Below are 144,179 nucleotides of genomic sequence, written 5' to 3'. Positions count from 1 at the left end.
AATTCAAATACTCATGCTCTTTTAACCTTTGAAGATAAAAATGCCTACAAACAAGACAACACTATAATTAGCAAGTTTATAACAAACAAAACTCAAGCTAAGTAGATAATATTTAATTTTATTTATCTATGGGGTGTGCTGTAGTAAGTATATGGAGTTTGTGCATTTCCCATTCCCTCTTGCCAAGATGTAGAAAATGAAATTGTCATTTGTAAGCATTAACGGATAACGTGAACACACTGGTGTCATTGTATAGCTTCGCTCTCAATAAGCCCTGCTAATGTTTAGGATTTTATTCCACAGTATGATGGTGGTTAACACGTGCTAATCATGAAACACATTAATGTCCCTACGACTGAAGGCACTGTACACTGTTTCCAAATCTATTTGAACCAGGCTAAATCCTAGACCCACACTGTGAAACAGAACTAGTGTGTGGCAAGCAACAGTTTTTCCTAAGCCCCAATAATTCAAATATTTTCATTAAAATACACAAAACCCTGGACTTACTTGAAGCCTGGAAAGTGCATTTATTTTTATCCCTTTTAAACAAAGAAGCTGAAAACATCAGAAATAATGAAAGTGGCATATTTTTATTGCTTTGTTCTTATAAGAACTGATTTTTAATGAAATTTAGTTTAAAACAAAAAAAATCTCATTCCTGTGCTGAACCTTTTTGCATGGCACATTCCAGCCTGGAGCTATCTTTTATTGGCCAAGTTATAAACCCCAGAAAAGGGGGTTTTATAGTGGAAATGCTGACAGAACCCACATACTGCTACTGAGCGCCTCTCTAATTAGTCTGAAACCCTGAAAGCTGAATTCCATAATATGTGGCCTGTACTATAGCGAGATTACAGTGTGGGCCAAACCCCAAGCTTAACTGGGCGTTTCACATGCAGTCAGGGCTTCCCATCAGACTATGGTGCAGCCTTTTCCAGTTGTAAAATGCTAGCACTTTTAAGCAAGAGAAGTCCTTATTGGTCCTCTTACTTATTTAAATGTTAAACAGGGCTGTTTGGATATTTTTTGATAATCTAGGAGTCCCTGACATGCAGACCTCACTTTGCAGATAAGCTTCCACCTGGGCCTGGACAGTCGCATTTCTGGGGATTCGTTTTAGCACTTATTTAAACACCTTCCATAAAGCCAGCTTTATCTGTGTCCAAGTGTTTGGTGCTAATGTTGACAGAGAAACATCCTGCCAGGGCGGTGGAATGAGTAAACAACAGGACCTGTACAGCTTTACACACAGGAGTCCATTTTGGCTCGCCGCCCTCTCTCCCCTGCTCCCACCCCAACTTGCCGTATTTCGGCCCTCTGTTTGCCTGGAAAGATGAACAGGCGCTCATACTTGCTGGGTACAGATCTGACAGGACCTATGTTTTTTGCAGCTGCAAAGCCCAGTCAAAAGATCCCTCAGCTAAGGTGCCCTAGCCTGGACTCAAGCTGGGCCAGCTCTTCCCCCAGGGCACTACTTAAGAAAAAATAGAAGTTCCAGGTTCAGTTAAATAGGGAATGCGTGTTAGGTCCACAGCTTGTGAAGTACCCTCCCCCTTCCTCCAGTGCGACCTTGATTTCCCTATTTCTCCTTCATCTTTTAGATGACTGGGTTCCTCCCACCACGGGTTTCAGCCTCCTGAGGTGTTCTGCCATGTTCAAGAGGTTAGGCGACACGCTGAACGAGTCTCCTAACTATCAGTGACTATTGTCCAAGGGATACATGTCCCCAAAGTAAACGACCAGGCTAACGAAATGTCAGAAGGACTCGAAGTTCTCACAAGTGCCATCCTGGACTATAACCCTGGTGCCTCGTGGCTGAGGGCTCTACAGGCATGAGGTTGTCACCCTGAAACCTAAAGAACATTTTAATGAAACTGGCAACCAGACCGCCTTTCTCTTGGAACTTGCTATTCCTTTGCACAGTATGTTTGGTCCAGACATTACTCCTTGGCAATTTTCAGGGACTAGGACTCTACTTTATCCCTACACTCTTGTTTCTTGACTACTGTTCCTTCATTTCTACATTCCCTAATTAGTAATGTTTGAATCTGACCTTTGGAACTCAAGGATGGTCTAGGAGGCCAAAGCTCTTCTTCCCACTAACAGGAAAGGGGAGTCACAGGAAGGGTTTTTCACCCGGGAGGACCCCCCCAGAGCCCTGCTTGTTTCTAACATAGCCCTCCACCTCCCGCTTTTTTGATACTCCTTAATCTTGAGAGGAAGAGGTGGGAGACAAGAAAGAGAATAAAGTTTTGGATAAAGAGGTTAATCATAAACTCGTCAGAGAAACCTGAATTTAGGTGCCGAAATGGGTTTGGTTTGCCTATTGCTCAGCAGACCAAAACTCTGAGACACCAAGGGCTGCAGCAATGCGAGGAAATAGGAGAACAAGCCTCGGCTCTGCCTTCCCGCGGACAAGGGGCTGGGGTATTTATGGGATGAATATAAAGAAGCGGGGCCATCTGGGGCTTGGGAGGCGTGGGGAGCACGGGGAAAAGTGATTGGAAAAAGGTGCGGTAATCGCCGTAGCTCTGTGCAGGTGTAACTGAGCTACAGGCCTCTGCACGTGCTTAGCATGATCTGAGGGTGGAGTTTTAGCCCCTCTGACATCAAAACGTAACTGAGCAGACACTTGCGCATGCCGAGTTGGAGGGTCCGTGGTCCTATCCAGTTTTAACCAGCTCAGCTTGAACTAGACACAGCTGACTCCAAGTTCCTGGAAAACAACTCAGGCAAACCGTCTATTGTTTAGGCTTGGGCCGCTTGGAGGGCCTGCAAGTCTTTTGTAGAGACAATTAAAACGACCTTGATTAGTGAAGTCAGGTGAAATGGATTTGATTAAGGATTACCCACGGTTTCAAAATGACATTTTAATGAAGAAAACCTTGAGTAAAAAAATGATACAAGATTGGCAACTCTCTAAGATTTAGCTGATTGAACTTGGAACAGAGTACTGAGACTCCAGGAAAGGCACTGGAGCAATAGCATACTAGTGGATTCATTCTCAGTGGGTAAACTACAGATAGAAAAAAGAGGGCAGACGGAACTGGACAAGCTGATCCTAAAGTCTGAATGAAAGATAAAGAATCAAAAATAGTCAAGGCACATTTGAAGAAGATAGGAAGGGAGAATCCATCCTAAAATATGTCAAAGCTTCTCGTAAAGTTACAGTAATGAAGACATTGGGCTATTGGTTGAAAGACAAATAGACCAATGACAGAGAACACAAAGCCCCCAAACAGACATATGGGCATTTAGCAGTTCTAGAGATAGCATGAGATCTCAGGGACATCACACTTGTTAAATGATGCTTGGACAAACGGATAAGCAGGTAAAAATGTAGATTTTTAAATGTCATATCATATATAAAAATGCATTTCAGAAGTGAAAAGGAAAAAGTTTAAACTTTTAGTTTAAATATGGAAAATATCCATATAAAATGGGCTAAAGATTTGTTAAATAAGATGCACAAACCACAGGAAGAGATTGATAAAGTAAACTAACTGAAATTAAACTGAGAAACAAGCTGCAGACTAGGAGAAGATATTCGCAATAAATACAACTGATAAAAGAGTGGACTCTGTATGTGTGTGTGCATGTGTGTGTAGGCACACTTACTTACTTATGAGTGCTGGGAGTGTAAATTGTCCAATCCCTTTGGAGAGAATCTGGCAATATCCAATGTGGTTAAAGTTGAGCATATTTCATAACACAGCAATTCCTAGTCTAGTGTATACAGTAAAGAAACTTTTGTCAATGTGTATAAGGAGTCACAAGTAAGACTATTCAATGAAGTATTGAAATGATAAAGAATTGGAAACAACATAAATATTTAACAATTATGAAACAGAAAAATAAATTGTACAAGTTTTGGCAAGGATGTGGCAAAAAGGGAACACTCCTACACTGTTGGTGTGAATGTAAATTGGTGTAGCCACTGTGGAAAACAGTATGTAGGTTTCTCAAAAAACTAAAAATAGAACTATCATATGGCCCAGCAATTCCACTCCTGGGTATATATCAGAAAGAAACAAGAACGCTAATTTGAAAAGATACATACACCCCAATGTTCACAGCAGCACTAATTACAATAGCCAAGATATGGAAGCTACCTAAGTGTCCATCAACGGATAAATGGATAAAGAAGATGTGGTATATATATAGATTGGAATACTACTCAGCCATAAAAAAGAATGAAATTTTGCCATTTGCAGCAACACGGATGGACTTGGAGGGCATTATGCTAAGTGAAATTAGTCAGACAGAGAAAGATAAATACTGTATGATATCATTTATATGTGGAATCTAAAAATTGCAACAAACTAGTGAATGTAACAAAAAAGCAGACTCACAGATATAGAGAACAAACAAGTAGTTACCAGTGGGGAGGGGGGATGGGGCAATATAGGGGTGGGGGTGGGAGACACAAACTATTGCATGTAAGATAGGCTCATGGATGTATTATACAACAGGGGAAGTACAGTCAATATCTTGTAATAACTGTAAATGGAAAGTAACCTTTAAAAATTGTATGAAAATTTAAAGAAGGACTTCCCCAGTGGAGCAGTGGTTAAGAATCCACCTGCCAATGCAGGGGACACGGGTTTGAGCCCTGGTCTGGGAAGATGCCACATGCCGCAGAGCAACCAAGCCTGTGCACCACAACTACTGAGCCTGCGCTCTACAGCCCACGAGCCACAACTACTGATATCCATGCGCCTAGAGCCTGTGCTCCGCAACAAAGAGAAGCCACCACAGTGAGAAGCCCGCAACAAAGAGTAGTCCCCGCTTGCCGCAACTAGAGAAAGCCCGCGTACAGCCAAAGACCCAACACAGAAAAAAATAAATAAATAAAATTTAAAAAACAGCTAAAAAAGGATTGTTGTAAAATCATAAAATGGAATAATACTGTACAGTGGTTAAAACGAATGAATTAGATCTACATGTACCTCTGAGGATACATCTCAAAGACATATAGTTGATTGAAAAAAGCAATTTGCAAAGGATGTATACAGTATATATACACTTTGAAACTATTAATAATTTTTAAAATTCACTAGATACTTCTATTTTGTTATGGGTAAATATATACGTTGAAATGTACAATGATAAAGTTATAAAGGCAATGTTGTATCTTCCAGATTGTGATTTCCTCTGGGGAGCAAACAGGAGGAATAGTTAAATCTACATAGTTTTATAAATTTTATAAAAGTGTCTATTTGTATTTTAAATCTCATCCTATTAATATTTTTCTTTTTATGTATAATTTACCATGTACATAGGTTACTAGTATAGTCGAACACACATATTATTTATTTTTTTTTTTTAAACATCTTTATCGGGGTATAATTGCTTTACAATGGTGTGTTAGTTTCTGCTTTATAACAAAGTGAATCAGCTATACATATACATATGTTCCCATATGTCTTCCCTCTTGCGTCTCCCTCCCTCCCACTCTCCCCATCCCACCCTTCCAGGCTGTCACAAAGCACCGAGCTAATATCCCTGTGCCTTGCGGCTGCTTCCCCCCAGCTATCTACCTTACTACGTTTGTTAGTGTGTATATGTCCATGACTCTCTCTCGCCCTGTCAAAACTCACCCCTCCCCCTCCCCATACCCTCAAGTCCGTTCTCCAGTAGGTCTGCGTCTTTATTCCTATCTTACCCCTAGGTTCTTCATGACATTTTTTTCCCTTAAATTCCATATATATGTGTTAGCATACGGTATTTGTCTTTTTCTTTCTGACTTACTTCACTCTGTATGACAGACTCTAGGTCTATCCATCTCATTACAAATAGCTCAATTTCATTTCTTTTTAAGGCTGAGTAATATTCCATTGTGTATATGTGCCACATCTTCTTTATCCATTCATCCGATGATGGGCGCTTAGGTTGTTTCCATCTCCTGGCTATTGTAAATAGAGCTGCAATGAACATTTTGGTACATGACTCTTTTTGAATTTTGGTTTTCTCAGGGTATATGCCAAGTAGTGGGATTGCTGGGTCATATGGTAATTCTATTTGTAGTTTTTTAAGGAACCTCCATACTGTTCTCCACAGTGGCTGAACCAATTCACATTCCCACCAGCAGTGCAAGAGTGTCCCCTTTTCTCCACACCCTCTCCAGCATTTATTGTTTCTAGATTTTTTGATGATGGCCATTCTGACTGGAAACACACATATTATTAATATTTATGCAATCACATGCAATCATCTTATGCTGTTTTTGAAATACTTTTTCACTACATATAAACAACTTTCTATATCAATACATCATTTTCTTCAATATCATTTAACTAGTACCCTTTCTGTTAGACTTTTTGTAATATTTCCAATAATAACATATTTCTTTCTGATTATAAAAATAGATATTCACTGTAGAAAATATAAAAAAGAGAAAGAGAAAATTTTAAATCACTCATAATCATACTACTCAAAGAAAAACAAAATTAATATTTTTGTGAGTGTATTCTTCTATTCTTGTGTGTTTGTACATTTGCAGTATATAGACTATAATTCTAATTTTGGAAAAACTATTAAAAACTAGCATATATAGTTTTGCCTTTTTTTAACTTAACATTTTATCATAAGCATTTCTCCATATCATTAAATATCTTTAAGAACTTAAATTTTAATAGTTGTATAGTTTCCATCAAATAGATTGACCATAAATTATTTAACCAGGCCTATATTGTTGGACACTGATAATACTTCCAATTTGCCACTATTGTAAACAGCACTGTAATAAACACTGTTATACAGAAATTGTGGTAAGCCTGGTGGTTATGGTAGACTCTGGGTCAAAAGCTAAGGACTTTTTAAGGCTCTTAATACATATTGCCAAATTGCTTTCCAAAAAGAATCAGACAATATTTTATACCTACATGTAAGTGATATGGGGATATATTAAAGACATTAAACATTTTATTTTTATATAATCTAAGTGGGCATGTTAATTCATGGAATGAATCTGTCCTTAAATTTGGTAGAAGAATCTATGCTTATGATTTAATTGATTGCAATCCGTGCAAAAAAGTAGTTCTTATAAGGATAAAATGTTTTCATAATTGAAACATTAGTCATCTGACTTGATAAACGTTCTTTTAGGACACACTGGGAACTGAAAGAAAAAGTTGAATGTTTCTTTTGTGGTATAAAAACAAATGAACACATATGGAAATACTATAAATTTACATATTAAGGGTGCCTCAAAAAATAGAGAAAAAATACACATGGAAGAGGAAAAGATTCAATGTTTTTAAAATAATATGTACCATAATTGGAGCTTATTTATAAAACATTTTCATTATTAAAACCAAAACATATGGTTGTTTTTCACGAGAGTTGGCAAGTGTTTTTATTGCTTTATAAAAAAATATTGAATTATGCTCTATAACTCTAATTGGCATACAGAGTTTTAATGGTATATATTCTCCTTCATTAACTTAGAGCTGTTTTCCATAAATACCAAATAGTGGTTAAAGCTCAAAATGAGAGCTTACAAGGTTAAATCTAGGTGTTAAAAATTCAGACAAATCAGATTTTGAAATATAATTTTAGAATACGATCTAGGTCTTTTCAGATTTTCAGGGGAGGCTGATTCAAGTGATTTCTAAAGGAATGCTTTATTCTAACTTCCACTTTGAAGTATAAATACTACCAATAGAAAAGCAAAGATTTGGGGATGTTAAGTAGTTTTCAATTCTAGAAGTCGATAAAGGTCAGGGCTCCCTGGCCACAAAAATGGGTTATGTTTACTGTGTTCATTCTTTGTAACACTCAAACGGATATGAAATTTCACTGATAATTTTTGCCAACAATCCAAGATGGAAGAGCCTTATGGAGATAAAGACCAAAACTGTCACAATTGCTTCTTAGAATGTGAAAACGAACAAAAGTTAAAATGGTATTTTGTTGAAGTTAGGAATTCAGTTCCAAATAACTCAGCTTTAAAGGTTCAGTCTATCAAAATAGTTTTTGTCTCTCTGTGCCACTTCCTGCCTTTCATGAATGGGCTCTGAGCCCCTCCAGAGATCAATGACAGTGCCCACCAGGCCTCTTTGGGAGATGACTGGGGAAGGAGTGCTCATATGCTAGGGAGATAGGGAGTGGATGGGAAGGGAAGCCTGATTATGCTTCTTGGAGCTCCAAGTCCCAGCTGCTAGGTCCCAGGAGATCAATGGGTGTCACACAGGTTCCAGGGGTAAAATAGGAATGTTGTAATTTGTTGAGTTTATATCTTGACTTTTACTATTGACTTTTATTATTGAGAGAAAAAAGTGAGAGAAAGAAATTAAAAGAATAAGTTTTGGGGCTTCCCTGGTGGCGCAGTGGTTAAGATTCCGCCTGCCGATGCAGGGGACACGGGTTCGTGCCCCGGTCCGGGAGGATCCCACATGCCGCGGAGCGGCTGGGCCCGTGAGCCATGGCCGCTGAGCCTGCGTGTCTGGAGCCTGTGCTCCGCAACGGGAGAGGCCACAACAGTGAGAGGTCCGGGTATCGCAAAAAAAAAAAAAAAAAAAAAAGAATAAGTTTTATGCAGACCCAAAGGTGAACTCTTAACTGTTGACTCCAAACCCAAAATACACTGAACAGTAGTAGAGTAGGTAAATAAGCCCATATTTCTTTGTTTTTGTTTTCCAGAAACAGATTATAATTGTTTCTTTAGGGTAAGATTAATTTATTAATTGGTATATATTGATTGCTTATTATGTGCCCAGCTATGTGCAAATGAGACAAAGAGGTATGAGCCATGGTTTCCAGCATGTAAGGAGTTAATATATTTGGGGACCTTAAGGCACAGAGGAAAATGGGACTGAACGATAGCAGCCTTCTTTGAAGCTGACATTGCCATAGGAACTCACTCTGCTAATGACATCTATGTGTTCTTAGGGTCACTGGACCCATTCTATTAATGACTAAGCCTATAGTTCAGACAGTTAGGCATCCAGAAGGCACAGCTAACACATCCTCAACAAAGGCACTGTGACTTTAGTGCTAGGAAAGAGAGGGGAGGCATGTAGCATAGTGGTCAAGAACTTTGGCATTGGGGTTAAATTAGAACCAAGTTCAAGTGCTTCACTACTCTCCTGGCTATACACTTTGGGCAAGTGACTTAAACATCCTGAACCATAGTTTTCCCATCTGTAAAATGCAGTATGTAGCTCAGAGAGCTGCTGTAAGGATTAAAAGAGTGTTGCATGAGAATGCCTAGGACATAAATACTAGATTTCCTTGACTTTAAGATGTTATCAGTTGGACACTGCACCATTGGTCAAATAACAGCTTTGGAGACAGAAGAAGAAACATTAGGTTAAATACAAACATTAAAATAAAACCTGCTGGTAGTATATATTTATGTACTTTCTTGTTATACTATACGTCTGCAACTTAGCTTTCTGCATATTGAGATAGAGTCTGCTGAACCACTTTTGTAATCGATAGTTATGTGTATGTAGCAAGCCAGTGACATGTGGCTTTCCATAGCTGACACTTGTGATCTTGATCTTGTTAGCATCTTTTGGATTGAAAATATAATTTTTGAAGGTTATGGGAAAACTATTTCTTGTTTGGTTAAATGTGTGGCATTTTCTCCTGAGCTAAAGGAAGTTAAGTAGCTTTTCTTGAAAGGCAGATGCTTGAGAGACAATCCCTTACAATGCATGAATCAGTCACACCAGCCTCTTTTAGTTTTGGTAATTCTAAAATGTAATCTGCTAGATTTGGCAAGTTCTATTGTCTGTAGTCATAGTTCCAAGCACAGGCCAAGCATTCTTCTATGTTCCCAGTAACTTTTTCTTTCAATGCTGCATCATACTGTAATCTTTCTGAAGAATTTTCAGGACAATTAAGGATACACCTTTAAAGAAAGTTCAACTGCTTGTGGTGCTACCAATGCAGATAATTTAACTGAGATGATAATCAGATAAACAGACACTTCCTGAGTAAGCCTGATTTCAGATATACCCATGCAATAAAACTACCTGCCTAGAAGCCAGCAGTTTCCTTCTGACATCAACTGTAAGATTCCCCCCTTCCTCAGAAACATTAAAATGTGCCTCTGAAAAGGAAGGAGATGATCAGGTAGAGAAGGAGAGAGAGGGCCTTTCAGGCAGAGGAGGAGGCATATACAACAGCATGGAGATGAGGATGTTGGGACAGTTTGATGTGGGGATAGTTTAGGGTTTTGACAGGAAACCAGGATGGACTGGGAGCTCAGACACATTGCAGCTCGTAGTAATTTGGGACTTAATAGTTTGAGAATCCATGAAAAGTTTCCAAGGAAAATAATGACACAACCTGGGCTTAGAAAAGACATTCTTTTGATACTGTGTGGGAGACTGGAGTGAAGCAGTTATGTGGATATATCGAAGCCCTGGGTAAGAGAGAATGCAATCTTCAACTAAATGACAGACATTTAGGAGGGAAAATTGATGATTTGATGACCAAATGGATGGAATATTCCACTAATTAGTTAGATAGTCATCTAGTAGGATCTCTAAAAACAAAATATTTTAGTTTCTGAGTGTGGGACAAAATAAACCAAAATATTTTAAAATTGTAATGATTGGTAGTCAATATCTTTTTTTTCTAAAGTGCATGTTTCCAAGGGTAGAGAATAGAATTTTATCTTTGCATATTTTTCCTTGCAAATAAGCAGTTATGGCCGTTGTCAAGGTCATGGTCACAGATGGAGACTCCGAGCCAGAGACCTTCAGATAGCTTGTCCACATAGCCAAGGAGCCACCGGGACAATTTTGACAAGTCTCTGTCTTCCTCCCTTCATCTCTTATTAAGTTTGGCAAGGAAGCTTTAGAAAGTAGGACAGGCAACTCAGCATTAGAGAACTGAAAGTAAGGAAGTAGGCCTTATCTCAGTGAGGGGCAAATAAACATAGTTACAGATGTGGAATTGAAGCATTTAAGATAATGTTAAAGCATTTAGGAGTTAAACCTTCTCTTAATCCTTATTCTAACTGTCAGGTAAGAAGCAAAACTAAGAAATATTAGTATAGTTATCTAAATAAATAACTTGCACTGTTAAAAAAACACCCAGATGAGGATCCCATGGCACACAGATATACCCTTTTGAAGAGTTCACCCTTGCTGTGAGCATGATGGTGGCACCTGTGCTACTCTAATCCACCCACCCAACACAGTGTGCTGAGTGTAGCCACGGAACCTGGAAAGCGGGAAAGGCCTTCGTTGAATTTGCCTTGCAATCTTAACCCCATTTCAATGGTAGAAATGTTTCACCTTCCAACATTCAAACATTCCAACTTCAATTCTCATCAGAGAAGAGAATTTGTTGCTGGATATATGGAGATACATGCAACGTGAGGAATTATCAAACTATAGAATTTGTTCAGGTCTCAATGGTGAATGAAGTTTTATTCAACCAAGGGATGAGAACCAAAGATGGGAAAGAAAAGAACATTAATGCAACTCGTTTGCAAAGTTGACACTGGGTTTTATCACTTATCCTAGAACTCTGGATTCCATGTCAGGAAACTTTTTGGTTCCCCTACAGAGACAATGACTTTGGAGTTGATGCTTTTCATATATGTGAGTTTATAAGGTCATGCAGAGTAGCAATAAGAATAAATAAACTTGTAGCATACTGGGATTTTCCCTGAATTTTATAACCTCTGGATATAGCAAAGCTCTATCTTAGAGTAGTGTTGGGTTGGGAAACATATGTGTAATTTTAAGCAAATACATAAGTATAATGAAGCACTGACATACATATCTTCTGGAATTTATTAGTAACATGAAACGATGATGAGTTCTATTTTCATTCCTTACTAAGCCATTTGTTCTTTATTCTATAAATACAAGCCAATGACACAATTGCAATTATAGAGGCTTATAGAAATGGAGGCCTCAAAGCCAAGAAATGAAAGATGGTAATACCTGAAGCAGCAGTGATGAAATTGTGATTTGCTATTTGAAGTGGAGGCATGGAATGACAGACAAAATAGGTTAAAGAATAAAACATGAGGCTGTAGGACATCAGAATCTTTACAGAAAACTGCATTCGGTATGTATAGACATAGCCATACAGTTCTTAAAAGCATCAGATTAGACAATGTTTATGGAAGTGCTCACAAACCATAAAGCACTATAGAAATACATGATTATTATATTATTATATTCTAGAATGAGAAAGAGAAAATACTTTGTAACTAATGTACTCACACATCATTTAGAATCTATCTTAGACTGATCCTTCAGGGCTCTAAGGGAGCTTTTCATTCTTCTTATTGTTTTGATGGTTTATGCATTTCTAATTATTACCACTTTTAACATATATCCTTGAGAAAGAGAAAAGCATAAAATTATGACATGAAGGTGACATTTTAAAGATGGAAAGGGAAAAGGAATTATGAATACAGGAGAGAAAAATAAAATTGGGAACAGAAAACTAAAACTCAAAATTATTTATCATTCTGTGAATTCAATAAACAAATATTTATTGAGTTAAATGCCTGTTAAATGCCAAGAATTGCTAGGGCCTGGGGATCCAGAAATGAAAAGACAAGGAAATTATATGTGTATTGTTGTCCTGAGTTCCTTGAAGAAAAATGATGCTTATCGGAAGCAGACAAAATTGACTATCACTGGCTTAGAGTACATTGACTAATATGTTTTCTAGTAGAGGGGATTCTTTCAGCTTCATGCATGATCTCGAGACAGCCAGAGGTACTGTTTTCACATAAGATGTGATCTGTTGGGTCATTGGTCAAATGGTTCGTCACGTGTCAGTAGCAGCACTTAGAAGTAATTTTATAGGCTTTTTTTATCCATCATGTCAAAAAATACACAGTATTGAAAAATACACAACATTATTTATTTTGAAAAATGGACAACCCTATCCTAGTCAATGAACTGAAGGAGTGGCATCAGGAATCTAATGATGGCTTACTGGAAAAAGAGGAGATATGACAGACGTCATTCATTTATGAGAGCCACAGAACAAAGGGGGACTGGGAAGCTGCTGTCACTGGTCTGGGGTTGTGAAACATGCTTAATACAACCAAGCTGCATTGATAATAGCTCAGGAATGCCTACCTGTTATTGATCTATACATTCGGGAAAGAAGATTTTATTCAGCAAAGATGTGAATATAAAATATGCCAAGTTCCTGTATGGGTAGCTGAGTTTTAGAAAAGAAACTATAAGGGGCAAAGGGCCTAGTATCTCTACAAAGTGATACAGAGGGAGTATGTGTCTGCCTAGGAAAGTGTTGGCTTACACAGTATTTCCATTCATTATCTTGGTGGATTTACATGTCCTAGAGATGGATCCTCAGTTTTACAAGCTTAAAAATTTGATTTTTATTAGCACACCAAGAGTGAATTCATCTCTCAGGACCGATTTCATGGTAACTGAGCTCATGAGACTGATGTATAAAACCATAACTTACAATTTACTAGTTTTATTAATAGTGAAAATGCACCTGTCCCTGGAATGAACCTACTCCCAGCCCAGAAGATACACTCAATTTTTCCCTCTAGGCAATCAAATTGTAATCAGAAGGTGACTTGGTGAGTGTTGAATCAAAACAAAGGGAGTTCAAAGAATCAAATGTTTAATTATGTCAGATTAATGTAACTTGATGCATAAGCTTACAACAGAAATGGCCTTGCCCAAGAGTTCTGAAAATCCAAAGTCCTCAGCCTGAAGCTCTCCTGACATGGACAGTGCTGTTTAATTTTTCTCTCTGAGTTATTTCATTTTCTTAGCTTCCACTGTTAACCAAACCATTCTGGTTTATGAACAGCCAGGTGGTAGAGAATTGCAGGATAATCAGGTACAGTGTTTTAGAGGAAAAACAGTGTGCCCTGGAAAATATACAAGGAACTATTATTTCATTTGGAGGTGATTTTGTTAGCACTGCCCATTTCCCTTGAATTGCTCTGCACACGTAGGTCACGTGGCAGCTGGTACATGGATTAGGAAGTGGTGAACTAGAATTGATATCAAGGCCTCCGTTGCCATTACTAAAGAACACTGAACTGTGTGCCCCACGTGATCATGCCTTCCATCAGGAAGATACCTATGCTCAAGTTAGCAAACAAAAAATTGAACGCACAAACTGAAACTGAGATGGGAAAAGATTACGGGATAAAGAGAGTCTGTCACCGTTAATAAAGGGTCAGGAGTCTCAGTGGAAAAACTGTCTTCCAAAGTGATGTTCTTTGGTTCTTGCCAAGCATCTTTTGAACTTTTTTCTTACCCTGCCCCACCTCTGCAACTGCAGTGCAGAATTCTCAACACGGTGGTAAAAATTTGGCCTCCTCCATGCAGCTCACTGTACTGAGAGAAGCTGAGTTATAAAAATGATTCTCTGAAACTGGGACAACGGACAGCAAGGAAGAATGGATGGCAAAGATGCTGCCTTTTCATAAAGCTTTTATGTCAAACCACTAAGAGTTCCAGGAAGAAAGACTACCTCTTGGAAAGCCTTCCTTCATGCGTGTTCACTCTGAAGCCCTTAAGTAGGTCTTCCAGGCATCGCAAAGATGTTAGCCAGCATGTTATATCTAACGAATGCTGGCACAGCACAGCCGCATAAGAGGAGTCGGCTCCAGGAATCAGGGAGTGAGCTAAATTAGCCCACATGCTAAGCAGCCCTACTGTTATAATGTATATGAAGCTTTGGGGTTTGAAATTTCCCTTCCAGAAGCATATTTTATTGCATTATCTCCCCAATAGACCTCAGCTTTATTCTTTCTTCGACAGCTTTTCTTCTGAAGCACGAATCCAAGGGGTTGCTGCCCCAAAGAATGACATTGATAGCAAGACAAAGACGGCTGATAGAACTGAAGCTGAGGGCAGGATGAACTACAGAGTGAATGTGTATAGTCAGGCCATGATTTCCTCCTATTTAGTTGTATATAACTTGATAACGATAGGAAATGGGAGGAGGAGGAAAATATTCTTATACATTCTTATCCCTCCCTCTTCCTCTTTCTTCTTCTCCTTTTCCATCTTCTCCTTCTCCTTCTTTCCTCCCCCCTCCCCAATATTGGACAGGCCCTTATGGAAGTGTTACATTCAATTTTAACTCCTCAGTAAAAACAAGATGTGGAAAATTCAAAAGTTTACTTATTGAAAAAGTGTCTTCTGAAGTGTATAGAAGGCATCTGCTTCCCAAATCCTCTACTAACATCAAGAGCTGCTATTCTCTAAGAGTGAATTTTGAGTCATGTTCAACTATTTCCTTTAGCTCCTAATTTCAATCAACCCATCTCTAATTCCTACTGAAACTTCATTTCTTTAATTTGACCCTTCCTGTTCACTTTCCCCATCCTATTATCCTATCTAGAAGTGACTACAATGGTAATTAAGTTGGTCAGTGGTAACCACTTCTGGTCTCTAGAGCTCTATATTTACCCCAATCTCAACCTCAAATATCATTTTTATTATACCATTTTTCTAAGAGAAATACTTAATTTACCAAGGGCAAACAAGGAGCTAAGTATTTCATCATCTTCAAAATTAATTATTAGGTATTATTTCTAGTCATCTTATTTGGGCCCCAAATAAGATGCACTTCCAGAATTAGGAAATAAGAACATGAAAAACCATAACTAGAATGAAAAGGTACCATAAACAAACTATGTTTAGTAGTTCTTGGAAATCATCTTGAAGCAATTCATCCTACTGGGAGACTTGTAAATATATTACTGATAAGATTGGAGTATCGCCCCCCCCTCCAAATACTCCAATCTAAAACTGAACAAAGATAAAATAAGATGCAATCTTATAGTGTAACATGAGACCATATATGACATATTGGTATCTTGGAAAAGAGGCACTTTGTAGTAAAGATGGTCAGTGAATTCTGTCCCAGATGCTCTGATTCTATAAGGTTGGTACATATGCTTAGTCTGATACATGCTCATCTAGAGTCTGGGGTAGAGTAATGTGGTTTGGTACTGGGTAGAAATATCTGTCAAAGAACATTCTGTTCCCTTTGCTCTCATTCTGAGTATGCCACCTGACTTTATGCTAAATAAACTCATATGAGACTTGTTATGAATTAGGGGCCAATTTATCAATTTCCAGTTGGAGCTACAACCTGGGGAAAAACACCTGCTTCGTGTATGGGGCACTCCTTCCGAGTGAGCAGGTGAACTCAGAGGAGCAGGGGTAGAGGTAGGGGGAAGGTCCGGGTTCACATGAGTTGAGCACTTGCAGACTGATTAACCTCACATTTATGAAACAGAAACTGAAAATGCTGACCTCAAAACAAACTCTTGGACCAGGAAGACCACATACCTTTAAGCCAAGCAATCTCTCTGTACAAAATTCTGAAGGAACTTAATTTTGTTACTAAACATTTCTGCTCATAAAAATCATCCGGGGAGCTTTCTAAAAATGCAGACTGGGGGGCTTCCGGGAAGATGGCGGAAGAGTAAGACACGGAGATTACCTTCCTCCCCACACATACACCGGAAATACATCTACATGTGGAACAACTCCTACAGAACACCTACTGAACGCTGGCAGAAGACCTCAGAGCTCCAAAAAGGCAAGAAACCCCCCCCACGTACCTGGGTAGGGCAAAAGAAAAAAGAATAAACAGAGACAAAAGGATAGGGACGGGACCTGCACCAGTGGGAGGGAGCTGTGAAGGAGGAAAGGTTTCCACACACTAGGAAGCTACTTCGCGGGTGGAGACTGCGGGTAGTGGAGGGGGAAAGCTTCGGAGCCGCGGAGGAGAGCACAGCAACAGGGGTGCGGGGGGAAAAGCGGAGAGATTCCCGCACAGAGAATCAGTGCCGACCGGCACTCACCAGCCCAAGAGGCTTGTCTTCTCCCCCGCAGGGGCGGGCAGGGCTGGGAGCTGAGGCTTGGGCTTTGGTCGGAGAGCAGGGAGAGGACTAGGGTTGGCGTTGTGAACACAGCCTGCAGGGGATTAGTGCGCCACGGCTGGCCGAGGGAGTCCGGGGAAAAGTCTGGACCTGCCGAAGAGACAAGAGACTTTTTCTTCCCTCTTTGTTTCCTGGTGCTCGAGGAGAGGGGATTAAGAGCGCTGCTTAAAGGAGCTCCAGAGACGGGCGCGGGCCACGGCTAAAAGCGCAGACCCCAGAGACAGGCATGAGAAGCTAAGGCTGCTGCCGCCGCCACCAAGAAGCCTGTGTGCGAGCACAGGTCACTATCCACACCCCCCTTCCGGGGAGCCTGTGCAGCCCGCCAATGCCAGGGTCCCATGATCCAGCAACAACTCCCCTGGAATAACGTATGGCGCGCCTCAGGCTGGTGCAACGTCACGCTGGCCTCTGCTGCCACAGGCTCACCCTGCACTCCGTGCCCCTCCCTTCCCCTGGCCTGAGTGAGCCAGAGCCCCTGAATCAGCGGCTCCTTTAACCCCGTCCTGTCTAAGTGAAGAACAGACGCCCTCCGGAGACCTACACGCAGAGGTGGGGCCAAGTCCAAAGCTGAGCCCCTGGGAGCTGTGAGAACAGAGAGAAAGGGAAATCTCTCCCAGCAGCCTCAGAAGCAGCTGATTAAAGCTCCACAATCAACTTGATGTACCCTGCATCTGTGGAATACATGAATAGACAACAAATCATCCCAAATTAAGGAGGTGGACTTTGAGAGTAAGATTTATTATTTTTTCCCCTTTTCCTCTTTTTGTGAGTGTGTATGTGTATACTTCTGTGTGAGATTTTGTCTGTATAGCTTTGCTTCCACCATTTGTGGGAGGGTCTTATTCGTCCGTTTTTTGTTTTAATTTTTTTTCTTAATAATTACTTTTTATTTTAATAACTTTATTTTATTTTACTTTACCTTCATTCTTTCTTTCCTTCCTTCCCTCCTTTAGACAACAAATCATCCCAAATTGAGGAGGTGGACTTTGAGAGCAAGATTTATGATTTTTTTCCCCTTTTCCTCTTTTTGTGAGTGTGTATGTGTATGCTTCTGTGTGAGATTTTGTCTGTATAGCTTTACTTCCACCATTTGTCCTAGGGTTCTATCCGTCGGTTTTTTTTTTCTCTTAATAATTATTTTTTTATTTTAGTAACTTCATTATATTTTATCATACTTTATTTTACTTTACTTTATCTTCTTTCTTTTTTTCCTTCCTTCCCTCCTTCCTTCCTTCCTTCCTGCCTCCCTCCCTCCCTCCATTCTTTCTTTCTTTCTACTTCTACTAATTCTTTCTTTCTATTTTATTCTCCCTTTTATTCTGAGCCATGTGGATGAAAGGCTCTTGGTGCTGCAGCCAGGAGTGAGTGCTGCGCCTCTGAGGTGGGAGAGCCAACTTCAGGACACTGGTCCACAAGAGACCTCCCAGCTCCACATAATATCAAATGGGGAAAATCTCCCAGAGATCTCCATCTCAACACCAGCACCCAGCTTCACTCAATGACCAGCAAGCTACAGTGCTGGACATCCTATGCCAAACAACTAGCAAGACAGGAACACAACCCCACCCATTAGCAGAGAGGCTGCCTAAAATCATAAGTCCACAGACACCCCAAAATACACCACCAGACGTGGACCTGCCCACCAGAAAGACAAGATCCAGCCTCATCCACCAGAACACAGGCACTAGTCCCCTCCACCAGAAAGCCTACACAACCCACTGAACCAACCTTAGCCACTGGGGACAGACACCAAAAAACAACGGGTACTACGAACCTGCAGCCTGCAAAAAGGAGACCCCAAACACAGTAAGATAAGCAAAATGAGAAGAAAGAAAAACACACAGCAGATGAAGGAGCAAGATAAAAACCCACCAGACCTAACAAATGAAGAGGAAATAGGCAGTCTACCTGAAAAAGAATTCAGAATAATGATTGTAAAGATGATCCAAAATCTTGGAAACAGAATAGACAAAATGTAAGAAACATTTAACAAGGACCTAGAAGAACTAAAGATGAAACAAACAACAATGAACAACACAATAAATGAAATGAAAAATACTCTAGATGGAATCAATAGCAGAATAACTGAGGCAGAAGAACGGATAAGTGACCTGGAAGATAAAAGAGTGGAAATAACTACTGCAGAGCACAATAAAGAAAAAAGAATGAAAAGAACTGAGGACAGTCTCAGAGGCCTCTGGGACAACATTAAACGCACCAACATTCAAATTATAGGGGTTCCAGAAGAAGAAGAGAAAAAGAAAGGGACGGAGAAAATATTTGAAGAGATTATAGTTTAAAACTTCCCTACTATGGGAAAGGAAATAGTTAATCAAGTCCAGGAAGCACAGAGAGTCCCATACAGGATAAATCCAAGGAGAAATACGCCAAGACAGATATTAATCAAACTGTCAAAAATTAAATACAAAGAAAACATATTAAAAGCAGGAAGGGAAAAACAACAAATAACACACAAGGGAATCCCCATAAGGTTAACAGCTGATCTTTCAGCAGAAACTCTGCAAGCCAGAAGGGACTGGCAGGACATATTTAAAGTGATGAAAGAGAAAAACCTGCAACCAAGATTAATCTACCCAGCAAAGATCTCATTCAGATTTGATGGAGAACTTAAAACCTTTACAGACAAGCAAAAGCTGAGAGAGTTCAGCATCACCAAACCAGCTCTACAACAACTGCTAAAGGAACTTCTCTAGGCAAGAAACACAAGAGAAGGACAAGACCTACAATAACTAACCCAAAACAATTAAGAAAATGGTAATAGGAACAAACATATCGATAATTACCTTAAATGTAAATGGACTAAATGCTCCCACCAAAAGACACAGATTGGCTGAATGGATACAGAAACAAGAGCCATACATTTGCTGTCTACAAGAGACCAATTTCAGACCTAGAGACACATACAGACTGAAAGTAAGAGGATGGAAAAAGATATTTCATGCAAATGGAAATCAAAAGAAAGCTGGAGTAGCAATTCTCATATCAGACAAAATAGACTTTAAAATAAAGACTATTAGAAGAGACAAAGAAGGACACTACATAATGATCAAGGGATCGATCCAAGAAGAAGATATAACAATTGTAAATATTTATGCACCCAACATAGGAGCACCTCAATACATAAGGCAAATACTAACAGCCATAAAAGGGGAAATCGACAGTAACACATTCATAGTAGGGAACTTTAACACCCCACTTTCACCAGTGGACAGATCATCCAAAATGAAAATAAATAAGGAAACACAAGCTTTAAATGATACATTAAACAAGATGGACTTAATTGATATTTATAGCACATTCCATCCAAAAACAACAGAATACACATTTTTCTCAACTGCTCATGGAACATTCTCCAGGATAGATCACCTTGGGTCACAAGTCAAGCCTTGGTAAATTTAAGAAAATTGAAATTGTTTCAAGTATCTATTCCAACCACAATGCTATGAGACTAGATATCAATTACAAGAAAAGATCTGTAAAAAATACAAACACATGGAGGCTAAACAATACACTACTTAATAACGAAGTGACCACTGAAAAAATCAAAGAGGAAATCAAAAAATACCTAGAAACAAATGACAATGGAGACATGACGACCCAAAATCTCTGGGATGCAGCAAAAGCAGTTTCAAGAGGGAAGTTTATAGCAATACAATCCTACCTTAAGAAACAGGAAACATGTTGAACAAACAACCTAACCTTTCCCCTACAGCAATTAGAGAAAGAAGAACAAAAAACTCCCAAAGTTAGCAGAAGGAAAGAAATCATAAAAATCAGATGAGAAATAAATGAAAAAGAAATGAAGGAAACGATAGCAAAGATCAATAAAACTAAAAGCTGGTTCTTTGAGAAGATAAACAAAATTGATAAACCATTAGCCAGACTCATCAAGAAAAAAAGGGAGAAAACTCAAATCAATAGAATTAGAAATGAAAAAGGAGAAGTAACAACTGACACTGCAGATATACAAAATATCATGAGAGATTACTACAAGCAACTCTATGCCAATAAAATGGACAACCTGGAAGAAATGGACAAATTCTTAGAAAGGCACAACCTGCCAAGACTGAATCAGGAAGAAATAGAAAATATGAACAGACCAATCACAAGCACTGAAATTGAAGCTGTGATTAAAAATCTTCCAACAAACAAGAGCCCAGGACCAGATGGCTTCACAGGCGAATTCTATCAAACATTTAGAGAAGAGCTAACACCTATCCTTCTCAAACTGTTCCAAAATATAGCAGAGGGAGGAACACTCCCAAACTCATTCTATGAGGCTACCATCACCCTGATACCAAAACCAGACAAGGATGTCACAAAGAAAGAAAACTACAGGCCAATATCACTGATGAACATAGATGCAAAAATCCTCAACAAAATACTAGCAAACAGAATCCAACAGCACATTAAAAGGATCATTCACCATGATCAAGTGGGGTTTATTCCAGGAATACAAGGATTCTTCAATATACGCAAAACAATTAATGTGATAAACCATATTAACAAATTGAAGGAGAAAAACCATATGATCATCTCAGTAGATGCATAGAAAGCTTTCGACAAAATTCAACACCCATTTATGATAAAAACCCTGCAGAAAGTAGGCACAGAGGGAACTTTCCTCAACATAATAAAGGCGATATATGACAAACCCACAGCCAACATCGTCCTCAATGGTGAAAAACTGAAAGCATTTACACTAAGATCAGGAACAAGACAAGGTTGCCCACTCTCACCACTCTTATTCAACATAGTTTTGGAAGTTTTACCCCAGCAATCAGAGAAGAAAAGGAAATAAAAGGAATCCAAATCGGAAAAGAGGAAGTAAATCTGTCACTGTTTGCAGATGACATGATAGTATACATAGAGAATCCTAAAGATACTACCAGAAAACTACTAGAGCTAATCAATGAATTTGGTAAAGTAGCAGGATACAAAATTAATGCACAGAAATCTCTGGCATTCCTATACACTAATGATGAAAAATCTGAAAGTGAAATCAAGAAAACATTCCCATTTACCATTGCAAGAAAAAGAATAGAATATCTAGGAATAAACCTACCTAAGGAGACAAAAGACCTGCATGCAGAAAATTATAAGACACTGATGAAAGAAATTAAAGATGATACAAATAGATGGAGTGATATACCACCTTCTTGGATTGGAAGAATCAACATTGTGAAAATGACTCTACTACCCAAAGCAATCTACAGATTCAATGCAATCCCTATCCAACTACCACTGGCATTTTTCACAGAACTAGAACAAAAAATTTCACAATTTGTATGGAAACACAAAAGACCATGAATAGCCAAAGCAATCTTGAGAACGAAAAACGGAGCTGGAGGAATCAGGCTCCCTGACTTCAGACTATACTACAAAGCTACAGTAATCAAGGCAGTATGGTACTGGCACAAAAGCAGAAAGATAGATCAATGTAACAGGATAGAAAGCCCAGAGATAAACCCACGCACATATGGTCACCTTATCTTTGATAAAGGAGGCAGGAATGTACAGTGGAGAAAGGACAGCCTCTTCAGTAAGTGGTGCTAGGCAAACTGGACAGGTACATGTAAAAGTATGAGATTAGATCACTCCCTAACACCATACACAAAAATAAGCTCAAAATGGATTAAAGACCTAAATGTAAGGCCAGAAACTATCAAACTCTTAGAGGAAAACATAGGCAGAACACTCTATGACATAAATCACAGCAAGATCCTTTCTGACCCACCTCCCAGAGAAATGGAAATAAAAACGAAAATAAACAAATGGGACCTAATGAAACTTTAAAGCTTTTGCACAGCAAACGAAACCATAAACAAGACCAAAAGAGAACCCTCAGAATGGGGGAAAATATTTGCAAATGAAGCAACTGACAAAGGATTAATTTTCAAAATTTATAGGCAGCTCATGCAGCTCAATAACAAAAAACAAACAACCCAATCCAAAAATGGGCAGAAGACCTAAATAGACATTTCTCCAAAGAAGATATACAGACTGCCAACAAACACATGAAAGAATGCTCAACATCACTAATCATTAGAGAAATGCAAATCAAAACTACAATGAGATATCATCTCACACCAGTCAGAATGGCCATCACCAAAAAATCTAGAAACAATAAATGCTGGAGAGGGTGTGGAGAAAAGGGAACCCTCTTGCACTGTTGGTGGGAATGTAAATTGATACAGCCTCTGTGGAGAACAATATGGAGGTTCCTTAAAAACTACAAATAGAACTACCATCTGACCCAGCAATCCCACTACTGGGCATATACCCTGATAAAACCATAATTCAAAAAGAGTCATGTACCAAAATATTCATTGCAGCTCTATTTACAATAGCCAGGAGATGGAAACAACCTAAGTGTCCATCATTGGATGAATGGATGAAGAAGATATGGCACATATATACAATGGAAATTACTCAGCCATCAAAAGAAACGAAATTGAGCTATTTGTAATGAGGTGGATAGACCTAGAGTCTGTCATACAGAGTGAAGTAAGTCAGAAAGAGAAACACAAATACCGTATGCTAACACATATATATGGAATTTAAGAAAAAAAAATGTCATGAAGAACCTAGGGGTAAGACAGGAATAAAGACACAGACCTACTAGAGAATTGACTTGAGGATATGGGGAGGGGGAAGGGTAAGCTGTGACAAAGCGCGAGAGAGGCATGGACGTATATACACTACCAAATGTAAGGTAGATAGGTAGTGGGAAGCAGCCATATAGCACAGGGAGATCAGCTTGGTGCTTTGTGACCGCCTGGAGGGGTGGGATAGGGAGGGTGGGAGGGAGGGAGACGTAAGAGGGAAGGGATATGGGAACATACGTATATGTATAACTGATTCACTTTGTTATAAAGCAGAAACTAACACACCACTGTAAAGCAATTATACTCCAATAAAGATGTAAAAAAATAAATATAAATAAATAAATAATTAAAATCACAAGCGTATTATTTTAGAAAGGCACAAGTCCATGGAGGCCAGTGAAATAAAAGTATTCATATAGGAAGTTGGAACTTGCTAGACAATCTACACACCTCATTTCGTATGTTAGAGAACATTTGCAAATGCGGCAGAAGATCTATCATGCCTGATGTATTTAAGGGTTCTGATTAATTGTGCGCTATGGTGGAAATACTATAAATGTCATCTCTACATCATCTTTGCTCTTCTCCCCAGCATCTTCAGAAGATTAGGCTGCTGAGGTGCAGGGTATACCCTTGACCCTTATGCATCTCCTTCCACTCTGTCTACATATAGTTTGTTTCACTCTATGTTTTCACAGTAGGCTTTATCTATGTCTTAACGGATCCTCTCTTTGCGTTACTCTGAGATGTCGTCCTGGTTAGTCAAGTGCCTGACACAATGCTGGGACACAAAGGGTAAATTTGGCAAATATTTCATAAATTATTCTTTTTTTTTTTTTTGAGGCTTTCATGGCTTAAGAGTTAGAAAGTGGTCTCATACATCCAAGGTGGAGTGACAGAGATTTCTTTCATGATGACTCATGATGAAAGGCAACATTCCTTCTATTGATATCAAATACCTTTATATACCTAATGCACATATATGCCCCAACATTATTTTCATTCAGCAAAGTAGAAGTAAAATTTCCTCTAAGAAGATCAGAGGATGGATTCTTGGTAGTTTTGTTCTCTGTCTACAAATATTTTGCGTGCACAGTGGCCACAATTCCACTGAGGAATGCGTACTCTTTCCTATCTCAGTTTAGCTTGATTGAATACATTTATTTTGAAAGTTCACATGGCCAGTCTTTTCTTAACAAACAAAAACATCAAATAATCCAACAAAAGAATTTGTTAGAATTTCATTACTAATTCCTAGCCCTTCTGATAGCAGTCTAGTTTGTTCTCAGCTTCACCATGAATTTAAGAAGAACCAAAAATGAGAAGAATGACTGCATAGTTCAGAAAAATTTTGAAATGAAATTTTATTTGTATAATCAATGAATCATGATGTTCTAGGAACGCTTAATGACCTCAGAAGTCATCTAATCCAACTCCCTGATTTAGTAAATGTGGAAACTGAAACTCAAATTAAGAAACCTGTTGGATGCTCTACAGCTTGTTGGTAGCATATTCTGAACTACACTGTCTCTTCACCTTCATTCCCTTAACACAACTGGAAATACTTAGAATTTATTCTTTTTCATCATCATTGGTTAAACTTCTCTACACCTGTAGGAGGCAGAGCTGAAGTTTAAGTGTCTCTCCTAAACTTCATGGATTCAAACTGGGAAATTCTTGATTACTAGAATTTTTTAAACCTCAGTTAAATGATATAACTTATATAAAGCACTACAGAGAGCATTTGGCAAATAGTAGATGATCAATAAAGATTTTTTAAAAAATTCCTCTTTTTGTCTAAATTCCAGTTCAGACATTTGACTTTTAATTATTCTTTTCAGTAGTTGTATGTTTAAAGCAATGTTATTGGAACTGTAAATGTATCCTCTCTTCCCCTATCATATCCTTTATAAGACTATTTGTATTAGACAAAAACATGTAGGAGGTGGAGGATGAGGTCTTGGGCTCACAGGGTATTGAGCAAGATTCTCCGAGACCCTGTGTCACAAGGGTGTTAGTGACTCGTGTAGTTGAGAGACTGGGTTATAATTTGTGTTGAAGCTACATGGGTTTTCAGCAGCAGGTTTTGTACATAACAGGGAGTTTCTGGATCTTGTTAGCTCAGGGCAAAAAGTCATGCTTTGGAGCAGTTACCCCAGCAGGAGGAGAAAAGATGATGGTTGGTAATTACATCAGTTTTGCACTGTCGAGCAGATGTTCTTGCAGATAGATTTTGGCTGGCGTTTACAGAGTATCACTGGTGATTCCCATGATAGTGTCGGGGCTGCTACAAGTGGAAGACACTGCAGGTGTCTAAAACATTGTGAGAAGGAGGAAGAGGGAACCAGACAGCAGTCTGGAAGTTAAAAAGCAACACTTAGAGAGAGCTCTAGTGAGATTTGTTTGGAGATGGTAGTTTTGCACTGGATAATTAGATCTAATACATATCTGATAACTTATTTTGCTATTTAACTTTGAGAGTAATTTGGTAGTTGATCAGTGTTTGAAAAAACAGATTATTTCTTCTTAAAGTAAGGGACAATTTAGAAAACAGATGAGGGAGCTGAACTTTGATTAAAACATACAATTAAGCAGCAAGATCAAACATAGAGTAATGGGAAAAAAAATAACCACAGGAGCTGTTAGCAAGGAATGCTACCCATTTGGCTAGAAATTCTGGCCAATTTCAAATGAGGCACAAATTGGGATGGTCAGCAATGCGGCACTTATGGATAAAAAGTGCCTTTAAGGAAGAGCCTGTTTTTCCCCTCTTGACTTAAAAGTCTTTCCAAATTTATCCTGTTCATTTCTTTTATACTGACTTACTTTCTCTCTCTCTATGCTCTGGGATATATACGTATACTCTTAGCACTAGATCTTGGAATCTTCTTTTGTTGGTGTCATAAGTAACTGTAAAGTTTTGTCTATACACAATGATGAGAATATTTTTTAGTTTACTGACAGGCAACATTAAGTTAAAAGATAAATTCTAATACATTGTAATTGCATTGGAATCCATACCATTTCATTTTCCCTGGCCACAAAAACACTTTAAACACTGCCACCTGCTGCCATGGGGTCTTCTGGGTAAATGATCCAAAAAATAAAGAAAAGGAGGGAAGGAAGGGAGGGAGGGAGGGAGCAAAGGAGAAATAAAGAGAGAAAGAGAGAGAGGAAGGAAGGAGGGAGGGAGAGAGAAAAGAAAAAAAAAGAAGGAAGGAAGGAAAGGAAAGGAAGGAAGGAATAAAGAAAGAAAGAAAGACAGGAAGGAAGGAAGGAAGGAAGGAAGGGAAGAAGGAAGGAAGAAAAGAAAGATCTATGGTGGCACCAGTGGAGGTGGGGAAAGGTGGGTGAATATGGGAGGGCCCAGTAGAGCATTTCATGTGCACTCGTGCTTAATAACACTTGAATGGTTTAATCAATGGATAAATGAAATGATACAAGATTCTAGAAAAGTCATTTCTGAGCACTAAGTTACCTATTACAGCACTGCCAAAAGAATTCTCTTTTGCAGAGGTAGTATACACTTGGGCACGTACCTTTTGGGAAACAGATGCACCATTGTTTTGTGAAACAAATCTGGTCTCAGAATTGATTGGTAATATTAGGAGAGCCACCTGGCCCACCTCTGTAGCTCTAAAGAGAGGACCCGTGTTCCTTCCTCACTCTCTTGGTTTACAATCAGCTCAAACTTGGCCTTTGTGAGTTGTTAGTTTCATCTTGTTAATCATTCAATGATGTTTGTTATTTTTCTTCTTTCACAAAATGTCTATTTCTTCTTCTCTGCAAAATGGGACTACAGGAAGTTACTGTAATGTAACCAGATTTTTTTCACTTAGCAAAATATCAGAGGCATATTTTCACATATTAAACATTCCTCTGCAATGATATTTTAGTGGCTATACAGAGTGTGTTCCACTGTATAAACTATAGTTCTTGAGCATTCAAGTTTTTCAATATTTTGTTATTATAAACTATACTGTCATGAACAGCTTTTTAGCTAAACCTTTGCCATACCCATGATTATCCCTTAATATAATTTCAAAAAACTAGAATTACTGGGTCAAAGAGTGAGATGAATCTTAAATGGCAAACTTCAAGCACAATGGCAAGTGACGGGAGAGATGTTTGTGAAATGTCAGGATTTATTGGTATTTCCCCCCCCCCCACCAAAATGCCATCTAGCCCAGGGATAATTCTAGGCAAAATAATAAAGTGAGACTTTTACTTTTAAGCTCCTTTTTATGTTCTCTTTTCTCTTTTTATAAACCCACTTTCTTTTTCTTTCCCATAGCACTCAGTGTACTTTAAGTTATAAAGTTATGAAATTTTTTCTAGGAAAGGATCTAATAGATCCATTTATGTTAGGATCTAAATGACTGATATGGCATTAATTCCAATTTCCTTAGGGAATAAACCTCTGTTTTGGTAAGTCGAAGGATGAACATCCAAGTATGGGGTTGGGACATCCACTGGAGAGGTTAACAAAAAAGCCTTCCAAATGCCCTGACATTATACCTCACAGGCAGACAGACATTCACTCCTATTCAGGAGGCCACCTCTCATGTATGACATCACAGATCTATTTAGTGTTTATCCTTACTACCATCTCCATGTGATGTTGTAGGACCTATACCCGACTCATATAGTAAAGGGATCTCATTTCATTCTGGTTCTTAGGAGTTTACAAAAGAAATACTCTTGCTAATAATGATAACCCCTGAAACTGAACTTTAAAACCAATACAGGAAGCTCTTGGTATCTAAGGATAATTGTTAATGGAAAAAGGGCACTTGAAGTAAATTTACATAAAATGAGGAATCAAATTTCATATTTTATCAAATATGGGAAACTCTAGCTTAAAAATAAAACAAAACTTATACAAACAAACGTGTTTTCTCTTAAGTCTGACCACCTTTGGATCATACTTGCAGCTATGTGCCAATTCTAAATAAAAGGACCAATCAAGAGTTGATTTTTTTTGGTATAATTTTTCTGATGCCATTGTGACAACACGACTCAGCGTCCTTTATGGCATGTTTGACCTTTTCATTGTAAATGTGAAGTTGGTTAGTTTACAAAAAATAGTCTAGGGTTTCATCCAACTTCCCAAAGTCCTCATTTTATTCCTGGACACTTAAGTCTTTTTTTTTTTTTTAATGTATTTATTTATTTATTTTTGGCTGCACTGGGTCTTCGTTGCTGCACACAGGCTTTCTCTAGTTGTGGTGAGCAGGGTCTACTCTTCGTTGTGGTGCACGGGCTTCTCATTGCAGTGGCTTCTCTTGTTGTGGAGCACGGGCTCTAGGCGCCCGGGCTTCAGTAGTTGCAGCTCGCGGGCTTAGTTGCTCCACAGCATGTGGGATCTTCCTGGACCAGGGCTTGAACCCGTGTCCCCTGCATTGGCAGGTGGATTCTTAACCACTGTGCCACCAGGGAAGTCCAACATCATTGTCTTTTGAAATGCCTGTTGCATTGTTGATTCTTAGCTTGTCTAACTTGGCCAAATTGTCATTTGTCAATGGCTTTGCTTCAAGATTTGAGCAGTTCCAGGCTAATGTTGAGAGGGCACGTATTTTTTAAGAAGTCAGTTCATTAGTGAATACATTCATGTTCTGGTGACTTTTGCTTTCCTACTCAACCTTATAACTGTAGGGACTCAACTAATTAATACTTGGTTAATGAGCAACACCCTGTTCTCAACTTCTTGCTAGACGGTTGGTGTTAAGATATTTGTGTTAAGGAGCCAAGGGTCATTCATTCCGTTCTACAGATGTGTAAACTGAGGTAAAGATGGCATCAAGCAGTGTCTTTAAATTCAGAAAAGCAAATTTGGAGTGATACAGGTTCTCTCTCCATCTTGTACTCACCCACCAACCCAGCTCCATTACTCTACGTGGTGAGCCCTTATTTAGGAGTGATGCTGCTGGCAAATGGGAATTTGACCATTATGAAAAAGAGCATCTTTACCCTGGCCTATACCACAATAAACTGAATGACAGAAAAACAAATGTCACTTGTTAGAACATTGAGGTTTACTGTTCAAGTGATTAACTGTATGATTAAATGCTGGAAAATAATTTGCTTTCCCCATGAACCTATAGCTTAGATCTCATTACACAGAAGTGCTGCATATTAGTTGAAGCAAATTAACACTCAAACACTTTCTGAAGTGGCTGCTAATCACAGGCTGTTAATTACTGTCATTACATTAGGCTGCAGCAGAGACTACCAGAAGAATCATTCTCATGATCTTGGTATTTGAAAGTGATCTTCACCAATAAAAACACACGTCAGACATACAGAAATTGCAAATTGCTAAAACTGCTGACGGGGCTGAAAATTTTGCTGACTGTAAGTACCCATCTGGTGATGGATGCATTCTTGACACAGTTTCAGTGTTTGGACTTAGGAAATAATGAGTATCAATGTCCTAGCAAGGGAATATGCAAAGATGAAGGAGCCCTTTTGTATCCTTAATTAAGGAAAGTAGTAGCAGAACTCGTTCACAGTTAAGTGACTGTACATAATAATCATGTATTTATGTAAGGGACTGCTATGCTATATAACTGTAGTGGCAATTAGATTTTCACAAAGTCGTTTTAATAAAAGACATACTTACATAATAAATAAACAAAACCGCTCATTTTCATGGCAGGCTTTCTAATTATCCACTGGCTTAAAATAAAATGTTCAGCAGTGCGAAGTTAAACATAGACTCTAGCTGCCTTCCACAATGCGCCCCAAATCTTTTTCACCCCACAGTCTCAGTGGCCCCAGGAACTCTGCTAAACAGTGAAACAGTGTGCATTTCGCTTGTTCTGCATAAAGGAGGAATCATTTGAGAAGTTAAAGGTCAAGGCTTCTGGTATCTACTGATCTGACTTTACTGCCCAGAAAGTTTGCTGCCCACCCTGTGACTGCCAGTAATTGGGATCACCCCAGTGCCAGTACGGTGAGAACTGAGGTGACCATGTTGGCTTTGCAGGCAATCCAATTCACTGGCCACACTATGTGAGGGAAGCCCAAGCCACGACCCTATTTAGAGGATGCATTTGTAGGTCTCCTGATTCTGGCTTCTCATTCTTTCATTAATTCATTCAACAAGTATGTTTTAAATACCTTCCTTGTAGAAAACATTGTACTGGGTGCCACAGGAATGCAAAGATGAATTAGATATGGATCTTGACTTCAAAGAATTTATAGCTTAGTATGGGGCAATCATCTTATCAACCTAAGCCTCTGGCCCCAGGGGAACAGAGGAGGAGATTTTGGATGGATCTGCGTAAGTTCCTCTTTGATTCTGTAACTGTGGAACATCTCAAAAGAGTGTGGTTACATTAGTGCCAAAAGAATCCCTGGCCCTAAGTTCACAGGTAGAACACCATCTCCTAAGGATTAATGAAGACATATTCACAGCTATACCCTTCCTTCCTTCCTCCGTTTCTTTCTTCTGTATTTATTCAGTGTTTGTCATGTGCCAGCTTCTGGGGATTTGAAAATGAACATGATGCATATCATCCTGCATAGAACTTGCAGTCTAGTGAGGAATATAGATACGTAGATAGGTACTCCCAACATATGTGTATCTGGTAGAGGTACATCTAACATGTTATGACTAGCTTATATAAGGCAAGAAGATGGGAGCAATGAAACCTGATACTGGAGATGTAGGGCTTGTAAATAACAGGAAAGAATTTAAGATTTATCCCAAGCATTTTCTAAGAGAAGTTACTGACGTTTTAAAATAGGGAATGGCATGATCAAGTTTCTGTTTTAAAAAGATCACTCTGGATTTGTGTGGAGAATGAATTGGAAAGGGGCAAAACTGAAAGCAGAGAGAGCAGTTACGATGCAGGGACAGTGGTCGACAAAGTTTGGGTGAGGTGGTAGCAGCAGATGTGCAGCTTGATTAGATAGGTGTGTGTGTGTGTGTGTGTGTGTGTGTGTGTGTGTGTGTGTGTGTGTGTGTGTGTGTGGCTGGTGTGTTGAGGGCGAGAGAGAAGTCAGGGATGATTCCTAGGTTACTTGGTTTATGGTGTTCTCATTCCTAAAATGAGGAACACAGCAGGTTTGGCGGGGGGGGCGTTAGCGATGAGCTTGGTTTTGAATGTTGATTACGAAGTCTACTTTAAGGACTTGCAAGTGGAAATGTCCAGTCAATGGCTGGATACGGAAATATGGGGTTCAGAAGAAAGAGCCAAGGTGAAGAACAGTCCTTGCCAATGCCCTTTGTGTTTATTTGCTTTTAGTTGCTTGGTTTCACTACATTTCATCAACAGAGGCAGAGATTAAAGTCAGTGTTTTACTCAACAGTGTTTCTCTCCCAGCATGCGTACATACCTTTTAATTATCTTGCTTTATGTATTATTAAATATAGGAAATTGTGCTTAGATATCATGGGCTTAATTTAAAATGACAGAAGCAAAAGACACGTTAAAGTTGCTATGTTTCCCTTTAATACCTTTAAAGTTTTTATTTATTAAAAGGAAATTTAAAAGAAGTGTTTGTGTTCTTTTCCGGAAGATGTATTTCTGGAACTTGTCCAACCTTGAGGCAATTTCTTGACATGGTGTCAAAAGGGAGAATATAATAGACACAAATCAGCTTTGGGTGGATTTATGATATACTCTCCCCCTTTGACAGGAGTAGTATCATGTTTAACGATAAGAAGACACTCCAAGGGGCTCAAAAACCTGAGTTTCATCTGGCCCCTAGCCTTCTCTCCATTTCTTTCTCCACTGAAGGTGCTCTCAGTATCCAACTCCATGCCAAACCAATGATGGGAATTTTTAGCAAGACCAGCCTTCCTGCGGAAAGCTAGTGGGTGGGTGGGGTCACCAAGATCTGCCTGCCAGCAAAATAAGAGCAAAGGGTTCTCTTCTCAGAGCAGTCTGATGAATATGTGAGACACTAGACAACCACATGGCACAGAAACAAATTCATCCACTATTTCAAAATTGGAGGCATAGTGTCCCTATCACAACTCACCAAGGACAAGCTATGATGCAATTTGTCTGCTTGTTCAAGAGACCAGATTCTCCTGGCAGAACTCTATTTTGTGAGAGATTCCAAAGTTACATGCGACAATGGCATATGCTCTCATTTGACAGGAGAACCTCAGCCCACTTTGTAGGATTGGGGTTGCTCCATCCATCCTCGCTCTTTCCCATCCCACTAACCCCTGGTAATACACATGGAAGCCACTGGACAGAGCTAAGCTAACAGCTTGTTGAAGGACCAACTTCCATTAATTCAGAGCCATGGAGCCTTCACTATGCCAGGATTCTTTGGTCACTCTAAGAATTTTTCCAAACTGAGGTGAAATCTGGCTTCAATGAATACGAATATTAGCATTATTCAACCAGACTCAGATGATGGGTGACTGAAATCTCTAGGGGTTATTTGTGGGAGACAGAGCTCAGTGGTGGGGTCTGTGGAGGTTTGGGGTATAAAAACATATGGAAGGGGGCCATCCCCAGGAGTGAATTCCTTCCCAGAGTTCCCTTCCCAGAGTTCTAGGTCCTGGGGAGAGATTATTATAAACTTGAGAACATTCTGGGGACTGCCCTTGGCAGGTCAGGAGTTGGGGATAAAGTGGCACAAAGGCAAGAAATCGTGGGGGAAGCAGGTTGTGGGTAGAAAAGGGGAAGATAAGTATGATCGATAGGTGGCAGGTCCCAACTGTGTTGCTGCTGGATACAGTGGAGAATCATCTATTTACACAAATTATAAATAAGTATCATAGTAGATCTGAGGGCTGATTTTAATGCTAGGAGCCTCCTCTGGCCATGTCTTCCTACTCATTACACAGCCCCCAAAGAGCTGGTATTTCCCCAAATCCAAACCCAGATCAATCACTACCATGTGCTTTACCCTAATGACGACTAACATACCAACAAAGCTGCCCAGCCAATGACCGTCAAAGTAAGCTGAGTCTCATGGATAATAATTATATTTGTTAATAATGAGCACCATGCACCTATTCGAATGACAGCCTTCAATAGGAATATAAATAGTAATATGCGTCTACTAACTGGTAACATTGAATAATGAAGCATTTGCACTTCAGCACAATTGAAATAATTTATTAAACCAGTATTACTCTTGGTTGTGCAAAATTAGAGTAACTAGTGTGTCCTTATATATAAGTATCAATGTAGACAAATTTACATAACTTCCCCTAAATCTTGATGTTCCAACCCCCCACATGCCAGACTGTAGCTAGAATGGAATTAATTCTTTCTACATCTTTTACTTTCAACTTTCTGAACACCAGCCCCTCTCCCACAAGTCTTACCCAGTTTTTCACATGAGTCTTCAGGTGTACCGCATCTCACACACTCTCCCAACTCACCCTGTTAATTTACCTGCTCACCCACCTGGCCCTCCAGGAGCACTGTCTGACTCTAGACTGCCTGTAAACCACTACTTTCACTAAGGTTGAGAGCCTCCTTCTGGGTTCCCAGTTCTCAGTCTGTTCCTGGGCTGTGTTCCTATCACCAAGGAGACTTCAGCAAAGTCACACCTCTCTCTTCTTTCACGCATACCTAAGCATGGATGAGAAGCCCTTTCCTTGACCTTCCTCCTCCCAAACACACACACACACGCATGCACGCACACACACACACACACACACACACACACACAAATCATTGAACTTGGGCTGAATCACAGAACAAGACTTTTCTGAAAGCTCTGGATTAATGGAAGGAAATCACAACTCTTTACGACTTGTTCTTAGGCTGCTCCAAAGCCTACAGACCCTTGCCTGTGCTCATGGAGTTCCAGTAAAAGCTGCCTCTAAGCTCACCTGTAGGGCTTCTTCCCTTCCCAATTAGAGAGAGAGTTTTCTGGCCAGCCATGGCACAATTTCTAGTCCAGCCCACTCCTGGATGCCTCGTGAAATGAAGCCATATTCTTTCCAACACCTAAGAGTGCTTTAAGCATGTCTAGACTCCTGGGATTAAGGGACAGATCTCCTAGTCCAACCACTTGATCACCCATTAGGGAAGAAACATCTTTCTTCACCTTGGTTTATGCTGGCCTGCCTTCTGCATCTCCCCCTGGGGATTTTCCTTTTTTCAGGATGATTGTTAGTGAGAATATTCATTTTCTTATATCAGTAGAAAAGATGCATAAACAGTAGCTGTTCTTTCCTCTCACTCTTCCAAGTCACAAAGAGAAAAGATGACTTCTTTTATTTTCACAGCTCCCAATACTGGGGTTATTCCTTTTAAAATAATACCATGTCCACACCAGACCAGGTTAAACCTCTGAGTCCACTCAATTGAGTTTCCATTTTACAGTCTTTTCTCCAGTGAGAGTTGGAGATCAGGCCTACAAATCCCTGAAATCTCCTTGGTCTCAAAACCTGATGTCCTATGAACAACCAATCAGGATCAACATATTCCCACAACAACCCACCACTCTTTGAAGGCCCAGGGCAACCTAAATCCACACTCATTCAACTCACTAAACATTTATTGGGCACAAACTTTGTTCTAAGTCCTGTGCTCATGGTCTACAGAGATGCAACTCTGTCTACATCATAAACAATGTATGAAGTATCCCCAGGTTACCCCACCATGCCATACTACTCCAAATCCATCAACTGAAACTTAAAATATGAACCTCTTGTGATCTTTGCTTCTCAAAGATCTCTACTTCCAATTATGAGATCTCTTTTCCAAGTATAATACTTATTCTGGTGGTTAAAAAAACCAACAGTATATTCTTTCAAAACAAAAAACACTTGTGTCTTTTGAGATGATGGCTTTCTCCCTCACTCCTTGAAGCAAGTTTCATGCTGGACATCCTGATTCAGCAGAGCAGGTGGTATGGTGCGGTGCAGTGAGTGCATTCGAGGCCTGGAAAGCTGCCCCACCACTTACTAGGGCGTGGCCTTGCGGCTAAGACCAAGGTAAAATATTTCATGTCCTTGAACCTTAGTCTCCGTATCTGTGAACTGAAAGACCTGACGACTAGCTCACAGGAATTCTATAAGGATTGAGGTAACTATATTGTGCCTCTATTACCTGGCAGGCACTATGTATGGCCAAAATAGAGTTGCATCATAAGTGCCAGCTGACTTTAGAACCCAAACCCAGGAAAAGATATGCTTAATCCTGACAGCAGTGCTTCTACTGGATGCCAAGGTTATAGCCCAGAAAAATGAAAATTGTACTGGGAAGACTTACAAGGAAGAATTAATTCTATGCTAGCTGAATGTGAACTGTCTAGATATAGTCCCAGGCTAATATCCAACACTTTTCTGAATGCTTATATAACATGCAGTTTCAAAAAAATATAAATGGCACAATAGGTTTTATTTACTTATTAGTAACTTTTAATTTTGATACAGTTGAAATAATAGTACAAAGAACATTAGCATATTCTTTATCTAAACAAAAGGTATACAGATATTAATGTTTCATTATTGTTTCTATTCATTTGCTTTATCATTTCTCTCTCTCAGATAGATAGATAGATATATAGTTTTCCCAACCATCTGATGGTAACAGACATCATGTTTTTTACCCCTAGATATTTTAGCATGTACTTCCTAAGAACAAGGATATTCTTTATATAACCACAGTACAATTACCTATATCATGAAATTTAACATTAACTATAATACCATTACCTAGTCTACAGTCCATATGGAAATTTTACCAGTTGCACACCCCCTACCCTGATCCAGGTTCCAATCCAGGATCCTTAATTGCATTTAAGTTGTCACTTCTAACCTTAGTTTCTTTTAATCTGTAATGGTGCTTCTGCCTAATTTGTCTTCCACAACCTTGAATTTTTAAAGTGTACAGGTCAGCTGTTTTGTAGAATGTCCCTAAACTTGGATCTACCTGATGGGCCCTCATAATTGGATTCAGGTTATGCATTTTTAGCAGGGATACTACAGAGGTCATATTGTGTCCTTCTTAGTGAATCATATCAAGAATCACAAGATGCCAATTATTCCCAGTTATCAGTGATATAAACTTCAATAAATTGGCTAAGGTGGTGACTGTCAGGTTTCCTCCTGTAAAATTGCTATTTTTGCCTTTGTAATTTATATATAGTTTGTAGGGAGTAGTTTGAAATTATTTAAATATCCTGCTCTTCATCATAATTTCATTCATTATTATTAGCATTTATTGATAATTCTTGCTCAAACCTCTTATTACTATGATGCTTGCAAATGGTGATTTTTAACTCATTTTTCTACATTTATAAGTTTGCATTCTACTATAAAGATGAGCTTTTCCTTCTCCCTCACTTTTCATTCATTCATTTATTCGAATCAATATGAACTCTAGGCCCTCATAGATTCTATTATTTATTATTCATTATTTATTTTGATGCTCAAATTGTTCCAGATTTGGCCACTTGGAACCCCTTCAAACTGGCCCCTGTATCTTTTGTGACATGTCTACATTATATTTCGATCATTTCCTTACTTTCTGACCAAAATTATTCTAGATGTATTTTCTTTATCCCATTTCTCAGAGGAGTTCCAATTTCTTTTAGTGTGAAATGTTACCTAATAACCAAGATCCGAGCACATACAATATTTTAAATAAATAATATAAATAATAAAGAATGAATGTAACTATATAATTTTTCTCACCTAAAAACTGTGTACTTATTGGCAGATTATGGGGAATTATGGCCACAGCCATAAGTATATGCTCCCAAGATGGAGTCAGTTAGGCAGTCAACTCTTTACTGGGTAGGCTAGAGGTGGATGGAGGGTGAAAAGTTGAAAGTCTGAATATTTTGCTGTTTCTTTACCCTTTTAAGAAGTTGAGAAAGAAATTTTTCAATAATTTCCACACAAAATCATTTTTATTCTTTCCTAGCCAGTAGAGTTGCTAAATTTACCAACAGCTCAACTTAGCTTAACAATGGTATAGAAAAATGTGTTCCATATAAATGAGCAACGTACAGAAGAAAATATGCATAAAGAGTTGACATGTAAAGAAAACCTCTGCATTTATTAGTTCATTTTACATGTGAAGAAACTGAGCATCGTGGAGATTATATGATTTGCTAAAGACCAGACTGCTAGTCTCCGAAGCAGGATTTGCACCTTGTTGTACCAGTTTCTAAGTTCCCTGTCCAATCTGTCTTCAACATTTAATTAACTTTAAATTTTATATATATATATAAATTAATATATATATATTCATTACCAGGGGCCCTTCAGAATGGAACTGGTCCTTTGAGCCTTCATATTTTAGGTGTTTAGCTCAATCGTCTTTAAAATAATAACAATAGTGAATACTTCTAGAAAAATGTCTATGTGTTTTTATGTATTATCTTATTAAACCTCCAACACCTCTAGAAAATGAGTATCATCATCATCATCATCCATCCATCCATCCATCCCATTTGTAAATGAAGGGAAAAGCTTGCCCACATTAAAAGCCTGCTGTAGGAGGAACTCAGATTTGAACCCTGATAGTATGGCTCTAAAGCCTACATTTTTTAACCACTGCGCTCCACCAGAACCCATTAAGGTTGTGGAGGTGTTCCCAGCAATCCAGCGGTTCCCTAAGACATGCCAGTTGTAGATACCTAGGCTTACCTGTGGCAACATGTTTCTAGTGCTAGAACAAACCATTTTTCTTTCCTATATAGTCAACTCTTAACTAACCAGGTAAAGTAAGGAAGTGGGAGTAGCAAGACAGCTCACAAGTCATGGATACTGCTTTGAAGTGTACAATGATATTCTCCCTAGCAGATATTGCCTCTTAAATCTGTCCCTGAAAATAACCTTCACTTTTATCAAGAGGAAGTTAAGTTATAAAGTTGTTGTTTGTGTGTGAGATAGCAAATTAGCATTATGATGTTATTGTAGATAAACTGCCAAGTAGAAATTGCACTGACAGACAATCCAGAGTTCACCACATTAAAGAAATCCAGTGAAGGCTAAGTCCTCTAACCATGGCAAGCAGGAGTTAGGAGACAGACTAACGTGGTGGTTACAGATGTGGGCTCTGGAGTTAGACTACCCCTGTCTGAATTCTGGCTTTGCCAGCTCCTCGCTGTGTGACTTTGAGCAAGGTACTTAAACTCTCCCTGTCTTAGTCTCCTTGACATATTGTTCTTTCTACAACACTAGCCCCCACCCTACCTGGCTTGTCATGCTAGGGGTTTGAATAAGAATCTGTAAGGCAAGGGAGGATCAGAGTATGCAGATGGAAAGGCTACCTAGGAAGTTATGATACTCCCAACTCCATCCACTTTTTTTCCTCTGCCCTATACCTGTATGGAGAATCAATGATGTAATGAACTGCTTGGAAAACTGCATATTAGTTATAATACTAGTGGTTATAATCAACATATCCAATAATGTATAACAGCTAAACATGACACATGTTTGCTTTTTATGTGAAGCCCAAATGGGTGTTTCTCTTTGGTGGTGATTCAGAGACTCAGGCTCCTTCCAGCTTGTGACTTCAGTTCAGTTTTGACTTCCAAGATTACTGTGCTGTTTGCATCAAGCTGGCAGAAGGGGAAAGAATGTGGAGGATGTATCTGAGAGGTTCTTATGAGTTAGGCCTGGAAGTGCCTTGTACTACTTCCACTCCCATTCCATGGGCTGGAGCTGAGCCACATGGCCATACTTATGTGCAAGTAAGACTGGTAGATGTAGTCCAACTGTGTGCTCAGGAAGATGAGAAAATGGGTCTGATGAAGAGCTAGCCACTCTCTGCTATGAACAACAGTAGCAAAATTAAGAAGTTCAGAAGAAAAATAGAGCTTCAGATTTGCAACTTGTGTTGTTTTAATAGTAACACAGTTCTGTACCTCTTTCATTCTGATCTCAGCCCTTTACGTTAGACCTGCTGATCAGTCAGTCTGATCTGACTCTTGAATTTCTAAAATGAAGTTTTACTATGGACACTTTCATCAAGCAAATGTGACACTGTAAAAGCTGATCTAATACCTGTGATCATATAGGTGGTATAGATTGGCACATTAACAAAATATTACCATTGCCAGAGTGTGCAGAGGCCATTGTGAAAATGTTACTGCACAAACAGCCCACTGAGAGAAGTTAAACTTTGATACTCCAGTGAGCATAAAATACATGGTTGCATTTGCATGTGTTAATTATGAAAATAAGCTCCAAGCAAAGAAAGCCATAATAATTTTAAAAAACATCTTTTCATCTTAAGCCTTCCTCCCCAAAGTATTTATGCACTCTAATGAAACAAATAAAAATAGCTATGGAAAGGCCTAAATAATAACTTCTATTAAAGTAGTATATACTCTCCATAATATGTAATTATGTTGCACTTAAATAGCAGCAGACATAGTACAAATCCATTTACTGAACAGCAACAAAACAGACACTAGATTGTGAATGTTACTATTTCCTTTACTGTTCCTTTATAGTTTCTGATATATGTAAGTTATGAAAAAATACAACCTTGGCAAGATTCTCATCCTATCGTATGCATTTAAAAATTTCAAAAGCTGAGATTCTGGCCCGAAGACATCAAATAGCATTGATTTCATATGCTAATTTCAACCAGCTGGAGTGGCTGCTTGGAACATTGCACAGACTTGAGTGGCTCTGTCCAAACTCACTGGAGAAAGTGTCATGATCTGTTAGTGATGTCTGCCTAGGTAGGCATAGCAATAGGGAGTGGTGGCATTCTTGTCAAGTATTTCCAAGCATGGTTATATACTCATTAAATAGACTAGAGATAAAAGAAAAAAGAATATAAGCAAAGGGTCCAATTTGGGTCCTTAAATTGGATATATATCCTTCCAATTTTAGGAACCAATAGGGTAAGTAGACAAATCCTAGAGCCAAAAGCAACATACAGTATATAAAGTTACTTAAGCTGCTTTTCTGTTTGTTTGTCCTTTACCTATTAGTTTTATTTCCCCTGCTCATGACAATGTAGATGCATCACCATAATGTAGCAATTTTTCATAACTTTGAGTTGCAATTCTTAACACTTTGGCTTTCATAAAAAAATGCAGAGTCAACCCTATATTAGGAATGATTATTCAATATCAAGAAAAAACATTAGAAATTCAACTATTCACTTGTTCAAAGTGTTGAGAAACTAAAAGAAATTTGCATATAAAAACCTAAATTAACTTATGATTCAGAGAAAATGATAAAAAACACAATTTTTCTCTCACACTTATATGGAAAATTCATAATGGAATTTCCTTTAGAATCAAAGCATTTCTGGGGCAGAGCCAGAGGTGATTTCAGTGCTTCAGCGGCTCTGAGCAGACTTGCTCCAAAATCTCTCACAGAGGGTATCACTTGCCCCTTATCACTTAGAAGAAAGAAGGCATGAATGGATGTTTACTTGTTTGTTTTTTATTATTTGCTTGCTCTATTTGTCTGTTTGGGGGCAATCTGAATTTAATCCAAAATTACTCACTTCTTGAACCCCTCACCTCCCACCTCTTTCCCCCAGTGAACCAGTTTTGCCTTGAAGTAAGTTCTTTGCTACATGCAGTTTGACAAATTGCATTTATCTGGATGCTCTCGTCTTTCTAATATATCTGCACATGCACTGGCCCCAAGGCTTCCCTTTCTACAACAGAAGGTTTCTCTGGCACACAGTTCTGCATACTCACCCCAGTGCTGATCTCCTGCTGACCTTATAGCTTAAGCTGTAGAAAGTTAATTTTTATTAATTTGCTTAGTCTTTTCATTTTACTATGCTAACATATCCCCAGCTGCTTTATTTCTAAAGAGAGAAATTACTCCTTTCCCCCCTCCCACTTGAACCTACATTTTAAATTATATTTAAGCAAACTAGAACAGCTTTAGAATACAGATATGGAATGGTTTCTACACAATTTACTGAATAAGGGAGATTTTATTGTCACATATTCTTTTTTTTTTTTTTTTTGTGGTACGTGGGCCTCTCACTGTTGTGGCCTCTCCCGTTGCGGAGCACAGGCTCTGGACGCGCAGGCTCAGCGGCCATGGCTCACGGGCTCAGCTGCTCCGCGGCATGTGGGATCTTCCCGGACCGGGGCACGAACCCGTGTCCCCTGCATCGGCAGGCGGACTCTCAACCACTGCACCACCAGGGAAGCCCTGTCACATATTCTTAAATCCCACTATTCTTTTTTTTTTTTTGGCTGCGTTGGGTCTTTGTTGCTGTGAGTGGGCTCTCTCTAGTTGCGGCAAGTGGGGTCTATTCTTCCTTGCGGAGCATGGGCTCTAGGCGCACGGGTTCAGTAGTTGTGACTCACGGGCTCTAGAGCGCAGGCTCAGTAGTTGTGGCACACGGGCTTAGTTGCTCCGCAGCATGTGGGATCTTCCCGGACCAGGGCTCGAACCCGTGTCCCCTGCGTTGGCTGGTGGATTCTTAGCCACTGTGCCACCAGGGAAGCCCCAGTCCCACTATTCTTTATTTTTACAGCTTCATAGTGATCCACAAAGCTCAAGATCTGATTTTTCTTTATTTCACATAGCTGCTGAGTTATTCTTTTCCTATTGTAAAGGAAAGACTTGCCTTCGATCTCTTTTCTTCAACCCTAAGAAGTGGTTAAAATGAGTTTTAAACTTTATCTTCTCCACATGGACAAATATAAATGATGATGTTATGAGGAAAAGTTATTGAGAATGATTATAAGCTAGTTGGTAGATTTAGACTGTTCTGTAAAATTTTAACTTCATCCATCACCAGAATACCAGTCTTCTCCCCACAGCATGACTACAATTGGCTTTTTTTCTGCCGCTGCCAGTCACTCAAAGACCAAAAGCTAACTAAAATTTCTCAGACCCCTGCTGAAAATTTGAGAGCCTAAATCCAGACAACATGGAGGAGACAGGACCTGTCACAGGTCAGCATAGAAGGGGTATTGCATGGCACCCTGGTCAAGACCTGGGCGGAATTGCTCCTTTTCTCCTTGATTGTCCTGTTTGGAGACTATACATACATACATACATATATATATATATATATATATATATATATATATATATATATATAATTTCTCTTCACTGCTGAATAAGGATCTAGTTGCCTTCCCATATTAAATCTGCTTTTGAATAACTGATATTAATTCCTATTATTTACCAGTTTGTTTTTTATTGATAATTTGATTTGCTACAGAAGTAGGGACCTCTGTGGGGCAGGAGGTGTAACCATCTGTAGAAGTGCTAAAGAGAGACCAATTGAAGAGCCAAGGATGAACTAGAGATCAACTAGCAAATGGTCAGCAGCACGACAGACGGGAGGCCTTTATCATCTCCGGGAACTTTCCAAACATACAAATCAATAACAATTAAAGCAGATTATGAAAAGGCAATACTGGATTGTTAAATCTTTGGACTTGATTTAAACTGGGCTAAATGCTTTCACATGGAAGTTTACTCCATGAAGAGGGTTTAAAGCTTGCCAGGGAGGTTAATTTAGGGCTGTGGATTGAGGTAAGGTTTGGAAGCATAGCTAATACTCTCTCATAATCATAAATTATATATACATACATAGATAGATATTTCTGGCATACGAGGATTGTGATATATAGATATCTGCCAGAAACTGGCATAACAAGATAAACTTGTATTGTTTTTCAGCGTGTTGGTATGTCCTTTCCTGCCCACCCATAATGTGACAGTTATTGCTGGGTCCTTGGAGAACTCTGAAGATAGAACTCAAAGCAAATTGCTGACCTCACAGAAAGTCTCAGGGAAACTACAAAAACAAAACTAAAAAATGAATTACTTATCGGGGCAGATGCCCTGCAAAAGGGTTTGAGCAGCATAATAAAGATGCACTACTGTGCTAATATCTTTGCACAATGTAAGGAATTTTCCCCAAAGATTATGCGAATTTCAATTTACTGTTATGATGTAACGTCCATATCTGTGGGAGAACCAATATTTCAGTGAAGGCACTCAAGGCAGAAGAAAACAAAAGGACCTGGTGAAATCAGTATTTGGATCAGTTGATAGAGTCTGGAAAGCCAAGTGGTAAGAAACTGCTTGTAGAGAAGTTAAGAGGTTGGAGGAGACTGAGGCAGTTAAAAAGGTGAAAGATCCATCAAATTCCATTTAGTCATTCTGCCTGTCAAAAACAGAGACTCCAAAGGCCACAGAAGTGAAGGGCAGGTTGACCTTAAATTTATGGGAGAGGCAGATTATTTACAAATAGCACTGGGGCCAGAAGCAAAACAAAGATGCTTGCAGGGGAGACTCTGTAAGAAGGGAAAGCCTTCACTTAACAACTGATTAACAAACAGGGCTCACGCAAGGCATGTTCTCATGGTCCCACCCAGCCTTCCCGACTCCTCTATCATCACTTGCCTGACTATGGTCCCCAGCCTGTTCCCTTCCCCTCCCTCCAGTTTGATGTCCTCAGTTTTTCCCACACACCGCTGAGTGCAGGATCTTTCTGCAAATCTCCCCCAGCAGAGTTAGTCTCTTCCGTCTCTGTGCATCTGTGGCTCCCAGGGCAGATTGCTCCTAGAGCCCTACTCGGTCATACTGCATGGTCATTCTCTGTATACACACCTGCGGTCCCCACCCACTAGTGAGTTCCAGAAAGGCAGGGGTGGCCTCATATACAACCCTTTAGCCCCAGTGCTTTACGCACTCACCGCTGGGTTCAAAGTGGCTGTTCCATCCTCCCATAGTCTTTCCCATGTCAGGAAATGGTCACTCTGTCCTTCTAGTTATTCAGGTCAAGAAGCCAGGGGTCATTCTCTCTATATATATCTTTTGGGCCTTGGCACAGAATTAAAGCTCTAGACTGGCATCATCTAAACCAGTGGTCCTCAACTCTGACTGCACAATAGAAACACTTGGGAAATTTAAAAACATTAAAAATAAAACAAAACAAAACTGGTGCTCTGTCCCCACACCAGACCAATTAAATACAGGGCAGGGGTGGGGAGTCCCAAGCATGAGTATTAAAAAACAAAACAAACAAATAAAAACTCCTTAAAACTGACTTGAAAGGATTCCAGTGTGACACCAGGGTTGAGAAACCTGAACTCTGGTGCTGTACTGGGGATGCGATAATCCCCAGCCCTCAAACTGCGTCTAGCCACCTCTCTCTCTCTCACTTCCCGCCTGACGACTGTCAACCGCACCCTCTATGCTCTCCTAGTACTTGTGGCCATCCTCCTCTGCCACTGTGATCTAGGTCCTGCTTATTGAGTGCTTACTCTAAATAAGACACGGTGCAAAGCACTACGTTATCTCATTGAAACTCCTCAGGTATTCTATGGGCAAGGGCTATCTTACCCACTAATCAGATGAGGAAACTGAGGCTTAGAGAGGTTAAGTAATCAACCCAAGATTAAAAAGCTAGTCAAGTAGCCTAGCTGGAATTTGAAGTCAGGTTTTTCTGGCAGTCTCTCTTCTTAACTACTCTGCTAACTCATCTCAGTCTGACCCATTTGGGACTTCTAACATCCACTCCTAGTGACCCCTCCTTTTCAGATGGTTTGTCTTCCTCAATCTACTAGCCCCAACTATTGCTCCTGAGTCCCAAGGACCCCTTTAATGTACTTCTGGGTGTCCATTAAAATAATTTAATACCAGCGTCTATGATTTGTAGCTGATATTGCACAAAATGAATAAGTTATCTCAGTAGTGCCCACTGTGATCTCATAATTACTGAGAAGCTTCAAGTCAATTACTTTAGATTGGATGTCCTTTTAGAGGCTACTCCTGGGCTTTCCAGAAAAGGAGACCTTGGGATAATCTGTTTACTATGGACTTAGGAAGGCTAAAGGGTATCTTGGGACACAAGCCTCTGAGGTTAGAAAGGGAGGCCTTCCTCGGAGATGCTGTAGCCTTGGCTTGCAGAAATGACTTGGTCTGCGTGACACCAATTCCTTTCCTAGATAGAGCTGCTTTTAGTTTTAAATGTTGCTGCTGGCACTGAAAAAAGGTGAAGTGAAAAAGTAGAGCTGATCTACAAATAACTGCAGCTTTGTTCCTGTGTTCCCAAGGACAAGTGAATATCAAAATAAAGCCAATGCTGGAGAGTTCAACCCAAGTTCATCTCTTTAAAAGGACACAGGTGGCCTATTGTTTCACCTCTGCTCCATCCTATTCCTCCACCCTCTCCAGGCGGCCTTGTCCTTGCACTGCCCACCCTATTGAAGCCTTGTTCCTTCCAGTCCAGGCCCATCTCTGCTCCTTCCTTTTTCTCCCTAGGAGGCTCGTCTGGGGTGAACGTTTACTCTGGAGACTGTAATCTGTGAATAATGGGCTGTGCTGTGTGAACTATGGAAGCTAAACATAAAGGATGTGTTTAAAAGTCCTGAGTCGTGTGAGCTTAGTCTATGATGCTACGGTCTCACTTTGGTTCCTGGTGCATAACAAAACAAAAAACAAACAAGCAAAAAATCCCAAAAACCTGGTGAAGTAGGTAATGATGACTGTCAGGGAATGAACATGCTGGCAGGGCATCATGGCTTATCTTCAGGGCAGCACAAGGAAAATCTTATTTAGATGCCCCATTTGGCATCCCCATTGCTTCCTGTGCTTAAGCCTGCCACAGCATACATTCAGGGCTGGGACCACCAGTTTACCAGCTTAAGTCAGGTGCTTTCAGTGAAAGTGAGTTGTTTGGAGCTAAGAATGGGATTCCTACAGTTTGTCACAGTCCCCACTGTGCTCTATTGTCTCCTGTTGCCAATAGTGAGCCCCTGCTGCCCCTAAAGTCTTCACCCTGGCCAGCTTCACTCATAGGCCTCCCCCACTAGCTATCAGCTCCTTGAGCGTACAAGAGCAGGGCCCGGGGCTCTCTTGTACAGAACTTCACCCTCAAGGCCTAGAACAGTGCCTAACATGCAGAAAGGGCTCAATACAGACATAGATTGTGAATGAATAATGAATGAATGAGGGAAGTAGGATATAATCCCTCCTGATCTCATCACCTCAGGTCCCTAAAATGATCACTTTTCAGCTGTATTTCCAGGGCCCCTTGATTTACCTGTCTTCCTGTTCCATGGCCAGAGATAAAATTTTTATTCTAAAATTAGCTGTGAAAGGTATAAAAGGCAAATGGCCTGGTAGAGGTAAAATATTAGAGTGAATTGGTTTCAGACAAGTGAAAACATCAGCTGTTTTCCTGTTCCGATATGAGGAGAATATTAGAGACATTGGAACGCACTGGGATTCTGGACTTGGGGGAGATAAAATAAGAATTTATACAAAAAGGCTATGTTCATATTCACTCATGTACTAAAAATAAGAATTGTGGGCAGAAGTTTTCTGTATACGTGCTACTGCAAAGGCCTTGATTTTGCAAGAATTCTGTTTGTGTCTCACTACATACCCTTGGCTCTAAGTTTGGCTGCTAACTGGTTGCATAGTAGGAAGACAAACTGCATATGAAATGAAAATGATCTGGCCTTAAACCCTGGTTCTGCCATTTACTGGCTGGGTAACAGTGAACAAACCTCAGCTCTATAGGTCTCAGTTCTACACCTGTAAAATGGTACATAGAAGATGATTATTAAATGTTGCTAACCTACTGGTTGACTGATTCACAATGAATGGATAAATTAACTAGGTAGTTCTCTGTTCATTTCCTAGGGCTGTCATAACACACTGCCACAAACCTGATGGCTTAAAACAACAGAAATATTATCCTCTCACAGTTCTGAAGGACAGAAGTCACAAGTCTAGGTGTTGGGAGGGGCTCCCTCCAGGGGCTCTAGGGGAAATTCTGTTTCCCACCTCTCTCCAGGTTCTGGTGGCTCCCAACATTCCTGGGCTTCTCTGCCTCAGAGTCATTTCTCTGTGTCAAAATTCTCTGTGTCTTCTCTGTGTCAAATCTGCCTGTCATAATAACAATTGTCATCAGATTTAGGGCTCGCCAGAACAGTCCAGGATAATCTCACCTCGGATCACTGACGTAATTACATCTGCAAAGACCCATTTTTCCAAATAATAAGGTCACATTCACAGGTTTTCGGGATTAGGGTGTGGACATATTTTGGGGGGGACCACCATTCGACCCACTATAGGTTCCCAAGGCCATTATTAATGTGTTCTGTGAAGCAAGATCCTTTGCAATCAGCCCTGAGAAAGTCAGCTCTAGCAGTGCTTCTCAAAATTGACGTGCATGTAAATCACCTGAGGAGCTTGGGAGAACGCAGGTCCATTGCAAGGCCTGAGATTCTGCGTTTCTGACAAGTTCCCAGATGCTGACTCTGCCGTTGGTCAGTGAAACACACTTTGAGGCTTTAGAGCACAAGCCTTTGCTGAACAAGCCCCACCTGAATAAGGGGTTGTCTCCTGAGGGCGAGGTTAGGCTTAGGGGGTCCTGGGAGCCAGTATGGCCACCTTTCCTCCAAGCCTTGCCAAGGACTTGTGTTGGGCAGCCCAGGTAAAATGGCTGTTTATGAAGCATGAGTAGAAGTTCTACTTCCAAAAGGATTTAATTGAAGTTTCCATTTTCTTGGCAGAGAACCCTTATATGTGACTGACTTTTGCTGATGGTTAAAGCTCCAGATGGGGGAAATGGACTTAGGTGAAATTCTTCTGGTACCAAGAGGTGTTTTCTCTATGTACGGTTTATGATGTTGCCTATTAATTTGCAGTCTTCAGCCCCTTCCTGTTTAGGCCTTCCTGCAATTGATTTGTGGTTTGCTTGATTGCCCACAGGAGATGAGAAGACTTCCTGTTAGGGCCCAGGCTAGGGTGAGGCAAGTGCGGTGCCTTGGGTTCAAAATGTAATGAGATTCACTCTCACGGGCGTGCAAGCGCAGGGCAGGCAGCTTCAGAACCCTGAGAGTGAGGGCCTCTTCACCTTCAGCTCCCTCAGGGCCTCACTTGCTTCACCTCAATCCTGGACCTGCTTTCTGGCTCCCAGGCAATTAGATTTCCATTTCTACTTCTCTCATATTGTGATTGAATCTTCTCTCTGGTTTGCTTTTCTCCAATGATCATAATCTTCTTGCTAGCAAATGGTGTTTCATTTTAAAGAGTATTTACAACCTTAGCATGATACACAAGATCTTCTATGATCTGCCTCCTAACTGCCTGTTCAGACTCACCTGTGATCACTCTCCCTCTCTCCAGCTTCCACCCCTTGCCCCTCACATAACATTTCAAGTACATTTTAATTCCCTGGCCATATCATGCTTCGCCTGTGCCCCCATGCCTTTGTTCACGTTAGTCCACCTCCATGGAATGCACTCACAGCCTTGTCTCTCTGGCAGACTCCTATTCCTCCATTATGAGTGAGCCCAAGTGTCGCCTCCTCTGTGTGGCCTTTTGGTTTCTCCCATGTGGATTAAAGCATTCTTTCCTCTGAATCTCCAGGTTCCAGTGCATATGGAACCTGCATGCTGAGTTAGAATTGTCCATCTCCCCACTGCCCCTGAGTACTGGGATGAAATGAGCACTTTTTTCATTCTTTGGGGCTACAACTGTTACAGAATAGACAGGTCTCCAGCATCAAGGAACAGACTTTTTCATTTGTACCTTCTCAGCCCCTCATGGGGCACAATTATTTGCTGAACCGATGAATGAATAAAAGAAACACTGAAAACACTCAGTTCCAAAGGTGGAGTAACAGGGACCAGATTTATCTTCCTGTTTGAATCAACAACAGTAAAAAGACAAAATACATAATACAATAGTTCTCAAGACACTGGACAGCAGGCAATGAAGAATAGTAATTCCTGAGAGAAGGGAAACAAATGAGGTGAGCTCTATGATTTCTCCAGCTTACTCTTCTGCCTCAGAGAGATTCCAGGCTGTGGCGTGGGCAGGGGGGACTGAAGCAGAGCCCAGCAGGCACCCTGAGCTAAGGAGACAAAGCAGAGAGCCCAGGGAGACCAAGGTGAGGAAAGTTCACAGGGCTGAGTACTGGGGAGAAAAGAGCTGCACAGAGGGAGAACCTGGGGAGCTCCAGAGGGTTCCCTTCAAGTATTCAGCAGAGTGCTGATCAGTGCATGTATGTGAGGAAACTGCCTGAGGCTGTGGGAAAACACATCCAAAAGGATTAAAGGGAGCAGTTGGTGTGCTCATACAGGTCAGGAGTAGTGCTCTTGCCACCAGCCAGAATGGAAAAACTCGTAATTCACAGAGCATTGGATAGAATACTGAGGAAGGTCTTGCCTCAGAATGGGGAGTAATTATCTCCAGACTGAGCCCTGCTCTGGAACCACCTAACAAATTATAAAAGCAAGATCTGAGAGGATCATACAGTTTCCAAACAACTGTATCTCAAAATAAAGTTCAAAGTAAAATTGATAATGCTCGATCAATGATTACCAGGAATGTAAGGAAGCTGGATAACGTGACCCTTAATTGGAAAATTATCAACCCATTGAAAAGGACCTAGAACTGATATAGATGTTAGAGTTAGTGTAAAAGGACATTAAAACAGTCATTATAGCTATGTTTCATATGTTCAAAAAGTAAGTAGAGACATGGAAAATATAAAAAAGGCCCAAATTGAACTTCTGGAAGTGAAAAGTATATCTGAAATGAAAAATACATCAGAAATGATTAACAGCAGACTAGACATTGTTGAAGAAAATATGAGTGAGCTTGAAGGCATAGCTATAAACACTATCCCAAATAAAACATGTAGAACAAAGAGAATCCAAACAAAATTAAAAGAACATCAGTGAGTTATGGGACTACTTCAAGCAGCATAATAAATATAAAATTGGAGTACCCAAAAGAGAGATGAAAGAGGGTGAGAAAGAAAAATATTTAAAGAAAAAATGGCTGAAAAACTTCCAAATTTGAAGGAAAAGAATCACATGAAAGCTCAGGAAGGTCAATGAACAAACAAAAGAAACATGAAGAAAACTATATAAAGACACACCATAATCAAATTTCTCAAAACTAGTGATAAAGAGAAAATCTTAAAAGCAGCCAGAGAAAAAGGGCACTTTATGGACAGAAACTAACATAAGAATTACAGTAGATTTCTTGTCAGAAACAATACAAAAAAGAAAACAGTGGAGCAACATCTTTAAAATTGTGAAAGAAAAAATTGTCAGCTAGAACTACACCCAGTGAAAAATCTTTCAAAAATAAAGGTGAAATAAGGAAACTTTCAGACATATAAAAGCTGTAAGAGTTCATCACCAGCATTAAGAAATGTTAAAGGAATTCCTTCAGGCAGAAAGAAAATGGTACCAGTTGGAAATATAGGTCTATACACAGAAATAGTGCCAGACACGCTAACTACATGGCTAAGTATATTAGATGAATTTCTTATTATTTAAATCTCTTTAAAAGATCATCAACTGTTTAAATTTAAAAAATACAATATGTTGTAGGGTTTAAAACATACGCATAGATAAAACATACAGCAAGCAACAACAGCACAAAAGATTGTGAGGGAGAAAATGAAAGTATACTCTTTTAAGGTTCTGGTCCCTAAAGAAGTATATCATTTGAAGGTAGACTGTGATAAATTAAAGTTGTATACTAGAAGCCCTAAAGCAACCACTAAAATAACAAAACAAAGAATTGATGCAAATAAAACAAAGGAGATTAAATGGAGTCATAAGAAATACTCAAGTAATCCAAGGAAACTAGAGAAAAAGAAAAATGGATCAGATGAGACAAATAAAAACAAATAGCAAGGGCTTCCCTGGTGGCACAGTGGTTGAGAATCCGCCTGCCGATGCAGGGGACACAGGTTCGTGCCCTGGTCTGGGAAGATCCCACATGCTGCAGAGCGGCTGGGCCTGTGAGCCATGGCCGCTGAGCCTGTGCGTCTGGAGGCTGTGCTCTGCAACGGGAAAGGCCACAACAGTGAGAGGCCCGCAAACAAAACAAAACAAAACAAATAGCAAGATGAGAGACTTAAACCAAATCATATCAATAATCACATTAAATATAAAGAGTCTAACCAGGGGTTGGCAACTTTTTTCTCTAAAGAGCCAGGTTTTTTGGCCACATAGATTCCTGTGGCATATTTTTCTTTGTTTTGTTTTAACAACGCTTAAAATGTAGAAACAATTCTAGCTTGCAAGCTGTGTGGCAGTTTTGACCCTTAGGCTGCAGTTTGCCACACACACACCCCCCCCGGCCCCGCGCCAGTCTAAACATTATAACTAAAGGCAGAGATTTTCAGATTGGATAGAAAAGCAAGATCCTAATATATTCTGCCTATAAGAAATGCACTTTAAATAAAGACACAAATAGATTAAAAGTGAAAGGATGGAAAAGGATATACCATGCTAATTTTGCTCAAAAGAAAGCTGAAGTGGACACATTAATATCAGACAAAGTTGATTTCTGAACAAGGATAAATTATTTTTTAATCATAAAGGGATCAATTAAGAGGATATAACATTTATGTTCCTAATAAAAGAGCTTCAAAATACATAAAGCAAAAACTGAGAGAACTGCAAGAAGAAATAGACAAATTCACAATTATAGTCAGGGAATTCAACACCTCTCTCTCAATAATTGATAGAACACCTAGACAGAAAATCAGCAAGGATATAGTAGACTTGAAAACACTATCACCCAAGTTGACATTTATAGAACAGTCTACTCAACAACAGAAGAGTACACGTTCTTCTCAAGTGCACATGGAACATTTACCAAGATAGATAATATTCTAGGCCATACACTAAGTCTCAATATATTTAAAAGGATTTAAGTCATACAAAGTATTTTCTCTGACCACAATGGAATTAAATTAGAAATCAATAACAGTAAGATAACCAGAAAATTCCCAGATATTTGGAAATTAAATAATCCATTTCTAAATAATCCATAGACCAAAGAAGAAAACAAACAGGAAATTCTAAAGTATTTTAAACTGAATGAAAATAAAAATGAAATATATTCATGGGAAACCACTAAAGCAGTACTTACGGAAAAAACTTATAGCATTGAAAGAAGAAAAGCTTCAAATTAAAACCTCAACTTCCACTTTAAGAAACCATGAAAATAAAAGCCAATTAGAAAATAAGAGCCAATTAAAAAATAAGCAGAAAAAAAATCACAGCAAAAATTATTGGGAAAAAAAAGACAAAAAAGAAATAGAGAAATATCAATACAACTAAAAGCTGGCTTTCTGGCAAGATAAACATAATTGATAAACCTCTAGAGAGACTGATAAGGGAAGAAAAGAGAAGATACAAATGACCATTATCAGGAATGAGAGAGATTGTATTGCTACAAGTTTTACAGATATTAAAAGGATAATAAAGGAGTATAATGAACAACTTTTGTCTAAAAATTTGACAACTTGGTTGAAAAGGACAAATTCCTTGAAAGACACAAACTACTAACGCTTACTCAGAAGAAATGGATAACCTAAATAGCCCTGTATTTATTAAACAATTGAATTTGCAGTTAAAAACATCCCCATAAAGAAAACTCTAGGCCCAATTGTTCACTGAAGAATTCTACCGAAAATTTAAGAAATATGCTATAACATAAGTGAACCTTGAAAACATTATGCTGAGTGAAGATGCCAGTCAAAAATGACCATATTGTATGATTCCATTTATATGAGATACCCAGAATAGGCAAATTTATAGAGATTTTAAAAAGTAGGTTAGTGGTTGTATAGAGATGGCAGAAATGGGGATATGAGATGACGGCTAAAAGGTGTAGTTTTTTGGGGGGGTAATCAAATGTTCCAAGTGTAGTGTGGTGATTGGTACACAACTCTGAATACACTGAAAGCCATTGAGTTGTATGCTTCAAATGAGTGAATTGTATGATATGTGAGTTATATCTCAATAAAGCTGTTTAAAAAAAGGTTTAAGGAATAATACCAATGAAAACTACATGAGACCACTGTCCTTCATAAACACAGATGCAAAAATTCTGAAAATGTTATCAAATCAAATTCATACTATATAAAAAGATAATATACCATAATCAATTGGGGTTTATTCCAGGAATGCAGAGTTGGTTTAACATTAGAAAATCAATCAACATATTAACAAACTGAAAAAGAAAAATACGATCATGTTAATAGACATAAGAAATTGTTTGACAAAATCCAATGCTGAGGGCTTCCCTGGTGGCACAGTGGTTGAGAGTCCGCCTGCCAATGCAGGGGACACAGGTTCATGCCCCGGTCTGGGAACATCCCACATGCCGCGGAGCGGCTAGGCCCGTGAGCCATGGCCACTGAGCCTGCGCGTCCGGAGCCTGTGCTCCGCAACGGGAGAGGCCACAACAGTGAGAGGCCCGCGTACCGCAAAAAAAAAAAAAAAAAAAATTGTAAGCTAAGACCGTTGGTGTTAAGAGAAGGCCATTCCACTGTGCTCCCCAAAGAGCCCACCTGTCACCTTTGCTGAGGAGGTTTGAATGTGAAGAACATAAGAGCAATGTTAACTTATAAAATAAAAAACTCTTAAACAGTGTGGAACTCAGGTGTATAAAAAAGTCTGGACTAATCTGGAAGTAGAGTTAATTACCTAAAACCAATCATGACCACTATATTCCAAACTATTTCTTGAGCACACATTATATTTTTAGCAAGGAAAAAAAGGTGTTCTCATAATAAGAATACTATTTCTCCTAACCATTTGATTTACATTTCCTTTCTTCTTATTTTTTTTTAAACCAACACAGCAAGATCACAAATTGTTCCTATTCTGCACAGGGCTCTGCTTTTGCAGCAGAAGCAGGTTTTATGCAAGAGCAAGTATCGCTGTGTGATTGTGTGCTGTAGTGTTTACCTTCGCTGGGGCTGCCTGGCGATTGTCGAGCCAGTTGAAATGATTCATGGGTCTGACAGATGTCTGGTACAGCTGGATGTGTCCTTGATTATCCCAAAAGTCTGGACAGTACTGTCATTCACCATTGCCCAAATTATCTTTGTATTGACTGTGGAACCCTCTGTGACAGTACTGTAATGGCTAATTACCCAGGATACCTTGGGTACTCACTTCATAATGGTTTAGTGGCAAAAGAAAAAGACCGTAAGGAAATGAGAAAAAAAAAAAAAAAAAACCAATAAATAACATCCTGTTCTTTGCAAAGAACCCGTACTCTAGTGTGATACAGAATATATATTTATTTGATATCATGCAGTTTATGTTAATGAAATCCAGGGCCACAAGAGCAGAAGCATAGATTTCTCATGAAACACATAAGAAGAAAATAAAATGTAAAGAACCTTGACAGTGATAAATTATGGACAACAGAAGGAGCTATTAGCTGTGAGAGAACTGTATGTATAACATACTTGAGAAAGGAATGACAAGTGGCCATTTGCCTGCCTCATATGTTGCAGGGGAAAAAAGAACATGTTCTGTTTAGCAAATCACCTACCCAGAAATAGAGAAGAGGGAGGGAGAAAGGAGGAGATTCTTAGTAAAGCTGCCTGAAGGAACAAGAATTGAAAGCTGAGGTTTCATTTTTCCCTATAATACCATAAATTAGCACATTTTGACAAACATAGCTCCCACAAAGCAGATATATATTAGGGGGAAAAAAGATAAGGGAATAGAGGGTACAAAATCCCATTTTGACTTTTAGTGGAGATGATGAGATCCCAGGAGGGCAGACAAAGCAGACTGGGAAGAGCTTTTCACACAAAGAATACAGTAATTTGCCACGTTCTGTCCAGGCTGTGTTTGAATGTCACTCCCGTCTTAATTACCAGACTAAAAAAGCTATTCTGTTATTCTGGAATTGCTGCCACAGTTCCTGCAATGCAAGAGAGCAACTGGGAAGAATTGCTCATGGATCATTACTAAGCGAGTAGGTGAGGCAGGCAGCCTCTGAAGGAGAGGGAGCAATGGGGCCATGAAAGGAGAGGAAGGCAGAGGTGCCCTTATGAAGATCCTCACTTGCTCTTGGGTTTTGGAGTGCATAGAGCTTGGCAGGGTGAAGTGCTTCAGCTTGTACTGAGGTTGGAACCATAGAGCTTCGGCTCTACAAGCCCTTGGTGGAATGAAGTGAAGACTGTCCCACCTCTCTGCTCCCTGGTTGTGTGTCAACCTCATGCCAAGTAATCCATAAAACGTAGGGCATAGCCATTCTGACCTCAAAACCTTGGTTACTGAAATTCTGACTCATTAAATTGTCCTTTTAACCATGATAAAGAAGAAAGCCCTTCTCATTTTGATCTACTGCTGAAAGCATTTCTAAGCCATGTCATTCCACTCTTCTGGGTCTTTCTCAGCTTATTCTTCAATGTTTCCGAGACACCTCAATAATTCTCACCAAGGACCATGATGGTGGTTTAGGTGAGGAAGGTGCAGGAGTTTGGGCTGAAAGTTCCCTTAGTTCTGTGCAGATGAACATCCGCCAGGGGTCAGGGGGGTGCGGGGGGGGGGGTCGGATATTGAGTGTGATTGTTTAGATTCAGATTAAATAAGTCTGTGCCCTATTGTACCCATTGCATCCTTCTCCTTGAAAAACACTTACAGTAAAAAATTTAGTTAACCATGGACTCTGGTTAGTTGGAGTGTTTTTGTATTTAGAAAAGCAGCTTGCTGCATTTCAGAAGCATTGAGGTGATACGTTTATGTTTCCTTTTCCATCAGGATTTGGGTGTGATCCAGCAATGACACAGTGTACGGAAGAAGAGGAAAATGAAACACAAATCTTTAGTTCTGTGTCCATCCCAGCTGAATAGCAATTATCTGTCCTTTACATTCACACCACTAAAATGATTAAACAAAGACAAAATTTCCTGATCACATTTAATTGACAATAATTAGGATTTTACTTGGAGGACATGGACACTGACCTAAAAGTATTCTGCAAGCAACGTACTGGAATAATTATGTTAAATGCTAGTTACTCAAGCTTAGTAAAAAAAAAAAAAAAAAAAAGTAAATTGCTCTTATTTTTCCTCTTCCCTTTTAAAAGAATCTAAGAAAAGGAAGAATTCAATGCTACATATGCCTGGCTTGTCTTTCACACTGAGGTGCCATTCAACATGACAAAAGTTGCTAGAATGGCTAATTCTAGGTATAATGCAAAGTTTGTCTTAAAGTTATTTTTCAAGAGGTAATAATAGTATCAGACTCCTGAAACCCCTGATTACATGAATAGTATTTAAATAAGAAATGAAAGGAGGGTCTGAAAATAAAGCAGGTGGCCAAAGCTTGAAGAGGTGCATATCTGTTGTAAGCAGACAACAGAAATTATCTGTTATGTTGGATTTTTTTTTAAGACTTTTTTTGATGTGGACCATTTTTAACGTCTTTATTGAATTTGTTGCAATATTGCTTTCTGTTTCATGTTTTGGTTTTGTGGCCCCGAGGCATGTGGGATCTTAGCTCCCCGACCAGGGATCGAACCCACACCCGCTGCATTGGAAGGCAAAGTCTTAACCACTGGACCACCAGGGAAGTACCTGTTACATTGGATTTTAATTAATTAAGTGTATTAACAACACACCATGTAGTCATATAATTGTTTATGCTTTTCCTTACGAATGTAATGTATAACTTGAAATAAAAGCATGATCTTTTAAAATGCCTTCAGTTTTAATTGCTCTGGAAGATTGAAAATTTCAAAATTGAAACCAGAAAAAAAGAGAAAACATCCTTATATATTGTTATGAAATAAGAGTTTTATTTTATGAAGACAACTGTAAAAATGTACATTGATAATTGTCTGCCTAGACCTAATTGCTGTGGAGGTAACAGGCCCACATGTTTTATTCACTGACTAACTCTGTGACAATGACGGACCAAAATTCTAAAAGGGGAGGAAAAACATCCCAAAAAAAAGAAAAGAAAAAAGGCAGTTCTGCATGCTGACTTACCAATTTGCCATTTTAAGAGCTGAAAGCATTTCCTGGGTGTAATTATTATTAGTTATATTAAAAATTAAAATCCTGTGGCACAGAAAAATCTAGGAGCTGCAAACTTAGATGCTTACAGGGGCCAGGCAGGAACATAATGGGCAGGTAGGGATGTGGTAAACTGGAGTGTGTCTAAACTGAAGCAGGCACTCTACCAATTGTTGTCATGTGGGAATGCAGGCCAAGTTTTGCCAGATCTCTTACGCTTTCAGAAAGCCTGAAAATCCAAATATTAAGAGATGACGAGTCCCTGTGGCCTCATAAGCTTCTAGCCTGCATGGGTTTGCCGAGCAGTGAAGAGACAGCTGGGCTGAGGGGGACCTAATACATCATTCTGGTTATTCAGTAAATGGTAAGAGACATAAAGAGTGAATACTGTTGGACATTGGGTAATACATGGCTGATTACAACACTGTGCTTACATGTTTATAGTTTAATTCAGTTAATAGCACTTTCTCCTATCTCATATCGCCTAATTCACATAGTGCGAGAGATAAAGGTCCTTCTGCCCCTCCCATTTATAGGTTCCTCCTCTCACACTGGCCTCTGCCTCATCTTCTCGTCTTCTTTCCACCTCCCCTTCTTCTGGAGGACTCATCTCATCCTTCAGGGCTCAGAGAAGACTCCTAACACCGCCCTAACTGGGCTGGGACCTTGTGCCATTTAATTGACCTACCCGGACCTACCCGCCCCTACCCGCCCCAGATACCATGTACCACTATCACAATTAAGAATATGTAATTTTTATTGTCTGTCTTCCCTACTAGACACTAACCTCCGTGAGGACAAAGAACTGCATCAGCACCTACCTCAATGTCCAGTATGCATCTGTTGAATTAATGTTTATAGGAAAAGAGACATTTGAATGAGTCACAAAAATTTTATATATGTATCCAGAGATTATTCTTGTTATTCAAAATCGTCTCTGGAGAGTCTAAATGAGAGCTATTCCTTTATCTACTGTCAAGTGACTTGTCACTCATTTCTGAGAATTCTTCTGAAGTTTCTCTTGTGAGTTGAGGACTCAATTTTTCTGGGGTTCTTGTTTCTCTTTTTCTGATATGTATACACAATGGAGGTTTCCTAATGCCCATTTACAAGTGCTCTACTTCATCCAGACAACTGAATGAAGAACGGATGGGAAATACTAATTAAGAAGATTGTAAAAATGGCTGCAAATCATTTCCCTCCCCTTTATCCATGCCCTTGAATAGTCCCCTCATACATGGCTTGGCTATGTGACTTGTTTTGGCCAACGTGACAATTCAAATATGATTCAATCAGAGACTTGGGTATTAGGACATATTCTTTCTTGCTGTTCTTGGAAACCCTGTGGCTATCAGCCACCAGCATATGAATAAGCCTGGGCTAGCCTGCTGAGGACATGTGGGCCAGCTACCTTCATTATTCCAGCTGCAGCCCAGACAAACATGTGAGTGAGGTCATCCTAGACTAACCAGTCTCCAGGTGACCTGCCACCTGGGTTCAGCTGTATGAGTACAACCAGGTGAACCCAACAGGACATCTACCCTGTTAAGCCCAGCCTCTATTGCTGGCCCACAGTATTGTGAGTTAATAAGTGATTGTTGTTTCAAGCTACAAAGTTTTGGGATGGTTTGTTGTACAGCAGAAACTAACAGATACACTAGACTAGAAATCTGAATATCAATTCTCCCTTCCCCCAAACCCACACATGCACTATCACTATTAGCTTCAGTAAAGCAGAAACCATTAAACATGGGAGAGCAGCCTATCAGAGACAGGGAATGTGGCTGGAAGGGACAGAGTTCCCCCTGTTCTCCCAATAGCATCTCTTCAGATTCATTAACACCAGAGTGTGGGCAGCAGATCTGAGAGGCAGGGAGGAGGAGGAAGAAGAGAGTAGGTGGTGGTGAGAGCCAAGCTACTGGGAAAGCTTATACAGATAAAAAGAAAGAATCCACTGTACTGGCATTATATCACAATATCCTTATTATATTTAAGAAATCCAGGCAGTTTCTAGCCTCTAAAGGCTAAAGAATGAAGGCGAGCAAATATGGGGACTATTCAGTGTATCATTTTAATAGAGAGAAAACACACACATTACATGTGTAAGCTTGCCTTTGTTTAAGGCCTTTAAGCCTTTCTTAGCATTTTTAGGAAAATGCGTTGGAAGTAACAATTTGTTACTTTCTAAAATGCTGTTCTGGAATTTTTAGTATGTTTTGGTGCTGAATCTTGATATAGTAATTTACAAAAGCAAGAACGACGCGAAATGCAGTATGCTGTTTCAGAGTTGGGATAGGGTAGGGTGGGTGTTTACTGAATGCTTGTTATTTGCCGGGACCTTATCTCATTTAATCCTTGCAACCACCCTACAAAGAATCTGTACCGCCCTGTAAAGTATCTTTAGATTTAGTAAACAGATGAAGAAACTGAGGTACCAAGAGGCTAAGTAACTTGGCCAAGGCCACACAATAGCTAGTAAGGTTATAAGTTACAGATATAGATATCAAATCTGAATCCACTGGTTTGTTTTCCTTGGCAAGAATACAGTCGTTTTATCATCAGTAATAATAATGATTATTTTTTATCAAGCCCTTATTATGTTACTTTTTAAATTAATAAAATAATAGCTGAAAACTGAGAGTATATATGCTTACAATGTTCTAAGAATTTTACATATAATAAGTAAATCATCACTAAAACCCTATGAGGTAGGTATATTTGTCTCCATTTAAAAATTTTTTTCATTTGTTTTGTCTCCATTTTTGAGACAATGAAACTGAGGCACAAAGAGGTTAAATAATTGCCCAGAGTTGCATTTTGCCTTTTGCCTTGCCTTTTCATAGCTTCTGGTTTTTGGCATTCCTTGGCTTGTGGTAGCATAACTCCTATTTCTGCCTCCCTCTTCACATGGCTGTCTTCCTTCTGTGTGTGTCTGTGTCCAAATTTTCTCTTTTTATAAGCACACCAGTCATATTGGGTTCAGGGCCAAACTCTAATCCAGTATGACCTCATCTTAACTGACATCTGCAAAGACCCTATTCCAAATAAGGTCACATTCATGGGTTCCAGGTGGACATGGATTCTGCGGGGGGGAACTATTCAACCCAGTATAAATATTTTAAGAATTTAAAATGTGTTGTTACCTACAGGGCCAAACATAAGAGGAGGCAGGTTTGAGCACATGTGGTCAAGGCTGGGAAGGGTCTCACCCATGCCCAACAAAACAGCAGCCCCAAACTCCTTTAGGAATAGGCTTGATTTTTAATTTCAAACACCTATGAAGGCAAAACATGGTAGATCCTATCAGTTGTTATATCTTACTGTGAATTAAGTTCTCTCCTCTGAGAGCGGATTTGCATGAAGGATGTGGAAAAAAGCACAAAAGCTAAAGTAAGTAAGTAGGATGTTGTAGGGAAATGCCACTGGACAAGAAAAAGAGGCACAGTTGCCAGATGCAGAAAGTATGGACGGATCCATGCCAAGATCAAAGAGAGAATAACCTTGGAACAAGAGGCAGCTGGAAGAAGAGACCTTTCTGTTCATCATTGGTAGAGGCATCTGATTACAGGTACCAAGACCTACCACTTACCAAGGGATGGTATAAAGGCAAAGTCTCTGTAGATGTTACAGAAAATTCAAGAAAGCCACTTGGAATGAGTACAGTAGATCAGGAGCCTAAGGCAGGATGTGAATCTTAAGAAATGCATGGGGTTTCCTAGGAAAGATGCCATGTATTTTCCTATTTTTTCCTACTCTAACATGAGGCACCCAGTGAAAGTTCTGCCTTACTAGCAGATCAGACACTACTGTGCTTGGGAAGTTAAAGAGGAATGTGAAACAATCCTGCCGGAAGCTCTCCCAGCCAGGGTGAAGAATCTAAACATAGTCACCATACCCTGGGGGCAGTGCCATGGCTCGGAAGCTACAGGAGATGAAGGAGGGCTTGACTGGCCCTGAGGTGGAGGCTGGGAGAGGCACCTTCCCTTGGTTGGTGGTGTCTGCAGGTCTCTCCAGGCCACCTCTGGGAGACATCAGGGGATGACAGAAAGGACACCGGTGAAGAGTTGGGTTAGCTGTGTGGCCTCGTGTGAGTTACTCACACTGAGTTTCCCCACTAAAAAAATTAAATGAAAATATTCATGCAACACCGCCCTTCTGGGCACATAGTACCTGCTCAAAAATTGTTGTTCTCTTCCACTTTCCTTGATCATGGAGTTTATTCTTCACATAAATCTGTTCTGTGAGCTACATTACTTTAGCTGAGTTCAGAAATGTTAATCTTAATCATAACTTTGTTTGTTTTGTAAAAGCTCTTAATTCATCAGGGCCTAAACTTTCATTATGATTTTAATTTAAGGACCTCAATTGGGTACTTGGCAGAGGTAGAGTAAAATATGCTGCTAAATCCGTGTTGCTAGGATTTAAATTTTGATAAATGCATAGCTTTTATGCTCTCAGTTCAATTTTGCTCTGCTAAGTATTGTAGAATATTTTAAAAAACAAATGTTCCATTTTAAAGGAAAATTTCTCCTTTGCATTTGGATATTTTCGTACAAGGGAATGGGGTAGGGCAGTGGGTGCAGACTATGAAACAATCCCGGAGGTAAATTTGGTGATACTGTTAATGAAGAGTTTTAAAATGCTAATTAAGCTCTTTATTTAACCACTTGCAACTTTCCTCAGGATGGTTACAATACCAATGATTAAAAGTTGCAAAGGTATTGTAAACTTCTCTGGGTGATATTTTTTCAATAATGCAAATGATTTCTCCAGCTCTTGTGGCATCATTTAAAAATGAATTTTGATTACTTCTAAGCTTGTAAAAAATGGAATCGTAAATGTGCTCATTTCCCACAATGAAGGGGGACAGGGAAGGTAAAGAGCAAAAGAATACATCACATTTCTAAGTAAGCAGTCACAAAAGACCTTTAAATAACTCAACTTCCTACCATATTTTATTATCGTCTCTCAGTTTTACAGCATTATCTACCATAGAAATGCAGGGAGATTTGTAAAACACTATAGCATTTAAGTCATTACATTTTATAGCTAATTTCTAATGTGGATTTGATTTTTTACGAGCAGAAAAAGAATCTAATTTGCATTAGTGACAGTAACTAGAGAAATTTAACACCTGGCCCTGGTTGTACCAGAAATTGAATATTAGGTACTTGGGTGCTAAAAACCCATTCAGATCTTCAAGGGGGATTTTTCATTTATTTATGCACTGCTCTCATGTTTATCATTATAAAACTGTTCATATTATGGTGGAGGAAAGCTCACTGCCTGCAAAAATTCTGGATATACATTTTTCATCCTCTGCAAGAGAGACAGAATTATTTACCCATTAGTAAGAACATACCCTGAAAAAAGCACCACAATTCCACGCATGTAAAATAATATAACAGTAGCACTGCATGAGAAGCTTTGACTCCTGCTGGCCTTTCCCATCTCCCCCCACCCACCAACTTCTAGTTTCTCAAGTCTCCCTTTATTTTCTCTTCCCCACTTCCCCACTCCCAGCGCCCCTCCATGCCTGTCGCTGTTTCCCGATTAGAAGCTTGAGTGCAGTGTATCCAAGCAAAATTAAACCTCTGTTAAAAAGATCACATTGTTGTTACAAGAACAATCCATATGTTTATAAAGTGTAGAAAATTAGGAACTGCAAAAGAGATGAAGCTGGTGTTAAATGATATGGGAAGTGACACTTTACATAGCCAGTTACAATTAACACATTGATGGCATTTTGCTGGCTCCTTGCAGTGATAATGCTGTTGTCAAATGTGTTTAGTGCACCAAATCTCCTGGAGCCTTCAGCCAGGCAGCGAGCTTTTGACAGATTGAAGGTTCGAAGATAGGCTATCATGACAGATGGAAACTGGCACCGATGTTCAGCTTTCGCCGATCACAGGGGACCTGCCCCCCTTATTCTGCAGGGCTCGGCTCTGCAACCTTCCCCCTTCTGATGAAAGCAGGGGATGGCATTGTTAAATAGTGCATCTGTGTGAGTTAGACTCCTCTGATGAAAGCATAAGGCAGACGCGCTGTGAAGCAAAAGACAGCCTCTGCTCTAACTGCATTTTAGATAGACTTGAGGAAGACCCTAGGGAGCTGGGGGAAACTTTGGTAAATTTTAGACAAAAACAGAAAAAAGACCTCCCATTAGTTTCTTCTCCTCAAAGAATATAAAAATACACCTCTGATAATAAAAGTCTCAATTAATGACTTTCATTAATAGTTCCCCAAGCTAGCACTCTTTATGGAGATGTGTAGATGTGGTTTTCTTCTCTTAATATCATCATTTCCTTGATATTAATCAATTAATTTCCAAACAATCCAAGGAAATCTGTAAAGAGGTGCCGAGGGGCAGCTGTGAATAGTTGACTTGTTGGAAACTAATTCAATTACTCCAAGACACTTTTCTTGACACTGGGCTGGGTTCTTGAATCTTGGTTTTAAAATCCAGGGCAGGGGCGGACAGAGCTTTACACAGCTGGGCATAAATGGGCAGATAATATAGTTAATTAACCTTTCACCCTCTCCCACCAACCCCCTTTTAAAGAAAAACATCAGTCATTTTATTTTGAACACCCATCTATTTCAAAGGCTTTCTCTTCAGCTCCTGTAGTTCTTTCTTCTTCTCGCTGACAAATTCCTCTTTAATTTCCTTAAACTGGCTGAAGAGCCCTCTTTCTTTGCAATCTTAATCTTCAATTCCTCTCTTGCCCATACAGGTTGGGAGCAGCAAGTACTGCAGCCCATCTGAGGTATGATAATCAGCTGATTAGCTAGTGGAGTCGTTTTCCCTGAGGCTCTTTTGTGTGAAAAATCCTCACACTCAATTGACATGTGGACATCATAAAGCTGATGAAATGCAATTGTAATGAACAAGAGGGAGCGGCATCTGCAGCCGTCTAAATGAAGGACCCTTCCCTCTCACCATGCTAATTCAGAAAATCTGCTCTTAACGTGTACTCCCCCTGGATTCCAAATCCAGGCGCATCTCCATTAATGCATATTCAAGAAGTGAATTAGCCTCTATGGTAAGTGAACGCCTAGCCTGGCCAGACTGATTCTAATTTCAAGACAGATAATACTGCATCAAATGTAGTAATGATATGACAGTTCATCTGTGATGAGAGTCCTACAGTCAGGTTTACTGCACAGACAGACACAGGTGCAAGGAGAGAGCCAGCAAAACCTCTCATACAAGACCAAAGGTTGCTTTGCTGTCAAATTATTTCAGCCAAAATAGCCCAATGAAGGAGAAAAGAGGTAATGCGTTAAAAAAAATTAATGTGTCCCCATATTTAAACCTTGGTTGTAATGGTGGTCAATGGATGCTCCCTTCTCTATTATAGGATCATGTACAGTTGGCAGTCATTAAATTAGGAAAGAGGTGAGCTTTCCCTCCCACACCCTTTTCAGAAAACTACATTACTTGCTAAGAAATTTCCAAGTGAATATAACTTGTCATACAAGGTTTTTTTTTTCCCCTAAATTGAATTTCACAGGAATCAGTTTGTAGAAGAAAAACTCTGCAGTATTAGGAAGAGAAGCTGTTCATTTCCATTGCCTGTTCTGTGACAGTTGCTAATACAGTATGACAGGTTTGTTCATCACTATTTTGGATCACCTTTGGGTTTTCTGTACTACTCTTTCTATTAATACATGTTAATTAACGATGGTAAGGAATGCTCGCCTTTATACCAAAAAGCTCAAAGCACTTTTCAGACACTGACTTATTTTTGAGAGTTAGACAGAGGGCAGGTATCAGCACTGTTATTTTTTCAGAGGTGGAAATAGAAGGTTGGTGATGAAGTGACTTGAGCAAGGTCACACTGCAAGCCAGTCCTGGATCTCAGCCTTGAACTCATTCTTACCCCTCTCCATAGCTCTAGGCACAGAAAATACCCCAGGGAAAGGTGTTGCTAATCCAGAAAATACCCCAGGGAAAGGTGTTGCTAAACTAGCATTAAGGAGACTCCTTCATAAGCACTGCTAATAAATACAGCACATGCTTTAAAAGCAAATGAACAAGACAAGCTTAATAAGGACTGTTGTTAGTACTGTGGGGCCTTTAGGGACTTTCCACCCCCTCACTTGTTCCCGTAAACCAATTCTTCTCCCTATCGTGCGCCACTCCTTCTCCCTATCGAAACCAATTCTTGGAGTTTTTCAGTTGACGGGGACTTGCCAGACAGCGGGTAATTTTCCAGTTGCCCGTAACAGGTATACGCCCTAACCGCCACAATGAACAGACAACTATAACGGCCAGAAGGTGGGACAAAAGTTCCTAAGCCAATGAATTCAAAAGTCACCACATTTACCCAATCATTGTGAGAATATACCCGCCCTATGAGTAAATAAACCTATAAAAAGTATGTGATTCCGCTTTTAGGGGTTCCCCATCGGCCTCCTGCGTGAGGTTCAGGGAACCCCGGTGCATCGGCTCCTAATAAACCTCTTGCGTGTTGCAGCGGCTCTCGACTCTTGGCGGTTCTTGGGCGAGTTGGAATCCCTCGTAGACCGTTTGGGTCTAACATTTGGGGGCTCGTCCGGGATCCCCTCTCGCCCCCGGGTCACAAGAACATCGGGAGTCGGAGGTATCAGGTAGGCTCGAGCCCAATTGTCTGTTTGTTTGTCGTTTGTTTGTTGCTAGCCGCCATTAGGAAAAAGCCGTGCGAACCGGCTTGCTGTGGAATCTGTATTGGACTCCTGGCTAGGCAGACGTGCCGAAAGCTGGTGTCCACGGGCCCCGGGGGACGCCCTGGTGGTCCATCTGGAAGGAGAAACAAATTTTGTCTCCCCTTCATCTGGTTCTGGCAGGTTATATAAGCTGCCATCTGAATTTGAGTTGGTTTCGGGTTTAAGTTCGCGGCGGCTGGTTCTGGCAGGTTATATAAGCTGCCATCTGAATTTGAGTTGGTTTCGGGTTTAAGTTCGCGGCGGCTGGTTCTGGCAGGTTATATAAGCTGCCATCTGAATTTGAGTTGGTTTCGGGTTTAAGTTCGCGGCGGCAATATCAATGTGTGTCTTTTGAAATTTTATTGTTTTTCTGTACTATTATCTTTCTTTTGACGGACGACAATGGGACAAACTATGACGACTCCTCTTTCTCTTACCCTAAGCCACTGGACCGAAGTTAGGGCTAGGGCCCACAACCTTTCGGTAGAAGTAAGGAAAGGAAAATGGCAAACGCTGTGTACCTCTGAGTGGCCTACATTTCAGACAGGGTGGCCACCCGAAGGATCTTTCTTGTTAGATAAGGTTGGGCTAGTCAAGTCTAGGGTCTTTAACACAGGACCCCACGGACACCCAGACCAGATACCATATATCTTGGTCTGGGAAGATCTAGTTCTCTCCCCGCCTCCGTGGGTCCGGCCCTTTGTTTCCTCAACAGGCACGTCTGCATGCGCTCCAGCACAATCGGAGATATTGGCCCTGAAGAAAACCCCAGACACGGAAAAGTCATCTGCTGCCCCGGACCCGCCAAAGGCGATATATCCTGACCTGCAGTCTGATTTGCTTCTTCTAGATTCCCCACCTCCTTATCCTCCGGCCCTAAATCCCATGTCGCCCCTAGGACCCCCAGCTTCACAACCCTCCGCACCAGTAGGGCCACCTGTTATGGCGGAAAGGGGGGGTCCCTCGGCGGGCACCAGAAGCCGGAGGGCTGTTTCCCCGGATCCTACTGCTTTACCCCTTAGAGAATATGGCCCCCCCGATAACCACGGGAATAGGCCCCTTCAATACTGGCCCTTTTCCTCTGCAGATCTTTATAATTGGAAGATGCATAACCCTACTTTCTCTGAAAACCCACAGGCTCTTACTGCTCTAATAGAGTCTCTTGTCTTCTCCCACCAACCCACCTGGGATGATTGTCAACAGCTCCTCCAGACTCTCCTCACAACTGAGGAGAGGCAACGGGTTCTCCTGGAGGCTAGAAAGAATGTGTTAGGCGCCAATGGACAACCTACCCAGTTGCCTAATGAGATTGATGCCGGTTTTCCACTCGTCAGGCCGAATTGGGACTTTAATACCCTGGAAGGTAAGGAGCACCTGAAAATGTATCGCCAGGCTCTGGTGGCGGGTCTCCATGGAGCGGCCAGGCGCCCCACGAATTTGGCTAAGGTAAGAGAGGTAACTCAGGGGCCCCAGGAATCGCCAACCGTGTTCCTAGAACGCTTAATGGAGGCTTTTAGACGATTCACTCCTTATGATCCAACCTCTGAGGAACATAAGGCCACCATAGCAATGGCCTTTATTGACCAGGTGGCCCCTGATATTAGAAAGAAGTTACAAAGGCTGGATGGCCTACAAGGTTTCTCCCTTCAGGACTTAGTAAAAGAGGCAGATAAGGTATATAATAAGAGGGAGACAGAAGAAGAAAGAGAAGAAAGAAAGCAGAAGGAACAAGAGGCTTGTGAGGTAAGATGAGATAAGAGGCAAGAAAGACATTTGAGTAAGATACTGGCCACTGTAGTCAGAGGAGGAAACAGTAGAGACAGAAATAGACAGGAAGGGCGAACAACGGATAGAAGGCGGCCATTAGACAAGGACCAATGTGCCTACCGTAAAGAAAAAGGTCATTGGGCAAGAGAATGCCCTAAAAAAAGGAACGGGGGAAGGATCACTAAGCCTTTTCATCTGTACGTGGCCGAGAATAAAGGTATTGCAAAGGGAGTACTAACTCAGAAACTGGGCCCCTGGAATCGCCCGGTTGCGTACCTATCAACGAAATTGGATCCTGTGGCAGCAGGATGGCCCGCCTGTTTAAAAATAATCGCCGCGGTGGCCGCTTTGGTCAAAGATGCTGACAAACTGACTTTGGGGCAGAACCTAACGATAACAGCCCCCCATGCATTAGAAAGTGTAATTCGCCAGCCACCCGACAGATGGCTAACAAATGCCAGGATGACTCATTACCAAGCCCTGCTGTTAAACTCAGATCGTATTAAGTTTACCTCAGCCACAGGACTCAACCCGGCCACCTTGCTACCCGACCCTGACCTGGAAAGCACTACCGTCATCCATGATTGTCAGGAAGTACTGGCTGCAGCACACCGTAGCAGACCAGACTTGATGGATCAGCCCCTCCCCAACGCCGACGTTACCTGGTTTACTGACAGAAGCAGTTTCCTAGAGGAAGGTAAGCGTCGGGCGGGAGCAGCCGTGGTAGACGGGAAAGAGGTCATCTGGGCAGCCACATTACCGCAAGGGACATCGGCCCAACGGGCTGAACTAATCGCCATGACTAGAGCATTGGAACTAGCAGAAAACAAAAAGGTAAACATCTATACGGACAGTAGATACGCATTTGCTACCGCCCAGGTCCATGGGGCCATTTACCAACAAAGAGGGTTGCTCACCTCGGCGGGCAAAGAAATTAAAAACAAAGAAGAAATAGTGGCACTGCTAGCTGCCCTCATGCTCCCCACTAAAGTCAGCATCATTCATTGCCCCGGACACCAGAAGGACAATACCCCGGTGACAAGAGGCAACAACATGGCAGATAGGGTGGCACGAGAAGTGGCTCTATGGGAAATCATACTAGAACTATCAGATGAGAGTCCTGGGAAACCAAATGATAGGGGAACAAGTACCCCAGCCATAACTAAAGGAACATTATCTCCTCAACAAGCAAAATCCATGCTACAACAGATTCACAGATGGACACACTTGGGAACCAAAAAGATGATGTCCCTACTACACAAGACAGGTTATGATACCCCTGGACTAACTAAATTAGCTGAGCAGATTGCACGAGAGTGCATTCCATGCCAACAGGTAAACTCCCATAAAGGAAAACTTGAGGTCGGAAAAAGGCTCAGAGGAGACCGCCCAGGAGCATATTGGGAGGTCGACTTCACTGAAATACGCCCTGGAAGGTACGGTAACAGGTATCTTCTAGTTTTTATAGATACCTTCTCAGGATGGGTAGAAGCTTTCCCGACGAAGAAGGAGACAGCTACTGTGGTGGCCAAAAAGATCTTAGAAGAAATTTTCCCCCGGTTCGGGGCACCAAAGGTAATAGGATCAGATAATGGTCCCGCCTTCGTCGCCCAGGTAAGTCAGGGTGTGGCCAAATACCTGGGGACTGATTGGAAATTACATTGTGCCTATAGACCCCAGAGTTCAGGACAGGTAGAGAGAATGAATAGAACTCTAAAAGAGACCCTAACTAAATTGTCCATAGAGACTGGCGGTACAGATTGGACGGTGCTCCTTCCCTTAGCCCTGTTCCGGGCTAGAAATACCCCCTCCCGCTATTATCTTACTCCATTTAAAATACTATACGGGGCCCCACCTCCTCTTTTTACGCTAAGGGAGAAATTAAGTCCTGACTGCCAGAATAACACTGACTTATATGCTAGGCTGTTGGGACTCCAGTTGGTCCAAAAGGAGGTGTGGTCCCAGCTGGCAGAGGCTTACCGACCAGGAACACCAGCAGAGGCTCATCCCTTCCAAGTCGGAGATTCCGTGTACGTCCGTCGGCACCGAACCCAGACTCTAGAGCCTCGGTGGAAAGGACCATACATCGTCCTGCTCACCACCCCCACGGCTATAAAGGTAGACGGCATCGCTGCGTGGATCCACGCTTCACACGTGAAGGCCGCACCAGCATCTGCAACATCGGAATGGCGACCCAAAAGACCAGTAACCCGCTCAAGCTCAAGCTTCTGCGATCATCAGATTTATAACTTTAACTTTGTTACCCCTACTGACTGTGAGTAATTTTAGTCCTCACCTGCCCCAGCGTTTAACCTGGCAGGTAATTTCCCAGACTGGAGATGTAATATGGTCTGTTAGCAATATCGCTCCCCCATGGACCTGGTGGCCAAACCTTTTTCCTGATGTTTGTAAACTGGCCATAGGGGCTCCCGGTTGGGATTTAGAAGACTATTATGATCAACATAATGTTCCAAAAATTTTATCAACTAGAGCTGATTCCTCCGGAAAGGGTTGCAAAAACGGGATTCGGAGGACTGGGCTCAGAGCTCCTGCTTTCTACATATGCCCCGGGTTCCATCGCCACAGGTCCCTTAATTATAAATATGGAGGAACTGAAAACTTTTATTGCAAAAGCTGGGGATATGAAACCACAGGAGACACCTATTGGAAGCCCACCTCTGGCTGGGACTTTATTAAGGTGACAGCCAATTATACACACCCAACCAACCCCTTAACTTATAGGCCTGAATGTACTAAATGGTGCCATCCCCTTAAGATTTCTTTTAGTGAACCAGGAAAAAAAGATAAAAAACTGGATAAATGGCCATTCATGGGGAATCAGGTTTTATAAAGAAGGATATGATGATGGATTACTAATGACCATCAAACTAAAAATTGAAACCCCTACTCCAGTTCCTATAGGCCCCAACCCTGAGATAGGGCACTCTTTGCTACCTTTGGCCCCTCCCACAGCGTTACCAGAGATAAGAAACCAAACTTTTGAGCCAAAAGAAATGACAATCAAGCCCAAGACCCCCCGGGACCGAATGCTCTCATTGGTCCAGGCGGCTTTTGAGGTTTTAAATGCCACAAACCCGGAGGCTACCAAATCATGTTGGCTTTGCTATGCTGCTCCTCCCCCTTATTATGATGCTATAGGATATAATTCTAATTATAATAATGTTAACACTCCAGATCAATGTCGATGGAAACAAGAAGAAAATAGTAAATTGACCCTGGCCTCAGTATTAGGAAACGGTACATGTGTAGGAACGCCCCCCTCGTCCCACCGACATCTTTGTGCCAATTTAAGCCTCCCACAGGGCTCAGGGTATCTCCTCCCTCCTCCGGATGGATGGTGGGCATGTAACACAGGATTGACCCCCTGCATTTCTTTAGAGGTCCTTAAAGCTTCAACCGATTTTTGTGTGTTAGTTCAGCTAGTCCCCAGACTCATTTATCATTCAGATTCATCCTTTCTAGATGAATATGAGGGCAGAAGAAGGTTTAAGAGGAAACCCATAACACTCACCCTGGCTGTACTCCTAGGACTAGGAATGGCAGCCGGGGTAAGAACAGGTGCAACAGCCCTCATTCAACAACCCCACTATTATGATGCCTTAAGACAAGCTGTAGATGTTGACCTCCGGGCGTTAGAAAGTTCCATAACTCAGTTAAAAGAATCCCTCACCTCGCTTTCAGAGGTGGTAATGCAAAACAGGAGGGGATTAGATCTGCTGTTCCTTAAGGAGGGCGAACTATGTGCTGCACTAAAAGAAGAATGCTGTTTTTATATTGATCATTCTGGGGCTATTACCAAAACTATGGACAAACTTAGGGAGCGCCTGGACAAAAGACAACAGGAAAGGAAAAATCAAAAAGGATGGTTTCAATCGTGGTTTGATAAATCTCCCTGGCTTACTACTTTAGTTTCCACCTTGTTAGGGCCCCTCATTATTTTATTGTTGCTCTTAACTTTTGGACCATGCATTCTGAATCGCCTGATAGCCTTTATTAGAGAACGCATTAGTACGGTACAAGTTTTAATGCTAAGGCAACAATACCAAAACTCGCAAAAAGAAACTGAAATTCCATGATTGAAATTAGTTACAAAAAAAAAGGGGGGGAATGTGGGGCCTTTAGGGACTTTCCACCCCCTCACTTGTTCCCGTAAACCAATTCTTCTCCCTATCGTGCGCCACTCCTTCTCCCTATCGAAACCAATTCTTCTCCCTATCGTGCGCCACTCCTTCTCCCTATCGAAACCAATTCTTGGAGTTTTTCAGTTGACGGGGACTTGCCAGACAGCGGGTAATTTTCCAGTTGCCCGTAACAGGTATACGCCCTAACCGCCACAATGAACAGACAACTATAACGGCCAGAAGGTGGGACAAAAGTTCCTAAGCCAATGAATTCAAAAGTCACCACATTTACCCAATCATTGTGAGAATATACCCGCCCTATGAGTAAATAAACCTATAAAAAGTATGTGATTCCGCTTTTAGGGGTTCCCCATCGGCCTCCTGCGTGAGGTTCAGGGAACCCCGGTGCATCGGCTCCTAATAAACCTCTTGCGTGTTGCAGCGGCTCTCGACTCTTGGCGGTTCTTGGGCGAGTTGGAATCCCTCGTAGACCGTTTGGGTCTAACAGTACCTGGCAAGCCACCCAGTGTCTGCACGGTTCACGCAGAGGTCCTTGTCAAGGAACCGCATTTCTGAGATTACAAGAGCCACTTCGCAGTCTCCTTATGCTTCTCACTCACATTGACTTTGACCTATATAGCCTTTCAATTCAATGTAATTCAATAACAGGGCAGCACGTGGGTCTGTAGACACCATCATAGATTATTTTGCTTCCTTCAGTATGTTTGGAGACAAAATTTGGGGTGGCCGATGAGAGCTGTCACTGTACAGCTCCCTCCTCTAGCGATCAGGAGTTACCCAGCAGATCACTGGCTGTCCATTGCAGATGAAGCAGTGCAGTAGGTATCAGGAAGGTAAGAGGAATGAGACAAGTCCGTCCCCAAAGGCGAAAGTTTGTAACACTCATGTACAATAAAGACAGACATATAAGCAAACAAACCAGAGAGCAAGAACATCATTCCAACTGTGCCAAGACACATATGCGGCCCCCAATTCACCAAGTGGCTGTTTTCCAAAATCTGCTTGTAAATGAGTTGTTTTAAGCTCACAATTCATTTTCCCATGGAAGCTGAGTTCTAAGTAGTGGTTAGGTTCTCAGGCCAGCTGTCAAAGCCATATTTAACCTATAACATAGCTGAATGCTACACTAATAGTAACACATACAAGTATGCCTGAAAGAGTGTCATTGCCACCTCTGAACTCTGAGATCAGGTGGCATGTGTTCAAATCTCAGCTCTGCTATCCTGGGACCCTGAACAAGTATTTCATCTCTCTAAGCCTCAATTTTCTCATCTGTGGAAGGGGTTGATGGTAGTGCTTATTTCATAAAATTATTGTTAGAAGGAAACAAGACAGTAAAATATTCAATCTGGATCTATAGCAAGTGCTCAATAAATACCAGGTAGGAGTAATAGAATTTGTTTACATATTTTATTTTTGAGCTTATGTTTCAGATTCATTGCCAACATTCCTCACGCCTTATTCCAAGGATAGGAAGGGGCTTGTATGGGTGCATTTTTTTGGTGAGGAAGAGATCTTCCTCGTTTATAAAGAGAAGGTATTATAGCCTAGGGTCAAGAGCCAGATTCTGAAGCCATAATGGATTCAAGTTCTGTCCCTGCCACTTACCAGCTGTGTGACCTTAGGCAGGTTACCTAGTCTTTCTAATCATCATCTGCAAAATGGGGATATTTTGGACTTCCCTGGTGGTGCAATGGTTAAGAATCCACCTGCCAATGCAGGGGACACGGGTTCAAGCCCTGGTCCGGGAAGATCCCATATGCCACGGAGCAACAAAGCCCATGTGCCACAACTACTGAGCCCGTGTGCCACAACTACTGAAGCCTGTGCACCTAGAGCCTGCACACCACAATGAAGAGCAGCCCCCGCTCCCCACAACTAGAGAAAGCCCGTGCGTAGCAACGAAGACCCAACACAGCCAAAAATAAATAAATAAATAAATTTTAAAAATGGGGATATTTTTAGTACATATCTCAGTGCTGTGGTATTAAGCAAGTTAATATATGCAAAGTGCCATGTTTCTAAGCACAATACAAGTAAACAGAGCTATTGTAAGGATACCATGGCCTGTCACTGGCCATGACAAATGAGCAGGAAACCAAGGCCTGGTTGGGGATTAATAGCTGTCTTAAGGTTACTGTTAAGTAAGTAATGATCTGGGACTCAAGGTTGGTCTTCTAATCCTTAGTCCCGTGCTCTTTCCAGGTCATGGTGTTCCCTCTACCACATACCTATGAGATACCCTGGAGTGTTAGTTAACGTTTATTGAGTACCCAGTGGACGTTCAACACCGAGCTGATTCCCGGAGAGTTTCCTTTAAAAAGGGAAGTTATGCTCTAGACTCTAAACCAATAGTTGGCAAAATATAGCCACAGGCCAAACCAGACTGCTGCCTGTTTTTTATGGCCTGAAAGCTAACAATGGGTTTTTTGTTTTTAAATGGTTGAAAACAATTCAAAAGAAGAATAATATTTTGTGACACTTGATAATTATATGAAATTCAAATGTCAGTCTCTGTAAATGAAGTTTTACTGGAACACAGTCAAGACTCACTTGTTTACATATTGTCTATAGATGCTTTTGTGCTACAGCAGGAAAAATGAGTAACTGTGAGAAAGACCATATGGCTCACAAAGCCTAAATTATTTACTATCTGGCCCTTTAACAGAAAAAGTTTGCCAACCTCTGGTCTAGACCCAAGAAGATTGATTTAGCCTGGTTACTGCTGAGAGGGAATAAGAGGTTCACCAATCTAACTCAAGGTACATATGCTAAGCCTCAGACTGGCTGAGATGAGAGTGTAATTGTCTTCCACTACCAGAGCAATGTTTTAGCATTGTATTCTGAAATATATTAGAGGCAAAGCAGTGTAGTGGTTGAACCCACTGACTCAGGAACCAGGCTGCTGGGATCCAATCTTGATTCTACGACTTGCCACTTCTGTGACCTTAGGCAAGTTACTTAATTTTCCTTGTGTCACTGTTTCCTCATCTATACAATGGGTTTGTTTTGAGGATTATGTGAGTTTTTACACCTAAACTGTTTTGAAGAGTTCCTTGCCCACTGTCAGCAGTATGCTAGTTATTTTTGAAATCTCATGACTCTTTGGGAAAAAGGAGAAAAATGCCTTCCTTGGAACGGTGGGCAATGTGTCTGTCTGCTCAGACTCATTCCTCGCACTGTCTCTGCTGGGGCAACACACCTCATTCTTAGCCCAGCACAGAAGTCTGCATCTTTCCCAGCAAACTTTCCTTGAGTCATTTACTTCTTTGTGCTTCCGGAGAACATTGTACATCCCTCCTTTAAGGCTGTTATATAGAATGAAAAAAGAAATTTATGCACATTTTTGTCTGTACTAGATGGTGAACTCCCAAAAGGAAAATAATTTCTTGTCTTTGTCTCCAGAGTGCCTGGTGTGTGGAATATATGGTATGCAACAGAGTTAGTGGATATTTAATCAATCAGAGAATGAATAACAGGCCAAGAAATTGCAGGGTTAATAAGTCTTCTGTGATTTTTTTAAAAACATGTGAAAGCCTTCTAAATGTGGCGATTACTTTATCCCTTCAATGTACAAGCTTGCAATACAATTAAATTGGAAATTATGAGGCTTAAAATAAAAGGCAGGTGGATACTTTCACTTACTGAATGTGTAAATCATAGAACAGAAATTCTTGATCTGGGGAGAAGCTTAGTATGAATAGGCTAAAATACCCTAAGTGGCTATGTGATTTTGGTAGGGCACTTTCTGACTTTGGACTTTCGTGTTTCATTGAAAAACAAGGAAAATGCACAACAGATAATCAGTAAGGCTTTTTCCACTCCCCAAACTATGATTTCTGCTTCTCCCAGAAAACTTACCAAATTCTGCTCCCCTGTGAGCAGGGCTTCTAGATAATGCTGGTAGGTAAGTTACTTAAGTTTTCTGAACCTGAGTTTGAGAAGTAAAGAGTAATACTATCCCTGAATTGTACACCTAAGAATGAGAGGCAAAAAGGGAATCTACAAAGGAGGTTGGGGCTGGATCATGACAGGCTTTGGGTGCCATGCTAAGGAGTCTGGACAGCCTGCACTTGATGGAGAGTAGACAATAGGAGGCTATGGATGGCGTTAAGTAGTGGAGGGACATGACCAACTGTGTATTTTGGAACAAGGACTCTGGCCACAGTGTGGAAACTGGATTGGAAGGAGAGAAGGGGAGCCAACATACAGCAGTGCTGGAGGAGATACCGGCTAGAGGGGTATTTAAGAGGTTGGATTTTGAATTTGAGAATTTAGATAAAGCTGAGCACCTGCGCAGACGGAATGCCATTTACATAATAGGAAACAAGAGAAATAAATACTCATGGTCAACTTTTATTTCTTGTAATATAGTTTCAACTAAGAAAAAGTCACGGACTTACGTATCTGTAGAATCACATTGGAGCCAATATAGGGTACCTGCTAAGAGCTCAGGCCCTAGGTTTGAATCTTAATTCTTAATTAGCTCTGAGATCTTGGGTAATTCATTTTACCACTTTAAGTCTTAATGCCTTCCCAAGGTCAAGGTGAGAATTAAATAAAATGATGCATATTAAGGTGCATATCATAGGGTTTAGTAATCGGCAAGCAGTAGATTACGGTCAGCTACTATGACAGAGTGGGTTTGCTCCAGCTGCAAATCTCAAGCTTTCAACTATGTTTTCATTCCAGAAAGAGACATTTAGAAGACAGACTCTTCTGCCAGAACTAGAGTTTTTTAAAAAATTAGATGACTAAAAAAGTTTTAAACCACTACTCTAATATTTTAATCCTTGAAACCCAGAAACAATTCAATGAAGCTATTTGGTTAAGTTAAATGCAGTTCTTTGAAATCAGCTTAAATGCATGACTCGCTACTCAAAGGTTCCAGAGAACTCCACTTGCCTGCTTGGGAAGCAGCAAACAAGGTCAGTATTGATAGCTCACGCTTCAGTGAATATATCAATTTAAAGCTTCATCAGTGATTCTCACTCATCTGCAGCCCTGCACGGCTGTTGTAAGAATGGGGTGACTTACGAACCTATTAAGTAACTTCCTCACTTGTGCTCTAATGAGCCTATTGTTTCCCTGGAAGAACACAAACACCTGAGTACAAGCACAAACTGAAGCCACAAATAAGAGGGTGCAGATTTCAGCCCTGCCTTACCTAAAGGCACTCTGTTTTGATTCTCTATGCTTTTCAATTGCTTTACCAGCCTAGTCAGGCACATTTTTATGTCAAGTCCTGAGTAGGGCTGTTGGGGTCCCCCCGTCCAAAAGGGCTCTGGTCACAGCTGACTCATCTGCTGTACAGGGCGCATGTGTGTGACTTTTTGGAATTTGACTATCAGACACTTGCTTATCTACTGTTCCCCCTGCACCAGCAAGTGCCTCTGCAGTGAAGATTACCACCCTCCGCATTCCGAGGTCCACACTGCATATGCAGAAGTAGGATGAACCTGCTGCTGTGGGGAGGGGGCACCGAGCCCACCCACAAAGAGGGCATCCGTGGGGATTTCAGCCAAGAAGTTCTCCTTGTGCTCTTGAAAAAGAAGGCGTTGGCCCCGTTTTTCTGCTACCATAATTCAAGGTTAGGTTCCCTTGTCCTCCATATACCATATCACTGATAAGAGATGAAAGAATGAAAATTAGTTCCTTAGGGATTGGGGCCAATACTGTCCATGGAGGTAGAGTGGGTAAAAATATATATTATATATACTTACACTTGGCACCTGACCCCTCTTAGGAAGGGAACTCTTTGTTTAGGGAACCATCTTGATAAGTTTTAAGGGCAGGGGTAGGAAGAAGATAAACATAGATAGCTAACAGTTTTAGATCAGAAATGAAGAAATCTGTGGGTGGACAGGGGCCAGGAGAAGAGGAGAAAGGAAAGGGAGGGAGAGCCAGGAGCTGGAGCCATCGTGGGAGGCTGGAGCCTATTCAGAAAGATGGTCATAGCAGGCAGCGGGGCTAGAGGATTTTTAAGAATGTGTAATCCTCAATTTTAAGTCGTTTGCATGGCTCATCTACCCAAAGTTTCATAAGTTACTTGTTTGAGCTCAGTAAGAAAGAGGGGCAAAGGGGTAGAGTTTCCTGAGTCTGGGGGGAGATGAGGATGAACAGAGGAAGAGAAGAGCCCAAAAGGCAAGAAGTGAGTAAAATCAACAGGAGCCAAAAGTGGTCATGAGAACATAAGCCCCTGGGAATTTCCAGAAATCGTGGAGGGACCTTGAACTTCCACAGAATGTGGGATAGAAAGCTAGGGAGAATTTCATTTACATTTTAAATGAGACCTGGGTTCCACAAACTCTGCAGTAAACAGCATCCATTTGTCACTGATGCCTTCTAAGCTGTTGATTCTGTCTTCAAAAGAGAAATACCTTGTCTTCAATGAGTTTTCTTTGACTATAAAGATTAACACATATTTGAGTCTTGAAAAATAAACTGGGTCAAACAGAATGCTGGGAAAGTAGGAATTGTAATAGTCAAGACTTCTTAAGATTATTGGAACTCATTTTCTGCTTTGTATCCTCTCTATGGCCATTACAGGAATGGGAGTGGCAGCTCCCCTTGGGGGTAATGAGACCTTGTTACTGGAGGGTTTAAGCAGAGCCTTTGTGACCAGTTGACCCAGAGTTGTGCAGGGGATTCATGCGTCTGGTAGAAGCTGGACAGATAGGCCTCTAGGCCCTTTAAACAAGTTTCTATTACTTAAGGGTAGGGAGGACTTAAAACTTTCAGAGAAGTTTAAAATATTCCAAGTGTCTGTGGCTGTTTCTAAAGAATGTATATCTAGCCCTTTCCCCAGCTCTACGTTAATCTGTTCCAGTTTATGCTAATAATGTTCTCATTATTTGGGAGGGAGGAAGGAGACCTGGACCCTCTCCAAGAAGCGGGGGTGGTGAGCTGCTCACGCAGTGCACTGGCAGGAGGCGGCATGGGGGGGACCTCCAAGTGCCCACAGCACTGCTAGGGATCTTTCTGGTCTGTATTTGGATCCTATGGCAATGTGGGGGGTTCTGAAACCACATTACACCAGTTTGCAGAGGTTTAGATTGGGATGGCTAGGGAAGAACCACATCTGCTAACATCCGTCAGGTTTCTTCTGTAGGTCAGAGCTATGGGTCAAAGAACTCTAGGGCCTCAGGAGTTAGGAGGAGTAAAAGGTGAGAGTGTGACTTCATTGGTAGGGGCATAGTCAGAGTTTCTCCTGATAATCTATCATTCTCTTTCTCTTTAGTTACAAAGTTCTTGAAGATAGGTGTGAGGTAGGGAATCACAGTTTGCTCACATTGCAACTCAAAAGTGCACCGAAAATGCACTTTGAAGATTTGTCTCTACAACTGATTTCTTTCCTTCATGAACCCCAGATCAGAACATCAGGGAAAAATCTATTTTCCAGCTCATTCCTGTTTAAAGCTGTGTCTGATACAATAATTTGCAAATAAATTGCTCTACCTTTCAGGTGCCTCACTGCCTCTGCTTCTCTTCCTAATGTGGCTTCTCGATGGAGTATATGTGACCTCAGGGCTTTGAAAAAGGCACTCAAGATGCATGCGGTGTCCTTGCCCCACCCACTGGCTCAGCTGTGGCAGCATCCACTTCTACGTGTCCATTCTTATTTTGTTGGCATTTGCTCTTACGTCCCTGACTGGTGTAGCCTATGGTGTGGTCATACTCCTGGGGATGCTCTTGATACAGGCATGGGGGTGCCCCTGGTCTACTGACTCTGCCTCTCCTGGGTCTAGCTGGCTTCAGGACTCCCTGCAACCTGGCAGCAGCTCTTGGTCAGGCCCAGGTAGGGGTTACCAGATTTAGCAAATAAAAATACAAGATACCCTATTTAAAACTGAATTTCAGATAAACAATGAATTTTATTTTAACCGTTAAGTATGCCCTAAATATTACATATAATATTATTTGTTGTTTATCTGCAATTCAAATTTAATTGGACATTCTCTATTTTATCCAGCTACCCTCCTCCCAGGCCCAGTGTCCTCCGCCACAAGGACTATGGATCCTGATGAAGTAGTCGTTTTGGACAACTCGCTAGCCACACCTTCAGTAACCTCCTGTGTCCTTCACAAGGCACAGGCTAACGTCTGGATAACTTCTGTGCCCTAAGGAGTCAGGGATTCCCTGCGGGAGCTGAACACAGGCCCTTTCTGGCTAAACAACTATGCTAGGCTGCCACTTCTCCCCAGCGTGGGCCACTGCACACGGGCCGGGGAAGCCTGTGGGTGTGGGGCAGGACCGCCCTCCCCACATAGCTCTCGTCTCCGCTGTCCACCTCTTCCTTTCTCCTTCTTGCTTGACCACCCTCGAGGCCAGAGCAGCATTTCTCTTTTATTTCGCCTTTGTCATATCCACCTCCTACTGTAGAACAGCAAGCAAGCCTTGTGCCTGGCTGCCATAGCAGAAAGAATAGTTTCTTTGCACTATACGAGGACTCAGTGACCTTCATTCTCCAGTCTTGTTTCTGGTTATGTTAAAGACAGAAATAAAGGACTATAGAAAGCCCCCTCACCTGGCTTGCATGGTTGTTGTCTTGCTACAAAATCCTATATTGAACGTCAAATATTTTTTTTCCTTTTCCTTGCATTCCTCCTACACCAATCTATTCCCCGCCCCGCCCCCACACCGGGTAGAATGATATTGCCAACTGACTGGAGAGAAGATCAGGAGCTCTGAGAGGCTGCAGAGAAAGAGAACATGAATACTTTTTCATATTATCTCCTCATTGTATTTACTTTATGAGGGTCTGCCCAACATAGGTACTTCTACTTTGAGCTGTGTGCCCTCCTTCTCTCACTACTAAGAAGCTTCTTGTAATATGAACTTATATTATGCGGGAAGTTGACTTTGTCTCCTGAAATCTTCAGGTCAATTAATTCCTGGACAGTGAAAGTTTTTTAAACTGAATTATGACATTTCTCATACTAACTCTCAAAGGCATGGAAAGGTAAATGAAATAAAATAGCAGCATGCAGGTACCTGCCATCCAGATAAGATTCTTCAGAGAGAATCTTACAAACTTGATAAGGATAGCAATCAATTTGAAAAGATATGAAAATTTATTTATAGCCTTTGTCCTCAAGGTATATTCTCTATATTTTCCTAGTATTTTAGGTTGCAGGTTGTGCCACTCTGAAGGAAATAATCTAACTACAAGGATAAAATTACATTATTTGATAGGATACAATTGGGAGATTGCAAAAAAGGGAAATTATGTATACAGATGCATTTCATTTCTGACTTCTTAAATGCCATTTGTAGGTTGAGCTTTGGGGAGAAGAGTATGTAATTCTGTTAGTTTGAAAACAAAATCATTGCTTACTCCAGGTAATTGGTGCCTCTGGCCTCCTTGTCTGCCTTCTGCTCTGCCTAAGTGGACCCACTGCTCTAATACGTGTTATCACAAGAAGTGAGCTTTGTGAGGAAGACACTATATAACCAGTCACTCCTGCATTCTTACTGCATGCTTTAAAGTTGCACCATGTTCTCTAATTTTTCTTCTTTGATTTCATAGACTATTTGAGGCGGAAGCTAAAGGGGAGGTAATCCTGTGCAATCTCCTCATTCTATAGTGAGACAGAAGTGAAGTGATCTGTCCTCCAGCCAGTAGAGGCAGCACTGGGTGAGGAGCTGTGTCCAGTGTCTGGACCAGAGCAGCCTGAACGCTTCCTTCACCTGCTGATACCACCGTCCTTCCGCTGAGTAACAGAAACAACCCACCACACATTCTGGTATCGAGTATGTCCTAAAGTTTAAATTGGCCTATCTTGTAATTAACTACATTTTAAGGTTTCGAGGTGGGCTAAATGCTCCACTTCAGCATATTAACAGTCTCCCAAGGAGGAAGGGGGATTTAAATGGAAGACAAAAAGGGAAAACATGTTCTTTATTTGGTAGCAATGAATTCTGTTTCAATGTTATTAGATTATAATGTCCCGATTTTTATCTAGAATCTGTGCCTCTGGAAGCACAACCCTCAAAAATGAGTAAAAATTATTTTCACACTTTTTATAGGTTAACTTCAATAACTGCAAGTTTACTTGTGGCCATTTTCATATGCATGGGGGTTTTTGTTTGTTTGTTTGTTTGTTTTTTACATACAGTCTTTACTGAGAAACACTTGTTTTCTGCATCATCATTTATTTTCAGTAGAAAGAAGATCCAAACCTTTTATGTTCAGATTGAAAACCCTCCATGATCTGATTACACTTAACAAGTACACAGATTACTTCTTTTTTGCCTCCTAGTTCCAAATTGGACCACCTAAACACAGCTCCCCTGCTCCTGGTCTTGCTAATGATTCACTCACTTTCAAAACTTGACTCCTGCTTCTAAAAGCAGCTCAGATGAGACTTGCTTCCTAAAGCTTTGCCTCATTTTGATTCCCATGTCTACCCTCTACAAAATGAATCTTTACATCCTTAGTGTTCCCACAGCCCATTATTTATATTTCTGATATACTAAATAACCAACATGTGGAAAACTTGGCACTTTATCAAATGCATTTTACTTAATTATTTCACTTAGTTACACCACTTGCAAGATCCTGCATTATTACTTGGCTCAGCATCTTAGCTCTTTCAGTAAATGTAAGAACCTTAATAGTGAACCTTGATTTCATATTTGTTTTTGTGTAATCTACTGTATTATGTTTGCACATGGTAAGTGTCCCAACTGATATTTATTAGCACTGAATTGATAGTGGAGTCCCTACTGACCAGAAGGGATTAAATTCTTAAATGTCAATAGATTGTTCCTTGTCCTCAGATGAAGGCTGTGATAGTGACCCAGCAGACACTGCTAGCCTCAAATTCCACCTCAGACTTTGAAGTCTGGCAGCCACCTCAGAGCATTAATAGGCAAAGCTGTGACTTGTTGGGTAATAACACACTGCCTTGGAATAATCATTTTCAAATGAATCAACAACAGCAGCTATTTGCCTGATCTAATTAGCATCACCTTTTTTTGAGCAGGCGGAAAAAGGCTGGCATATTCTGTATGATGCAACACGCAGCGAATTATACAGACAAGGCAACATCACAGGGTCAGGCACTCACCTCCGTGGCTGAGGGCTTCCTGGCAGTCTTCCCCCTCTCTTCCCCACCCCCGCGCCCCCCACCAGCTCAATAATAAGCTTGCATCATTTTAAGTATGAGAACTGCAAGGAAATCCTTAATTTGAAATTTAGCCCAAAGGTGGTTTCTGTATTTAAGGAGACTTGCTTCATAGGAGCATTGCAAGAACAAAAGTGAAATTCCCTTTACATCCAGGAATATTTGGGAAGTGATTTAACCTGAATGAGAAGTTAACTCTGCTTATTTACCTGGTAGGAATGTCAAGACTGAACAGTGTTATGCTCTTGTCTCTCCTAAGAGTTAAGAGACCTTTGTTTCCAAAGCCCAGGCCCAGGTTATGGATGTTCTATGAGGGGGTGGGCTTGAAGGGAGGACAGGCAGAAGGGATGGCTCTGTCTTTAATGAGGAAAATGATTTACTAGAATTGGAAGGAAGATATGTGTGGGGGAGAGGGTAGTCTGCTAATGGCTGAACACAGTGCCCCCCCTCTCTAGATCAGAAGGTGGTATGACCTTGGATTGGGAAGAGGTGATGAAGGTTTTGGGGTGTGAACCCTACGGCAGGGGTGTGTGGAGCCAGCTTGTCAGAGCATCTCTCTTCCCAAATGCCATCATGGGAGCCTGAAAACTGCCCTTTCCCCATATTTTCAGGACTATGTAAGCCCCCTAGACTCTTAGAGGACCCTAAGAAAAGGAAGAGCCCTCTATGATGACTGACACTGAAAGCTCTATCTGCCCCAGTGAGGCTGAAGCCAGATATAGTTTGGTTTTGAAACGTAAACTGTGGGCTCTAGAGCCAGATTTCCTGTGTTCATATATCTGGACCTGCAACTTGTTACGTGTGCCTTGTTAGGTAGGCACGTTCCTCAATGTCCTCATCTTTAAAATGGGAAAATTATACTATTATTAGGTTGCTATAAGGATACAGAGAATTAATACATGGAAAGCCTTTAGAGCAGGGCCTGGTATAGAGTAACCATTGTTGTTACTGGACAGAGGAGGGGTTGTCTGGTGGAGCATATTCATTATGCTGCATTAATAGTCCTTTTACTGTGTGTCCTTTCCTGTCTTCTTCCATGCTATTAACTTTAGATGGCATGTTCTTAGAGGGTATGTGCCAGTGTCTGTCTATGCATTGTCTTTGCACTGCCTCTGTGCTCTCGTAATACCCCTTGTCACGGCTAGTTTAGAATGTGTCCATTTTGTAAGTCCTCATCTCTGTAGCTCCCCTAGCTCCTGACACACGGTAGGCACACAGCAAACAGTTTTTAGGCTGAACTGACTTTAGATCTGTCATAGGGTATTCAGCAGAGCATTCAGCTGTTAATCAAAGCTTTCTGATGAGCCTGGTTGAAAAAAAACTTATTAACAGGTTTGAGCAAATATGGCTCCTTGGTCAAGAGGAAACAGGCCCTAAAGGAAGTCATTACTGATTACATGGATATTTAGAGGCAGAATCAGCTGGCTCCCTGAGCCCTCCCTGCTCTAAAGTCTTCATGCCCAGTGCTTCTCTCTAGAGGGAGCAACCGAAGGTCAGAAGACCTTGATCAAAGTAAAAATTCAGAGGAACTCCAGGTTGCCTGTGGAATTGCATTTTTCAGGGAGGGAATGGCTGTTTCACAGGAAGCACAGATTTCAGTGGGGACTGGATTTGTTAGCTAGAGCAGCCGATGAACTTTTCTTTCCTCCTCCAGCCCTAGGAAAGCACCTAGCCCAAAGACATATTGCTTCAATTCATAAAGGAGTGTTTCTATGAACTTCAGGGCTTAACTATTAACCAAGTATCCTTGTAACAGTTAAGTCCTCTAACGATTAACCGAGTATCCTTGTAACAGTTAAGTCCTCTAACGATTACCGAGTATCCTTGTAACAGTTAAGTCCTTGTTGCTTAACAAATAAAAGTGAAATGTATTTGGAAAGACAGAGGCTACATAGCAGGGGTTAGATTTCTGAATTAATATTCCAACGATAGGGCTTCCCTGTTGGCTCAGTGGGTAAGAATCCGCCTGCCAACGCAGGGCACACGGGTTCGAGCCCTGGTCTGGGAAGATCCCACATACCGCACAGCAACTAGGCCCATGAGCCACAACTACTGAGCCTGCACTCTAGAGCCCGCGCACCTAGAGCCCGTGCTCCGCAACAAGAGAAGCCACTGCAATGAGTAGCCCTCACACCACAACACAACTAGAGAAAGCCTGCACAGCAACGAAGACCCAATGCAGCCATAAAAAAAAATAAAAATATTCCAATGATAATAGTAACAATGGACAGTGATTGGACATGAGATCCGGTGCTGGGTTTATATGGATGTCATTTCATTCAATCCTTACAGGAGCCTTAGGAAATACACTATTATTTTCTTCACTTTACAGAGGAGGAAATGAGGATGAAACAGATGTTCACTGACTTGTTCAAAGACATACAGTTGGTGAGTAGTACCCAGGATTGGAACTCTTCTTTCTGCCTGGAAGCACTCCCATCATCCCCTCTAAACAGAACAGTTTAAAAATTAAAGAATGGACCAACTTGAGCTACAAAGGAGTAGGAATAGGCTGAAATAAATTCACTTATCTCTGAAATAATGGTCACAGGGAGTAAGGATTTCAAAATACACACTTTAAGTCTCTGGCTATCAAGGTTAAAACTGTAGCATTTAAAATGCTAGTGTTAAGAGAAAAAAGGAAACTGCTGCGTAAAGTTAGCAAAAGAGAGAGGACCATTAAAACAGCAGGAATGAATAAAACCCAGAAAGCATTAAACAAGATGGGATCAGTCGGCTCAAACTTACTTGTTATGACTGTGGGGAGAGGCCAAGCTCCCCTTCTCCCATTTAACTATAAATCCAGACAAAGTGACAGAGAAAGGTTAGAAGTAAAAAAAATAGAGCACAGAGTTACCTTAGAAATACAAGTAAAAGGCAGCCAAGGACATGGCATCATTTATGGCAAATCTTGTAGAAATCAAAGGAAAAACAATGCTTTAAAGCAGAGGACAGTTTTTAAATGAGCGTTAGTCTCCAGTGAGGATGTAACAGAGGAGAGTCTTATGCACAGTAGTAGTGAAGGACATTAAAATGCTGTCCTGAAACCTGAATTATCAAGTAGGCACAACAACTATAATGTCGTTTAGCCCAATCACCCAAACCACAGATCCTGCTGGTTTAGCAGCATTATTTTAGACCATTGGCTAACATACCTTCCTGCCCTAGGGGCCCAAACCCTACAAACAGTTCCAAGGGGTTTCTTTATTTGCTTCCTTCCTTTCCCCTTCTTTGTGACGCCCGTAAAACACACTGCACAATTACAAAGTCGCAGCCGCACGCAATATTGGAACAGAGACACCCTGTTAAATCCGTTCCTGACAGCTGCAAGCCCCTTTTAAATTTCAATTATAAGATCAACAACCATAATCGCTGGCAGACCATTACCACTCAGGGTTCAGGGAGTTCTGGGGATAGAGCGAGACACCCAGAGGGGGAGGAGGCTGGGCTGGGAGAGCCTCCTGACCTCCTGACCTGGCCAAACCTGGGTCATCTGCACCTGAACAGTAAATTCCGGTGCAAATGGGAAAGGCTTAGGCCGGAAGCAACTTCAGCCTCGGGGCTGGAGGCTCTAGCAACAGCCTGACCAGTGCTCTGACTGCCCCCTAGTTTTCATTTCACCTTGATTGAGCTTGGAAACCAGTCCCTCGTTTCATAAGTCAGGAAAGACAAAGGCGTGATGTTCCCTGTTCTCAGTACAAGGACTCAAATTCTGCTCTATCAACCAGACCCAGCTCTCGCCCTTTGAAAATACGAGCCTCATGCTGTCCCCAGCAATGGCAGCCACAAGTGCCCCCGTGCTTCTGCCCAGAGCTCTGGCCTGCAGAGGGAGGCCTTGGTGGAGGGCTCTCTAGACCACAGCTGATGGGGATGTACCTGGTTCACTCAAGCCTCCGCCAATGCTCAGAGCAACTGAGTCATTAGCCAGATCTTAACAGTTCCCAAATGAAATAGCTGAAAAAGCACGTTTCCATGCAGGACCTTGCTTTCTAGAATGTTTCCATCCCATGCACCCCAGGTTCCTTGCTTTTAGGACTGAAATTAGACTGACCCTCATCCCTCATCCCAAAACTCATCTCTGGGTTTTCTGGTATAAAAGGTCATTTGAAATGAAATCTAGTTATCAAATATCCACTGAGCTTCTGAAAAGATCTGGATTCTTCATCTTCAAGGTGATTAGAACTTGTAGATAGCAAAATTTATTATCTTGTACCTGACCTCTTGGTTATGTTGTAAAGTCAATGCATGTCTCTTTTGTTAGAAATGACACATTCAAAAATGTGCCTGCCAAAGGCTTCACACATCTTCCCCCAGAGCTGATTTGGCCATCTGCAGGGTTTCCTAAAGAGAAACTGCCTGCAATTGCTACATTCACTTCAAAACCCTGCCCGCCCCACCCCCATATTCTTCCTTTGAGAACTCTGAAAAGCCACATTTCACAGAGTAGGACTTTCATAAAGAAGTCCTACTAACTAGCTTGGTTCCCCAAGCCTGGGACCTCTAGTCAAAAAGGAATGAAAAGGTACGTGAGATGTCTTTGAAAATTTCGAAGATCTTTCAGGCATTCTTCTTGGCACTACTATTAACAACCCTCCCCACTTGGTCCCCAACAAGGGTTTGAGACAGAAAGAGACAGAGTTTGGTTCAGAAGCAAAGGAAAGCTTGATTCCCTGATCAAAGAAGGGAGAGGTGCAAGCTCTAGAGCACACACTCTCCCCAAGCGCTTGGGGCTGCTTTATAGGGTCTTGGCGGCAGGGAGGGGTGGAGTTGTTTTGGGTCAGGCACAGCTGTGCTGCTCACAGGGCTCCAGATAGAAGTGCCAGGTGCAGCAACTCTGCACAGAGATGGCCAAGCTGGGGTGTGGGGCACAGTGGTTCTGCACTGGGAACTCTAATCCAACATGTTAGGTGCAAGGCCTCTGCACACAGCACAGTGAAATTAGACTATAGGCAAGGGAAACTAAACTAAGCACAAAAGAAGAGGTTAGATCTTATCACCTAGATTCCATCTTATTCTCCCCCCCCTGACCCCCGCCCCTCATCACCAGATGGGAGTGGGCTTTGTGAGTGACACTACTCATGCCCTTTGACTACAGAACACTATGAAGCCAACACTGGTTGTCCCGATTGAGATTAACTGAAGAGAATATGGTCAGTATGGTGTGTCTTTGAAATAGGTTTGTAGAGAGCATTTCATCTATAGCACTCAGATTTTTTTCTTGCTAAATTTATGCTTATGGCAAAGCACTTGCAATTGTGTGTGTGTGTGTGCGCGTGTGTGTAAGAGAGAGAGAGCCTTCTCAGCCAGATGCGCTGTCACATAGCACTCCTCCAGGGATCTAGGGAAGCCTTGCACACTCTTTATGAGAATATACTTCAAGGATATGCTTTTATAGGACCTAAACCTTTAAACCAGTATTTTTCAGTGCTTAACTCATATATGCCTGAAAAAGGACTGTAACATTCCACACAAGACATCCCTATTTGGATCTAGTCTGTATATCAATATTTTGTTAGTGAGACCTTTTTTTTAAAAAAGAGTGTTTAAACTTCTAATTTAAAAAAAATCTTTGACAAACAATGGCACACCTTAAATTTCATCTCCTATTGTTTAAAAATTGTATTTTGGCAATAAAAATTTGAAAATAAAATTTGAAAAAGATGGATTGGATAAAGATTATCTCCCATAATTATCAGGATTACTCTGTGTATTAGATAAATAACTATTAGTGATAAAGGTCTAACAATATCTCATCTACAATTCTTAAACTCCAAAACCTTAAACTTTTTGGAACTTATTTGGCAGCAAAACCTGACCCAAACCAACACGAGGCTACTTATATCTTTATTTCTCCCTTGTGAATATTCATATGTTTCCCTGCAGAAATATCAATGTGTTGACTATAGAGTGCTGCCCCATGCCCTGTTGGGGATGTTACATTAGTTAATGTGCTACATTATGTTTCTAAACTCTAGATAATTTTTAAATTCCAAAACTATCTGATCCAAGGTTTTAGATAAGGGATTTTGAACCTGTCTATAAAATCAGACTGTAGCTCATGCCATTACATTTTTCTTTAGGATTCGATCTCTCTGTTTGTTCTTATAGGAAGAAACCATCTATGCATAGTATTTACACAAAATTCACACCTGGTTGCAATGAGAATGGTGTCTATTCCCTGGAAAAAGTTTTTTTTTCTTACCAGTTTTCCCCATCTTTGTAACTGTTAGGTGTCTGTAACATTCTCAATTAAGTTCACCATGTTTTGCTTGTCTACTGTCCAGGCACTGTGCTAGGAGTCCTGAGGGATGCAGACATGAGCAGGATACTATCAACCACTTAGAGCAACCTGATTGGGGGTGTAGACATGTAAATACCACTCATCTGTAATGACAGGTTGAATGTCATAAAAGGCAGAGTAACAAAATGCTGAGGGATCAAAGAGGAAGAGTAATTACGTCAAGGGAGGCTTCACAGAGGAGGTGTCACTTGAACTTATGCATTGTGCCTTTTCCAGGATGTTGAGATTTTCACATGTGAAGAAGTAAGGGGTGCTATTCCAAAGATTTTTCACTGGTCAGAGAAGCCCTGACCTTTACTATTTTTTTAAAGGATGCTAGTATATAATGACAGAGAAAGAAAGAAAATAAGAAATTTCAAAGCAAGGCTACAAAAATTGAGGTATATTTTAATGTTTATTTTGAATGCTTTCTGCATAGAAAATGCAACATAAAATTGTAGTCGTGGGATAATTGTTAGGTTGTAAAACATGTTTATGTCTAGTCCATCTACAGGAGCAGTCTGGTTTAAAAAGGTGTATGAACACCATCTTAGAATCTCATCAGTTATCCCTGTGACTGTATGTGTTGACTTATTTAGAGAAGAGAGAAATGTCTAAACTTACAGGCCCACATGAAAGTGAGACCGGTATGAAGTAAGAGCTTCTGAGTCTCCATCAGTAGACTCGTCGCTTGCCCACCCCCTCTACCTTGTTAACCCTACAATTGTTTGGAGGAATCCAGAAAAAGGGAAATAGCACAGACAGTGTCAAGTGAAAGAAGCTTAGATTTAATTTTGTACATGTATCATTCAGGATATGTTGGATTATGCTGCAGTTACAAGCAACCCCCAAATGTCAATGAATTGACACAACATTTATTTCCTGCTCACATCACATGTCCACAGAGGGTCAGCAGGAAGTCTCTACTCCTTGTAATTACTCGGACAACATGGCTGATGGAGGCTTCTTTTGATGTGCATTTCTAATGATCACCTGAGCAGTGTGGCAAATCACATGCTGCTTCTTAAAGAGTCTGCCCTTTGACTCTTGCACTCACATTGATAGACCAAAGCAATTCACATGACCACACCTAGTTTCAAAGGGGGTGGGAAAGAACAACCCTATTCTGGAAGATCAAGAGCTAGAATTATCAGGTCAAGAGTATTAGTGACAACTTTAGCAGGGAACAGGGAGTCATATAAGATTCTTTAAAAAAAAAAAAGAAAAGAAAGCCAGGAACATATGGTTGAGCTAATAGATAAAGTAAAGGAGCGCATAGATTATCTGAAATTGGGTGCCTGGGGAAAGAGAGCTGGGAGACACACTGGACTAGCAGAGAGCGAGAATCGTAGGGTTCTCTTAGCAGTCCCTGACTGAAGTGTGCATTCACATTAATCAAGGTACTTATTCTGGCTTCGCTTCAGTACCTCCAAGGGGAAAAGAGACACAGAGATGGTAATGTATACAGCCTTCCTGTTAGTCTGAGGGTTAATGAAATTTGGGGGATGAGGCACTTAACTCCCTGTTTTCTATTCAATTCTGGGGAGAGCTGCCTCTTAAACAAAACGAGCCTTTTTCTTTGAGTTCACAGTACATTTCTACAGTGACAAATTTTGCCAACCTTGCCAAAATTTGAGCTAAACCTGAATAATAAGTTGACTATTTATTTTATGAATTGGATGTGCATCCTGCCAGGTTTTCCAAGTGGTTATGACAACAGAATCCCTCATCTATAATATCCATCCACAGCCCTCATGTATAGCTCCCTTGTTTGCTCTGAAGATAATATATTGATTGAGGCTCTTTTGATGGCATTCTTTCCATGCTTCTCACATGAGGAAGAATTACTGCTGTTTTCCCCAGGGGACCTAAAACGACTGCATTTTTACACGTTATTTACTGTATACATTCTAATATCAAAATGGTCAATTCATTTATAATCTTTTTAACATGCCTTAGAGAATCAAAGGTCTGTTCTTATGTTTGTATGGGGAGGGTTTTTTTTTTTTGCATGTAAGTTTTACTTTACAACTCATTAACGGATCTTGCGCCCATGAATGGGTAGCATTAATTATGCACAATTAGCATATGATAATGTATGACACACATTTCAAGTGAATATTAGACAGCATAATTGTACTGAATATTATTGTGTTCAGCTATGCAGGTTCATAAAATATGATGGGTGGTGTGTTCGTCTCTATTGAATCCATTTACCTGACCTAGAGTGATGATTTAAAAATGAACACAGTTGGAAATAAATGCACATAGGTTGAATACTGTTATGCACTAAGGAATATTTCCAAGTAGTAAAAGCTGGAGGTCAGTTGGCCAGTTCTTTTGCGTTTAGCTAGAAGATTATTTTAGATGCATATTGTAGGGTTTTAGAGCTCAGCTTTGAAATCCTTCAGAATTCAAAGGCTGTTTTATGTAAAGTGTTCTGACAGGCAAAACGATTCCTTTTTAATCATAATTCACCTCTGCTCTACAGGCTTATTATGAAGAACAAAAATATCTATGCATAGAAACAAACAACTATTTTTGGCATATGCCGAACTGAAGGTGCTTAAGAAGATGGGAAACCCTACTACATTGTACCATTGGTCTAAAAGCACCAGATGAAATCAAGCAAGAGAGAAAGAACGCTTGGGTAAATCCTCTCACCTGCTTGAATTATTAACAAGAGTTTACCTGTCTTTTCATCAAATGTTATTTCATTAGAGCTTTTGAGTTTTCTATTCAAGTAAAATAAGATCAATGAATAGGCTATGATTGAACTTCGACTTTCTAGTTAAGAATTCACTATTTGAAAAGTCTATTAGCCTCACAAAAATGAGAGTTCCTCTAAAAAGAACCACAAAAACCCACAGTAAAGATAACTTTATGTTTCCCGTTGTGAGCATAGAAAATTACTCTGAGTTGTCACACAAACCAATTTTTGTACCTGGACTTGATCCAGATATTAGGCTAACTGAGAAAGGCTCATTCTGCTCTCCTGCCCCCTCCTTTCCTTTGTGTCCTCACATTAACTTTGAGGAACCCATCTTGAGAGCTCTCGGCTGATTGCCATTTTAAGAACCTAGTTCAGCCATTATTAGTCCCCAGTTTGTCTGGAATTCTCTCAGGCATTTGAAAGATTCCAAGATCTTAAACGAGCACTTTTCAAATTTTTCCACTGTACTATCCGTCAAGGCAGAAGAAAGTCAACTTATCTTTGCGGGCCTGAGGCCCTACAACAAAATGGGAAATGTCTTTGAAGTGTTTCTTTTGCCATAAAGTTCTGTATACTTGTATTCCTCTAGATAACACAACTGACTTTTTAAAATAAAAGATATTAATATTCTAAGCTATTTATCATTGAATAAAATGGATGGTCCAGGAAGACACACTGTGCCTATGGCTTTGAACATTCCCTAATACACTGTTAAGTGTTCACTGGGGTACCAGTACTTCAGGATGGAGGCCTAATCTGTTTTATGGAAAATCTTTTGATAAAGTGAGCTAAATTAATTATTAAACGTTTGCAATTACAAACAGTGTATCAAAGCAAGTGTCCATCAATAGAGAACTGGATAAACTCACTAAACTACATCCAAACAGTATAATTCTATGCAACAGTTTAAAAGGATAAACAGTTTAAAAGGATTGTATTTTCATAAAGATGCCCATTATATTTTATATATAATATATACATGGAAAAAGTCACAGAATAGTCATAGTGTGATCCCATTAACATATTGGTGCAAAACATTTGAAAAACTTTGAACCTGGGTCTGAGGAAATTTCACTTTGCACAGGAATGTACTAACTTTTTTGCAGCCAGTATGGACTACTGCAATCTAAAACAACTTATATAATCCTATTTTGAAAATAAGAAAAAAAAGCTTTGCATAGGTCGCTCCTGTGGTAAACCTAATCAGGTAGAAACAAACCCTGCTTATTCAGCTTTTTTCCTGGATATCTGTAAAATCTTTATACTAGAAGGAAAGATAGATTCTAGTCTTCTGCACAAATTAGGAATTCTTTCTGTAGTATTCCTGATGGATGGTCATACGGACTTCTTTTGAATAATTTCATTTGATGCTTTGGTACAATTTGTGATAGAACACTTAGGACATATGGGAGAGGATTTAAAAAGAAAACAAAAATATCCCATATTCTGACAACTGAGAAACAACCTAGAAGTTCTTTCTCAAGTTGAGCTGAATCTGGGCTCTTTTGTGCAACGGCCCTGGTTCTTTTTTCTAAAGATGCATTTCTAAGAATTCATCTGCTCCCTTTTCTAGGTGACAGCCTCTGAACCAAGTGAAGGCAGCTTTTATGTTTCTCCTTAGACTTCCCTAGATTAAGCAGAACTGTTAACTTAAAATATTCCTCAAAGCACATAGTTTCCTTTGGAGGTTAAGAAGTTTGACGTTAAAACCTGCCCATCTTAAAACCTGCCTCCAAATGATTACAATCTTGATATCATAAAGCTTCCTATGCACTGTATATTTGTATAACATATTTATACTTTATTAAAAATTAATATTTTAAATTACTTATCATCAAGTAAAATGGGTGGTTCAGAAAGCCACACTGTGCTTTAGCTTTGAACGTTCCCTAACATACTACCAGATGCCATCCTAAATGGTATGTTTTCAGAAGCAGTTGCCACAGTATTGTTATTATGTTGTCATTAAAACAAAGTTCTTCAAGTACAAATGTCATTCTCTTAACCATCCAGTCCTTCGATAAACATTTTTCTCTACTCTATACAAGGCACCAGGATAGATACCATGAGAACCTAACAATCTCAGTTCCTGTCTCCCCAGAATTTATTATCAAGGGAGGGATTCAGACAAGTGATTGGTTAGTTACAAGGCAGTGCATGTGACACTATGATGGGCCATAGGATCTCACAGGGGTCACCTAACAGGTCAGAGGAGGCTTCCTGGAGGAAGTTATACCTAAGTTCAGGTCTGGAGGAACAGTGAGAATTAGCCAGGGCATGGGGGAGGGCAGGGGAGGTGTGTTCCAGGGTGGTCTAGGCACAGAACACATAAGAACAGTCCCAGGGGCAAAAGAAAGCACATCATATTCAAGGATGGAAAGAAGTTCAGTATGACTGAGAATGGAATCAGAGGTTCGGGGTGGTAAGGTCTGCTGTTTGAGAAGGTAACTGAGGCCAGATCATGAAGGACCTTGAAACACTTGGTAATAAGTTTAGACTTTGTTCTAAAGGTCAGGAGAATCTGCTAAACAATTTTAAGCCAGGAAACAGATTAGAGGTGGTCCACCACCAGACAGTACGTAAGGAGGCCAGCCTTAGGTATTGATTTATTTTGATTTTCTGAACTTTACTTTTTCATCTTTAAAATGAAGACAATAGCACATATCTCAAGGATTGTTATGAGATTTAAATGAGATATCAGAAAAAAATGAAGCAAGATCAGTGTCTGGCTTATATTAGGAGCCCAGTAATATCTCCTGACACCTCATAAGTCTATGGTGTTATATTTTTATTGGTATCTTATTTATTTTACATGTTGATAATTGAATTGATATTGAATTACTGAATGATTCTCTAACTATAGCAAGGCCATACTGCCATTCAATGAATGACCATGACTATAAGCCAAGAAACAATCAATGCTCTTGTACAAGTTAATAGAATTGTGAGCCACGTGTTAATGTTATTGAACCAGGTTCCTTTTGCCCTACACGCAGCTAGCCAAAACGCTGAGATGCTGAGGTGTATTCATAAGGCAACCAAGTCAGGAGATGGTAAGTCTCAGATCTGCCTCCCTGAAGACAAGGAGCTTGGGTTATTTATGGAATAAAGAATAAAGGTGTGGGGCATGGAGGGAGTGGGGAGCACGGGGAAAGGTGATTGGAAAAAGGTGCGGTAATTGTTGTAGCTCTGTGCAGGTGTAACTGAGCTACAGGCCTCTGCACCTGCTTAGCACGATCTGAGCGTGGAGTTTTTGGCCCTCTGACATCAAAAGGTTTTCAAGGGGACACTCGTGCATGGCCAGCTGGAGGGCTGGTGGTCCTATCCAGTCTTAACCAGCTCAGCTCAAACTAAACATAGCTGACTCTAAGTACCTGGAAAACAACTCAGGCAAACATCTTATTGTTTAGGCTCCATGCCACTTGGAGGGCATGCAGGTCTTTTGTACCAGAAATCAAAACGACCTTGATTAGTGAAGGCAGGTTACAGGTGAAATGGATTTAACTAATGATTACTCAGATTTTGACTAACTTTTAGGACTACTGGAAGCAGCAACACTGGCTGTTTTTTCTTAGTCCTTTTAACTATGCAAATGTGTTACTTTCTCAAATTTAATATTTTCTTTCGAGTTTATATATTGTGTTTTTAAGACTGCTCAACTGTTGCTAATGTACCAAACCACATCCATGGTGGAATGGTGAAGTGGGGGGAGGGGAGAAAAGGTGGAGGGGGTGGGCAACCACAACTGAAGAACGACACTTTGTTTTGCTTTATGCAACGTAACATAAATCTTTCCTTTAGGCTATGGAAAACAGTATGTCAATCAAAAATTTAAAATTACACAAAACAGTACCTACTGATAGTTGAAATCTTATTAGCAATATGCATGTTTGAAGCATACTTTTTTTTTTTTTTTTTTTTTTTTTTTTTGCGATACGCGGGCCTCTCGCTGTTGTGGCCTCTCCCGTTGCGGAGCACAGGCTCCGGATGCGCAGGCTCAGCAGTCATGGCTCACGGGCCCAGCCGCTCCGCAGCATGTGGGATCTTCCCAGACTGGGGTATGAACCCGTGTCCCCTGCATCGGCAGGCGGACTCTCAACCACTGTGCCACCAGGGAAGCCCCATGAAGCATACATTTTATGAAGAGATGAAATCATCTTTGGGAATGGGATTCTCCCCAGACCTATACAAGTAGATTTATATTTTTCTTTATTATTTTATCAAGTATGTTTGCTTAGCAAAACCAAGCAATAGCAACTCTATTATTCTTGAGTATTACTTTAAAAATAATCTGGCTAGGGAATTCAGCCTGGGATCCAATGTTCTAACCAGGCAGGGATTCTTATAAGGTACCCCAGGCTGTAGATAATTCTGAAGTCATACCAAGATGGAAGGAGCATAATGAATTCTGTCCAATACCAGTGGGAAAGTGGAGAAAACACCATAGAAACAAAATTCTGGGACCTCTTTTTCCCAGGAATAGGCAAATTATTTAATAGAAGGCTAGATATTTAGCAGAAACCACCTGGCCCTTAAAACAGAAACTGATGCACAGAGAAAAACATTATATTCTGTGTAGCTATAAGGTTAATGATAGTGATTCAAGGTTTGACATTTATTTTTCACATTTCATGAGCAGAATTAGTACTGTATGGCAACTAACCATTGGGAGGTTAAAAATCACAAGATGATAAATTTCTGCTTTTAAAATAGAAAGGATCAAAATGATTTAGGCTTCTCTTTCTTTTTATTCTACTTTCCTTTTTCCTTTTCTTTCCCTGGGAAGTTCACCATACAGTATCAATCACCCAGAAGACATTTAATAATAAATTGGTGATGATAAACATTATGTACATGTATATGTAAGACACGAGCTTGGGTTTACCAGTTGAGAGGGAAGGGCTCTATCAAAAATACTCCTTTATAAGGTATTACCCACTTTTTTCTCATTCTCCCGAAACTTTAGCTAACACCAAGCATTCTTTCTCTAGACTTTTAACGATTATTTTCTTCATCATTTGATTTTAAAGTAATATTTCTACTTAGAGGTGCCCCAAATATCCTCCCTATCACTTAGTGCCCCAAATTACACTGTTAGAGCTTTATTCCTTTAGTTGAAAACTAAGTGGCTTGCTACAATATAAATATCCCCATAAAAAGGTAGCAATTAGTCTTTTGTATCATACTGGGACTCACGAATCCAGAAAAGGAAACTGAGTGCCTCATATTATTAGGCATATCACTGCAGAAGGAGAAAGATCTGCTTATCTATGCAGCTGCCAACATAGATAAGCTGCTACCCAGAGAACTGGCTGAGCTCAGCTACAGGTGCAGAGGGTTCCAGGTAGGTGGTTCCTTTTATCTCCATGGTGTGAATATTTGTAGGCAACAATGCTAGAAGATCTGCATTTGAGTCCTGGGGCAAAATCTTCTAGGCAGCAACCAGTGGGAAAGCTTTTTCTGGCTGACCCAAAACAGACCCAGTGGGTAGTCAAAGGCATTCCAGAAAAGTCACAGTGCAATTCCTCCCTTGAATGGAGTTATCAGAAGCAACAAGGAACAGATAATGGAAGGGCAGGAGCAAGAGTAAAAAATAATATTGAATTTGTAGTTGAGGCATAGTGTTTACACTTCAAGAATGAAGCTGTGGGACTTCCCCGGTGGCACAGTGGTTAAGAATCCTCCTGCCAATGCAGGGGACACGGATTCAAGCCCAGGTCTGGGAAGATCCCACATGCTGCAGAGCAACTAAGCCAGTGTGCCACAACTACTGAGCCTGCGCTCTAGAGCCCGCAAGCCACAACTACTGAGCTTGCACGCCACAACTACTGAAACCCGCGTGCCTAGAGCCCATGCTCCGCAACAAGAGAAGCCACCGCAGTGAGAAGCCCGCTCACAGCAAGGAAGAGTAGCCCCGGCTCGCCACAGCTAGAGAAAGCCCGTGAGCAGCAACAAAGACCCAATGCAGCCAAAAATACAATATAAATAAATAAATAAATTTATATATAAAAAAAGAATGGAACTTTGATGATAGAGCTAAAGATCTTTTTGCAATTAGTATAGCAGCTGAAAACAAGAAGTGACAAGAGAAGAATCTAGGGGAAAATTTGAGTGGAGACATTTGCCAGTATACCCAATCTAAAGACCTTTTTTAATATCCAGTGAGGTGGGCTCCAGAGTTAACACTGTTAGCACATTTTAAGTTACACTTATACATGAATATTTCCAATGATAGCCACCATTTATCAAGCACTGCAGCAGGTGCTACATTAAGCTTTTCTCAGTTAATTTTCATAATAACCTAGGTATTATAATTATCATCATTTTACAGACGAGGACACTGGGGCTTAGAGTTAACTAGTTCACCCCAAATTTCGGAGATAAGCAATTGTATTCATTTGCTAATATCAGAAAGCCATCTCGGTGACTTAAATAATAGAAGTTTATCTCCTCATAGTTCTAGAAGTCAGAAGTCTAAGATCAAGCTGTCATCAGAATTGGTTTCTTCTGAGGCCTCTCTCCTTGGCTTGTAGATAGTCTGTAGATGGCCGTCTTCCCTCTGTGTCTATGTCCTAATCTCTTCTTAAAAGGACACCTCACAATGAGATTACGATCCACCCTAACAACCTCATTTTATTTTAATTACCTCTTTAAAGGCACTCTCTCCAGTAACAGTCATATTCTGAGGTACTGGGGGTTAGAGCTTCAACATATGGATTTTAGAGGGATACAATTCAGCCCATAACAGCAATTCTTTTTCATTTTTAATGTAGGTATAGATTTACCATAGATAACATGATCGAATTACAACCATAAACTAGTAGAGAAGCCAATGAAACAGAAACTACTCTAGGTACATCAAAACAAGAAATCTGTTGCAAGAAATGGTTACATAGGTGACAGAATCCACGAGAAGCCCAACACAGTCAACCTAGAGATGAATAAGCACAGGAAAGAATTCAGTCTCCTAGGATTGGTGGGACAAAGGGAGTAGCAGGTATCCTTGGGGCCACCCAGTGGATCTGAACTGCTGTGAGCCTGCCCAGGACGAGCTGGGACTACAGAGGGAAGGCCTGCCCAGGATGAACTGGGACTACAGAGGGAAGGCCTGCCCAAGATGAGCTGGGACTACAGAGGGAAGGCCTGCCCAGGATGAACTGGGACTACAGAGGGAAGGTCTGGCCAGTGATGGTGCCATGGAGGAGGCCGGTGCTAAGGAGATGCCACCTGAAACATCTTGAGGAGGAGAAACATCTTGACTTTCCCCCTCTGCCAGTGCCTGCCTCTAGACAGACCTATCCCAAAACTGGAGGGCATGAGAACCACAGAGATGTGGTTCCCGTAATTCCCTATGATAAAGAGCAGAGCAGGGGAAGGGCAAGAATGGCTATGAGAGCAAACAGCCAAAGACCAACACCACTATGAAGAGTCTGACAGGCTGCACATGATGTTTCCCGACTACTGGTTTTGTGGACCTTATAATGTTACCAGTTAAATCCCTTTAACAATGTTACCAGTTAAATCCCGTAATTCAGCTTCACTGAATCTATTGTGAAGCAACAATACTGAGTTGTTTAGACCTGGTTTAAGGCTAGGATGCTAGTGCTTGCTTGTATAGATCAGAAAAGCCCCATATTCTGTACTGATGGGCTGTTTCCTTCCTAGTCTCCCTTAGCCCATGAGACTGTTCTCTAAATGAGCAAATGCTTGCAAAGATCTTTGAGACGGTAGAAATATGACTTATCTGACAATTGCTTGGTTCACTTGCTACCTGTCTTTTGCATACTTTCTCCTCTCATCTGCAGTTCTTTAAGGGAAGAGCATATCTTTGCAGAAACCTGTGGTTCCCAGGAGCCCTTTTTGGGGAGGGGACCGGGAGAAGGGGAAGTACATGTTTCACGTGGCTAGAATCCTCTGCAGCGATGCACAGGAGAGAGGCATGGAATGTCAGACATGTGAACAGAATCATTTAGAGCCACTGGTTTTCTACGCAGAGACTCTTTCAAGACCTGGGCTGGTTTTGCCTGCTTAATGTGTTCTGCATTTCCTGCAGTCAGACTCCACTGCATGGTTAATGACACAAGTTCCAGGAAGCTTGGGGATTCTGCTGGTAGACACCAGAGACGCTAACCTTGTCAAAGCAGAAAGAGACGACATATTTACGGTACTGTAAGACACTCAGTTCCTAAGCCCTTCAGACAACTGGGAACCAGGAGATCTGATGCAGACACACTAATCACACCAGATTTCCCTGAAGGCAGTAGTCACCAATCCTCCCTCCTAAAAATTCAGATCAACAGAGGACTCAATTCCGAGTAATTTAATGAGACAACAGGTAACAGAGGCAATTGTCCTAGGGGTGGGTGACGGTGAGCAAGTAGCCATGTGCATGGTAGAGCACACACCAAGTCATCTCTCTGGCCAGCATGCCTAACTATAAAAGGCGAATATATCAGAGGGACAGCTCATGAAACCACTGCAAACGGAGGTTCATTCATTAGTAAATACAATTCAGCCGTCAGGATACTGCCACACCCACTGAGAACTACTACATTCACGGGATCAATATTTGAGACCCAGGACAAATACTAACTTAAAACAGGCGACTCAGTCATCACAAGTGTAACTCCTTGTTTCTTGGTGGGTCTCCGCTGGTCAGGCTCAGTCCACATCTAGCTGCTTTCCCTGCTAACTTGCGATGGTCACTGACTCTAAGCTACCATTTTGGTGGGGCTGTATGTATATTTGTATTTGTTTTATCCCCAGGATCCAGCAATAGTGTCTGGCACACGGTGGGACAAATTAATATCCAAGATGTTTTTTGAGTCTGCACATAAAATGTTTGAAGTATTTTGTCATCATATTTAATGAACACTGTGGTTAAAATTATTTTTACTTTCTTAGCAAGTGGAATCATAATGTGATTTCATAATGTGAAATCATAATTCAGCTTCACTGAACCAATTTAAAATTCTGTCTCAAATTTTTTGGAGTAAGGGTTATTTAATTATAAATGGGAATTTGGGTAAGAGGCTTCAAGTTTGGAGTGTTCCAGAGCTCTATGGAGGCTACGACATGTTAGTCTTCAATTTAGGACACATGAGAGTGGTTGATATTTAAAGTGGTTTTCAAACATGGCTGCTCATTGGAATCACCTGGGGAGTTTTAAAACTTCTGATGCCCTGGTCCCAGATTCTAAAGTAATTGGTTTGAGGTGCAGGATGGGCACTGGGAGTTTAAAAAAAAAAGGTCCCAGGTGATTCTATCATGCAGCCAGAGTTGAGAACCAAAGTAAAACTCTTCTCTTCGGCAGAATACTTAATATTACTGAGGAAGAGTCTCAAGTGACCTCATCAATTTGTTTTCTTAAGTTACCAACAAAGGGAGATATAGTCCATCCTTCATGGAAGTCAGTGTGTTTTCTCATGGACACCACGTTTGGCAGTTCGGTGACACAGATTCATGTAGCCTGCTTTCCTTTCCTCTTTATAATGGATACCTCCCATGTTATGCTTTGGGGTTCTCTCCATCCTCCCCCACCCACGCCACTTATTCTTGGCCCTCTGCCAGCTTTAGAGTGGAACATAATCCTGTATTCATCCCTCTGCCTTGTGGGCTTCCAAGAGCATTTGATTTTAAGGAGCTTCCTACTAATCACTATGAGGAAACTGGTATAGAGCAATGAAACAGTGAAGTTACCAAGGTTCCAGAAGTTTCTAACCATCTTGATAGTGGCAGTCTCTTTCATAGCTCATGCCCCACCCATCTGAGATGCTGACTAGATGCTGGGGCCCACCAAACCTCTCCCCTGACTTCCAATTTCTTTCTCTCTTAGACGAAGATCATGCCAAGATTCAGCCACCAACTCACCCCCACCCCCACTGCCTGCTGCAGCATCTGGGCAGGTGGATCCTGGTCCTAAGTGAGCCGTTTTGTTTGTATGAGCCCCTCCAGCCCAGGGGATGGACACCCGCATCGCTGCCTTTTATTGTGTTAGCCTGGCCGCCTAACCTCTTTTAAAACATTGCCTCTATGGAAAAATGTGTTTCAAACTGGAAACAGCTCGCAGACAAATAAACTTTGGGGATTCAGTCTGTTTGTAAGTTGGAGATACTTATAATGAAGCAAATATTATTCAAAAGAAAGAATTATAACATGAATTAACCCACTGTTTCAGCCTTAAGTGATAAATAATATTAGCAATAAAACTAAGGTGCTGGAAAGTGTCAGAAGGTCTATTGGGAGCATACTGTGTGGTGTTACTATATTCTACCACAAGCTACTGCCTACTATTGAGATAACTGCCAAGATCTGAGGAGGTGCCTGGCCCTCAGAATTAGCATAAGTTTGTAATAATAGTGTATAGAAAATGACCGTTACTGTGAGTCAAACACATACCAAATACAATTTAATCCTCACAAAAACCACATGGATTAGGCTCTATTATTACCCACATTTTACAGATGAGTAAACTGAGACACAGAGAGGTGAAATAACTTTCCTACAGCATAGGGCTCATGAATGTCGAAGGCATGATTTTCGATGGGCAATAGGACCTCTGAGGCAGCACACATCACCATGTGCAGGTCATGACAGTCAGGCAGAAGATGTCATCTGAGTCATGTTTCACCTAAAGATGAAAAAGGAGCACATTGCTTTGGCCCTGCAGTTCCTGCTGATGAACGATCAGAGAGGGCAGAGTCATGTGTGTGATTGCACAGGAGCTTGGAAGTACATAGTTAAGACATTTGGCTCATTTAAATTTAGCTGTACTGAAGGACTGGACTTTGAATGCCTTGCTTGTCTGACTTCCCCAACACTATTCTTGCTCATCTCGTCACTAAGGTGGCCATCTTAGAGGACACCCTGAAGTCTAGACCTTCTTCCGGTCTTGAAAACAACTGAGCTTTTTCTATTCAGGTTTTCATAAAATACAGTGAACTTTGCCTTTTATGGATTTCCAAAATCAGCTTTAAACGTATTTCCCTCTCTGAGAAGAACACCCTTTATAGGAAAGATAATCAAACCTCTAACGTTAAAAAAATTATATTTTGGAAGTATTAGCAATTTAACCCAAAACAAACTGTGAATAAATAATTTATAAGCCTCTTGAATGAAGAATCCAAGTTCTTAATTTTTGGAATAGTTTTCATTATCTGTTAAGATTCAGCTATACTTCTCCGAGGAACAGGTGGAACATTTCTATGTCCTCAGGGCAAAATGATAATCACTGGTCCATTAAAATAAGTGACAATTCACCATAAACTAGTATAGTTTTTCTTGGAGATCAAGGAATGAAGTATGAGGAAGATGCACATAATGTGAATAAAATATATGAGATCAAGGAGTTACAGATTCAAATTTCCACATTTAAAAAACCATAGGTTCACAATTTTAACCCAAAATTTTATAATTTAAAAAATCTGTGAACACAGCATTTCCATAACTCTGTTGATGGCAGGCTTCATTTGAACCAGTGTGATGCTATTTGTGGGCCCTGAAAACCCCCTTTTGAACGCTTATCCATATGTTTTAACTCAGAAATTTTAATGTGTTTGATTATTGGGTTGTACCCAGGTCCTGCTGTGGATGTCATATAATATGTAGCATGTATACAGTATTAATTTTTTTAAATGGAAAAATTCTAAACTCTGAAAAAAAACGCTCCAAGAACTTCAGACAAAAAATTTTAGACCTTTTAAAAAAGGAGCATTTGACTGACATAAATTCAGCAAAATGCATCACTTAATCTTTTAAAAATTTAATCATTCTTATCACAAAGAAAAATGCTTTTTTCCTATATCTAATGTTGTATCTATATGAGATGATGGATGTTCACTAGACCTATTTTGGTAATTATTTCATGACATTTGTAAGTCCAATCATTATGTTGTATATCTTAAACTGACACAGTGCTGTATGTCAATTATATCTCAATAAGACTGGATAAAATTCATTCATTGATTGAGTTAATTAACATCATTTATTGAATATCAAGGCTGGGGATATAATTGTGATTAAAACTAGAACAATATAATGAGGAAAACAAAACATTAAATTGTCACACATAGGAATATATATACACAAACTCAGTTTAGTACTCTAAAGGACTTTTGATATCACCCAGCCTACAAAATGCATCTTTTAAAATACTTTTAAACTGGGCCTTCCCTGGTGGCACAGTGGTTAAGAATCCGCCTGCCAGTGCAGGGGACACGGGTTTGCGCCCTGGTCCGAGCCCTGGTCCAAGCCCTGGTCCGGGAAGATCCCACATGCCGTGGAGCAACTAAGCCCGTGCGCCACAACTACTGAGCCTGTGCTCTAGAGCCCGCCAGCCACAACTACTGAAGCCCGCACGCCTAGAGCCCGTGCTCCGCAACCAGAGAAGCCACCACAATGAGAAGCCCGTGCACCACGACGAAGAGTAGCCCCCACTCGCTGCAACTAGAGAAAGCCTGTGTGCAGCAACGAAGACCCAATTCAGCCAAAAATAAATAAATAAATTTATTAAAAAAATACTTTTAAACTGATTGTGCTGGTATCAAGTCACCATGGTGATAGAGCTAAACGGTTCTTTCAATGCTTTAATGTAAATGCATATGAAACAAGGATGTGTTTGCCAGCCTACAACATGGAAATGGAAGATAGCACATGAAAAAGCCATTTTCTCAAAAGAAAGGGGGCATTTGGGTGAGAGAAAATATACTGAATTCTATCTGGAATGGCTGGAATTTGTGTATGTTTAATTTTTTTTATTGTTTGGAATTTGTGCATGTTCATTTAAATGTCTAGTTTACAGTGTGTGTGTGAAACAACTTGTTTAACCCTTGCAACCTAATGCAATATATAAATAGCAATCATATAAAATAGGTGTTATTATTACCACTGTCTTATAGATGTGATAACTGAGGCACAGAGAGGTTATGTAATTTGCTTGTCTCACATAACTAACAAGTGGCGAGCCCTAAATTGAACACCATACTGCTCCTGTATGCTAACTGTGCTTATAAATGTGGAGCATAAATCAATGGGGATTAAGGTGAGAGGGACAGTGTGGGAGAGTGAAAGAACTTTGGAGAACTGGGTTCAAGTCCTAATTTTACTACTTATTAGTTATGTGATTTTGAGCCTTAGCCGTAAACTATAGATAATAATTACTGCTTCTCAGGGTGGCTGTTAAGGCTGAATGGACATCCACTAGATTGGCAAAATTAAAAGTATGCGGCTTCCCTGGTGGCAGTGGTTGAGAGTCCGCCTGCCGATGCCGGGGACACGGGTTCATGCCCCAGTCGGGGAAGATCCCACATGCCGCGGAGCGGCTGGGCCCGTGAGCCATGGCCGCTGAGCCTGCGCGTCCGGAGCCTGTGTTCCGCAACGGGAGAGGCCGCAACAGTGAGAGGCCCGCGTACCGTAAAAAAAAAAAAAAAAAGTCTGAAAATAATGTGTTGATAAGAACGTAGAATAATGGGAATGCTCCTTATACATTATTGGTAGGAGTGTAAATTGGTAAACCTTTGGAAAATAGTTTGGCATTATCTTGTTAAGCTGAATAAGTGTTTACTCCACGACCCAGAAACTCCACCCAGAGAAACTACACTAGTTTATATATATAAGAATGTTCTTTAACACATTACTTATAATAGCCCCAAACTGGAAACAAGCCAAATGTCTATAGACAGGTGAATGGATACATCAACTGTGGAACAGTGACACTATGGAACGTAATAGTGAAAGTGAATGAACGTGAGCCAGGCAAAACACCACGGTTCAATTTTAAATCCACTGTTGAGTAAAAAAAAAAAAAAAAAAAAAAGCAATTCTCCTACATGTAGGAGACTACATGTAGTATGATACCATTTTTATAAAGGAATAAAACAAGTACATTTTAAAATATCTTGTTTAGAAATAGAGCCGTGTGAAGTTAAATTATTTTTGAATAGTAAGGGAATGATAAACTCAGAATTCAGATAGTTGTTATCTCTGTGGAAGATAGGGTATAGATAGGTGTGTGTGTGGGGTGCTCATCTGAGATGAACACATCATATTAATGATGTTCTGGTTCCTCTATCAGCTGGTGGGGTCAAAGATGTCAATTTTTAAAAACTGTTTTTCATAACATACATATTACATATAATCTTTTTGTAAGTATCAAATGCTACATAGTACTCATTAAAAAACCCTATTTAATGCAACTCTAAGTTTTTTGAGTAATCTCACTCCTTGCTCCCCCTGTTCTCAGCAACTTGCCCCAAAGTAGACACACACAGTAGATGCACAGGAAGGATTAATCAAATAAACTAATACTTGGCTACAAAGAAAATAAAAAGATACAATATTCATAAAGTGCTTTGCAAATGAAAAATGCTATACAAACAGTAGGTATTATTAAAAGAAAAATATTTACAGTAATACCTTTTAGTTCTTGCTCCCTTAAGACTGAATTGCTTTAATTGGTGGTCTTGCAAGGAAAAGCCTGCCAACACTTTCCATCGGAGATGCATAACGCATTGAACCTGTGCCCTCAGACCCACTAGTTTCTGGTAGAGCACCCAAGTTATTTCCAAACCTGTTCCTTGTTTACGTTGCAAGAGTGAGTGTTTTTCGTAGTAGGTGGGGGTGTTCACAGTGGAAGGAACACTTGTCAGTCTGAGAATACTGAAAATGATGAGGAAAAAAGAACCATGCACTCTTCTTCAAAAACACTTTTCTACGTCCCTACGGGAAAACCCCAAGGTGGCTGTTAGGCTATCAATGTTTTTAGAGACAAGGAGGGAAGATATGTGTGTGGTGTGCAAAAACAAGTAACATGTATTTATAGTTTGTGCTCTGTGCCTGAACTTTGTCTTTCACCTACCGCTGCAAAGCGAGGTAAGGAGCTAGCCCTTCATCTTTTCACTAATGGCCCACTCTACCCAACTTTACTATTTCATATGTCTTTTACTTAGATTTTAAATGTATTCTCAGTTCGACCTTTTTATTTTTGACTATCCCTTTTCTTATGCATCCAGGCATCATTCTTTTCTCAAGAATAAAGGGGAAGAACTAAGATAGAAATTCTTTGTATAATTATCAAACAATTAGAGTTTATTGTGTATGTGCCTTTTAATCCTCTACTGTATTTTCCTGCCTCAAAACAGAGCCAGCCCTGAAGTGTGGTTATAAGTCTGTTTACACCACCCAGATATCAAATTGACTTGCTAATGGTAACTCTTCCTTGGTATCCATGGGTTACTGTGTCATGTGATTTGACATCAAGTACAGACAGTGCTGATTAGGAGCATCCAGCTCTGTCCATCTCCGTGCATCACTGAACCATCTGGTCATTTATTCACTAATAAGCCCCTAATGGCCCAAATATTCACCGGCCTGTCATTGTGACATGGCATAAAATGCCTACATCTTTCAACTTGCTTTGACATGTTGCTTGTTTCACATCAAAACCCGTCATTTACAGGAAAAGAGCTCAGAGGGGTAAAAACTTGACCTAATCTGCAGTGTTAACACAAAGACAGAGGCTTGGTATCTAGTAGCCTGACGGAAAGCATGTAAATGGGCAGGAATTCATTTTGTACATTTTTTTTCCATTCTCATTTTACAACATTCTTTAAGTTTAGTATCATTCCTAATATGGGATTTTATGTGGGCTCTGCGTTGAAATATCTATCCTGTATCTGTTTAAAGAGCGCTTTAAAAGGAAAAAGCTTCCTGGATACATGGAGCTTGCCTGTTTACATTTAAATGGGCAGGAAAAAAATAATACAGAATGGACCCAAAAAGCAGCTCTATGTGATTCTCAGAAGATTATGGTTTGTTATTTTAACCCTCTCTTATTCTCTGTTCTTCTTTTCCAGTTTAATATGATTTTCCCCCACATTATATCTGTATATGATAAGAAATTTGAGATAATCCATGTTTGGGGCATTTGACATTATCACCAGAGAAACAGTGAAAGGCTGGAATCCCTACTTTCAGTCACAACCATTAGGAAAGAGAGCCCCAAACTCTACAAACAGACTGGCATAAGCAGAGTTGAAATAATAAAAATTAGAAAGGGGGTAAGGAGGGGGGAAATATAGCTTTCTAGCGCATTCAGTGCTGTTGAAATCCTGGTCCTTATGTGGAGTTAAAACATCACGTAACTGAGGTTCACTAGCTACTTTTAGGTGGTTTGTATTTTGTAGATGTCACTAAAATGAACATTTTTCTAAAAAATCTCTCTACCCCATGTGTCTGTCTCCTTTTACCGTTTTCTTTTTTAAAATAAAGGTTTTTAAATGGCATGCTGGCCAGTTTAGGCTTAGAGCATCATTTTCCTATTGTCTTCCCTTACCCTTCACCGAGGTCCGGGGCCCCAGCTCCTCCCCCAGGTCTGTAGGCTAAAGAGAATGTGAGCATCTTTCTGAGGATTTCTCCCAGCCCATATCCAGAGGCCTGTGGAAACCAAAGGGGGTGGAAGTTGTGATGAAGGCATATCTAGGGCTTTCCAATTTGGCATGCAAGATGGCAGGGGCAGCCTGGTTTGTCACTGGCTGACCTTCTTCGTGGGCATGGTAGAGCCTAGATATAGTGCTGCTGGTCTCATGAAGCCCATTTGCTGGTGGGCTCACACACCTGTTGGGCTCAGCTGACCTAGCACTGCACCCATGCCAGCAGCCCTTTGCTTCCTGTGGGACGAAGCTAGAACCAGAACCTCACCTGAAGAATGATGAGCAAGGTAAAGTTCACCACCAGTTCTTCTCCAGTACTCTCTCCACTCTGGTTTTCCGATTTATTGATGTAGATCTTTTCCAAAAGAGCAGCCCTTTTACTTCACCGCTGACTGGAAAATAACCAAAGTGCTCTACTGCCCCAGTAGCAGCTTTTCAAATTTTACTTTTCTTTTCCTCTGTATTTAGAAAAAGTCTACTATTTTGGTCATTAACCTCCTCATCCTCCTGTGACCACTCATTCTCCATTTGTGGTAGCTTCATGAAAGTTTCAGAACAAATAAAACTGAGTCTTGATCATTCCACAGGACTGCAGCAAAGCCTTACCTCCTCTCCATGCTGTGAAACTACATCATGAAACTGAAGAGAAACTCGAAAGTTCCTTGTTTCTTTGGGACCTAGCATTCCTGATTCTTGGGATGCTCCTCTTTTAAAATATTCCTTATTGTCGTGCTTTTAATCAGCTTTGCATAAAACGAACCACATGGCTTAATGCTTTCTGCAGACAACTTACATTTATTTATTCGCCCATTCAGTTGACAGGCATGTGTTGAGCATCCAGCATTTCTCTGGACACCAGGGAAAAAGATGACTGAAATGTTGCCCCAGCCCTTACAGAGCTTACAGTGTAGTAGGCCTTTCAGAGTATGGGATTTGGGGGCAGGTGGGCAGAAATCAATAAATGAAGGTATTAGGGAAGACAGAGTTGGCTATTACCAAAGCTTGGTCATAAAGAAACAAGTAACCCTAAAGCAATAACTCTAGTAACTCTAAAAAAGGAAAGTTGGAGGTAGTATGGGAATACAGGGAAGTGGCTAGAATACCTGTGTGTTCTTGTACCTTTATCCTTCTCTTGTACACAAAGACCCACATAGCCCTCTTGATCATCTCCCTATTTCCTCTCCCTCCTGTTCACACCCTCTTCTCTCAGCATGAGTAAAGGAATAGTGCCTCTGAAGCACAGAAGTACTCTAGCATGGAATGGTAAAAGAAGGAAAGAGGGAGGGAGAGAGGGAAGAAGGGAAAGGAGGAAGAGGGCAAGGAGGAAAAAGAAGAGAAAAACAACTACAAGAGGTGAGGACGGAGGGAGGGAAGGAGAGAAACTCTTGGAAGAGCTCCAAGCCCTCTGAACTCAGAAGCCTCTGAATTAAATGCCTGGAAGTCCCTTACCTTATACAATAATCAGTGGCTTTCCCCACCAATTGCTCATCATCCTTCGTAGAGAGGAGGAAGGCCTGGCACAGGACACCATCTACTCCCTTCTCTGTCCCATCGTCTCCCCAGTCTTTTCTGATATCTATGATCGTTTTCATTGGCCTTTTCTATGGCTTCTCTTGATCTCCCCTCTTATTTTCCTCCAGGATGTGTCCTCTATGCTTTTCTGACAAGTGGGGGAGGGGTGGGATGGGTGCCATCAGAAGTGGTTATGTCCTTGGCTCTGTTCTTCCAGCCAGGGGAAAGAACTAGGGAGCCATTTCATCAACGTGATTCCAAGATTCTGAAAAGATTCCTGGGGTTACCAAAATGATTAATAGAACACACTGTTTTGTTTGTTATTCCTGATATGTAGAATAATATGTAACTGGGAGTCAGAAGACCCATTTCTGTTCTGCCATCATCTAAGTGCGTGATTGTGAGAGGCTGGTCATTGTTCTTACATCAGACTGGCTGGGTGCTTGGAGGGCCACTGATACAACATTTAGGTGAAACCTATTTTATATTTCAAAAAACTTACAGAATCGGAGAAACTTAAATCTTAGGTACACAGTAAGGTTATCTAGGTAAACCAAAAATCCAATTTCTTTATTTCATTTTTTACTATGGTAGATATATATAAAATTTGCCTTCTTGAACATTTTAAAGGGTATAATTCAGTGGCATTCATTATACTCCCGATGTTGTGTAATCATCACCACTATTTTAAAAACTTTTTCACCACCTCAAACAGAAACTCTGTACCCACTAAACAATAACTTCCCATTGTCCCTTTTCCTCAGCTTCTGCTGAACTCTAATCAATGTACTGTCTCTATGAATTTGCCTATTCTAGATATTTCATATAAGTGGACTCATACAATATTTGTCCTTTTATTTCTGATTTCACTCAGCATAATATTTTCAAGATTCATCTGTGTGCAGCATGTATCAGAACTTCATTTCTTTTTATGGCTGAATAATATGCCACTGTATGTATGTATCAAGTTGGGTTTATTCATCTTGCTGTTGGACACCTGGGTTGTGTCCACCCAGTTTCCTTAATTTTGATTAAAATATTATCAAATTATGCTAATCAAAACTCTCAGAGAAATAGATGTTACCTAGTTAGAAAGGCAGTGCAGTGTAATGATGAAGAACTTGAGTTCCAGAGTTAGACTTGTGTTCAAATCCCATGACCTTTCCTATCAAATTTTCAGTCTTATGCTTACCTTAGGTAAGTCAACATCATCTCTCTGAACTTTAATATTTTTCGTTTTAAAAATGGGAATAATAAACATTAAGATTTAAACATAATATCATAAAGCACTTTGCATATTTTCTACATATAGTTAGCTCTCAATAAATAGAAGCCATTTTTTATTTCTTAAATGAAGTCTGAAAGGCAAACATCTTTCACAATATGGGGTTTGGAGGAGGTAGTCAAAGAACAATAAAGGAGGGCCTCAGTGATGAAAAGTTTGGGAACTAGTGAGACTTGGTGGTCCCTAAGGTTATTTCTAAGCTCTAAACATCTGTAATTTGGTTAAGTTTTCAGCTTGGTTCCAATGATCTAGAGGGAGAAAATAAAATGCCTTAAAAATTAGAGAGGCATGTTCTACTGCATCACTGATTCCTCTGCAGCTGCCTTTAGGGTATGATTTAGAGGCAATGGACAAGCATATTGCCTTACAATTAACAGCATCAAAACAAATTCATGAATGCCCATCTATTTGTGTGGTACTTTCCAAAGCACTGTTTGTGGATTATATTAGGAATTTTTAAAGTGCCAGGGACTGGAATTCAGAAATCAAATCTATGCTTTTTAAAAGGTTGATTGAAATATACACTGTTATCCCTGGAAATAAGAAATATTCACAAACAGATGGCTAAGTCTACCACCATCTATCCTTCTCCTTTCATGGTATTGTTTTAGCCAGAAACTCCATTTTTCCACCTCCTGCTTCTAGGTGAGACCATACAACTGGTTCTTTCCAATGAAAGATAAGAAGAGGGTGAAACTTCTTTGGCCTCTTCCCCCACCGTCCCTCCTCTTGTCAGGATACAGAACCACAGGATGAAATCAGTAAGCAGAGGAAGGCCACCCACCTGCATTAAGTGTTAAATGAATGAAAAATAAATTTCCAATTGTGTTAAGCCAATGAAATTATGGAGGTGTTTTTTTTAAATCTGTTACACCATTAGTATTACCCTAACTATACACTACTAGTAATAAAGAATGATTCAAATGTCAGAGAATCACTGACAGTTGTGAGTAAATTGCTTTCTCCTTTTAGAAACTTTTGGTTAATCTTCTTTGACATTCAAAGATTCATTCATTTAACACTCTGCTAATTATTTAAAGTTAGCTCAAAGTCTCTCTTCTAGAGGGACTCATAGTCTCTTCTGGGTGAAAAAACATAAAAAAATTAAGAAATCACACAAGGCAAAATTGATGAAAATAAAATGAGTAGGAAAGAAAAGAATTCTGAAGGTATTCAGAAAAGAACTGGTTTACTGGTTAAAAATTTGTGAAGGATGCCAGGACTTTATGAGTACCTTGAAAATGGAGTAGTATTTGGAAAGACAGAGATGACAGTATGGATATTCAAAATGGAGTTAACAGGGTAAAAAAAAATGCATAAAAATAGGAGTGAACAAAGATATATTTACAGGACTTCAAGAATAAGGGATCACAACAGTTAAGAGGATGCAATTTGAAATTATTTAATGTCCATTTAAAAATATTTATTGATCATATGGTTCAGACACTAACTAAGCACTGGAGAGTAGAGTCTTTACTTTCACAGAATTTACAGTCTATTGGCATAGACAGCTCTAGATTCAACTTGTATCTCTTCCAGTTACTAGCTATTTGAACATGAGCAAGTCACTTAACTTTTTGTAATTCTTGGTTTTCTCATCTACATAATGAGAATGATAATAGCCCTACAAGGCAGTTATGATTAAATGAGATGAAGAATTTGAGGCATTTAGTATAGTGCCTCACACAGTAAACTCTCAGTAAGTGTTAGCTGCTGTTGCTAGGTTTGATGGTGATGGTGGTGCTAACAGCAGTAGACTATTTGGACAGGAGCAGAGAGTTTACGTTGGCAATAGTGGCAGCTGAGGTTGGAAATGGAGTTTTGACCAAATTCATAAAGTCCCCTGAATGTCAGATCAAAGACTTTGGATTTGATCTTTAGACAATGGGCAACGCTTGAGGATTTTTGAGCAAGGAAGTAAAATGGCAACACCAAACAGAACGGATTTGGATTGGGGGGTATGAAAAAAGAACAAAGGCAAAGAAAGAAGTCTATTAGGATATCTACTAGGACCAGAGTAGTGAAAATGGATAATAGGATGCTCCAGGGTAACTCTAAGTTTTCCAAACTGAAAAGAGATGCCAGCATAATAGTGGGAGAATAAGTTTGACTTTAGAAATTGTTGGATTTGAAGAAATCATAAAACATTCAGTTGGAAATATTCATCAGATAATTGGCTATATGGATTTGAAGTTTGGAAGAATTGGAAATATAGTTTTGTGAATCATTTAAATAGACCTGATAGCCAAATGGCTGACACCTCCAAAACAGAGTGTGTATGGATTAAAGATTGAAATCTAATTAAACCTTCGAAAATGTCCCCAGTGAAGCTTAGGAGAAAGAAGAACCAGCATAAAAGTTGTCAGTGTAGGAAGAAAACCACCATCACAGAGGTCAAGGGAAGAGAAATTTTCAAGAAGGTAGAAGTGGGCACTTCTATCATTTCACTCAGCGTTCAGTCTCATGGAGAAGAGTCCAGCTGAAGTCAACTGCATAGGTTGCTCTACCTGGTGGTGCTGCTTTCAGGGTCTCCTTGTGTTAATGGTATTCTAATGAGAAAAACCAAATATAAATAAAATAAACCATAATCAAGGATGGAGCAGATTGTGATCTATCTAGCCCCACCTTCTGTGAAGGTCTGGGGAAGAGTTTGCAGGGGGTTTGTACAAAGAATAAAGGGTAGATTTTAAAAGGATAGACTTGGGTTATAAATAAAAGGGTTATACTGAGTTTGTGAATTTGAGAATTTCTTAAGTAATGTATACCTGTTGTTTTTGCCACCATTGTGAGTGGGTCAGGGAAAATAAACTGTTCATTCAAGAGTCCACATTGCCTAACATGTAATACCTAGTAGCCAATACTGTATCAAAGGAAAACCATAGGCTGGAAATGATAGAGCTTTTGTGAATTAGCCTGGCTGAGGAGCAGCCATGGGAGCTTGCTATCTGGATCACTCTTTCTACCCCTTGTTATGAAAGGGAAAGGCAAGCTTACCTAAGCAAATTAGCTTAGTACAGTGGTTCTCAGACTTTAGTGTACGTAAGAATCACCTGTAGGGTTTGTGAAAACACAGATTGCTGAGCCCTACGCACCAGAGTTCCTGACACAGTAGGTGTGGAGTAAGCCCTAAGAATCTGCCTTTCTAACACTGTATTAGGTAGTGCTGCTGCTGCTCGTCCAGGAGCCACACTTTAAAAAAAATTTTTTTAATTAACTTTTACTGGAGTGTAGTTGCTTTACAATGTTGAGTTAGTTTCTACTGTACAGCAAAGTGAATCAGCTATATGTATACATATATCCCCTCTTTTTTGGATTTCCTTCCCATTTAGCTCACCACAGAGCACTGAGTAGAGTTCCCTGTGCTATATAGTAGGTTCTCATTAGCTATCCACTTTATAAATAGTAATGTATATATGTCGATCCCAATCTCCCAATTCATCTCACCCCCCTCTTTCTCCCTTGGTATCCATATGTTTATTCCCTACGTCTATGCAGAGACCACACTTTGAGAACCACTGGCTTAGGCGGAAGAAGGAGACAATATCCATGGCTGCAAAGAAGTCAGGGAATATGAGGACTAAGAAAAAATCACTCATTGGCTTTGGTAACTGCCTTTTGATAACTTCTGAGATGGATTTTTTTGGGTATGAAAATGGCAAAGAGCTTCTAGTATATAGCTGGTGAAAAAATGGAAGTAACATGTATATACCATTCGTTCAGTAAGTCAGTTTCACGTAACACAGTTCTGGTGGGGAAAAAAAAATGTTATCCTTTGAACAAAACCTGAATGTCATTCATTCATTCATTCAACTTATTTATTTAGTATCTAATATGTACAGGCACTGTGTTAGACTCTGAGTGATCACAATAGACATTGTCCCTGACATCTCACTGAACTTACTGTTAGAGAGTATTTAGAAAAGAAAATAAGCAAATGCACACCCATATGATAAATACAGAGATCAGGGAACTCACAGAAGGGGCATCAAAATAGCAAGATTCAGGGAAGTTTCCTAGAGTAAATAATAACTAACCTGAGCATTAAAAATATGTAGGATTATCCATGTGAAAGTTGGGGGGATTGGTGTGGGGAGGATGACAGAGGGAACAAGAAGTGCAATAATCCAGAGGCAAGACAGAGCATGCCAAGTTAAAGTAATGCCAAAGTAACTCAAGATGGTTAAAGTACTTGGGCATAGGGCACGAATAAAGCTGAAGCTGAGCATAAATCCTTAAGACCATCATGGATCCTGTCAACAAATCTCAGACTTTATATGAAGAACAATGGGGAGCCACTGAAGAGTTGTGTTATTTTTTAAAATAACATTTTTTTGGAATATATAATTCATGTAACATGACTCACCTATTTACAGTACACAATTTAATGGTTTTTAGTGTATTCACAGAGTTGTCCAACCATCAACACACTCAATTTTAGAACATTTTCAACACCTTCCAAAGAAACCCCATACCCATTAGTAGTCACTCCCCATTTCCCCCAATCCCACCAGTCCTAGGCAGCCACCAATCTATGTTCGGCTTCTGAAATCACACAGCATGTGGTCTTTCACTGAAGAGGTTTAAACCAGTGCATGGCACCATTAGACCTGAGATACAGAAAGACCTATCTCTCTGACATATATAGCCTGGATTGGATCAGGGGAGATGATGGTGAGCCTGGAAGCAGAGAGACCCATTAGGGAGTTGTAGAAGGAGTCAGACCAGGGAGGTGTTGGTGGGGATGGAGCAAAGAAGATGGATTGAAGAGATATGTAAGAGGCAGTATGGGCTGTGCTTGGTAATTAATGGGATGTGGTATATGAGGGGGAGTGGGCAGAAAAAGCTGGCTCTCAAATGTTATCCTTGATGGCAGGTTGCTGGTGGCACTTGTCACTTAGATGGGATCAGGAGCATCAGGTCTGTGATGAGATGGAGAATATGATGAGTCAGTGTTTACGATGATACACCACTGCCCACAATTAGGATGGCATCAGCATGTCATAAACATGGTGATACAGATCCTTAGGAAAACAGGAAGATGGTATTATTTTTTCAGTCTTTCATAAGGTCCCAGAAAGACCAAAGCAACTACAGATTTCATACTAATTCAATAAAATTAGAAGTTTACTTAAATTTTAATAGAAGTATGTTGGTACAAAGGGGAAATTTTAACTTCTTTGCCTTGAATAATTTTTCTGTGTCAATAATCTGTCACCTTTCAAAATCATAACCAAAGGAACTTCAGGGCACAAGGGGCTTTGTGAGGACACAGAATGTATTCCTCTGGACCTGGTGAGGAATTCACCTGAATTAAAAGAAATAGGGACTGATTACAGAGTCAATTTTCAATTACCTGTACTAATAGAGCAGTGGTGTGGGTAATCCCAACCTGTGGTTAACCAAAAATCACTTATATTTGCTTCTGGATTGCATTATTTAAGCTATTTATAGCAGCTGGGATTCTATCTACATTTTTCTTTTGTGATTACTAGCATTAATTTGCACCTTCTGACTTCACACTTACTTTTGGCAAATGGAAGTGGCCCAAATACGGTATATGAGAAGGATATATCACTTGGGGATTTTATGTATCCCACACAGCATCTAAAAATTTGATAATTCACATATATAGATTTTTTTAAAGGTCTGTGAGGACAGAGATTACAAATGTCCCTTGATATCCCACTTCTCTATTTAAGAACGTTTACCAATGGGGAATGATTTTCCAATGCTAATCTCAATCCTTTTGCTAAAATACAAACTGGTATTTCCTTCTTTCCTCAATGGACAAAAAAAGCAAACAGGCTCTGTCCTCTATGGACTTAACTCTGATAATGCTGAAAACTCCTCTTGAGTCTTTTCTCTTTCAAGCCGGACCAGTACCATTATATTTGTTGTCCTGATTCTTTAGCCAATCACTAGCTGCTCCCAGAAACAAAGATTAAAAAAAAAAAAAAAAAGACCATGTCATTTTCTAAGAAACAAAATCATCTGCATTTTGTAAATAAAACCAAAGAGATTCTGCAATAAGAAGCCAGTTAAGAAATTTTACCTTTCTTTTTCAATTAAGAAGTAATATATATTTATTAGAGAAAATAAGAAAAAAATAAGCATAAAGGAGAAAATTTAAAGCATCTATGATTCCACCAGCTGATGGTAAAAATAACCACTGAATCATGGAATCATCTAATTTCCACTGCAGCCCTCAGTTCCTGGAGGAAATATGGAGGGCAGGCCCTCTAGGCAAAAACACTTTACTCAGTATTAGAATTTTTTCTCAGTATTACAATTTTTAAAAGCTATACCCTCATTTAGAATCTTTAGACCTGATGATCTAGATAGAATCACATGGAAACCTCAAAGACTCCTTCTGTGCCTTTAGTCCAAGGTCTACACTAAAAGCAGATGGGGCAGCCTCCTTAAACCATGGTCAATTTCCTCTATGCACACAGCCTAATCTCAGTCCTTATGCCTTGATGTTCTAGGTGTCATCCACAGACCAGGTGCAGTGGTATCACCTGGAAGCTCATTAGAATTTCAGAATCTCAGGCCCCATCCCAGACCTACTGAATCAGACTCTGTGTTTGATCAAGATCCCCAGATGTGACCAGATTCTCAGTCATTGGTACTGCTGCTCAGTTGAGATGCATTGCTAGTGTTTATCAATTAACTGTTGAGTAAAGAGGAGCCACAAGCAAAGAAGAGCACAGGAAGAACATAACAAAGAGAAGGGAAATTCTTAAGGAGGCCTAGAGCTGAGCTGCCCCGGGTGGGTGCCCTGGGCCTTCCCCTGCAGGGCACTTCCCATGTAGAAGACATTGCAAGCCTTATTGCACCAACTACATGTCAGAAAATGGAGAAATGAATTGAAGATTAAGTCATGGTCCACAGCAACTGTTTGTTTTTTACATTGAAGAATAACTTTCTGGCACCAGGGCCCAATATCCAGCCTCTGGTCTTTAATTTAGACACCTTTGGGGCAGAACGGCATTGGGATATGGAGGGGGTCTTGGGCACCCCCTAGAGGCTACAAAGGTATACAGACACTCAGTCTTTTCTGTTCTTATGTCATCCTGTGAAAGTGTAACCCAGTGGTTCCATGTATCAGGGGTTTGCAATTAAGAAGCACAGTTTCAACAGCTCCATGTCTACCTTTAGCCCACTTCACTGCTATTGATCCTTTCCCTTCCCTCCTCCCACACTATGTAAATTAAATTACTCTCTGCAAATTCCTTCCCTCTTCCTTCGTTCTTTCCTATCCTTCTCTGTTTTCTGACAACAACAGCAAGAGCAACAAGACTTATTTAGGCAGGAAATGGAAGTAAACTGTGTGTGTTGGGGACAGAGGCAGGAAGGTTGGAAAAAGAAAAAGCTAGGAAAACTCTCTTTCATTCACCCACATACATACATATGCACACAATTATGCTTTTCTTCCTTCAAAACTTGGGTCATACCATTCAAACTGTTTCATATCCATTTTTTATTAATACTTTATGAGCATTTCCCCAGATCAGTAAATAGTCCTATAAAACATACTTAACAGCCTCATAGAATTCTAACGTATGGACACACCACATATCATTCAGCTAAGTCCCCTGTTGTTGGACATTTAGGCTGTCTCCCTTTTTTTTTTTCATATTTGTAAGTAATGCTGCAGTGAACATAGTTGTACATAAATAAATCTGTTTCCACATCTCTGGTTATTCTTTTACAGTAAATTTCACTTGACTTTGATAACAACAATAAACAACTTGACCTTGGACTGAAATATCTTTGTTTGTCCAGTACTCAATTATAGTGTGGCTTTTCTCCAAAAGAAAACACACTGTAGGGTCTGAATGTCAGGTTTTTAATTAAGCAGGTTCTACAAGATTGACTCTTTTGCAGCTACCTGAAATTTTAGCCACAGTGAATTGCAGTAAAAGTATCTCCCTTCTACAGCTCAGATAGGACAAATTTATCCCTGAGGACCTCAGGATTGGGACAAATTGCAAGATAGTGACTCTCAACTCAAGAGGTGACATTCTACCTTATGCCTTATACCTTACTTTCAGAAACTCTGCTCTTCTAGGAGTAATGCTCATTATATTTTAGGCTAAAACATTGTCCATAAATTAGCAAAGGCTCTTTGTGGTTCCAAACCTTATTTGGAAGCCTAGAGAGAAGTAGAGTGATTAAATTATCAGTATGTGATCTTCATGTGCACAAAACCATTAATAACAACAGTAATAGTCATCCTTTATGGAGAATGTACTATGTGCCAAGTGCTGTGCTGAGCACTTTACAACCTGCATTAGTTATCTATTACTGTGTAACAAAATACTCCAAAATTTAACATCTTAAAGCAACAAATATTGTCTCTCAGTTTTGACGGGTCAGGAATCTTGGTGTGACTTAGTGCCTCTTATAAGGCTAAAATCAAGGTATTCACTCCCTATTGCCTTAAAGCTCAGCTGGGAAGATCCACATCCAAGTTCATTCATGTGGCTATTGGCAAAAATTAGTTCGTCCCAGACTGCTGGACCAAAGGCCTCAGTTCCTCGGTGGTTGTTGGCTGGAGGCGTACCTCAGATTCTTGCCACCTGAGTCCCTTGTAGGGCAGCTCACAACATGAGAGCTCAAAGTGAGCAAGAAAGGGCAAGCAAGATGAAGTCAGAGTCTTTCTGTAAATGAAATCTTGAAAGTGACACCATGACTTTTGCCACATTCCATGAACTAGAAGGGGTCACTAGGTTCAGTTCATACCTGAGAGGAGCACATGAATCCCAGGAGGTGAGAAACACTGGGAAATATCTTAGAGGCTGTCTACCACACAACCACTATCTCATTAATTCAAACAACATTTCTTTGAAGTAGATAATCCCCATTTATAGATAAGGAAACAGGTGCTCACAGCCAGTAAGTGGAGTTTGAGATTCAAACCTGTTTCTCTGACTTCAATGCACATATGCTTGTTCCCTGCACTCTCAGACACTTTATGTGTAAAGGTCATGAGGTCCCAGAAATATTTTAGTAGAGATTTGAGTCTTATTTTAGCCTCTTTGGTTTATTCTTGGCATTCTTGATCTTTTTCTCACTTTCTATCTTCCAGTATTTAAGTCAAATTGCTTAGCTTACACTAATAAGAGGACGCCACAATCTGAAGGTGTTAGGTTAGAGACGGAAGATCCAGGGTTGATCAACTGCCTGCCTTTTCTGGGTTCTGGTAAAAATTAACTAGCTTCTAAATCTCCATGCAGAATTCTTATATATCTTTCCCATTCCTAGCCTACATTGCATATTAGCATTAAAGATGATCTGCAAGATAAATATCATTGGGGAAAAATCCCCATGGTCAAGAATTAAACACACATGCGCGATTCTCAACATGTTCTCTAGAAGATGTCTATTCATTTTCTCTAACCAGTGGAGCTATAAATCTGGCCTGTATTCGGCACACTCTATGTGTTTTGCTTTATGAAGGCATAAATCACCAAGATACAATTTGTGTTTGATTTTTTGGACACTTAATTTGCTTAAATGTTCAGCAGTTCATAGACGTAAATTGTGCTAGGCATAGCTCCAAGTGGAATAAGCTGAGAGCAAGAAAGCTATACATATTAGAATGTAATTCAGAAGAAAAATCATCTCAGCCGGTCAAGTAAGTCCTCTTTATAAGTTACTTATAAATAACTTTCTTCCATAGGCAAGATAAACACTTAGTAAATACTCCTAGAGGAGGGAGCATTGTAGTAAATTTAAAGAAACCTCGCATATATTATGCTTCTACATGTTGGTAAGGGTGTAATGTTCAGGGGATGTACCATGCATATCTGATACAGAGACCATATTGATTGACTATTGTTGAATATTGGAAGAATGCCTCATTGAGGATCAAAGCATGGATTTTCACCCTGTCTGCTACTAACTAAATGTGTGAACTTGACCAAGTCATTTAACTTCTCTGTGCCTCAGTGTTCTTATGTGAAAATGAGGGGTTGGATTAAACAGTCTCTGAATTCCCTCCCAGCTCTAAAATGTTATGGCTCTAAATACTTACCAGGCACCTACAAAATACCCACCTCAGTACCATGGAGAAGACAAAGGAAGGAGCTTAGAGGCCAAACACAAGAAGTTTTTGAAACTAAATATCAATAGAAGAGCTACTTAACTGTTTGAGTGTAATACCACAGAGAACTCAATATAAATTGATAGAGGCTGGTGTTTCCCAAAGTGTGCAGTGGGTGTCTCTGGGCAGGAATGCCTGAAAACGGCCCTGGGAGCTGCCTGAGAATGTTCAGTGAGGCTGCTGGGATTCTGGAGTGCCTCCTTTCTCCAACGATGAGGCCACACCTGAGCTTCTTAGCTTTCCATGGGAATGAAGGCTCCTGCTCCCTGGCAGAGGTGGATGCAACTTCCCATACATGCTGGGTAGCTGGTTTTCCCAGACCACTCCTGGAAATAGCTGCACCAAAACCCAAACTGTCTTGTCTCCCTGCTGACAAGTTTGCTCGCCTGCTTGCCTTTTAAGAAAGAGCAAAAATGGGGCAAGGTCCCTCCACCAGCCACAGACCCACTGTGTGTCCAGCAGCACCTGGCCCAGCGCCTCTCTGGGAGATGATGGGAGTAACAGAGAACCAGTGCTGCTTCTTGCTGACCCTTAGATATGAATTTCCCCAATAAAACCTATTTCTTAACCCAGTGGTTCTCAAACTCTCCCATGTATCAGAATCATCTGAGGGCTTATTAACACAGTTGCTAGGCCCTGCCCCTAGAGTTTCTGATTCAGTATGCTGGATTAGGCCCAAGAATTTACATTTTTAACAAGTTTGCAATGCTGCTTGTCCAGGACCCACACTTTGAGAATCTATGCCATATGATATTATAGAATTTGTCTTGAACTCTATTGTAAGACAACTGGAAATAAGCAAGATCATTTAAAGGGCTACATGGGTAAAATATTTTTTACTTAAATAGCTATATATTCAATGTGTATTAAATGTGTGCCTTCTATTGTTTGACAAATGCTTGTTTTCCACTTACAGTATCAATATCAAGTTAATTTTATATATATTTCTTTTAGCAAAAAGGGAATCAATTTAAAGAAACTAAGTATTCATGTAAACAACAGAACACGTGGTATAACAAAGTTCTTAAAGGTGGTAATATAAAATTGGATGAAATTTGGGAAATACTGGTATAAACAATAAATAGAAATTCCTACAGCAGAACTATTGGATCAGACTAACTAGTAAGGGTGGTTTTGCAGAGGACACGTACTTGCAGTGAGTCTTAATGTGGATAGAGTTAGATAAGCCAAGAGACAGTGAGAATATGCAGCAGTGGATGGATAGTGCCTGGTAAGAGCCACAGGATATGCGTATGTCAATGTCAAACAAGGAGTTGAACAGAAAGAAACCTCTTTTGCTCAGCTTGGTGTTTGGTTTACATGACAACAAACAACCATTACAGTGGGTTTCCATTTTTGACTTGTTACTTTGGTAATGGACATTGGCCATAATCAGTCTCAGTAATTTTGTTCACTTTGTTTTCACTTGCTATTTGCTTATCTTTATCTGGTGAGTTTACCAAAGCAGAGTTCATGGCTCTAGGTTTCTTGCTTACTGAATCATCTTTAGAGGTCAGCAGCCCAAATGAAGACACTCTCAGCCCAATAGCTGTACAGCCAGTATTGTAAGCCATCAGATGTTACTTCAAAAATCTCTGAGGAATAAAACTTTTCTCTGTTTTCAATTAGCTGAGCTTGCACATTTAAAAACTGCTACTAGAAGAAGATTCTAGTAAGAAGTGACCATGTGGTCTATTTCATTTTGCTAGACTGTAATTTAATGTTTGGAAATAATAAGTTGTTGTTATAGCTGGATATAAACTAAAAGTATTATTTGCCATTTTCCTCAAACTCGTCATATAAAGAGCAATAAAACCATCCTACTGTTTTTGCATCATACAAATTCATTTTCTTCCCATAATGGCCCACGATGAGAGAGCATTTTTAGGTCCCATGCAGATCACAAACAGGGGTTTGGAAACTATATGCTCTGCTATGCCTTATAAATGGTCATTGAACTGCTACTTTCAGAAACAAATGCTGAAGACTAACAATCTAGTTAAAAGACTTCTGCACTTGCCTTTAAGAAAATCCTACTGCCTCGACAATCTAAGATAATTTGCTCTATCTAGGCAACAGTGTCGGAAAAAACTTATAGAGCCTTGTCTGACTACTGGCTACTTGTGACCTGGACCACTGGTTCTCAGTTAGACTCACTTGGAGGGATTGTTAAACTACAGATCGCTGGGCCCCAGCCTAGAGTTTCCAATTCACCAGGTGTATGGATCAAGTATGGCAACTCTATGAAGTTCCCAAGTGGTGTTAATGGTGCTGGTCCTGGGACCACACTTTGGAAACCACTGACTTAGAGGAGCCTAGCTCTGGTTCGCCCTCTTCCCCTCTGCAACTTGTACCATCTGATACAATCATGACATGACAAATATCTGCAGCACTTAAGCAATGCCATGCTTGATCCTTTTGTTTGACTGCCTTCCCCATCTTTATCTGCATGTCAAAATCCAAGCTCCAGGCTTATTTTAAGTCAACTCCTCTGAGAACCTCTTCTGACCGTATCCCATCTGTGGTTCACATATCTAGCAAATAGATCTACCACAGGATTGCAATTATTTCTTTAAAATTTTAGACTTCCTGCCATCATTACTGTGAGCCCTTTGAGTATCTTTACCTCAATTTTTTAAACCCCAATCCTTATACATACTAGACACTCAGTAAAAGTTTCCTGAATAAATGAATAAATGTAAAATATTTAATAATGTACGATATTTAATGCAAATCCAATTGAGAGGGAGTATAGCATTGTGCTTAAGCATACAGGCTTTTGGGGTGGGACAGACCTGAGTAGGTATCAGAACTGTGGGACACTGAGCAAGTCACTTAGCCACTGTGAGTCACAATCGCCTTATCTGTAATTGATAACTCAGGTATTCATTAGGAGGGTTACATGAGATTATTAGGCAACATACTTAGTATAGGGCCTGGATGACAGAAATGATAAAAATTATCATTATTATTATTAATGATTAGTATATAACTCAAGTTTACATACTGAATTTCAGAGAAAACATATTCAAGATTTTTGGCTCCCGTCTTACTCATTAACAGGGTACTTTGCATGTGCAGAGATTTCTGTATGATGTTTCTGGTAATTTAGATAACTAGATAGCTACTTGTACATGAAATTGCTTACTATTCCCATTCTGACCACTATTTTCATTCAGGCCAGAATTATCCATTCAGTGGATATTTCTTTAATGCCTGTAGTGTGCCCAGCACACTGTGCTCAGCTTAAAGGAATACTTAATCCCTGCCTTCATGAAGCTCAGTTCAGCAGGGAGCCTGACAGTAAACACATAATTTATGAATTAATATTAAAATTCAACCATGATCAGTACTTTGAGGCAAAGACAGTGGATGTTTAATCAGTATGTTCCTCTCCTGCATAACTCACTCCTCCTTAGCTAGGTTCTGAAACTTCATCTCTAACAATCTACACAGGACAGTTTTGTCATCTGAATCTCCCAAATCATGGAGGCTGAATCTAGGAAGTCTTTCTTCACTAAGTGCTAAGAAGCTGGACCCATTTTGACTCAGTAAATGAATGACATGTCTTGGGTGAGGCTTTCCCTAGAATGTGCTTGACATGTCTGGATCAAGCGACCATTTAAGGGAGACTTCTACAGGAAAAAGTCACAAAAGGCCATACTGAAAGAAATAAATGGAAGAATCGTCCTACCTTTGTGTCTAAAGAATGGGGGGGCATATTTTTTGGTCTTTTTTTTTCTTCTTTCTGGTGGATGAGAACCTGAAGACTCATTTAGCACCAGCTACGGAAGAATATCTCTTCTTATTGCTTCACAAGGTCTCTGCTCAGCACCAAGAAGATGTGCAGACCACCCAAGAGCAGACCTGTGGCTGTGATGTGGTTCTTCCCACCTGAAAATGTCTGGTTATGACCAGCTGGGGAAACCTGTCCTTCACTGATGGGAGTGTCTGACATCTGATTGACAGAGAACCCTGTTCAAGTGATGAAAAATCATCTAGGCCTATTTAAAAATCAACTCATGAATTATGGAGAACAAAGTCCCTTCCAAATGGAAACTTGTCCTTTGCTAATCTCTGTCTTCCAAGTCACCCAAACAAAGCTGCAATATCTGTATAATTTTATATCCCAAGCCAAGTGTTACCGTCTTTGCTCTGTGAAGTTCAAGCCCAGGGAAAGTTGACTTCAGGGTTTCTATATGACCTTTTTCAAAATAATATTAATGTTTCTTCAGGGATTTTATCCCTATCTTAATGTGTGTGTTTGTGTTTTATGTGGTGATAACTCCCCATAGTATCTATGGTTATTGATTATAAATAAGATTTGGGTAAACTACATCAATATATCAACAAATTTTGTCATCATAATATGTTCTACATGCTCCATGAAATTAACAGAAAATATAAAATAGAAAATTTAAAAATCATCTATTATTCCGCCTCCCAGAGCTAACCATTATAACTGATTCAAAATTTTTAGAATTTATTTAATAGATGTTTAGATAAAATAACAGTAGTACCGTGTATTTAATGTGGGTATTTGTGTGTGTGGGGGGGGGCTTTTCGTTTTCCTTAAAAAACTGCGATTTTTTAATGGCTAAAAGCATTTCACTATATGAAACTATGTAAGTACTTCTGAAAGTAGAAAATAAGCTGGAATTCAGCCAAGCTTCTCTTAAGATATCAGTGAAAGTACTCCGAGTACAATTCATTGTGGAGTCCTAGGCTCATGAAGTTGGAAAGGACCTACAAGGTCATGCATGAACATAAGAAGGCTCCAGAGAAACTCATGAATCTAGTTATCTTTTTCTCAGCAGTTTAAACATTACCACAACTTCATTTGAAAAGTAAAGGTAATTAACCCTCACTGTAGCCATAACTCTTTGTGTGTGTATGTGTGTTTTGGATGCTGGGTGACTGATTTTAAGCAAATGTACATTTATCCCAGATAGAAAACCTAACTAGAAATTTTGCCTGAAGAAGTTCAGGTTTGTGAACATTTTACATTGAAGTAATTACTACCAAACAGTAAAAGAAGGACCATGAGTTATTTCTCATTAGACCTTTCCTTCAAAGTTCGAGAAATCTGAATTCATACTAAAATTTAAGTATGACAGTATCTGATAACTTCAGTAGTTTCTTCCTTTACCTTAATAGACACTGCCTGAAACTCTACTTTCACAAATATGCCAATGATTGTCTTCTCTATTACCCCACAAACCTAACCACCACCTTTTATACCCATTATATGGTTTGCTGAGGGAAAGCAAGATAATAGAAACAATTTCCATACAATCTGAGGCAGGCTGAATCTACCCCGTTTAAATCAGTCTGGTTCCAAGGGGGTTTTTATAAAAGAAAATTATAGATCTATCTATACGATATTGATACATTATAATTAATAATATTAATTGAATCAAGATTAAATATCTTAGAATTCTAATAACTAAGAGATAGATATGAATGTCATTAAATAACAATGATCCACACAATAATATTTTTGCTCACTGGTGCTAAGTATTACCACATTTGCTACCACAACCAATAGGACAGGTCTGGAATTTGTATTTGTCCAATTCTTCATGAAGATGAAGAAAGAGTCTTAGATATTTTTAAGTGTTTATAAGGAGGAAATCTCAGCTTTCCAACCCTAATCAGCTATTTATCAGACCATGTGGCCTCATTGGTGGGGCATATAAACAAGTTTAATTTTTTTTAAAGGCATGAAACTTATTTAAGAATATCATTTAAAAATTTTGCTCATCGTTTTTTTAACAGTTTAATACTAAATTCACTTTATTTTTTCTACTGTGAAGAAGCAGGACAGATAACTTCATGTTACTGCTCAGGCATATTGCTAGATAGGAAGGGGGGACAGCTTTCCTGAATTAATCTGCAACAATGCCAGTCTGATATCCTGAGGTCTAATCGCCACCAGGTATCTGTATATCAATATGTTAGTCTAAGTGGATGAAAGGGATTAGATTTCAACCCCCCAAAGTGAATCCTCTTTGGGGGTGTTATTTCCTTATCCTTTCTCCTTAATGTTCTTCGAGGTTTATCCTTGGTCCTCTTCTTTCTTCTGACATTCCCTCCCTGGCAAATCACCGTCTCTGAAAGCATCAGTAATTCCCCAGTGTAGGTGATTCCAAACTGTAATTTTAGCTTAGTTCTCTCTAGAGTACAGTGCTTGCTCCTGGCATTTCAAACTCAGCATTTCTCAAATTGAACTTTTCTTCCTTAAACTTGCTTCTTCTCCTGGCTTCTCCATTTCTGTAAATGGCACTGCCATTCTCCTAGTCATCCTATCTTGAAGGGAGTCTTTGAGATCTTTGACTCTTTCCTCTCCTATGTCCCCTATATCTTATCCATCTCCTTCCACAGTCTCTCCCATGTCTGTCTCCTTTTCCTTTGCCACAGTCCCAGTTCAGCTGCACTAAGGCTGCACATTAGATCATATGATGAGCTTAAACAACAGCAGCGGCAGCAAAACCATGCCGGCTCCCATCCCAGGCCAACTGAATCAGTAGCTCTGAGGGAGGAATCTAGATTTCAGTATTTTTTAAAACCTCCTCAGGGTAGAATAATGTGAAGATGTGCTTGATAATCCCTGAGTTAGATTCTCTGCAAAATAAATCCTACATGTTTTCCCCACCTCTGACTCTCTCGAGTCCAAGCCTTCCTCTACATCTCAGCTCTAGCATTAACTTTCTTGTTGCACTGCTCTGACCAAGGCAATAAGTTGCTTAAGTGCCTTCCACATCTCCCCACCACTGCCTTCAAAATAAAATCATGTTCCTTATCCTAGTCATGGAATTATTCCAGAACTTGGCCTGTACTCTCCAACCTTATTTCATGGTAGCCCTGTCCATATACTATAAGCAATTGCCAAAATAAGAACGCTCTTCTTGCCCTTAGTGAATTTCTTTGCTCCTTATGTTCTCCCTGTCTGAATGAATTTCCCTAATCTTTGTGCTTCACTTAGGATGCTTTCAGCCCCAGGTTACAGAATATGCAAATAAAAGTGGCTTAACAAATAAAAAATTGTCATTGCACATAAAAAGAAGTTTGAAAGGGAGTTCTGGGATTGGTTTTTTATGTGTTGGATGAAAATTGCTTTCCCTGCCAATTCTCTTGCTTTCCCCCCAGATACCAAGATTGTAGCCACCACTCCAAGCTTCACATCCTTGGCTGACAACGTTCAAGCCAGGAAGGAAGCACAGTTTCTTTCTTTTTTTTTTTTTTTTCTAATCAGGAAGTAAACCTCTTTCCAAAGGCCCCGTATCCAATGTCTCTTCAGTACCATTCACCACTGAGTCAAAAGACCACGCTCTTGCTTCAAGGAAGACTAAAGAAAGGAATGCCTTGTGTGTTCTCTAAACTGGGAGGCTGGCTCTTCTAGCCAAGAAGTGAGTTGGGAAGGTAACAACACTGGGACACAAACACCAGGGAGGGTCTCTCATATTTGTCTTTTGAAATACAGTATTTTCAAAATTCCATACAAACGGAATTTGAATTCCATACAAAAGGCCTTCATGAAGTCTTTCCCAATCCTGGCCAGGCAAAAGTCTTATCTCTGAATTCCCATGATATTTTTGTTCAAATTTCTCTTCTTGATCTTCGTGTACTTCTGTTGGTTGTCATGTGACTCGTGTATGTCTTATTTCCCATACTGAATTATAAGCATCATGAGGGCAGGGGCCATGTCTCAGTTGTCTTTGTATATCCTGTAGTACCAAGTCAACTGAAAAATATTTTGTTGTAAGAATGATACAATCTGGCACTTACTGCCTTCACATTATTTGTTCAGCTGTTTCCCTTTTCATACTTGTTTCCAGTGTACTTATTTTAGGTAGTCAGTCAGCTGATGGAGGTTGAGTCATAGTAATATCAGGATTCAACTACTGTCTTCTCCTTGGCGATCTCCTTCTACCCAGTCACCTGAGGGGAACAGTCTCCCCGTTCCCATTTCTGCCAGTTTCAGACAGAACAGATTCAGTGGTAATAAACTAGTTGTCACACTCTGAGCACCTCTCTCAGTAAAATATTTGCAGTTCTCTGCTTAGAGCCTCAGGCTAACCAGACTGCAATACATGCTGCCTGTAGGGCTAATGAGAAAATTCCCACCAGGCAGCACCTCACCTCCACTGGGCTCTCCAGGGAGGGTCAGCCCAGCAGAGAAGGGTGCTACATCTTCACCCTGCTCAGGGAGACACTAGCTGCAAAGACCAGGCTCTGACAGGAAAACAAATGGAAACTGGTGGGAGGGGGGTAGCACTGAGGCAACGGGACTCATTTAAAGAACAGTGATAATGATAGCTTTCAAAGCTTTATTTATCTGAGAATGAAAGGACAGGAACTTCATGGGCCTGAAATGCCAGGAACTAGGTTGCTCTCAACCACCCCTGTGGTGCTTCAGCAGAACTCACATGGAGCGTTCTGTGGGAGCAGCTTCTGGGAAAGAGGAAGTTGCTTTTACATCCTGGTTACGTTTTCCTGCACATGATGTATGGAACAGACACGGCCCTTGAAAACTGTGTTTCTGCCCTCCCTGTGGCTCATAATCAAAGGGGGAGATGTGCTCTAGATTGTTGAGTGTGTGTACGTGTATGTGTGCGTGTGCACACACATTTTCATGAATAGTCTATTTGGGGACGCCACTTGAAAATGGGTTCACATTTTCTGTCTTGGATGAAAGGCTCATCTGGTGCAGCAAACACAGAGGAATTAAATTGGATTTTCCCGGAGTGGGGAGGCGGCAATGCTAGAAGCCTGGTAGAATTAAGTAAAGTAGTGGGGGGGCTGCCTGTTTCCCTTAAGGAGGGTTGTGGTTTGTTGACCAGTTTTAAACTATTGTGACTGAGAGGAAATCAACTGGAAAACTTTAAATGTCTTAATTGGCCATTTGAACATGGATAGGGGCTCCAGAATAATTTGATATCCTCTGTGTCCTGTCAGAGGATGCTGAGGGGCCTTCTCCACTTCAACTTTTTTCTTGAGCAGCAATTCTTTGAGGTTCTTTCCTTTCCCACTTAGGTAGCTATGGGCCTAGAAGACTGTTCCCTGCACAGCACAAATAGTGATTGCTTTCTGAAATCCATCTTTTCTAGTGCCTGAGGGACAGGGATAGGACCTAATGGGGTAGACAGGATTCGTGCTTGGCTCTGGCCAAGTTACAAGGACTCTGAAAGGACAGGGCTCAGCTGGGTGAGCTTGTAAATTTAGATAAACCAAAGGGACCTCTTGTGTGAGTAACCCTAATGCGCCATAAGATGATGCCAGTACTGGGAATACTTTCCCAAAGTCACTAATCCGGCAAAATGAAACAAACCAAGTTATAACATTCACCCTTCAATAATTTTACTGAGCGATGGATATGTATGAGGCTCTGGACTAAGCACTATACATATATCATCTAATTTCATATTTGAAACAGCCCCTTGAGGTTGCTACTGTTAGCTTTGTTTCACAGATGAGGACACTGAGATTTGAAAAGTTTAAATCAGTGATTTTTGAACTTCAGTGTGCCTCAGAATCACCTGCAACTCTTATTAAAACACAGGTCTCTGAAATTCCTTCCTGTCTGACTGCCTGGGAACTGGAACATCAGATTTTTCCCCTGCCTTTGGACTTGAACGGAGACATCGGCTCTTCCTGTGTCTTGAGCCTGCCAGCCTTTGGATGGGAACTCCACCATTGGCTCTTCTGGGTCTCTAGCTTGCTGACTCACTCTGCAGATCGTAGGACTTGTCAGCCTCCATAATCATGTGAGCCAATTGTAATAAATCTCTTTCTATAGGTATAAACATCCTGTTGGTTCTGCTTCTCTGGAAAACCTTGACTAATACAGATTTTCTGATTCAGTAGGTCTGGGGCCAGGCCTGAGAGTGTGCATTTCTAAAGAGTTCCCAAATGATGCTGGTGCTGCTGGTTTAGAGTCTACACTTTGACAGCCTTTGCCTTAGGCTAAGGAAACTCAAACAAGCTTCTTTAATAATTCTCTCAGCCCAGATTTTATTGCCTAGATTCTCCCAAGAGACCCAACTTTCTTTAAATACACACGACTTGTTGTGCACGTGAGATGAACAAGATACAACTCTTTCTTTCAAGGTGCTCACAGTCTCTCTAGAGCTGAGAGTAGGAGACAGAATACAATATGTAAATAAATCATTTCACTAGAATGTAATAAGTGTCTATACAGAGTTCAATGGGGGCAAAAAAGAGAGAGGAGTCAGGTTTACCCGAGGGCAGAGGATGCCTGAAGTCTTCACAGTGGAAGGAAGACCAGGGCAGGAGAGGAAAGATGCAAGAAACCAAAGCTCAGAAAGTGTAGCCAGTCCCTCCTTGCATCTTGTTTATTTTCAGTTTGGCCTGGTTTCTTTCAGCTCTGCTGGGGCCTGATTACTCTGGTTGGTGCTTTCGGCATCTACCCTGAAGTGCACTGGTTCCCTCCCTGCCAACTATCCCCACACCTGGTCTGTTCAGGCCCATCCAGGAGACACTCAGGAGGAATGCATGCTGACCCCCTTCCTTGTCAATTGTTCTGGGGATTGAAAGAGGCTCCATGAGCTTTACAACCAGCGAAAATTGTCGCCAGCTTCACAGTTCTGGCCAACATGTCTACGCTTTGAAGTCTGGTTGCTGCCTTTTACAATTCTATTTTTAAAATGTATTAAAGATGTTTAAACGTGGCAGAGACTTCCAATAAAAGCCGGGCTGCTTGAGAATCAGGATGCTGGTCTCAATTTAAAGTGCCTGTTAAATAATAGGATACCCATGTAAAAGGGGTTCCGAAAGACTGACCAAATAGCTCTCATGGAAATCAAGCTCACTCACCAACGCCTCTGATAGGATTCCAGAGGTTATCAGGCCCTGTATCTATCCTCTGTTTATGCCATAAAACTGTCTTTTAATACAAAGTGAGTGAATTTTTGTTTGAATCAGTCACTAACAAAAAGGCACTAAACTAAAACAGGAAAAAGTCTCTAATTAAATATTTTGGCATAAACTTTGGCTAAAAATCAAGCAAGGGCTAATAGGTAGTTCCCATTATTCCACAAGGCCTGGCTCCCAGAAGAGGAGTCTGGGGTCATACTATACATCCACAGAATCACAACTCTGAACGTCATTTGGGGACCAATCTTTCTTGACAGTCCATTTTGTCTTGAGAACTTTATTAGACCCTTCAGGAGGCTACTAAAAAAATAAGATGTGGTTCCTGACCTATGCCCTGCCCATCACTGCCACCCTTAGTTACTCAAAGAGCACTGTTGACTCCAGCTTCAATCTTGTCCACTTTAATCCATCCTTCCTGTTATTGCCTTAGTTCACATCTTTATTTGTGTGCCAAATACTGTAGGTTGATTTATCCCACACCTATTTCTACACCCTTTGTTCAGTGTCTCCTTATACTTTACAGTCTAGAAAGCTGAAATTCCCATTCCCAGACTCTTGAATTTAGGAGAGCTCATGAGACACAATCTGGCCCATGAAATGGAAACCAAAGTTGGTGGGGGATTTCTGGGATGCTCTTGCTTTCCTGAAACAAGCACTGACTCTTCTTTCTTCCCATTCTTTCCTCCTTTCTACTGCCTAAAATGTGATATGCCAGCTAGATCTGCAACTGTCATCTTGTGATTATGACAGAAATGACAGAAATGAGAATTGCAGAGTTAAGCTACTGAGCCAGGGTCTGCAATTACCAACATTTGGACTTCTTCTTATGGAAGAAAAAAAAAAAATCTGAATTTGTTTAAACTATTATTTTTTAGTTCTTTATTACTTAAAGCCACAGATACTTCCTAACTGAGCTATTACATGGGCTCAGTGTGATGAAGTTACTGGCTGGAGCACACGCAGCTAGTAAATGGCAGAACCATGACTAAATCAGATAGATATCAGGCTAACTTTAAAACTTGTCTTTACTGAATTTTCTTCTCTGAATTCCTTGCATAGTGCGGTGTCTAATTGGAACATTAACGTTTTTTCTTTCCTTCAGGAGAAGATACCTTCGAAAATCTGCTGCAATCTTTCTAGATAGATATGGCAAGTTGCCTTGCAACAGAACTTGTTCTAGGAGAGTCACTGGAAAGATGTCTCTCGATAATGTAACTGTTAGGCAGTTGGCCTTGGCTGCACTGGGGAAAGAGTAACAGGCCCTTTTTGTAGCTTGACAAAGGCAGCCCCTCCAAATAACAACTTGGTGTATAGATCTGGTCATTCTGGGAAAAATGAGGAAATCGTCACAGACATCAAGGAGCCTTGTGGGAGGAAACTGTGGCACTGCCAACTCCACCATTCTCCCATCTTTTGAGAGTCACAACTTTAGATGTCTCTGCTGGATTCAGAGAGTTTCAGCTGAGGTCTACTTGTAGGAAAAGAAAGTGAAGACAACCCAAGAGGAAAATCCTTATGGGGGAAACTCTCTAGAGTGGGCCTCCTGGCTCAGTGGCAATACCTAGATGCAGAGAAGGACTGGTTCTGGCACAATGAGGACCTGCTTTGAGAATAAGAGCTGAACATGTCAGTGTGAACCAAGCACTGATAAAGTCTGTAGACATATCTGAAACAGCAAGAGAACCACTGCACAAAGATGCATCAGAATCTCGGACCAACAACAATAGTAAGTCTTTTTCAAACTGTGGCATCTGGCAGATTCTCCAGTTTGCTTTCTGAGAGACATCCAGAAGCAGGACTTGGCCTCTTTAGACTGGGGGCAATACCCAGGGTTCTTAGATAATGTAGAAGGATGCCCTCAGAAGGATCCTGGATTCTTGTTATTCTGATGAATGGGGGATAGAGCTACTCTAACTTGAAGAATATAAGATGTGATCAAATTTGCTTCCTGAGTTGGTGAAACGGGTCATAACAGCTACACAGGTAATACAGTTAGCAGACAAACATCAAGGGAAAATATTATAACTGAAATGACCAAAATATGGGTAATTAAATGGTTGGGCATTGTTAGTAAAATGTAGAAATCTATGTGAATTCAGAGCACACTGAGTCAACTAACTCATATTTCAAAGACTGCTTTTATGTTGAATATTTCCTCCCATGGTCAAGAGTCTCTGGAACCAAGAATTACACTGGAGAGGGGGTGGGTCACTGGGGAAGTCTGTATTATTTTCAGTTCCATGTTATTCACCATGACTTCATAAGCCAATAAATATTCATACTGGCTAGAATCAAAGATAGCATTAACCTCCTGGTATGTATGAGAGAGAAGCTTTGGTCCTAATGCTAATGACCTTTGCATTATTTTATCAAGATCTGTAAACTTTGGACCATTCTGAATCACAGTATTGCAGAGTCAACACCAACATATTAAAAGTAAAAATTGTATATACAGGATAGTGGCAGATAAGCCCAGCGAGGGTAGATCAGATGGCTTAATTGGTGTTTGGCTTAATTAGCAATATTCATAATACTAAATGTTTAGGATTTTACTAATAGTGCAAGATTTAGAGTTATAGTTTTAGAGATCCATTCCAGACATACAAGGAAAAAAACAACGAACTATAACTATCTCAAAATTCTCCAAAAGGCCTTAAGTTTTTAACTCCAAGCAGGGGGTCCTAATGAAAAACATACTGTGCCAGATTTAGTTCATCAGAATGCCTCCAAAATTAATTGGGTAAAGAGGGATCTAATGGGTTTTTAACAGTTATGAAGTTGTGCCAGGCACCCTTCATATCCCTTTAATCAATCCCCACAATAATCACAGGAAATAGGTACTATTATTATCCCCATTTTATATGAGGAAATGTAGGCATGAAAGGCTTTCATGGATTGCCTCAAATGACACAGCCTATAACAATCAAAGTCAAGGTTAAATTCTGATTGTCTCTGTAAAAGTGCTTGGTTAAGTTGCACCTAGTACCATCCTCCATCTTCACTTTCCCTCCTCTCCTCTCCTCCCTTCAAATACTTCTCCATCAGGATTAAGGAATAATCCATAATCCATACTATTAAGTCTCAACGAGAAAGAAAATTTTCCAGAAACATGTGGTTTCCCTGAATTCCTATTCAAGTGTCTCAAAGGAAATATCGGCTGAAATTTTAATGGCTGGTCTTTACCATATGGTAGGAAATCTATATCCACCCCTACCACTAATGCAGATTCCTTGAGGCCAGGGCCTTACTAATTTTGAAACTCTTTAGAACCTGACAAATGGCCTCACTAGAAGACACTTGACAAATGTGTTGAACTGGATATAGGCAAAGCAGGAAATTGAGCTTATTTGATGTTGCCCAGGACTCTTCTCAGGCTGCAGATCAGAGCTAAACTCTGGGGTCCTTGGCTACTGGGTACATGCTGATGGTTGCTTCCACGTCCTCTTGATGGGAAGCTGGCTATACTTCAATCTTGGTTCTCTTCAAGTGTGAGGGAGAATTTGGGACACTATGAAGAAAGTCCATTAAATTACTTCTACAAAATTCGTTGTACTTGATCATAACGTACTAGCATAAAAATTCTGCATAGAATAGCACTCTGGCTTTAGCAGTTGTATTAGTTTTCTATTCATGCCATAACAAATTCATTTTATGTAAGGGAATCAGAGAAATGTGTCATTTTGTGTCAGGCTTATTTCACTTAGCATATTTTCAAGGTTCATCTATATTGTAGCACGTATTCTTCTAAGAGTTTTATAGTTTACCATTTAAGCCTTTGATCAGTCCTAGCCTCAAGAAACAAGAAACAAGTCCTAGCCTCAAGAAACAATACAATCCTACCTCAAGAAGCAAGAAAAATCTCAAATAAACAACCTAACCTTACACCTAAAGCAATTAGAGAAAGAAGAACAGAAAAAACCCAAAGTTAGCAGAAGGAAAGAAATCATAAAGATCAGGTCATAAATAAATGAAAAAGGAATGAAGGAAACGATAGCAAAGATCAATAAAACTAAAAGCTGGTTCCTTCAGAAGATAAACAAAATTGATAAACCATTACCCAGACTCATCAAGATAAAAAGAGAGAGGACTCATAACAACAGAATTAGAAATGAAAAAGGAGAAGTAACAACTGACATTGCAGAAATACAAAGGATCATGGGAGATTACTACAAGCAACTCCATGCCAATAAAATGGACAACCTGGAAGAAATGGACAAATTCTTAGAAAAGCACAACCTCCCGAGACTGAACCAGGAAGAAATAGAAAATATAAACAGACCAATCACAAGCACTGAAATTGAAACTGTGATTAAAAATCTTCCAACAAACAAAAACCCAGGACCAGATGGCTTCACAGGCAAATTCTATCAAACATTTACAGAAGAGCTAACATCTATCCTTCTCAAACTCTTCCAAAATATAGCAGAGGAGGAACACTCCCAAACTCATTCTATGAGGCCACCATCACCCTGATACCAAAACCAGACAAAGATGTCACAAAGAAAGAGAACTACAGGCCAATATCACTGATGAACATAGATGCAAACAGAATCCAACAGCACATTAAAAGGATCATACACCATGATCAAGTGGGGTTTACCCAAGGAATGCAAGGATTCTTCAATATATGCAAATCAATCGGTGTAATACACCATAATAACAAATTGAAGGATAAAAACCATATGATCATCTCAATAGATGAAGAGCTTTCAACAAAATTCAACACCTATTTATGATAAAAAAACTCTCCAGAAAGTAGGCACAGAGAAACCTACCTCAACATAATAAAGGCCATATATGACAAACCCACAGCCAACATCATTCTCAGTGGTGAAAAACTGAAACCATTGCCTCTAAGATCAGAAACAAGACAAGGTTGCCACTCTTGCCACTATTATTCAACGCAGTTTTGGAAGTTTTAGCCACAGCAATGAGAGAAGAAAAAGAAATAAAAGGAATCCAAATTGGAAAAGAAGTAAAACTGTCACTGTTTGCAGATGACATGATATTATACATAGAAAATCCTAAACATGCTACCAGAAAACTACTAGAGCTAATCAATGAATTTGGTAAAGTAGCAGAATACAAAATTAATGCACAGAAATCTCTTGCATTCCTATACACTAATGATGAAAAATCTGAAAGGGAAATTAAGGAAACACTCCCATTTACCATTGCAACAAAAAGAATAAAATACCTAGATATAAACCTTTCCTAAGGAGATAAAAGACCTGTATGCAGAAAACTATAAGACACTGATGACAAAAATTAAAGACGACACAAATAGATGGAGAGATATACCATCTTCTTGGATTGGAAGAATCAACATTGTGAAAATGACTATACTACCCAAGGCAATCTACAGATTCAATGCAACCCCTATCAAACTACCAACAGCATTTTTCACAGAACTAGTATGAAAATTTTCACAATTTATATGGAAATACAAAAGGCCCAGAATAGCCAAAGCAATCTTGAGAAAGAAAAATGGAGTGGAGGAATCAGGCTCTGTGACTTCAGACTATACTAAAAAGCGACAGTAATCAAGACAGTATGGTACTGGCACAGAAACAGAAATATAGATCAATGGAACAGGATAGAAATCCCAGAGATAAACCCATGCACATATGGTCAACTTATCTTTGATAAAGGAGGCAAGAATATACAATAGAGAAAAGACAGCCTCTTCAATAAGTGGTGCTGGGAAAACTGGACAGCTACATGTAAAAGAATGAAATTAGAATGTTCCCTAACACCATACACAAAAATAAACTCACAATGGGTTTAAGACCTAAATGTAAGGCCAGACACTATAAAACTCTTAGAGGAAAACATGGGCAGAACACTCTATGACATGAATCACAGCAAGATCCCTTTGATCCACCCCCAGAGAAATGGAAATAAAAACAAAAATAAACAAATTGGGACCTAATGAAACTTAAAATCTTTTGTACAGCAAAGGAAACCAAAAACAAGATGAAAAAACCCTCAGAATGGGAGAAAATATTTGCAATCGAAGCAACTGACAAAGGATTAATCTCCAAAATATACAAGCAGCTCATGCAGCTCAATATCCAAAAAACAAACAACCCAATCCAAAAATGGGCAGAAGACCTAAATAGACATTTCTCCAAAGAAGATATACAGATTCCCGACAAACACATGAAAGAATGCTCAACATCACTCACTAATCATTAGAGAAATGCAAATCAAAACTACAATGAGGTGTCACCTCACACCTGTCAGCATGTCCATCATCAAAAAATCTAGAAACAATAAATGCTGGAGAGGGTGTGGAGAAAAGGGAACCCTCTTGCACTGTTGGTGGGAATGTAAATTGATACAGCCACTATGGAGAACAGTATGGAGGTTCCTTAAAAAACTAAAAAGAGAACTACCATATGACCCAGCCATCCCACTACTGGGCATATACCCTGAGAAAACCATAATTCAAGAAGAGTCATGTACCACAATGTTCACTGCAGCACTATTTACACTAGCCAGGACGTGGAAGCAACCTAATTTCCATTGACACCTGAATGGATAAAGAAGATGTGGCACATATATACAATGGAATATTACTCAGCCATTGAAAGAAACGAAATTGAGTTATTTGTAGTGAGGTGGATGGACCTAGAGAGTGAAGTAAGTCAGAAGGAGAAAAATAAATACTGTATGCTGACACATATATATGGAATTTTAAAAAATGGTTCTGAAGAACCTAGGGGCAGGTCAGGAATAAAGATGCAGACGTAGAGAATGGACTTAAGGATATGGGGAGGGGGAAGGGTAAGCTGGGACAAAGTGAGAGAGTGTCACTTATATATACTACCAAATGTAAAACAGATAGCTGGTGGGAAGCAGCCACATAGCTCAGCACCAAGATCAGCTGGGTGCTTTGTGACCACCTACAGGGGTGGGATAGGGAGGGTGGGAGGGAGATGCAAGCGGGAGGAGATATGGGGATATATGTGTATGTATAGCTCATTCACTTTGTTATAAAGCAGAAACTAACACACCATTGTAAAGCAATTATACTCCAATAAAGATGTTAACAAAATAAAATAAGCAAAAAAAAATAGGATTCATGTTTGCCATTTTCTTGTTTTCTATATGTCTTACGTCTTTTTAATTTCTCTATTCATTACTGTCTTCTTTTGTGTTAAATAGGTATTTTGTTCTGTAAGATTTTAACTACCTTGTTTTTTTTTATTATATATTTTCAAGTTATTTTCTTGGTGGTTGCCCTGGGGATTACCATTAACATCTTAATTTATAGCAATCTAGTTCAGATTAATACTAAGTTAATTTAAATAGTATATAAAAACTGCTCCAATATAGCTTAATTACTCCTCTCCTTTATACTGGTTTTGTCACAAATTACATCTTCATATATGTTGTGACCACCAACATACATTTATAATTATTGCTTTATGAAGTTGTCCTTTAAATCAGAAGGGGAAAAGTAATTAGAAACACAAAGTGCATTATTACTGTCTTTTACACTTACCTACATAAGTAAGTTACGTTTACCAGTAAAGTTACCTTTACCAATGTTCTTTATTTTTTCATGTTGAATTGAATTACTACCTAGTGTCCTTTCATTTCAGCTTGAAGAATTACCTGTAGTATCTCTCATAAGCCACATCTGCTAGTAACAAACTCTTGTAGCTTATATTTATAGCAGTGAACTCTCAGTTATTTTTTGATCTAGAAATTCTAAGTTTTTTCCTTTTTTCTTATCTTCTTCATGTTTATAGTATCATTTTACTGAATATGAAATTCTTGACTGACAGCTTTTTTCCTTCAGGAATGCATATGTTATGCTGCTGCCTTTTGGATTCCATAGTTTCTGATGAGAAATCAGCTGCTAATTTTATTGATGATCCCTTACACATGTTGGGATCTCTCTTGGTGCTTTCAAGATTTTCTCTTTGTCTTTGAACAATGTGATTATAATGTGTCTAGATGTGAATCTAAGTTTATCCTACTTGGAGTTCATTGAGCTTCTTGGATATGTAGATTAATTCTTTTCATCAAATTTGGACAGTTTTCTGACTTTATTTCTTCAAATATCCTTTCCATCCCTTTCTCTTCCTTTGTTTTCTCTGGGATTCCCATTATGTGTATGTTTCTATGCTTAGTGATGTTCTGTGTGTCTCTGGTCATTTTTCTTTTTGCTCTTCAGACTAGATAATCTGACTTGATCTATATTCAAGTTTGCTGAGGCTTTCTTCTGCCTGCTAAATCTGGTGTTGAGTCCCACTTGTGAATTTCTCATTTCAGTTATTGTCCTTTTCAACCCTAGAGTTTCTATTTCTTTTCCTCTTTTTAATTTCTACCTTTTAATTAATATTCTGTATCTGGTTAGACATCGTTCTCATACTCTTCTTTAGTTCTTTACACATGGTTTCCCTTAGTTTGTTGAATATATTTAAAATGCCTGACTTAAAGTCTTTGCCTAGTAAGTCCAACATCTGAGTTTCCTCCGGGATAGTTTCTATTGATTACTTTTCTGTTTTGGTTGCCGTACACTGACCATACAGTTTTGTTTCTTTACATGTCTTTTAATTTTTAGTTGAAAATTGGACACTTTAAATACTATAATGTGGCAACTCCAGAAATCAGATTTTTTTCCTCCTTTCAGGGCTTCTTGATGTTACTGCTTGTTGAAGTTGTTGCTCTCTGTTTAGTGACACTTGAACTAATTTGGTAAAGTCTATATTATTTGTCATATTATTTGTCATGTGTCATGTGGCTACTGAAATCTCTGCTCAGTTGGCTCTGTGGTCAGCTAATGACAGAGATTTTCTTAAATGTCTAGAACACTAAGTTTTCCTTTGCCAAGGGGCTGTGTGTGTGTGTTTGGGCACATCTTCAAAACTGAGTCAGGCAGTTGACAATTCTGCCTTAGTCTTTACTTCCTGCTGTGCAGACCCTCAAGGTCAGCCGAAGATGAGTGGTTAGACCCTTCACAGGTTGTTCCTAAGCATGTGCATGGTCCTATGCCTATACACGGACTTCTAGACTTCCAGGAACTTGTTGAGGTTTTTCAAACTCCTATTGACATTTCATTCCCCTCTTAAGCTTTTTGGTTAGTCTTACAGTTTACACCAACTGTAACCCACTTCCTCAGGGAGTTAGGAAGTTAAACAATTACTTGTAACTATTTTCAACAATCTTCCCCAGGGAAAAGCATTTTTGCACTGGGTAAGCTCTGATTCAGGTCAAATAAAGAGAGCCTTGCAAATGTGGTCTTCCAGGGAACCACCAGAAATGTCGAGGAATGACTATACTCTGGGAAAAGGGCTTTGAACAAGCTCTGCCCACTCCAATGGCTGCCAAGCTGTCAGTTTTCACTGTGATTACAGGCTGTTGATTTTCAAGACTGTCACAGAGCTGGAGAAAGGAGGATGGGACTACAGCAAATTAAAACACCACAAGGCAATTGTTCCTATCGAGATTCAACTGTTTTTCTTGAAAAATGGTCCCTGGTTTGTTGCAAGCCTTTTCTTAATTTTCAGAGTTCTAAAAAAGTTGAGTCTGACCATTTTTGCCAGTTTTCTCTTTGCTTTTATGGAGGAGAGAATTTTCAATGGTCCTTACTCCATAATTTTTCCTGATATTACAGGATTTTATATTTTAATATTTATTTTTTTTAATTCTGGAATTTTGATTGGTTCTCTTTCAAATCTACTTGTTTTTGTTTCAATACTGCCTATTTTGTTTAATAATTTATTTTTTGTTACATTATTACTTCCTTAGTTCCTTTCAGGATCATAAACATACTGTACTTGAAATTTATCTTCAGATTACTCTACATTTTAAATCTGGAATGAATTCCTCTTTTGAGTGTTGATTTTGGTGTCCTCTTTCTTAGCTGGATTACTGATAATCATGTGTTTTGTAATTGTAGCTAGGAGGTCCAAGTGAGTTTATGTCTCTTCCTCTCAATCCCTTTTGCTTTTACCTTTCACCTTTCTCTGGTGCTCACTCATACTTATTTTTCTCTGTAACCTCCATATGGCCTTGAAGTCCCAGAACCAGATCTTACGTTGTCTACTCAGTGTAAGGTTATAACAGATACATCCATTAATTAGGGTTGGCCCAGGCCCCACTTGCCTCTTTGATCCTATCTTCTTTCTTCATCTTTCTTTTCTGGCTTGGCATTGTCTCCTCAGTCCCCAACTTGTCATAGTGGGACTGGCTCTGGTCTCTCTTGGATATAAATTCCTGGTTGTCTCTGACTTCTTCTGGACTTCATGCCCAGCAGACTAGTGCCTTTGGCTCTACTGACTGCATTGTGCTTCTGTTTAGTTTTTGTCTGCAAATATTTATCTTGTTTTTGAGTATACTATGTTTTGTGCATCTATTATTTTTAATATTTTATCTGTTATTTCTACGTTTGGGATGTTGACAAAAAAGAAGAGGGATAAAACATGATCTTATGGTGACCTATTGACTGGAAGTTCTCCAAAAGGGTTTTTCATGTTTGTCCCTTATAACAGTAATTTAATTTTCTGCAGGTTGTTTCCCTGAAAAGGATTTTAATTTCAGCATTGTTCTTTTTATTTTCATGAAATCTGATCTTATTTTATCATCTTCTTTATCTTAAGATGTTCTCCCCTAATAGACTGCTGTTACTCTTTTATAGAAGCTATTTCTTCATCTTCTCCTTTTCCTCCTCCTCATGCTTGTTTCTTTTCAAAAATTTTTAGGTGAAAGGAGTTTGCTTCTGACTCTTACAGTAAATTATCTCCATAGATCTGATCTTTATCCCAATCATTCAGATAGTATTCTTTACTCCTGTTGTGTAATAATCTTTTCAATGGCCTCATGTTGCTTTGATTTTCTGTTCCTTCAACCTTAAACAAGAAGCAATCTTTCAGATTTGGTGTTTGTCAGCAGTTTGGTTATTTGGATGACCCTTGGCTCCAATGTTGCCGCACCCCCACCCCGAAGCTGAATATGCAAAACTCCTAGACCAGTTTTTAATGTTAAGCAGGTTTTCATCTCACTTGGCAATGCTGAGCAGAGAGGATTTTCTCTTTCCATTCCCTGATTCTTTTATACTCTTAAGATATTTAACACAATTAAAACTATTTTTTAAAAATCCTTTACACGTTGCTTCCCGTATTCTTTTCCTTGCTTTGATCTGTAAACTTTACTTTTTGTACTTTGCCTCCCAAAATAAAAAGTATCACCTCCATTCTTCCCTTATTTTCACTGATAATTTTCTAGAAGTTGAAGTCTCAAATGACACATTAGGGAAAGTAGACAGGAGTACAGGATATCAGATGACTTACAAAGTGGCATTCATTTAATGAAGGGATGACTGCTGAGTGTTTTGATTGGTGTAGTTTTTATGTTTCTCAATCATGGGGCAGACAGATGGAGAAGATTATGTTATTCCCCCATTTACCTTTTTGATGGCAGGTGTCATTGGTTTCTAACTGCATAACACTGTGAAGTCCTCAGTTTTGTTTTTCATTGTAGCACCACTGGGGGAGCTACAGCTTTGAGGTTATTATTCCCACATGCCAGAATAATCACTATCTTTGCTAACATTTGGGAGGTATTATAAATTTTAGTCCTTTTTTGGTATCTTCACGGATAATCTTAGAGAAATGTTGAGACAAGCCAGATCAGAAATTTTAAATGGAAGTCATATAGACAAATCCAAATTCCCAAGAGCAAATTCTGGTTTCTTGGTGGTGGTGCTGGAGTTTTGTTTTGTTACAAATTTTAAGGATCCTTTATTACCAATGCACACTCAAACATCAACTCTCCTTAAGTGTAGGACTCCCAAAGAAGTTCTATGTGGGAAAACTTTTAGAATTTAACTTTTTGAGAAGAATTTTGAAAGAGTAAATGTAGAAATCTAGAAAAAGAGTTTGAAATTTTGGGATAAATTTTAAAAGTATGAGCTCCACCAATGGTGGTGTTTAAACTCTTTCACAACTGGTAGATGTGAAAAT

This window comes from Phocoena sinus, chromosome 7 (assembly GCF_008692025.1).
Source record: "Phocoena sinus isolate mPhoSin1 chromosome 7, mPhoSin1.pri, whole genome shotgun sequence".
NCBI classification, from domain to species: Eukaryota; Metazoa; Chordata; class Mammalia; order Artiodactyla; family Phocoenidae; genus Phocoena; species Phocoena sinus.
Note: the sequence above shows the minus strand (reverse complement) of the source record.